This window comes from Corvus hawaiiensis, chromosome 20, assembly GCF_020740725.1.
Source record: "Corvus hawaiiensis isolate bCorHaw1 chromosome 20, bCorHaw1.pri.cur, whole genome shotgun sequence".
Classification (NCBI taxonomy): domain Eukaryota; kingdom Metazoa; phylum Chordata; class Aves; order Passeriformes; family Corvidae; genus Corvus; species Corvus hawaiiensis.
Window position 1 is genome coordinate 1,793,907 of NC_063232.1, and position 131,412 is coordinate 1,925,318.

General features: G+C 49.0%; 8 protein-coding genes and 1 long non-coding RNA gene across 19 annotated transcripts; 2 read left to right on the forward strand and 7 right to left on the reverse strand.

The window, feature by feature from the left end:
* Nucleotides 1–23,255: 23,255 nt before the first annotated feature.
* Nucleotides 23,256–30,273, reverse strand: MRM1 (mitochondrial rRNA methyltransferase 1). The gene is made up of 5 exons (XM_048324830.1): nucleotides 29,395–30,273; nucleotides 28,907–29,000; nucleotides 27,487–27,607; nucleotides 23,933–24,052; nucleotides 23,256–23,788 (listed from the first exon to the last, which is right to left on the reverse strand). Exons 1-5 carry the CDS (start codon nucleotides 30,135–30,137, stop codon nucleotides 23,739–23,741), a joined length of 1,128 nt encoding a protein of 375 aa, XP_048180787.1. The 5' UTR covers nucleotides 30,138–30,273; the 3' UTR covers nucleotides 23,256–23,738.
* A 1,274-nt stretch (nucleotides 30,274–31,547) lies between these two features.
* DHRS11 (dehydrogenase/reductase 11) lies at nucleotides 31,548–52,892 on the reverse strand. Its single transcript, XM_048324809.1, has 7 exons — nucleotides 52,744–52,892; nucleotides 42,660–42,869; nucleotides 37,123–37,217; nucleotides 36,520–36,649; nucleotides 35,858–35,950; nucleotides 35,194–35,259; nucleotides 31,548–34,178 (listed from the first exon to the last, which is right to left on the reverse strand). The coding sequence occupies exons 1-7, from the start codon at nucleotides 52,873–52,875 to the stop codon at nucleotides 34,137–34,139; spliced, it is 768 nt and encodes a 255-aa protein (XP_048180766.1). The 5' UTR covers nucleotides 52,876–52,892; the 3' UTR covers nucleotides 31,548–34,136.
* Nucleotides 52,893–53,713: 821 nt separating this feature from the next.
* GGNBP2 (gametogenetin binding protein 2) lies at nucleotides 53,714–70,913 on the reverse strand. Of its 3 annotated transcripts, none has more exons than XM_048324306.1 (14): nucleotides 70,830–70,913; nucleotides 69,986–70,113; nucleotides 66,126–66,206; nucleotides 64,307–64,560; nucleotides 63,596–63,694; nucleotides 60,922–61,035; nucleotides 59,208–59,417; nucleotides 58,074–58,248; nucleotides 57,000–57,194; nucleotides 56,295–56,445; nucleotides 55,928–56,053; nucleotides 55,695–55,846; nucleotides 55,066–55,314; nucleotides 53,714–54,370 (listed from the first exon to the last, which is right to left on the reverse strand). In XM_048324306.1, exons 2-14 carry the CDS (start codon nucleotides 70,076–70,078, stop codon nucleotides 54,167–54,169), a joined length of 2,103 nt encoding a protein of 700 aa, XP_048180263.1. In that variant the 5' UTR covers nucleotides 70,079–70,113; nucleotides 70,830–70,913; the 3' UTR covers nucleotides 53,714–54,166. The 3 variants fall into 3 exon arrangements, with proteins under 3 accessions (XP_048180263.1, XP_048180260.1, XP_048180261.1); XM_048324303.1 differs by lacking the exon at nucleotides 70,830–70,913 and adding an exon at nucleotides 70,679–70,791; XM_048324304.1 differs by lacking the exon at nucleotides 70,830–70,913 and adding an exon at nucleotides 70,679–70,789 and having other exon boundaries at nucleotides 59,214–59,417.
* On the forward strand, nucleotides 70,117–96,946 carry MYO19 (myosin XIX). 7 transcript variants are annotated; one of them, XM_048324298.1, is made up of 25 exons: nucleotides 70,117–70,135; nucleotides 79,002–79,086; nucleotides 81,383–81,527; nucleotides 81,779–81,927; nucleotides 82,158–82,271; nucleotides 83,012–83,144; nucleotides 83,361–83,430; nucleotides 83,793–83,895; nucleotides 84,108–84,204; nucleotides 84,660–84,736; nucleotides 85,069–85,159; nucleotides 86,475–86,646; nucleotides 86,843–86,916; nucleotides 87,009–87,130; nucleotides 88,757–88,870; nucleotides 89,242–89,418; nucleotides 90,289–90,435; nucleotides 90,660–90,767; nucleotides 91,340–91,410; nucleotides 92,056–92,165; nucleotides 93,944–94,104; nucleotides 94,727–94,856; nucleotides 95,016–95,101; nucleotides 95,416–95,712; nucleotides 96,132–96,946. In XM_048324298.1, exons 2-25 carry the CDS (start codon nucleotides 79,075–79,077, stop codon nucleotides 96,258–96,260), a joined length of 2,889 nt encoding a protein of 962 aa, XP_048180255.1. In that variant the 5' UTR covers nucleotides 70,117–70,135; nucleotides 79,002–79,074; the 3' UTR covers nucleotides 96,261–96,946. The 7 variants fall into 7 exon arrangements, with proteins under 7 accessions (XP_048180255.1, XP_048180253.1, XP_048180254.1 ...); XM_048324296.1 differs by lacking the exon at nucleotides 70,117–70,135 and adding an exon at nucleotides 77,544–77,582; XM_048324297.1 differs by lacking the exon at nucleotides 70,117–70,135 and adding an exon at nucleotides 78,023–78,140.
* PIGW (phosphatidylinositol glycan anchor biosynthesis class W) lies at nucleotides 71,634–77,452 on the reverse strand. Of its 2 annotated transcripts, XR_007207652.1 has the most exons (3): nucleotides 77,274–77,452; nucleotides 72,561–76,752; nucleotides 71,634–72,260 (listed from the first exon to the last, which is right to left on the reverse strand). XR_007207652.1 is itself a non-coding variant. In XM_048324307.1 (2 exons), the coding sequence occupies exon 2, from the start codon at nucleotides 76,736–76,738 to the stop codon at nucleotides 75,218–75,220; it is 1,521 nt and encodes a 506-aa protein (XP_048180264.1). In that variant the 5' UTR covers nucleotides 76,739–76,752; nucleotides 77,274–77,452; the 3' UTR covers nucleotides 71,634–75,217. The 2 variants fall into 2 exon arrangements, 1 of the variants encoding a protein (XP_048180264.1); XM_048324307.1 differs by having other exon boundaries at nucleotides 71,634–76,752.
* On the reverse strand, nucleotides 78,751–85,069 carry LOC125336124. The gene is made up of 2 exons (XR_007207653.1): nucleotides 84,393–85,069; nucleotides 78,751–78,940 (listed from the first exon to the last, which is right to left on the reverse strand). It is a non-coding gene; the product is annotated as an uncharacterized LOC125336124 (long non-coding RNA).
* Nucleotides 96,947–97,005: 59 nt separating the features above from the next.
* On the reverse strand, nucleotides 97,006–98,357 carry ZNHIT3 (zinc finger HIT-type containing 3). The gene is made up of 4 exons (XM_048324308.1): nucleotides 98,271–98,357; nucleotides 97,906–97,937; nucleotides 97,687–97,836; nucleotides 97,006–97,489 (listed from the first exon to the last, which is right to left on the reverse strand). The coding sequence occupies exons 1-4, from the start codon at nucleotides 98,348–98,350 to the stop codon at nucleotides 97,299–97,301; spliced, it is 453 nt and encodes a 150-aa protein (XP_048180265.1). The 5' UTR covers nucleotides 98,351–98,357; the 3' UTR covers nucleotides 97,006–97,298.
* A 481-nt stretch (nucleotides 98,358–98,838) lies between these two features.
* LOC125336397 (lysophosphatidic acid receptor 1-like) lies at nucleotides 98,839–107,956 on the reverse strand. 2 transcript variants are annotated; one of them, XM_048324870.1, is made up of 5 exons: nucleotides 107,805–107,956; nucleotides 105,643–106,109; nucleotides 103,793–104,033; nucleotides 101,797–101,924; nucleotides 98,839–101,222 (listed from the first exon to the last, which is right to left on the reverse strand). In XM_048324870.1, the coding sequence occupies exon 5, from the start codon at nucleotides 100,864–100,866 to the stop codon at nucleotides 99,898–99,900; it is 969 nt and encodes a 322-aa protein (XP_048180827.1). In that variant the 5' UTR covers nucleotides 100,867–101,222; nucleotides 101,797–101,924; nucleotides 103,793–104,033; nucleotides 105,643–106,109; nucleotides 107,805–107,956; the 3' UTR covers nucleotides 98,839–99,897. The 2 variants fall into 2 exon arrangements, with proteins under 2 accessions (XP_048180827.1, XP_048180826.1); XM_048324869.1 differs by having other exon boundaries at nucleotides 101,797–104,033.
* CA4 (carbonic anhydrase 4) lies at nucleotides 106,726–121,608 on the forward strand. The gene is made up of 8 exons (XM_048324871.1): nucleotides 106,726–106,920; nucleotides 115,643–115,696; nucleotides 116,077–116,247; nucleotides 118,109–118,266; nucleotides 118,392–118,484; nucleotides 118,769–118,832; nucleotides 118,942–119,105; nucleotides 120,019–121,608. The coding sequence occupies exons 1-8, from the start codon at nucleotides 106,863–106,865 to the stop codon at nucleotides 120,202–120,204; spliced, it is 948 nt and encodes a 315-aa protein (XP_048180828.1). The 5' UTR covers nucleotides 106,726–106,862; the 3' UTR covers nucleotides 120,205–121,608.
* The last annotated feature ends 9,804 nt before the right edge of the window (nucleotides 121,609–131,412 follow it).

Sequence of the window (131,412 nt, forward strand, 5' to 3'; positions counted from 1 at the left end):
TATGATGGGTGAAAACAATTAAATGAAATAGACTGGTAATACCCATGGGAAAACATTTTTAGATATGATATTACAATCTTGTTTCAAAATTGGATTTTGCCAAGAGGAAATACAGTTTATTATAAAACACATTTTCTTTTAATTTAATTATATAATCTTTGGCTTCAGAGAAGGGATGCTTAAATCAGACCCATTTAATTTTCAAGTGTATTCACCCATCACCTAGGGCAAATTGGTTTAAATTAGTAGGTGACTATATAAGTTCTAGATATGTGTCAGACAAAAATTTATCTGCAAACTCTGTATAAAAGACCATCTACACCAGCAGCACAGCAGCAGAAATTACCTGGGATGAACAGACAAGCACCTGAAGAGCAGTATTTGCTCTGATTTCAATGATACCCACTACAAAACCTGATCCGGGATTATTTTTTATCTTTGTTAATGTTTTGCCAGATCAGTTCATCACCCTGCATGTCTGCACTATGCCAATAAAACCAGATGACCTGCAGTTAGATTCTACCAGGTGCATTAAATTCCCATAACGGGAGCAGATCTTGCTAAGTCTACCATGGCCTCTTCCCTCGCAGAGATTGCATTTCCAGCCTAATGACAGCCGTGGTTTGTTCAGAGCCCGCAGTGGCTGAGCTCTGCCTCGATCCGTCACCGCGGCCCCAGACAGCTCAGCACAGCCAGCACTGCCCGAGTTTGATCACAGATCTCCTCCCATCCCACTCCTTCTCCTGTTTCCTCAAGCCAAGGTTGAGCCTGGTTTGGAAGCAGCCAGAGGAAATCCCTCCAAACCCAGCAGCTCCCCGATGCCAAAGCCGAGGTTTGCTGCTGCTCGTGGGGGTTCGGGAGCGTCGCTGGCAAAGACAAGAGAGGAAACTCCTCAGCCAAGGGAAATGCTGCAGTGCAGTCAGGGCTGGCTCGGCAGGAACACCACAGCAGTGATAAACAATCACCTGTGGGCCGTGGAGGGTGCTGTGCATGGCAGGGAACAAAACCCTCCAGCAGCGCTGCCTGGGGGAGGATGCGCTGCCTCACGCTGCCACCACAACTGCAGCACCCAAACCAGCTCATCCCGAGCATCCCTGTGCTTTGGGGCTGCTCCCACACATGGATCATCCTCCAGAATTCTCCATCAGCTGTTCTCAAGGCCCACCAGAGCCTCCAGCCAGGCTCATCCCCATCAGCCCTCCCGCATCTCTGCTCAGCCCAGCAGACACATCCAGTTTTGTGCCCTCCCTGTGACAGCACCAGCATCAGGCACAGTGACCCTCACCTTAAACAAACCACAAAAATCAGAGTTTCTACCCTTGCACCTGAGCCAGGAACCCAGCCAGCACTGGAAGACAGAAAACAAATGCAACACCAAAACTCAGTTTAGCTATTAAATGCTCACAGGGCTGTTTTAACAAACAACAAAATCTACATCACAATTCTCACGCCAGGCAGCGAGCACAGGTCACTGTAAAAGCCAAAGCCAGTGGACGCTCCTGCTGCCACAGCACATAAATATAAATATATATATGCACCAGAGTAGAGAAATTCTGGAAAGGTGAGTTGAAAGCATTTCCTAAAGGCAAACACTTACTAAACTCCACCAAAACATTATATATAGCTCATTTTAAATAAATAGCTCATTTTAAAGCACAGCTCACAAACCCAGAATTCCCACAGCCACCATCCCCACCCTTCATTCCATGCATTGCAAGTCACTGAGGAGCTGCTGAAGCATTGGAGGCTGCCCAGGGCAGTGGTGGAGTCCCCATCCCCAGGGGGAATTAAAAGTGTAGATGTGGCACCTGGGACATGGTTTAGTGCCGGGGGAATGGTTGGATTTGAAGGTTTTAAACATCTTTTCCAATCTAAATGATTCTGGGATTTTCCATACTAGGGGTAGTGGTGAACATGGGGGTGGTGCTGGGTTGATGGTTGGACTTGATGATCTCAAAGATCCTTTCCAACAATTCTTTCCTAACCCTAACAATTCTGTGATTCTGTGGGTATTCCATGAATAAATATGATTATTTCAACAGGTGTGGGACACCCACTTCCTTCTGGCTCTTCGATGCTCTCCCCTTGGCCACACAATTTGGGAAGGTACCTGATCCAACCCTCAGGACCAAACCCCAAACCCACCCCACCCTGCCAGCCCCAAAATGCACTCCAAGTGTGATGAGAACGTATGATCTCAGCCATGTCTGGCAAATAAACATTACAAGGGGCTGTTTCAAATCTTTGTAGTAGCAAATCTCAGCACTTAACTAGTAATGCAATAAGTCCTATCAAGAGCAGGCTGAAAGGTGGAATAAATTTCCTGGAGAACAATGAGGGTGATGTATGCATATGACCAAGGCACAATAAAACTGTAGAATGGGAGGAAAAAAATGCATACAGTCAATACAATAAAATCAGCACAAATATAGGTTGTGTAAGCAAATAAATCTAACAATCCAAATATTTTACAACACGCTCACACGCAGAGCATTTTTTTCTTCCCCCCTCCCCAGAAATCTTGGGTGGAAAAAAAAAAATTGGGCTGTTTTGCATCTGAGTGTATTGTAAAGGCACCAGCGGCTGTCTGCACAAATTACCATTCATCTAGGCGTTGTTGTGGAAATTTTCAAGGGATTTGCAGTAATTATATGACAAAATGCTTGCAAATCTCACTCATTGCTGAATAGAAACACACGGGTCAAAGATTGAACACTCTCAGCTTGGTAATTTGTAAATGTCAATCAGACGGGGGCCACGGGAGGCACACAGGCGTAAGCACTGAAAGGCACAGCGACGCCGTAGCAACCAGAAAAAGCCTTTTCAATCCACATTATAAAAGGCACAGGATAGTTTTACTTTCCAGCTTTTTTTTTTTCCATCCCTTCTTTTTTTTTTTTTTTTTTTAAACAAACTGATCACCTTGCACCCAGAGGAGGAGGAGGAAGAGGGGGGAGACGGGAGGAGGGAAGTAAAGAAAGGAAGGAAAAACAGTTTAAATAAAACTGGTGAGATTAAATTAACTGATACATACATTCGCAGAGGTAGATCGTTTGCTCTGTAATAAATATGGACTCCTATCTTCCCTCCTTGCAGACAGCAAGGAAAGCAAAATAAAATTAAAAGATATAACAATAAAAATTATAAATGCATTGCGGGCCCGCAGACCAACAGCCTGTAATGAAGCTGCTGCGAGGTGGGAAGCTCCTTATCTCTGGGGATCATAAATAGGGAGAGGCAGGCAAGGTGAGGGGTCCGGAGTGCCCCTCCCGATCCGCCTCCCACGGGGACACGGACCTGCTGCAAGGAGTCAGCTCCATCTTCTCCCGTTTTCCCGAAAGTGGAATTCGGAATGAAATTGCTCCCAACTGTACAAAAGGAATAATCCCGGCGTCTCCCACTCCCCCGGGAATGCACTAAAGCGCCCGGTTTGCCTCTGAGGAGCAGCATCTCCTCCTCAAGGGCCATTCCAGACACAATGACCGCCCCCGCCCGGGAATTCGGGAATTCGGGAATTCGTGGCATTTGCCCTCGAGGGCCCGCAGCTTTTCTGCGCGTTGCCCTCTATTCCAGTACCAACCAAAACGATGTTTTCGTTTAAAACCAGACATGTTTGGGGGCATCTGAGGATGCTTCCCTTTGTTTTTAAAAAAAGGGGGGGGGAACGCCCACAGAACCACGAGGTGCTGCTGGTTTTGTCTCAGATCCTACAATTTCGGGGCTGAAGCTGCCTCGAAAGAGCAGCTGCCTCCATCCTGGGGAGCCACCGAGCCCTTCCCATGGGTGTCCCAAACTTTTCCTTTCCTCCCACTGCTGTGACACCGTGGCCAGCCCAGGCTCCTTATCGGCCCTGCTCCCAGTCACACCCGAGTTTTGCTAAATTCAGCACCATTTGGGGCGAGTTCTGGGCACAAAGGAAGCACCAAAGCCAAGAAGCTGCAGAGAGGTTTTTCCATGCACAGTCCCTGTGACCGCAGCGAGGGGACATCCTGTGCTGGGAGGGGCTGGAGGATGTGACACCAAAAGCCCTGAACGCCCCCAAAACCACTGAAACGTCACCTTTGGTACAGAAGCAGAAGGGTTACAGCAAACAGAGCACAGGACAGCCCGAGGTTAATGCAGAAACGGGAGAAACTCCACAGAGTTTGCCAATACCAAAGGCCAAGCTGCTGGGGTTCAGCTGTCACCACCCACTCCATCCTTTCCCTCCATCCCAGGTTCACCTCACACGGTGTGAGGCCAGCCTGGAGCTGGTTCCTCACTTCCCAGAGGGTTATTGAGAATCACAGACTGGTTCAGGGGTTGAAGGGACCTTGAAACTCATCTCGTCCCAGCCCCTGCCATGGGCAGGGACACCTTCCATAGGCCAGGTCACCCAAAGCTCCACCCAGCCTGGGCTCCACGCTGCTCCATGGCACTGGGAATGCCATCAGCTCCACCCTCAACGGGATTTAATGAATCTGAGAAAAATTATGAAGTACCATAAAGCCACAAGTCTCATAAAAAGTATAATAAAATTGAGAAAAGCTATTAAGTTATAAATACAACCAATACATGCAACATCACTCAGATGGCAGAAACTGGCCATAAAATAAAGTCATTTTAAGCCATCATTCCACAAGTTACCAAGTGTCTTAATTCACAAGTCATACATCCCTTTATGGCACCCAATCCTATTGTCTGTGTGGGAGCTTTATAACTTACACCATCCTGTACAGTTAAAAATGCACCTGCCCTTACAGAAAATGTGGGACAAAGGACTTTGGGGCCTCTTCCAGACTCTCAGGAAGAAGTTGTGCAGATCACTTGGTCCCTGTGTGATCTCTCTTATTTAACCAACTCCCAAAATACCTGGCAAGAGTAAGAAACACCTTTGGAGTTATTGCAGGATACTGCAGAAAGAGGGAAACAGAGAAATAGAGGGACTCCAGGCACTCCTGCAGCCAAAATCCTGTGGGTTTACAGAAATCAGCGATGATATTTGAATTTTGAGTCGTGGTGCTGCAGCATCAGGCTCCAAATACTTCTATTTAAACCAAAGTTATTCTAAACATACAGAATGCCCACTGAAAATAAATTATTCCCAAATAAGTTGCTTAGTAAGAGTTGCATCCATTTTTGAAATATATCTATTTTTATTTGTTGGTTTATCTATAAATACATGCACCAAGGACTTACAGTGCAGGTGTATTTCACTTTCCTCCCTCAATTTAAAGCTGAGCCTTTGCTTATCACCCTCCCAACTGATGTAGAACAATTTCCTCTCTTTATTTCCTCTAAGGGTCCTGTACGTTATGAATATTCATTGAAATAATTAAGCACCCTGTTCACAGCTTGTTGTGTTTACTGTTAGTCCAATAAAACCCAAACAGGTTAATGATGATCTTTAATATGGGAATTTAATATTATTTCACCTACACATCGGTGAAAAGTTTAACTTCCCCTTTAAGCCTCATCAATTTAGGGAAAATAAGTAACCACCATAAAACCCCGCTGCAGACTCTCAGTCAGAGGTACAAGCTCCTGCGTGTTTGTCTTCTGAATTTCTCTTTTTGGTTTTGCTCCAGCATTAGAGGAAAACTGAGGTGGGATTGATTTTTTTTCTTTTTTTTTTTTTTTTGGTCTCCCCTAAGAATTATTCACATCACAGGGAGTTCAGTGGAAAGTGAAAAAAACCTTTAGGATGCAGCAGCCATTGGGAAAATGCATTTAAAGATGCTTTGGTGAGGAAGCCTCTAAGGGAGAAGTGGAATTCGTGGCTCTGCTTTGCTGGGGAGGCCAGGGCAGCCTCCCTGGCCCCCTCCGCAGGTGCCACCCAAGCCAGGGCTGGCACTCACTAATTAACCTGCTCATCAGCCCCCATTAGCCGTGCAGAGCAGGAGTCAGAGCCACGCAGCCAGAGCAGGACGGACCAGCACAAATCAGGAGGGTTTATGAGGATTACTTACATTAATTTTATCCTTTATAGGCAATAAACCTTTGCTGGTTCATTACTGGCCACTGTTTAAAGGAGTTTTTCACCACACACGGGAGGCACTGCTCGGCAGCCTGGAGGAGGGGAGCAGGGTTGGGGACAGCGTGGGCTCGCTGGTGGCACGGGGACATGGCCACAGCAGGGCCAGCACTGAGCCCAGTGGCCCTGGCACTGCTGGTGGTGGCACAGGTTGGGTTCCCCTCGCTGCTCACAGCTTCCCTCATGCCCCAGGTTGGCACCCCTGAAGTTTGCTCTCAGTTTTAGGTCAGGGTGTGCTGGCCTGACTAATCCTTTCCTCTCACCCCAGAGGTGCCACTGATCCCCGTGGATAATTCCCAGTTCCAAGGCCCTGCTCAGCACCAAGCACCCCTGGCTCTTGTCCACCCCACAAACCTCATTTTATTTGCTGCTCAGCTGGGGCAGCTCAAGCACCCAGGAAAAGCAGGCACCCTTAGACCAGGCAGCAATTACAGAGCAAAATACCCAGGTGCAAGCAAAAATGGTACAGAAGGGGCCAGGCTGGGAAATAAAAGTGAGGGGACAGCCCTGTCCAGCCAGCACTGCCTCAGCTGCAGCTCCACGAGCACTGAACAGCACCAGCCTGGCTGGAGCCTCTCCCTGGGCCTTGAGCACTCGAGAAATATTACTCTCAGAATTACCTGAAGTTTTATTTAATGCAGTAAAGGCTCATTTTTGATGGGAATTAGTCCTGAAAGAGATGGCTGTTAGGAAATGCCAGAGGATGCATAGCTCAGCCCTCGAAACCAGTGAGCTCCCAAATACCTGCGGTGCTGCCGGGGGGAGTTGGTGACTCTCTGCCACGAACAATTAACAAAATATCTAATTTAGCCCTGAAATTAACAGGGGTCTCAGTATTTACACCAGCTAAGCAGCATTTTCCAGTGTTCCTTTAGGTTTTCACATAAGCCAAGTTCTTGCCTTTTTCAAACCACTCCAAGGACATGAGAACCTAAACCCAAACCAACAAACATCCCCCACCCCAGAAAAAAGCACAGAGCAAGAGAAATCCAGAGGTGTTACCTCTCTTACAGGGTTCTACAAGGCATCTTCTATTAATAGAATTTTAATAAAGTGAAGGAATTCAGGGCAAGGAGAGCAGCTGGAGCCGGGGTCTCAGAGGTATCCCTGCAGTAAGATGTCTTTTTGCAGGAAAAGAAGAGGAAAAAAGAAAAGGGGAAGGCAGTGAAACCAGAACCAGGGGAGCAGAGCCCACCCCTGCAAACACCAAACTCAGAATTCCCTTCAGAGGGCTCCGAGCTGAGGGCAGGAAATAAAATGCTGGAGTCAATCTGCATTTCAGGTGTTTATAACCCTCAGTGATCCCCACTGGGAACCTGGCTGGGGGCAGGAGGTTCCCAAGGAAAAGCTCCCCCAGGTCGGTGACTGAGAGCAGCCAGGCACTTCCTCAGGTGCTCTCAGGGACGGATTAAGGGACAAGTTCATTTAGAAATCGTTTGTTTCTCTGCAATTTCATTTAACTTCACAGCACACACACCCCCAGCAGCAGCCAGGGCAGCTCCTTGACAAGGCCCCTCGAATAGTTCTCCCTATGTAATGGCGAATAGAATTAACCCCACTTCCAGCAGAAAGCAGGGAAAGGGAGGAAAAGGGAGGAAAAGGGAGGAAAAAGGAGTCAGCCACCTCCACGTGGAGCTGCATTTTTTGGCAGTTTGGCCCGGAATTGGCGTGTTTGGCACTGGGGCTGCTGGAACATCTCTTCCCACCCAGCTCTGAGCAGGGGCCAGGCAGGAATTCAGAGATCCTGAATCGATGATGAGAAGCGGAAGGAGCCCAACATGAAACTGCCATGTCTGGTGTGTTTGTCCTTTTGAGTTGTCTGTGGGAATAAAAAGGCTCCTCCCTGTCTCCATTTCCCCTCTGCTGAGCAGCCTGTGCTCATTGTAGCAGTAAATGGAGTTCTTTAAAAAGGTGTTTGGAGCTCTCGGGCCCCATGGATCACACGGAACACCAGGCAGGGGGGATGCAGAGAGCTCTGGGAACCCACAGCCTGGATGTGGAGGGGAAAACACCCCGAGGGGCTCAGGGAATCACCTGCCTGGAGCAGGACTTGGCTCCTGCATCCCTGACCTTCTTCCCAGTTAGGCACCAGTGCCCAGCCCAGTCCCTGACTCCCTGTCCTGCTGTCCAGTGGGGCTTGGCCTGAACCCCAGGATGGGTGATCCTCGTGCCTGAGTGCCAGGATGGTGCCCAGCACGGCTCTGCCCTCCCTCCAGCTTCCCCCTGCTGCTCCGCCTCATTCCTGCAGAGCAGGACTCAAGGCCACGGAGCAGCTGCTGCTCCAAATAAATGAACAAGGAAAAGCTGGAGTGAGGCTGGAGGGACAGGGACCAGAGGTGCCTCTGCAAGGACAGTGCCATCAGGCCTGTGCCACACACCTGTCCCAACACACAGGGCAGCCCCCCTCCCCACTGCATTCCTGTCCCCCAGGTGCTCCCCACCACCTTCCCTGTCTGCTCACATGGCTCCAAACGGAGAAACTTCCAACATCATTTCCAAACTCTGCACCAGTGCTGGGTGTTTATTCTGTGAGTTCCCATTTGGGGAATAATACGTTCTTTATATGGCAAATAATAACATGTATTTATAAACAGCTGTTGCTGCATGAATAAAAGTAGTTCTAAAAGGAAGAAATCTGGTATAAAATAAAATTACTTTTTTCATTTAGCAGTTGAGCTGCAATCAGGAGGAACAATCCATTTCAGGCAGTAACCTGGAGATGTTTTTCTGGTTTTAAACACCAGCCAACAGCATCTGTCACTCATCCCCCAAAAAATAACTCCATAACTAAGAGAGAAATGACCAGAAAGGGAGCATTTCTCCATTTCCTCAGCACTCAGATGTGTCCCAGGACAGCCCTGCTCCCTGTGTCTCTCAGGGGAGGGATGTGGCTGCAGAGCTGGGCAGAGCTGGACCATGGTGGGATCATCCAGCCCAGCATCCCACAGCTCTGCCACCCCTCTGCCAGGGCCGAGCCCTCTCCCACTCTTTGCACAGCCCCCACAGCCACAAAGCGAGTTTCCCATCCTGCTCCCCATTCCAGTTCTGCTACCCCTGGACCCTGACACCCAGGGTTTCCCCTCCTGCTTCTCCCATCATTTTGTGCTTCCAGGAGAAGCCAGGGCCCCAGGGCTCGCCCCCACACCCCCATGCCCAATATCAGAGCTCCATCTAGCGCTGCACAGCCCCTCCCGCCACCAGGCCAGGGGGAAGGAGGGGGGAAAAGGGGAAAAAAAAATTAAAACATATTAAAGGTGTTAATAAGCGACTTATTTAAACAGAGTATCACATATTGAACATTAATCACCTTGCAGTAAAAGTGTAATTAAGGAGTCACTCTGCCTTCTGGGGAAGGTTCGCTTGGAAGCCGGGAGAAAATGGTCTCTTTATTAACACAAATTATTTTATTTGGCTAAAGGTAATAATTCTAAGTGAGGTCAACGGTCCTCGTGCACACGTGAGCGGTGCCGGGGCTCGGCCAGCGTTTCCATGGCGACTGAGCCAAGTTCATCCTCCGCGGTAATGGCTTTGCTCTCCCACCTCCGCCGGGATTGTTCCTGGGGAAAAAACAGCCCTCGGTCTGCCAGCGGCGGCTCCTCGCTGCATCCGGCCAGGAGCAGCCCCTCGGGCCCTGCCCGGGCATTTGGTGCCACCTTCAGAGGGTGGTGGCACCGTCCCGCCTCATGGCACGGCACCCTCCGAGGGTTCTCCATGTGGGAATGGCACTCAAGGAGCAGGACCAGCACGTGGGATTGGCTTCTCACATTTTCCAGCTCAGCTCCAGCCCAGAACGGTTGTAGGGTGGTTGTAGGGTGGTTGTAGGGTGGTCGTAGGGTGGTTGTAGGGTGGTTGTAGGACCCCATCATCCCACCCCCACATGGCCAAGCTGTGGGAATCTTCCCCCATCGGCTTCCCCCGGCGGAGCCAGGGCTTTGCAGGGCTTCATCTCTCCAGGAGAACTGCAGCAAACTGCAACCCCACCAGGAAAACCACGCCAGGGATGTGCCCCTGGATGCTTTATGGCCAGAAGCCTGTTCTCCTCCCCGTTTTAGCTCAAGTGCCCACATTCAGCATCCTCATGGGAATGAAGCCTCCAGAGTCATTCACCCGCGAGCACCTCCAGGCTGCTCCAGCGCCGAGTGTCCAGGCAGAGCAGGGAGCAGCAAATTTAAAAATATCTCTAATTTTATAAAACCAAACCCCAACAATGCACCAGTGAAAACCAGGGGGGTTTGGGCTGTAAACCCCGTTTTCCTGAGCACATTCCTGCGCTGGGAGCTCCCATGTGTTATTCTGTCTGGCGGAGATGATTGTCTGAGCTCGGCGGTGATTTATCTGCCTCCCATGTCATGTCACCCGTTTACGTGCGGTGTTAGATGTAGAGTACAGCATTAACATTTTACTATTATTCTTACCTTTCAATGCAAAAAGATAAGAGTGTAAATCTGGGAGACAAGGGACGTGTCAACAGCGCTGCTGGCACGCAGGGCCGGCCGTGGGTGCTCCTCCTCCTCCTCCTCTTCTCTCCATGCTCCCAGGCTCGACAGGGACAATTCCACCACCCAAGTGTGCTCTGATCCCCCCCAAAATAAATCCAACCCCCTTGACCAACATTCCTCACAGTCCAGCATCCCCCCTGGCACAGGGGCTGCCACCACCTCGTCCCTGCCACGCCAGACGGAGCCACAAACAGCCTGTCCCCAACTGCTGGCCGGGCCCACGGAACTTATTAACACCTAGTCGAGATTAATCAAGCAGGGAAAGCTAAAGCAGGGCCCTAATTAGTTGCTGATGATAACTATATTTGTCATCCTCTCCCCAATTAGTCTACTGTACGTTTCGGAGTTTAATTGCACCTTGTTCTTCATTTAAATGTCATCATGTGCATCTATTCTCCTTCCTTAGCAAATTTGAGAAAAATTTGACATTAAATATAGATTATCTTTAGATTTTCATAATTAACACAACTGAACTGCCTTGAGCCTAAATACATCTCCTCATGCTATAAATCTGGCCTCTCCTGGGAGCAGGTGCTCCAAAGGGCTGTGGGTGTGGGATGCACCCCCTGGCACTGCTGCCACTGGGGCCGTGTGTAGGTGGCACTGGTGTCCACAGTCAGGACATGGCCTCGAGGGCCCCCTCAGAAGGAAGGGATGGAGCAATCTTTGGGATTTTCTCTCTTTTGGATTCCTTTTCCTGGTTTTCACAGCCGGTAACATTTCTAGGAGTCTGATTTGCAAGCGGTGGGTCAGACTGTACCCAGGCAGTGGTGAGGGTGAGGGGACTGTCCCCTGTCCCCCCATGCCACTGACAGCCCTGCCCCGGGCAGCCCTCTGAGCCCTCCCATCCCTTGTCACCACCAGGACAGGGAGCTGTGGCTGTCCCCGGGTCATCCCCGGCTCCCCCTGATCCAGATTAGCGGATATTCAATACATCGATGGACGAGAGAGAGCTCCAGGAGTGACCTGTGCCTCTGCATCCCAGCACCTTTAACTCTTCAGCTGCTGCCCACAGCTCACTGCCAGGACTCTGTGCCACCCAGCAAAGCTGTCCCCAGAGCTGGGGACACCCAGCCACCTCCCCCCCATCACCCTGTGCTCGCTGTGTGTCCGGCTGAGCCGGTTCCCGGGATGCCATGGAAGCTCGGGGGCAGCAAAACCTGGGGAATGGTTGATCCTGAGCCATCCCTGCTGTCACCAGGGAGCCTGGAGCCTCTCTCCTGACACACCTGATGCTCCCCAGCCCAGCCAGGCCCTGCTGTGTCCCCCTGAGCCCCCGGCATGGCCAGGGCCAGCCTCGTTCCGAGCCACCACTGGAGCTCCACAGCCAAGCCTGTGCTCATGCTGATCAGTGCCAGAGGCTGGGACCAGCACCAGCCCCCCAATGCCCACCCCAGCCCTCCTGACCCACCTGGATGCCACCCATGGGCACCCACTGGTGCCTCCTGAGCACCCAGTGAGCCGCTGGTGGCCAACAGTTCTGCCCACAGCAGTGCTAGCACTGCAAACAACCAGAGGAGGGGAAGGGAGAAAGCAAGGAAGAAGCTGTACAGTCCTACCTGTCCCTTAGGAGGAGGGTCAGCACACGGATCTTCCCTACCACCTATTAAGAGCCAAAAAAGCCCCTCTGGTCTCTGATCTCCTCCCTGCTCTGGCGTGTCCAGCACAGGGAATGCAGTGCTCACTTCCCGGGAGGAGCTGCTGCCGTGTGAGGCGAAGAGAAAGGAAAAGTGGGAAAAAAATTAAATAAAAAAACAACAAAAAAAAATCAAGGAGTAGTCAAAAAGTGTATTAGAAGCAAATTTGGAAAGAAATCAATGGCATGTAATTAGGTTTGATTTTTCTGCCCGTTTTGTGTGGCTGGGGGTGGTGTGTGGAGTCCCCCCGTGAGCGCAGAGATTAACACAGAGAACAGGTGCTGGAGCACGAGCCCATGGCCACCAAAGCATGACAGCTCCATCACTGCTGGCAGGGGCACGGCAGGAGAAACATGGAAATAGATACAGGGAAACCCACACAGGCACTTGCTTATTTAGGATTTTACCTGCTGCCCCCTCCCCACACACAAACCCAGCCTGGCAGCAGGGAAGGGGATTGTCCCCAAAGCTTGTCCTCCTTCCCCCTGCATTAAAGCCCTCCTGGTGCCATGGGGGACCCAGACAAGTCCTGCCTTGTGGAAAGGTCCCTAAAACTCGGGGAAGGGACTCCCGTGTCCCCATTGCAGGGATGCTCCTCCACCCCATAAACATTCCCAAGCCGACACGGGTGGTGGTGACTGGGAAAAGAGAGAACACTTGTCCTGGTTCATCCTGCATCTCCACACAGCATCAACACCTGCCTTTAAAACCCTGGGGTTTAGTTCTCCTCCCTCAAATGGGAGTGATCCATGAGGTGCTTGGAAAGCAAAGCCTGATCCCTGCCCGCCATGGCACGGGATGCACACAGGGACACTCGCTGTTATTCCTTGGGTAAACACAGGCAAACCTGAGGCAGGATTTGATAAACCCACACTGATGGGGAACCTCAGCCCTTCCCACAGCCAGCAGTGAGAGAAAAAGCTGCTTTTACACTGTTATTCCACCTGTTTCCTAAGGAACCTTTCCACAGCTGGAGAGTCCAGCTCCACATGGCAGCATTTTCCAGCCAAAACTTGGGAAACAGGCCCAATCTGTAGGGAAAGAGGATGGGAGGCACTCAGTGGTCTGTAGGGCCCCGTGGGAGCATTCACATGCACACACAGAGGTTTGGGTGTCCCATGCATGTCTGCATGTACACACAGATTTATTTATGTGTTTACCCCTCCCTGCAGTTTTCACTGTTGAGTTTCCAGCCGTCTCTCCTCGCCCTCCGAAGTTGTTTGGGTTTTTTTTTTCCCCTTTAACCTTGAAAATTAACCTAAAACACAGGGTGCTGTACACATGACTTGCTCAAATAAATTGCATCCTTAATTATGAACACCCTCGGCTCCGCTGTGCTCCAGGCCATGCTGCCCCAGTGGACACCCCCCTCCTGATGAGTGGTTATTGAACACGGGAACAACAATCAACACTAATTAAATACTCAGCTGTTGAGAGGAGACAATGTTTATCAAAAAATGCAAGAGGAGGGGAGCGCATCTTCTGTTTTCTATAATTAGTTAGCGATATTCCCCAGGCGGTCTCGCAAATCGAACTCGGGTTTGTTCACATCTGTTTGGCACAGGCAGACAAAGGCCACCGTGGCCCCTGTCCCCGTGTGTCCCCCCCGAGTTACACCCCAGCACAGCACCCCCACGGTGCCACCACGGCGTCCCCACCCTCCCCATCCCCTCAGCCCCGGGGATCGGGACATTCCAGAGGGAAAGAGCCCTGTTGGCAGCAGGGATTCCATGCTGGGCAATCCCACGGATGTGGGCAAGTGGACCACGGGGTCCCTGTCCCCGAAGCCAAACCCACGGGCACAGGAGCTGCTGGGGGCTTGGAGAGGGCACAAAGTGCCAACACCTTCCCTTGCACCCAGTTAAACCCAAACCCGTCATCAGCAGGAGCAAATTTATACCTTTTTAATGCTTTCCTGGAATTTTTCAGTGGTTTTCAGCTGGGGAAGGGGCAGATGGGCCGTTCATTTCCCTCTGTCTCACGTTATTACCGGCTTAGGGATCTACTCAGCAGCAGAGGACAAGAGTTAAAATTTCCCTGAAGGAGGGGAAATAAGGAGATTGGTGGCTGGGGTTTGACTGCTGGAGCCTGGGACAGCTCCAGATCAGCAAATGCCAGTTTCAGTTTGTCCATGGATGAAGAACAGGAAGAAAAGCCCCTCTCTATCATATTCCACATCCCAATATTGATCCAAGCACTGCTGAACGTCCCTGTCCCATCCATCCACACCAATATTCCCCCTTCCTGCGTGCTGCTGAGGGTACAGACAAGCCTTGTGGTGAAACCAGGGTTGCTAAAACCGACCTCAGGCCCTGCTCCGAGCTTACTCCATGCCCTGCTCCGAGCTTACTCCCCTGGCTGCACTCAGAGTGGTGCCAGGAGCCCTTGGCAGATGCTCCTCCAGAAACTGCCAGACCCCACAGCACCCCTGCCCCCAGACAGACACCAGCGCTCTTCCCAAGTCTATTCCACCAGGATAACAGCTCATCTTTCCAAATCTGCCCAGAATTCAGTATTAAACATTCCCCGAGCCGCCCCGTGCCCACCGCCCCCGCCGGGAGATGCTCGGGGGACGCTCCCGCCGCGTTCCCCTCCCGTCCCCCTCCCGTTCCCCTCCCGTCCCTCTCCCGTTCCCCTCCCGTCCCCCTCCCGTTCCTCTCCCGTCCCCCTCCCGTCCCCCTCCCGTTCCTCTCCCGTCCCCCTCCCGTTTCCCTCCCGTTCCCCTCCCGTTCCTCTCCCGTTCCCCTCCCGTTCCCCTCCCGTCCCTCCCCCGTTCCCCTCCCGTTCCCCTCCCGTTCCTCTCCCGTTCCCCTCCCGTCCCTCCCCCGTTCCCCTCCCGTTCCCCTCCCGTTCCTCTCCCGTCCCCCTCCCGTTCCCCTCCCGTCCCCCTCCCTTCGTCTCCCGTCCCCCTCCCGTCCCCCTCCCGTCCCTCTCCCGTTCCTCTCCCGTTCCTCTCCCGTTCCCCTCCCGTTCCTCTCCCGTTCCTCTCCCGTCCCCCTCCCGTTCCTCTCCCGTTCCCCTCCCGTTCCTCTCCCGTTCCTCCCCCGTTCTCCTCCCGTTCCTCCCCCGTTCCCCTCCCGTTTACCTCCCGTTCCCCTCCCGTTCCTCTCCCATTCCTCTCCCGTCCCCCTCCCGTCCCTCTCTCGTTCCTCTCCCGTTCCCCTCCCCGTTCCCCTCCCGTTCCCCTCCCGTTCCCCTCCCGTTCCTCTCCCGTTCCCCTCCCGTTCCTCTCCCGTTCCTCCCCCGTCCCCCTCCCGTTCCTCTCCCGTCCCCCCCCCGTTTACCTCCCGTTCCCCTCCCGTTCCTCTCCCATTCCTCTCCCGTCCCCCTCCCGTCCCTCTCTCGTTCCTCTCCCGTTCCCCTCCCCGTTCCCCTCCCCTTCCTCTCCCGTCCCCCTCCCGTTCCCCTCCCGTTCCCCTCCCGTTCCTCTCCCGTCCCCCTCCCGTTCCCCTCCCGTCCCCCTCCCGTTCGTCTCCCGTCCCCCTCCCGTCCCTCTCCCGTTCCTCTCCCGTTCCTCTCCCGTTCCCCTCCCGTTCCTCTCCCGTTCCTCTCCCGTCCCCCTCCCGTTCTTCTCCCGTCCCTCTCCCGTTCCCCTCCCCGTTCCCCTCCCGTTCCTCTCCCGTTCCCCTCCCGTTCCTCTCCCGTTCCTCCCCCGTTCCCCTCCCGTTCCTCCCCCGTTCCCCTCCCGTTTACCTCCCGTTCCCCTCCCGTTCCTCTCCCGTTCCTCTCCCGTCCCCCTCCCGTCCCTCTCCCGTTCCTCTCCCGTTCCCCTCCCCGTTCCCCTCCCGTTCCTCTCCCGTTCCCCTCCCGTTCCCCTCCCCGTTCCCCTCCCGTTCCTCTCCCGTTCCTCCCCCGTCCCCCTCCCGTTCCTCTCCCGTCCCCCCCCCCGTTTCCCTCCCGTTCCTCTCCCCGTTCCCCTCCCCTTCCTCTCCCGTCCCCCTCCCGTTCCTCTCCCGTTTCCCTCCCGTTCCTCCCCCGTCCCCCTCCCGTTCCTCTCCCGTCCCCCCCCCGTTTCCCTCCCGTTCCCCTCCCGTTCCCCTCCCGTTCCTCTCCCGTTCCCCTCCCGTCCCCCTCCTGTTCCCCTCCCGTTCCCCTCCCCGTTCCCCTCCCGTTCCTCTCCCGTTCCCCTCCCGTCCCTCTCCCGTTCCCCTCCCGTCCCTCTCCCGTTCCCCTCCCGTTCCTCTCCCGTTCCCCTCCCCGTTCCTGCCAGCAGCCGTCGCTTCCCAGCCCAGCCCCGCTCAGTCCGTCAGTCCCGGGGGCCGGGAAGGGCAGGAGCGGCCCCGGCCCCATCGATCGGCAGCCGCGGGTGCTGCACTTGTTGAGCGAGGCTGGAAGGGAAGGGAAGCACACGGAGCACGTTCCTCCTCCTCCTCCTCCTCCTCCCAGAGCCAGCCCCAAAGGCTCCGGGGGCAGCAGCGCTGCGGGGGCTGGGGAGCGGCAGCGAGAGGCAGAGCTGGCCCCGGGGCACAGCCCCTGTCACTGCCACTGCTCGGAGCTCCCTCTGCGGCACCTGGCACCGCTGGTGACACCCGAGCTCTGCCGGTGAAACACACGGGAAAAGCCGGATTAAAGCTCAGAGAGCACCGCTGGGCTCCCAGCCCCGCACCTGGCACTTCACCTCCCTCACCCTCATCACCAGAGCGAAAGCTGGGCCAGCACCAGGCTTCTCTGGGCACGTTTGGAGGTTACAGCAAACACCAAATTCTGCTTTCCAGATACTTTTCATCCCAGGGATCTCAAACAGAGATCAGGAATTAATCCCAACTGCCTCCCCACCCATGAGCTAGAGGAGGAACCCTCTGCTCACCGATGGCTGGGGAGGGGGTGACACCAGGACAGGGCCAGAGCAGAAGCTGCTGCTGTTGTTGATGCACTTCCCAACCCAGCTCGAGGCCTCAGCACTCCAGGTTTATATAACCAGGCTCAGAAATCAGAACATTGCCCTTAACCTCCCATCTACCCTAAATACCTACAGTATTTCTGGTAGTAAACATCCTCCAAGACTCATTTCTTGGAGCAGCAGCAGATGGTCAAGAGCATTTCCTGAAATTGAATATTGTAATGAATTTAGGATCGAGAAAATTTACATAATAATCTGGTTTAGATTCTGATAGTGAAGAAACCTACATAGAAACTGCTTCTTTTCAGCTATTTGAATTAAAGTATAGATCTCCAAGTATTTTAATTATAAACAAACTTTTTGCTCTTCTGGATCCATGGAAGAAATTGAAAAATTAACTACGAGGGAGGCTCAAGGCCACACATCAGGCTCAGTTCAGGTTTACCTCTCGTGACCCAGGGGCTGGAGGGGGATGCTCAGGAGCCAGAGGTGACTCAAATTTGGCTGATCCTGTAGTGCCCTCATCATCAAACTGCACCATCCCAGACTGGGAACCTGTGGAGACACCCAGGGAAGCCAAGAACCCTTGGAGTGGGAGGTGTTACAGCCTTTGAGGGTTTTGCTGGAGAGGTTCCAGGTGTGCACCCTCAGCCAGGGATGGGCACGGGTGCAGAGAGAGGGATGGGATGGGATGGGATGGGGTGGGATGGGATGGGATGCGATGGGATGGGATGGGATGGGATGGGACCATGCCTTCCAGGGAATCAGCCATGCCTGGATCCCAGGGAAGGATCCAGGATCCTCAGCTCAGGCCCACGGTGCACCCACAGGTGCACACATCCCACTGTGCCTCCCCTATTCCCCACCGTGCTCGGGGCACACGCAGTGACACAGGCCCAGGGTGAGGCTGGGGAGGCCCTTTTGGGGTCATCTCCTCCTCATCCTCATCACTGGCACAGCCCTGTGCCAATCCCATCCCCAGGCCACCTGCACTGGCACAACCAGGGCTCCATCCAGCCTCATCCTCCCTCTGGACCACAGGAAAATTCCCCTTCCCACCCTCGTGCCAGGAGATGCAGAGGGCCCTTTCCTCTTAGAAAAGCAAATATTTAGCCTAGATAAAAAAGCCCCAGAGCGTTTTCCCCAGGTAATACTGGTAACTAAAATAATCACATTCACTTTGCTGGTTTAATTTTGTATTTCCATTTCTACCTTATCTTTTTTCTGCAAGCATCATTAAACCACACCATAACAAAAATACATGAACTGTTATTCTTTCCAGAGAAGCCATAAACCACCTCAAAGCTTTTCAAGTTTATTCTTATCTCGTACATCTTCCTCTGGTTCGGGGTTTTTTTTCCCCTTCATGCATTTCAGAAAGGTAGTTTTCCCTAATGTTAAGAATAGTTGCATTGAAAATGAGATGCTGCCTCTGAAAAGCCCCTCTGGAGGATTAAATAAGTAAAATATAGCCAGAAAATAAACTGGAACCTCATTAAAATAATTTTGCAAGGAGAAATCCTACTCTACAATAGGTTTTCAATATCACTTAGAAAATTCTTCGAGTCATATATATATGTTCTTAATTCAGGACCTTGCATTAAAAAAGACATTACAGAGGGAAGTGAAAGGCCATTTAGTACCCTTGTTTATATAAAAATGCATATTAGGCACAGATGCAATCTCCAGCAGAAGGCCTGGGATGCAGTTGGAATGAGCTGTGCTTGGCTGGGAGGTGCTAATGAGGGCTGGCAAAGCCTTGAGGCACCAACACCTCTTTATTCTGCCAGGGAACGCCAGCCACTCCTGCACCCCCCTTTTCTTTAACTATTCCCCACTTCTCGACCTCCCTGGGGAGTCAGGTGCTCACCCCAAGGTGGGTTTGGGGCCCTGACTTGCTCCATCCTCAGCAGACAGGGATGGGGCTGTGCCAGAGCTTGGACCAGGGATGAAAACTGCCCGATTGCCCCCAAAGTGCTGCCCTGGGATGGAGCTGGTGTGCCAGGAATGATCCCCGTGGAAAAGGGGGGACTCTCCCTGCTGTGACTCCCTGCCAGGCATATTTAACATGTGACACCATCCCATATCTTGACATAAGTGTGCCCCCGGCGTGGTGGAGTCGGGGGTGGATCCAGGGATGTGCAGGATGGGATGGTCACATCACTGCTGAGCTGGCAGCTCCTAAACCTGGACAGCTAAAACCATTGGCAGGTTTCACTTTGCATCAATTCCCAACAGTTTTAAAGTATAAAACTCCTGACCATGGGCGAGGCAATCACTGCTGCCCTGCTCAAAGCAGTGCTAAGGAGCCATCACCGACACACCCACACCGTTCCCAGTCCCTCCTCAGAGGGAAAAATCCCTGAGGAGGCTCCTCCGAGTGAGGCCCCAGGGCTGGAGCTCTCCAGACCAGAGTCGTGGTTAAATCATGGAAAATGCCAGGCTGGGAACAGTTTTGGATGTCCTGCTTAACCAGAAGGTAAAATGCAGGTGACCCACAGAGGTATCCCCAGTGCACTGAGAAATATTTAATCTCCAAAGGCTCCAAAAAGCATCATTAGTGTAATTATTGTTCCCTGCCCACTGAAAACATGAGAACCTCAAGCCTCCATCATGTTGAGTTGGGCCTTGAAACATCTGTAATAATTTGAGGATTATTATTATTTCTAATATATTAGATTATTAAAAGCTGTCATTTAGATGGGATATCAGGAAGAAATCCTTCCCTGTGAGGGTGGGGAGGCCCTGGCACAGGGTGCCCAGAGAAGCTGTGGCCGTCCCACCCCTGGAAGTGCTCAAGGCCAGGTTGGAGCAGCCTGGGATAGTGGGAGGTGTCCATGGCAGAGGGTGAAATGGGAGGATCTTTAAGGCCCCTTCCCACCAAACCATTCCAGGATTCTGTGGATAATCCTGAGACCGAAACCCAGGAAGGTTAAAGGATCCTCCTTCCTGCAGGAACTCCTGTGCACTGACCAAAGAGATCCCACACAGCATTTGGGCAGCCAGTTTAGTAGAGAATAAACAGCACACTTCAATTTCATGGTAACTTAGGAAGGTTTACTGGCAAATACCATGGCTTTTACATGGTTCTACCAATTACTGAGCAATTACATGTAACCTAGATCTGGAGGACACACGGCAGCCTTGTAATGTATTCCTCTCTCCTGGAAAAGAAAAAGGCAGTTAATAGAAAACACTTTTTTAAATTTTATTTTAAATTATAAACCCCCTCCACAATATTCCTGTGTGACATTATTAAAACTCCACGTCGATATCAAACCCAAAGCAAAGGCTGCCATCCCATTAACACATCGGTTGTGGGATGATCGATAAAAATTTCCTTTAAACTGCACCATATGTTGCTCCCCACAAAGTTTTATTATTCAGATTCATCAGTTTGTACCTCAACCCCCGTGCAATTAAATCCCATTTAGCAGCACTGACCTTCTGATTTGAACTCGTCATTCCTGCAGCTGGTTTGGAGTTTTAACAGCACTTTTAAATAAGGAAAATGTAAAATGTCTGGGAATTAATGGTGAGGTAGGGGGAGCATTCCATGGGGAGATTCCTCCCGTGCACGGCTCCTGTGCTGGAGCAGGGAGAGGAAAAAAATAAAGGGAAAAAAACCGAAGGAGTGCCAGCACATTTTACCGTGTTGTAGCATATTTGTAAACATCGTTAATCACGGATTAGCAGATGGTGATGTTAATTGCACCTGTGGAAGCAACAAGACCTCAAGGTTGATTACATTTACAAACCGGGATCGGGGCTGCGGATTCCGGAGGCGCCCCGTGGGCAGCAATCCCAGCTCCAGCAGCACCCAGGCTGCTCCCTTCCCCTGCCACCAGCCGGGGCTTTGGAGAGGGAAAGGTGGCCCCTGTCCCAGAGCCATTCCAGCCTCCAAAATACCCCTGGGAGCCAGCAATGAATTGGATGGAATGGGAGTTTTTCAGTCATTGCACGGGGTAGAATGGGATTTTCCAGTCGTGGTGACACTCTGAGCACAAAAGGGAAATGCAGGGCAGGAGCTGAGCTGCTCTCCCAGCCAGAGCTCCCCGAGGTGGATTTTGGGAGATGGGAAGATTTGTGTTTCCCCTGGCTGGAGATAAAGCAGCGCCAGCGCCGAACTCATCTTCTGAATCAAGGAGGACAAATATTTTGCCATTGTGCTTAGAGACACTTTGATTATTGAGAAATCATTCTGGAAGGGCAATTAGTAAATTTTAGAATCAATTTGGTAAATAAGCCTCTGAAAGGAATCCATGACAAGCAGCAGGGAGGGAAGAACTGACTTTCAAATTACACACGCACACTTTATTCATATCTGAATATCAAAGAGACTCTATGTACAAACAGAAGTAATCAGGAAACGTGTTTTGATCTTGCTGATGTACACAAAAAATGACAATTAATGTCCCCCTTTATGATACAAAGCTGGGGTTTTTTACAGTTATATTACAGGGACGATTATAGTCAAGCTTAAGGCTAAAAATAATGAAAGACTATAAAAACTACATTTTAACATTTAAAAATATCCAGGAAATTAACTGGAGAAGCAGGCAATGATCCAATTAATGGATTGCATTTATTAGATCAGGGGCAAAAGGCACAGCACAAAGCTCCAGCTCCAAAGGTGAGAGACCCTCACAGGTGTCAGGATGAAGCTGGGGCAGGAGGACAAAGCATCAGCTTCATCCAAAAGTCACTGGAGGTGGATCCCAGTGGAAGAAAGTGGGGTTAAAACTTACCACAGAGGGAAATAGGATCAGTGGGAACAGCAGAGCCATCCAGAGTGGGATTCACTGCCCTCTCAAGCAGCAAAGTCCGAGCTGCAGCCCAAGTTGTGACTCAAATCCTAAAATTCAAGCTCAGGCAATTCCCAAAAAGCCTTGTCTGATGCTCCAGTGCCAAATCAAGCTCCATGGATACAGGACTGGGGAATTCTCAGGGGAGTGGTGCTGGCTGCTGGAGTGACGGCCAAGCAGGAGCTTCTCCTGTCACTGCGGCGGAGCCGCTGCGGATACGGAGGTTCCAAAGCTTTTTGGGAGCCTTCCAGAAGAAAAGGAGCTGCTGCAGGGTTCCTCAGCTGCCTCCTCGTTAGAGGGGCTGAGCAGATGGCCAAGCACAGCCGGGCAGAGCCCGGCTTTCCCAGCCACGCAAAGCCAGGAAGTGCCTCCCCACTGCTGGAACAAACTTAAAAAAAAAGGAAATAAAAAGGGAGAAACAGCAGTTCCTATGAGATGGGAAATAAATAGACTTACCTGGAGGTCAAGAATGAAGAAATGGCTTTACCCTGATCCCTGCTGCTCCAGAGGAAGGATTCAGTTAGCCAAGTGCTGAATCTTGGAATCTTTCCTCTGGAAAATGAGCAAATCTGAGCCACGGGCACCCTCTGCTGGGGCACCCTCAGCTGCTGAGCAGCTCCCCGGGGCTGGCAGAGGCCTCCGGGCCTGCAGCTGTTTCCTTTCAGCTTTAGAAAGGTAAAAAGGGCAAATTCAGCCCCCAAATGCACCAGCTCTCACCCCACAAGGCACCAGCTCAGGGTTCTCCAGCTCCCTGTGGATTTGGGTAACACAGCCCTGTTGGCACGACGGCGTCATTTCAGAGGGATTTGGGATTTGTCCTTTTCCTCAGGACACAGCTCAGGGGATGAGTCCCCACCCCAGGCACCCTCCTCTCCATCACAGCCACAGAAGGGAGCCCTGGACGCCTTTCACGCCCTGATCCCCATTCCAGGCAGCTGGAGTGTCCCCAGTGTCCACCCCAGCCAGACCCTCCCAGGACACACAAGGAGCACCCCACACCCACAGACCAAGGTTTACAGACTTCATTTAGCTCAAAGGAAAGTCCTAATTAGTCACTCAGAGTGATTTACTTATTCATTTGGAAGGGGGGAGGGGGCAGACTGAGCGGAATTGTTTGAAATTATCCCTAAAGGGCACTGTAAATTAAGTGTTAATGAGGAATCCTATGCAAAGGGCCACGGTAGCTAAATAAAATAATTAAGGTGCTAAGTGATAACATTCTTTTGGCTCTCAGTAATTTAGCCAGCCTGGTTTTTCAACCAGGATAGTTGCAAATGAAGCCACCCCAATGCCATCAGCAGGACAGTGGTGCTGGGGCAGCTCAGCCTCCAGCAGGATCAGCCCAGCTTGGAAAGGAAACTTTCCCAGAAGGAAACGAGCTCTGGATCCCTTTTCCCACCTGAAGGACTAATCCCACTCTGGATTTATATGACACAAAATGGATTGATTTGAGTCTACAGCCAATCTTTACAAAAGCTTTATTTCCACGGGCTGCATTTCCCCCCCACTCCTTGGCAGGGCTGCACACCTGGTTTACAACCAAACACAGAAAAACCAGCTGCAGTGGTTCCCAAGCACAGGGGAAGGGTTCAGGGCTGCTCTCAGTGGCACTTTCACCCACAGCCCAAATTGTCCCCACGGTTCAAGTGATGCACAAAGTCCCCTGTGCACCGCACAGAGCTGGCAGCCATCCCTGGGTGTTCTCCTGCCAAAACTGGCTGCTCCCAGACCTGGCTGCCTTCCCACAGCTGCTCCTCCCAGGAGTTACCTACGACATCAGGTGTCTGCCTTTGGTGCTAAGTCAGGGATCTGGCGGCTCTTGCAGCAGCTAAAATGCAGCTCAGGTCTGGGGCTCTCCCTGGCACTCACAGTGATGGTGGAGACTCTGGGAAGAGCATTTCCATATCCACACCAAGCAGCTTCATCCACCAAATAAAGAGGATTTCAGTCTCCGTGCCTCCGCTTCTGGCTGCAGATGGAGTGCAGGAGGATACCTGTAGGAAAGTAAAAATAAATCAATATTACGTGATTTTTTTTTTTTTTTTAAACCACAAGAAAATCGTTCAGTGGCCTGGATGCCTGATTTATAAATGCAGAAGTTGGAGGTTTGGTGCCTTGGTGCCCAGAACTGCTCTCACCTGCAGCCACAGAGACGTTGAGGGAGTCGATGCTGGGGTGCAGCGCCCTGCCGGGGGGGATGGCCAGCATCTGCTGGCACTGCAGCTGGGTCTCCAGGGAAAGGCCCTCCCCTTCACTGCCTGCAGGACAAAGACACTGCTCAGGTCACTCACAGCACTGCCACGGCCTTTCCCCCTCCTCAGTGCAGTTCTTGCTCATGCTCTGTCTCTCTGACACTCTCCCTAAGCTCAGCCACCTCACCACCTCCCACACAACAACTGAGCCACCAGAGGGGAGCCAGACACCTTCCTCCCTTCCCTTCCCAGCCTCCCTGGATCTGTTCTCCAGCATCTGAAGTGTTTTTGAGGAATATCTGTGCAACACAGCTGCACAAAGCACGGAGAATCTCCTGTGGGAGCAGCCACTGTGCCAGCAGAGAGCTCCCTGCGGCCACAGGACAAGGCAGGCAAGGGGCCAGAGGCCAGCTCTGGTCCAGCAAATCCCACATCCTATTGCCAGTGACAGCTCCAGCCTTCCCAGCACACACCCCCCCCCCCCACCACGGGCTGGGTGCAACTTGTGCATGCAGACAGTTTAACCAGAGGCTTCAATTGATTAGTTGTTAAACCATCCAGCAGCCCTGATATGTTTGGGCTGATACACTGGTGAAACAGAGTTGAAATCTATCCCAGGTCATTAGTAGTTGTTTGACTCACGCTGTCACAAAGGGAAATGGAAAGGGAGAGCCTTTAAACAATCCTGTGCGCAGACAGGTGAAAATGCAGAGGGCCAGGGACCTCCCAGGCCGCCTGCCTCCCCAAAGAACCCTTCCACGTGGGTTACTGAGAGCAGCACAGGAGCTCCAGGGCTGCAAGGATGGCCAGCTCATCCCAAACACCTCTGGAAACAGGCTCAGCACGTGGCAGCCAAAGCTCCCCTCCAACAGCCGTGCCCTGACCTGGCTGAGCCCCACACCGGTCCTGGGATGGCACTGCCAGGGCACACTGACCCCTCGGACCACACAGGGGTGGGAAGACCATTATTCCCAGTTTTAGGCTGGAAGCTGAGGCCCAGCCTCATGTTTTACTGGGCTGATCTCAGAGGCACTTTGGGTAAGGAAGAGGATGCTTTGGGTAATGCATCCTGCACCACCTTCCCAGATGAAACCAGTCATAGCAAAAGGTCTTTGGTTGAGGTCAAAGAGCCTTCAGAAATCCCAAACCCCATCCTAACCAATCTTTTCCCCCTGCTGTAAGCCAGCAGTGCACACAAGGCCTGGGAGAGTTATCCAAGGTCACAAGGTGACACCAGGAATTGAAGCCAGGCCTCCCATGGCCCTGCCTGTCTCCTCATCACTACTCCAGGGATGCTTAAAAATCCCAGAAATAGTATCCTGGAAAAGTTTCACACCTTACAGTCATATTTGCCTCCTGAGCCTCTCAAACCACACTCCCACGGGACTCTCCAAGTGGGACAGCAGCAACAGCTCCTGGAGAAATCCTTATCTCCTGATAAGGGTCTTACAATTCCCAATAAAGGCACGGATTTTGCCTCCAGCTTTTACAAAGCTTTTTATGGCCCTGGCTGCTTAAAATAATTAGGAGCCATAAATTCAGGGCAAAAAGACTTGCACGGTGTGACACGAGGGAGGGAGTATTGACTGAATCAGATTAAATCCTGCTTTATACTGAACAAAACACTTCCCACTTCAGATCTTTAACTTCCACCTCTCAGCTTTGTCCCTCACTGACAGAGCTCAAAGACCAGAGCTCGGTGAAATGATAAAACACATTTCCTGCCCCATTTACAATTAACACCCCTCACAATTGCAGTTTCCAGTGCAGGAAGTTCAAATCCAGCAGCAGGAAAATATGCAAAACGAGCATCTCCATAAAACCACCAGCTCTGTGAAGAGCCTTAAACCCCGAGCTAAAGACTGAAGGTCTAAGAAGAACAAATTACCCAGAAACTCTTCTTACTCAGCCATCTAAGTGCTCCCAATCTGTTCCTGTGCAGCAGGCTCCCAGTCTGAGGCTGTCTGTCGCCTCCAGCAATGACTCCAGTGCAGACAACATTAAGCTGGACTGTCCAAATCACTCTCTGCCAAGCCAGCGAGGATGCCAGGAGGGGGAACTGGAGGCTGCAAATGCTTAACTTACAAGACAATCTGTGTGGTGCCAGGGAGCTCAATCCCAGGCTGAATTATCTCTGCTGCTCCCTGCAGCTGCAGGAATGCTCCATATTCAGATCCAGGACGTTTCTCCCAACAAGCCCAGCATCAGACGACTGTAATGTTCAATTTTCTTTTCAGCCAAGAGTTAGTGCTCAGCAGAGAGTTGAAATCATTACTGCTGCAAGGTCCAGGAGCTCTCCTCATGCATCTACCAATCAGCCTCCAATCTCCCCTGACAAAAGGATATTTGGACTTTTTCCTGGAGAAATCTCTCATAACTCAAGGTAACGACACCGCTGCCAGCTCCAGCTCCTGCCTTTCTGCAGGTGCTGTCGCCGTTTGTGGGATGCATTTCTTTGTGGGCCATCAGCAGTGCTGCAGCCTCCCTGCTCCCCTCGGAATACAGCTCCACACATCTTGTAGAGATGCCAGATTTGCAGCGTTGTCTTGTCAGTGTTTCCAGGAGTTGGGTAAACATTTTAATTAAAGGAATGTCCTCTGAGCCAAGCCAGCCCCAGCACGGGGCAGGATTACAGCCCCTCCCTGGCCCAGGGCCAGCAGGACTCTGCTTCCAAGTGTAAAAGCTCAGGCCAGCTCCTGTGCCAGGTGACACGGAGTGGGGGACACGGCACGGCCACCCGCAGGTGCCTGGAGCTGCATTCCTGGGGGAGTTTCTTTCTCCAGCTGCCACAAAGCTGCTACTCCCCTTCCCTTCACCTTCTGGGAGGCTGCACAAGCCCAAACTGTGCCTACAGAAGGTGAGCAAGTGGGCAGAATTTCCTGCAGGAATTGCCCAGTTCGGGTGCTTAGGGAAGCGGCAGCCACTGCTCCAACAGGGAGGAGATTCCTCTGCTCCTGCTCCACAGCCAGCACCCCCTGCCTTCTCCCAGGTGAGCCCTGACAGCTCTCAGGGGTGGCCACAAAGCCCAGATTTGCATCCAGACCATCCCCAGCACCAGCCCCTCGTGGTTCTTCCCAGACCAGACATTCCTGGTTTTTAAGGGGAGATGTGGCTCAGCTCCTCCCGAGCAGCTCCGTGCAAGAAGAGCAAACACCTCTGGGGCTCACCAGCACAGGAAATCCAAAGCTGGGGCCCCAGCACAGGATCAAAACACAAAACACAATGCAGACACCACACTGTGGCTGCCCTGGCACCAAAATTGCCACCCGGACCCTCCACAGCTGCTGAACTCCCTGTGCATCCACAAACTGTTCCTACTGGGAGCCCCCTCAGCTCCCCATGTTCCTCTCAGTCTCTGCTTCATTCTCAGCCAGATCATTCCATGATTCCCCCTCAGCTTTTCTTTTTCAGACCTGGAACAATCCCTGGAGTGAAGCATCCCCCTGGTGCCCCTCACACCTGCAGCCCCACCCAGCCCACAGCTCTGGAAATGGAAATACCTATTACTACAATAATGGGTTTATCCCACCGGAATTCCGAGCAGCTGATGACAGGAACATCTTCCACATTCCCAGGCCTGCTGACTGTTCCCACCACTTCCCAGCCTTCTGCACTTTTAGCCTAGAAAAGGAAAGGAAATGAAGAATTGCCAGCTTTCCAAGCTTAAAAAGCAAATAAGCCATGTATGCAAACACTTTTTTTTCTTTCACATTTTCAGTTAAGCTGACTGGGGTTTTTTTGGCATCCCTTAAATTTTTACCACCAAAGTCCTCCCACTACCAGCACACAAACATGGATTTAAGAAACAAACAAACGAGTAAAAAATAACTAAAAAAAAAAAAAAGTAATTTTCCTCTTGGCATTTATTCCAGTTCAGTAAGCAAATAAACAGCAACTGAAAAGCTTTTTTTTTTTTTTTTTTTTTGCCCATGCAACAGTTCTAGGAAGGTTGTTTTGCCAGGAAAGCACACAAAACAGGAATGTTGAACAAGTCAGCATAAGGTAATGCACAGGGCAAGGCAGTGGAAGTTCTCAAGTGCAAGCTCAGCGATCAGAACCCCACAGTGACGTTTGCAAACTCAGATGCCAAATTCAGCTCCCACACAATGCAGGGCACCCAACACTCCCAGCCAGAGAACCAGACCTCCCCCCCTGCAAAATAAGCCTTAATTATTTGTCTTGGAAATCCATTTTACCACTAAAAGAGCTGCTGCTTCCTGCCAGTTTCATTTCCCTGTAAACTGGCTCTTTTTACATGAAGTTGTATCAAATTTACACCAGGCAGGTGAGCCCAGGTCCAATTAAATGAACTGCTGCTATGTTTCTAATTAATAACTCAAGCTTTACAGTAACAAAGTAATCCTTCCAGATATTAATTAAATATCAGCATGTTTTGTGTTTCATTTCACCATCACCCAGACCTCCAGCTGCCACAGACCTACTGCCAGTTTAAATCCCATTCTTCCATGTGTATTCCCTTTCTTTTCCCAGCTTGTCCTGCAAAGGGGCCCTCTCTCTCACCTCACTGCACAGACACAGAGTAAAAAGACTGCCAGCCCCCAGCACTGGTTCCTCCTCTATTCCCTGCTCCAGAGGCTGCTCCCAAGGCTGCCCAATGCTGCCATCGTGTGCCTGGGTGCTGGGATGCTGCTCTGCCACACATCCCGAGGAGAAGGGAGACGAGCCCATCGTACCGAGAGCCGCAGGATTATCCTGCTACCAGCAGCTTCCAGAAAAAATAACCAACCTCTCTCCCTACCCGATGGAATGGGGCTGGGGGCGTGTGCCCATCACTGGTGGTCCCAAAGCACACACACTGCAAATAACTCAGGGCTTTTCCTGTGCCTGCTCTCTGTGTAATACCTGCGGTGTTTGAGTTTCCTTGAAAAAAGGAAAGAAAACCAAAGTGGATCGCTGTACCTTCAAAAAGCCCTGGAGATCATCTGTGCCGTACACATCGAACACCTCCATGACTCCGGCGCTGGCTTTGCTCACTATGGGAGTCAAGGGGCAGCTGCAAGGGGAAAAGAATGGAAAAGCGTCATACAGGAGGAGATGCAGGTGAATTTTTGTTTCTGTACGTCCTTCTCTTGCCTCTGCAAACCTCCCCCACTCCAGATCCCGCTCATTTTACAGATGTATTTCCCTGTGGAGAACAGCAGGGCTCAGGAATTAACCCAGGAAATGGATCACAGGTGGGACAACTGAAACACAAACTGGGTTAAAACAAGAACAGTCCAGGGAGAGCCTGGAACCCCACATCCCACAGCCTGCCTGCAGAGCGGCAGCATCCCAAATCCTGCTCTCCAGATCGGCTGCTGAGCGATGCAGCCTGGAAACCTCTCCGGGAGGCAGCAGGGAAGGCAAGAAGCGCTGGAGGAGCCCGCACCCGTTCCTGTGGCCCGTACCTGTTCCTGTGGCTCGCCACCACTCTGTCCACCCCCAGGAAGTACGCGGAGCGCAGCAGGGCGCCCAGGTTCATGGGATCCTGGATGTGCTCCAGCACCAGCCACAGCAGCTGCCGCCTCCCGCTCTGTCCATCCCCCAGCTGCGGCTCCTCAGCATCCCGCAGGCTCTTGAAGGGCAGCGGGGAGGCCTCCAGGCACACGCCCTGGTGGGGCCGGCCCCGGCACAGCACGTCCAGCTCCCGGCCCGAGACGTGCAGCACCGGGACCCCGCGGGCCGCCGCCTGCAGGGCGAACTCGCCCCTCACGGGCCGCGCGGAGCCGCTGCTGTGCTTGAGGAACAGCCTGAACAGGGCCCTCCGCGCCTGGGCCAGCGCCAGCCAGCACGGCGCGGTCCCGAACAGGATCTCGGAGCCTTTAGTCCTCTCCAGGGACAGCGCCTTTCGCTGCGGCCCCTTCCCCTTCCCGGCCCGGGGCAAGTCCTGCTGTGCCCGCAGCAGCTCCTGGCCGGTCCGCGACCCCCGCCCGGCCCCGCTCTGCTCCCGCTGTCCCGGATCTCCACGGGCGCGGCCGGAGGCCAGCACGGCCCCCGGGTGCTGCGGGAGGGATGCGGGGGAATCGCGGCCTCGGGGCGCCCCTTCCTCAGCCCCGCTCGGGGCCGAGGGCCCGCGGGTGGAGCAGAACCGGAGCCCGGCTCGGCACAGCCACAGGGCCCGGCACACGCGGGGCAGCAGCGCCCGCTCCATGGCGGGGAATGCCCGCGCACGGCGGCCGGGGCACGTGGGAGGGGGGCAGAACACCCAGCCCCGCTCCGCAGCCGCGCAACCGGGGCACGGACAGGGGCGGGAGGGGCTCGGAGCGGCGGGCTCGGGGCGGCGGGCACGCGCGGGGACCGGCGGGCACGCGCACGGGCACGCGCGCCCCGCCCCGCCCCGCCCGCTCCGGTTCCGGCGGGACCGGCGCGCCCCGCCCCGCGCGGCAGCGCCCCCTGGCGGCGGGCGGGGATCCCGGGAACGGGAGCGAAGCATCCCAAAGGCACCGGGAACGGGGAACCGCAGTGACCCCGGACAGGGCACCGGGAACGGGGAACGGGGAACCCCAGTGACCCCGGACAGGGCACCGGGAACGGGGAACCGCAGTGACCCCGGACAGACCCCCGGGAACGGGGAACCCCAGTGACCCCGGACAGGGCACCGGGAACGGGGAACACCAGTGACCCCCGACAGATCCCCGGGAACGGGGAACACCAGTGACTCCGGACAGGGCACCGGGAACCGCAGTGACCCCGGACAGACCCCCGGGAACAGGGAACCCCAGTGACCCCGGACAGGACACCGGGAACCGTCGGGAACGGGAGCGGAGCATCCCAGAAACCCCGCAGAGCCCCGAGGGAAGAGCAGGGAAGGTCCGGCTCCAGCAGGGTCACCCAGGGCAGGGCGGGTGGTGCCTGAACCAAGAGGTGTGAGCCCCGTCCTTCCGCACAGCTGGTAATTAACAGGGCCCTAATTAACCAGGAAACGGCTTTAACCGTTCCGTGAGGAGCTCTCCTAACGCTGGGAAAACAAGGAAAGGACTGGCGCTAGCCTAGCCCAGGTATTTTTAATATTAACAAAAAATGAGTGTTTGAACAGCAGTGACCCCCAGGAGAGGGGATTTCTCCGTGACACCGTTCCCAAGGGATCTTCAGTAAAATCCTGCTTTTCCTGCTGGTCACCAACTGTTCTCATGGTTCCTCTTCGCAAAAAAATGAGAGCTGAGTATCTATACGCATACAAAATCTGGCTGGCTTCGAGAGAAGCCCGAGAGCCTGAAAGAGTTCAATACCCAAGCCTGAGAGCCGATTCCTAATCCAGTCTGGGTTTTTCCACATTCCGGATCCCGGGCTCATCCCTGGCAGTTTTCCAAACCCTTTTCCCCACCCTCCCACCTGGGGTGTGGCTTCATTTGAACCGGGCCACGTGAGCCCAACCTGCACCGGTTATTCCCAAAGACAACTGGATGCTGTCCAGCTCTGGAAAGGAATTCTGTTTTTCCTCATAAAGACCCCAAACTGAAGGATTCTGTTTGGAACCTTCCCCAAACAGAGGTCTGGCTGTGAACAGCAAAAAGGCTGTTGAGTTCTAACACAGAAATAACAAAACACACCAGAAACGAACCACAGTGTGCCTCTCTTTTTATTCTTTATTTTACAGTTCACAATTAGAAACCTACTGGTAAGTTACACAGTTCACTGATCCTCGCGTTTGAGGGGTTTCACTGCCTCGGAGTCGTGTCCCATCTCATCCCAGGAAGGTGGCAGGAGGTGCCACCAAGGCCACCCGTGGCCACAGAACCCGCAAGGAGCCCTCCACGGCCACCCTTCGTGGGGGAGGTTAATGGGCAGCAGGGATGATCCCCTAAAACCACACTTCAAATGGAAAAATACACTGCACCTCATCTCAAGGTTACTTTAGAGACTTAAAAATGTTCTTGGGGGAGGGGGGGGAAACCCAACTTCCAGGGCTGCAGGGCAGCCAGGTTGTATTTGCAGGGAGCAACCACCCGGACAAACCCTTTGTCAAGGTTCTGCACTTTAAGCAATTCTCTCCAAATCCTCCTTTTACACAGCAGGGAGATGTAAAGCCCCTCCTCAGCCACACATTTCAACATCTGCTGAACTTTGCACACAGTTGCTGCCACAATTCAGTGTTTCACCACTGCTGCCCACATCCCTGCTCAGTTATTTTCTGCTCAGAAGTTCCTAATTTCTAAAAGAATTTTTTTTTTTTGGCCTCTTCAGTAGTTCAACCACCTTCTTAAGATGGTACACGCTGCCCAGGGCACCTGCTGGGAATCCACACAAAGGCACCACCTTGGCATCCTGGAGCAGGGCAGTGCAAGACTTCCCAAGGGGCAGGAATTTCACTCACAACAAATTAAAAAGCCAAATCCAGGTGCACTTGTCAGTAGAAACTGGTGACAGATGAGGAATGGACAGAACACGCCATGAGCATGTGTTAATAAAGAGGAAAAAAAGGGGCAAATTGTCTTTTGTTTTTGCCATTATTAAGGAACATTTTGCCAGTTTTCTCCTTGTATCCTCCTACAGCTGCTCACCTTTGGCACAAGGAATTCTAGGTATCACAAGGTTTAACTCATAGTAATACTTCAATATCAACACTCAGCACTTACACAGCGCCTGTCGTGGTCAAAGTGCTTTACAAAAGCTTGTGAGTCCTCACAACACCCCTGTGAGGTAGGTGAGTGTTATTATCCCCATTTTCCAGCTGGGGAAACTGAGGCAGAGAGTAAAGTGACTTGCCCAAGGCTGTACAGGGAGCTGAAGTCGTGTCTTGGTGGCCCAACTCTGGTCTCCCTTGCGGAGGGGTAACACAGATGAACTCCCAGGGCTCTCCTGGTGTCAGCCAAACAATCCAACCCTGATTCCCCAGGCTCTCCGTCCTCTGCTCTGACCAACTGACCATCCCCAACCTTCTGAAACGCTGCCTGGAGTCCAGCAGGAGCTGGACAGGGTCTGCAATCTTAAGGCAACATGTCCAAGAGCTCCACAGAGAGCTGGACACACACAGACCTCCCTGCAAAGAGTCTCAAGACAACTCCAGCTCTGCTTTGGGGCCAATTCTCTTCTCCCTCAACCCAGAGCCAAACTGGGGCTGCACCAACACAAGATCTCAACCCAGACCTTTCACCTGCTGCTTTTCTTAGCCAAAATGCCCCTACAAATCTCTCCTCATTCTGGACACCTTCGGCACGGCCCGTTCCTCTCTCTCTCTCTCTCTCTCTCTCTCAGAGTTTGTGTCTCTACACAGAAATAAACTTCCACCACTTCCAGCTCCTCAGCACCAGCATTTCAACAGCACCAGAGCAATCCACGTTTCCAGAAAAGTGTCAATGCATGCAAATATCACATACAGAACATCGAGAGTGCTGGGAGATGATACCAAGGATAGAGGTGATCACAAGACAGCACACGTTTAGTTTTTATTAAAAATACCAAACAACTCACTCTTACTGTAACTATGCCACTTAGATTATCATCCTAACCTGCACAAGGACAGGTGCTTTTCCTCCAACTATTTACCTACCTAGAAAAAAAGAGAAATATCAAGCACACACATTTATACTTCCTCAAACTTGGCAGTCATGATTCATGTGAGGGGGAAAGGAGGAGTGGGGGAGGTTGTACACTGGGGTTAGGGCAGTGGAATATAAAAGAAATAGAAAATATCACATGCATCATCACCATCAGTAATCAACCTGATGAAAATAAACCCCAAATATTAGATGGATTCATGTATGACATCCACTGAAAATCTCAAACCCTAAGCACACTGAAGCTGGCAAACATCTTGTGCCACTTCACCTAGGTCCACACACAGCATCAGCAACTAAGATCAAACAAACCTTGAAAAGAAAGCAAAAGGAAGAATAAACCAGCCTGGAGACAAACAATCTTCTACAAACCACTTCCCTGCATTATTTTCAAATACATTTTTACTCTTAAGCAGTTTCAGAAAGGAGTGGGGGAGAAAGAGACCCACTACGAGTTTGTGGTTTTTCTTTCTTCAAACTGGCTCAGCACCAGCACCAGCTCAGAGAGAGGGAGAGAAAAATAATTCTTCAAACACGATCCTTGGTACTTGATTAAAACGTTGCCAGCCAGCCGAGGGAACCCTGGGCTGCCAGAGGGTTCCAAGTGGAGTGGACACGGTGCTGCTCATGGTCCTCCTCATCCTCCTCCCCTGCTACGAGATCTGCTCCGTGGGCCTCATCTGTATATCCCCGATCTGCAAGAGACCAACATGAATGGAATTGTGCACTGGAACTCTGCCCTGGGCACTTCTCTGCTGCCCCAGCCTGTGAGCAGGAACCAGCCTGATTAACTGAGATGTGAGGAAAGCAGGGGTGAATGGACCTGCTCTGCCTTTAGCAGGGGGCAAAAGCTCAAATATGCACAGAAAAGGTGCAGGATCTTTTCTTTTTAAGCCAAGCAAAGCCAGTTATCCCCAGGGATGCAGTGTCAGGGAGCACGTCTTGCTCCAGGGAGCAGAGTTCACACGAGACGCTGGAACCCCTCACGATCAAAGTCTGCTTTCACAACAGGAACTCTGCTGCTGCACGTGCTGAACACCAGCTCTGCTCCTGCTGCTGCTGCCTCCAGCCCAAAGCTGGCCAAATAATTTCTTGTCTCTCAGGAGGGGAGTCCCTCTGGCAGCACAAGCATCCCACACTGAGGGGAGAAGGTCCAACACGTCAGCTGGCAACTGGCAGGACCCAAGACTCTCAGCAAACCTCAGATGGCACCATCCAAAGGGCAGAGCGTGCCCCCTACCCCTCACATTCCCCCTGCCTTGCACAGTCCTTTTCTAGGATCATGGAATCACAGAATATCCTGACCTGGGAGGGACTCTCAGGGATCATCTAGTCCAAGCCCTGACCCTGCACAGACACCCCAACAATCCCACCCTGGGAGCGTTGTCCAGATGCTCCTGGAGCTCTGGCAGCCTTGGGAATGTGCCCATTCCCTGGGTAGCCTGGGCAGTGCCCAGCACCCTCTGGGGGAAGAATGAGAGTCAGCTCAGCCTTTGCTGGATCCACAGGGATGTGAAGAGCCTGAGAGTGCTATCCCAGAGCCCCTGCAGTGCCATCTCAGAGCAATCCCAGAGCTGCCACCCGGGAAGTGTAAACAAACGTGATCCCTGCTAATCCCCAGCACAGGCTCCCTAAGCTCCCAGCTGATCCAGCGGCGGATCAGCCAGGCCAGGGCAGCCTTCAGCCCCTCCAGCCTCAGCCCCAGCCTACCTGTACGTGAGGAGGGGCACTGAGGACATAGATGACAGCATTGGCCATGTCTTCAGCCTTGAGACACTGCAACGACAGCAAAGGGGCTCTCGGTCAAAGGGCACCACAGAACATTCCCGAGATCCCTCCTCTCCTGCCCATCCATAATGAGGTCAGACAGTGTCACTGGGGCATGTCCAGAAGGCACAAGCAAGCAGGAAATACCAAATCAATTAAAAATTTAACAAAGGATGTGTCTGGTGCTGATAATTCTTCGACTGCTGTGAGTAACCTCACTGCTGGCACAGTAATTCTGCCAGGTCAGGCACTGCCATCCTTATCAGGAATTCCCACAGGAAACCCCGTGCCACCTGCAAGACAACACTTCTCCTTGTGCTGGCACCTCTGTTTGTCACACCTTCTGGGCAATGAAGAAGTCACAGCTGGCAAAATGGCAGAGCTGACTGATACTTATTTACAGAAGCATCAAAATAGAAGGAAAAATATAAGGAGCTGGAAACTGAATCCAAATGAAAATCTACACAGTGTGCAAATAAATACCAGAGCAAAATTGGAGGTTTGAGGGCTGAGATTGGAGAGCACTGGGCTGGAACCATTAGCCAGGACAAAGACTGTTCAATTATAATCAGAGCCACTTCCCTGTTTCCATTCCTCCAAGTCCTACCCGAATGCTTTCATAGGTTGCAGCAGCTCTCTCGGGGTCGTTATCATGAAGTTTAAAAGCAAATCCTGTTTCCACCAGTCCTGGAGATATGCACTGGAAAAAAGCAGAGCACATCCTAATAGGATTCGTAATTCCCCTTTAGTAAAAGAATAAAAAAAAAAAAAGGAGAGAAAACTTTTTAGAAAAAGCAAAAAAAAAAACCAAACAGAAAAACATTCATTTTTCTGTTATTCTCCTTTCCCACTCATTTTTTAAGGGAATAGTTGAAGTGAGCAGGCTTTGCCTTAATGATTGTTGTGGCAGATATCTCTGGTGGGTACTTGCCTGTTCACACCCCAGAGGCACAGAGAAGCAAAGAAAAACACGGAAAAGCTCTGTCTGAGAGCAGAGAGCCCAGCTGAGTGCCTCCCTCTGTTGATGTGACCCCCCCAACAAGCACCTGCCCACTTTGTGCACCCAAAAAATCCCTTCCCAGACACGGCCCTGTGCCCCAACCTGCCTGGCAAAGACAGCCACAGCTTCCCACAGGATTTCTAGGCCATTCCCAGTGTGCTGAGCACTATTTTTGCATCCCCTCGGCTCTTTCCCAAAGGGAAAAGCTCTGACCCATGAAACCTGCCTCCCACCAGGGCAGAGGGAAGCAGGGGGCCCTCAGCACTCACTGTGGCTCGGATGTGGGTCTTGGCCTCCCGCAGCTCCTGCCGCAGCCCCTCGGTCAGCGCTGTCACCGCGTACTTGGTGGCACTGTAAAAATGCACCACGGACTGGGGCACCACGCTGTGGCCATTCATGCTGGGGGGAGAGCACAGGGGACAGGGCTGGAGGGACCAGCAGGACACCCAGAGCATCACAATAAACCCACAGAGAAGCTGACACGGGGCCTGCAGCAGGGAACACACCACAAGCTCCTCTCAACATGACTCAAACTTCCTGACCAGCTCCAGAAATCAATCTCAGCCCTGCCCCATCATGAGTGATTGATATTATCCTTTTCTCCCTGCTTTGGTATTATCCTTTTCTCCCTGCTTTGGTCTTCCTTGCTTTAGACCAGCAAAGATCAAGTTTGAAGTATCAACCACCACAATCCTTGGAAAACCCCATCAGCAGCACAGCAAGCCTGAAACTCCAGTGCTTAAATCCTTCCTGTAAGGCAGGGAGGAGGAGGAGGCCCCCATGGCTGACCCCACAAAGTGCTTAAATCCCCTCTGTGCTGCAGGGAAGAGCAGGAGGCCCCCAAGGCTGATCCCACAGCCCCCTCTGTTCACCTGTTAATGTTAATTATGTGCCCATCGTCGATGTTTCTCTCCTTCATGGACTGGTAGGCCTCCCGGGTGCAGATGCTCACAGCCATCACATTGACCTGAGGGGGGAGAAAAGAAGGAGAAATTAAGCCCAGCAGCCCTGCCTGGCACCCCTTGATTTGCCCCTCGTGTGCCCAAAGCCTGGGATATCAGTTCCAGTCCCTGTCCCCTGGCAATTCCCAGGAACACCCAGAGAAGGAATTGCTCATACACCCCACACCTGAGCTGGGGGCTGCAGTCACAGGGGCAGGGGGGGCACAGACACCCAGAGTGAGCAGAAATGAATGGACTTGATTGTTTTAGGGGCAAGTGTGAGGGTAAATCCCAAATTAAGGGAGAGCAAACCTCCTCCCCGCAGGCAGGAGACAGAGCCTGCGGTTCTACCGAGCACTGAGCACTCCGGGCTTTGGGCAGCTGGCAGGGCACTAACAGCAGGTAATTAGGTCAGCTCGTTAACGAGGAAATCCCCAGATCCTCCCTGTCAGAGCGCCAGCAGCTCAGAGGAGGCACCGTGGCCACCAAAGAGCTCCCAGGATACACGAACCAAAGATCACTTTGTGCCACAGGGAACACCAGAGTGGGCAACTCACCCTGGGGGTGTGCAAGCCACCGATCTGTCACTGCCTGCTGACATTTTCCTCAGCCCTAACTGGCAATTTGCCCCGTCCTTTAGGATCCAGAGCTTTCCGAGCTCTTGCTCTTTGGACCAGCACTTCCCATCGTGTCCTGGCTTGGTTAAACTCAATCCTGTCACCTCCACAACCATTAATGCTGTGGAGCCATTAATGCACAGCTGCCTCCAGGGTTCCCTGATCATAAAACACAGAGTCAAAGCTCCCGGTGTAGATAAAGATAAGGACATTCTCCCAGCTGGAATACAAAGGGCCCAGAGGTACGTGCAGGACTGATGAGCACGAATCTCAGCAGCAGTGCTAATTGCTCAGGTGGCTGAGATTTGGAAAGGGATTTGCTGAAGGCCGCCAGAAAGGCTGTGACCATCCCCTGGCAGGTCCTGTCTAACATTGTGTCACTTTGCCAGCTAAATGAGCAGGACAGGAGGGTCTGAACACGCTGTAGTGAGTGAAATCTCCAGGAAGAACTGATTTTCAGATGAATCAGAAGGAATAGTGCCACTATAAATGGGTGGAGCAGCAGGAACGAGGCCATGTGGGCAGTGAGGGATGGAGACGGGAGAGGGCTGGGTATCATCGCTGGGAAAATCACGAACAAGAACAGGGCAGAATAACCTGGACTTGCTGGCACGGAAGGACAGGCAGGAGAGGGCCACTGGTTTGGAGAAAGGGCTGGAGCTGAGAGATGCAATTCCTGAGCAGCACAAAGAGGAGCGGGGTCAGCTCAAGGATCTTCTGTCACTGCTTTTGTCTCGGTCGTTATTCCCTGTTCACTGCCAGAGGCCATCCGTGAGGGGTTTGTCCCGGCCAGAGATAAACAGGGCGTTTGTCTGATCCTGGGAGTACCCAGGCAACACAAGTGGAGTCACCACCCCCATCCAAGTGCACTTTGGCCAAGCACAGAGTCGCTGCTGGGCACCTCGGCCATCACACCTGGAACTGCAGGGATAAATCTTTAACCTGGGAATTCACCTGGGCTGTGCAAGGAGGAAAATGAGCAGAGAGGGCAGCAGAAGGGCCCCTCAGCACTGGAGTGAAGCCCAGAGCAGGCAGGGCATGTGCAGGCTTTGGGATTCCACAGCAGGGTGGTCAGGGGACGCAGGAGTCACCAGTCCTTTGGGATCTGGATCTGGGCAACTGCTGGTGGAGAAACCCTTCATGACAAACAACATCCCTGCCCCAGGATGCCCCAGCCCAGCAGGCAGCTCAGTTTTGGAGCAGTCACTCCCAACTCCCTCTCCAAAGGCCACTAGAGGGTAACATCATCCCAAAGCCTGTGACTCAGGGAGCAGCCATTCCTCGCGTGGGCAGAGTTACAACATTTTGACAGCTCCTGGCAAAGCAAGATCCCAATCAACAGCCACTGTGGGAAAGTCCAGAGCCCTGTGATAAAACCCCACGGTAGAACAAAACAACTGGCTGGAAGGCAGCTGAGCTGGGATGGCCTTTTCCCACCAGCACAGGCTGGATTTTGGGGTGAAATCCCATTTCAAAACGTGGAACAGGCACTGAGGAACCTAAAAACACGCCTGGAAAACGAGCAAGTCTGTATCACCCCGAGCATGCATATCCATGTAAGACATTTTTCTGCCTGGTTCCTGTTTTAAGGAGAAAAGGTTCAAAGGTCCCTTGGCAAGGATGGCCACCAGACCTGGGGCCTGCTCACTGCCCAGGCAGCAGCTCCGTGACAGAAACCACATTTCCCAGCAATTAACGACTTCCAATTGCCACATTAGAGAACATAAAAGACCCTGTTCCTAGAAGTGCTCAGCATTTCACTTCCCAGAATCAGCCTTTTCCAAGGCATCCAAACGAGTACCTCAGCTCCAAAGCACACATGGAAACACAGCTTACAGCAAACACATCCCTGCACAGATGGTTTAGAAAAGCAAGAAGAACAGAGCCTGGCTTGTCAACAAGTAATGCCAAGAATCAAACCCATTCCGTGTCTAGAGGAGCGAGAGGATGTGTGCTGCAGCCCTCTGTGCCCTGAGCAGGGAAAATGGGAAGTTCAGCTTCAATTCCTGGCTGGAAAGGTCAGTGGGTAAAACGTGAAGGAGCTGCTGCAGCCCCGGTGCCTGGCTCAGTGTGTGCACAGCACCCAGCCCCAGCCCCTCCTGCACATCAGGACTTTGCTCCAGCCTCACAAATCAGCGAGAAGATGGGGGAAGCTGTGAACCAGGGGAGGATGGGCTCAGAACCTGCCTGAGGTGACACCTTCCCTCCTGCACCCACAGCAGATCTGCTGGCTGGAGAGGCAGGGCTCCGTGCTGCTGTGAAGCAACACATCTGCGATTCCAAACATCTCCCTGCAGCCTGGGGAGAAGCAGCTCCCACCTCGGGAATAAATACCAGACAACAAAGAACGGGAACATTAGGAAAGGAGGGGAATAAGTAAATGATAACATGGTTCTGACTGTTAGATATAAAGCAAGAAGGAGGATACTGAGAGGGGAATCTGGAAGGAGACAGAGCCTCAAAGCTCATAAAAAATGCATGCAAGCAAAAATCAATTTACTAAAAAGAAAAAAAATGCCTTTAATTTAAGGCCCTAATGCCTCCTAAATCGATGGATCGATGGCTGTTTGGAAACTTTTCCCATCCTGCAGCCCAGAGGTGCCCTGGAACTCTCCAACAGCATCTCCCACCACGCTGCTCTCCAGGGAAACTTGGGAAGAAGCCTCCCTGCTCCCACACAGCTCTGCAAAGCCCAGTGGCCTGTGAAAGGCGCTGGCAGCCCTCCCTGTCCTGCCCCTGCGAGGGGAACGGGCCTGGCTGGCCCTGCAGAGCCCCCCCAGGCCCTGCCCCGGAGCCTGCACGGCCTGGAGACACAGACACTTCCAGGAGACATTTCCATGCAGCCACAAAGCAGGGGCACAGAACAAAAGGGAAAACTCCACTGAGCTGTTTCTACCCCTCAGCAGCAGCATGAAAAGCAAAGCCCAGGCTTGTCGGGCTGCCCAGGCCAGGGTGGGTGAAGCATTTGGCTCTGGAGCATCCCAGGGCTTTGCCTTTCCATTGGAGGTGGGAGGGTTGTTCAATTAACACAGAAATCAGGAGCCAAGCCAGCAGCTGCTGGGAGGATGGTGAGAGGAAAATATCTGCCAGCACAGGGAGAGAGCTTGGGTGTCTCAGGCTGCTCCCAGTGCTACAACAGCATTTTTGCCAAGCAGTAGGAGCAGAGAGAGCCGTACGGATCATCCCTGGAAATAAAACATTCCCCCAGCCCCGTTTCATAACACTGCCCTTGTGGGGTCACCACCCTGCCTCTCCTCCCACCCCAAAGCAGCACCCACAAGCAGGGGGACCCCCCAGGCTCCCAAACTTTGAGCCACTGTAATCACCAACACCAGCGTGTCTCATACAGGAAAATCCCCATTCCAAAATCCTCCTCCCTAAAAGTGGTGGGAGATGAGATTAAAGGGAGCACTTCCAGCTGAGCAGCCAGGGAAGGGAATACGGAATGGGGAAGGGCTTTCAGCTGGGAAGAACCACAAGTCCCCTCAGCCTGCCCACCTGACAAAGAACAGAGACAAAGGAGCACAAGGGACACGCAGCATCCCCGAGGGATCCACACATCACACGGTCCCAGGGACCAGGACAAGGAGTTTCCAAGGCCCAGGTGACCCCCAGGGCCGGGCTCGCAGCGAGTCAGGGCTGGGCAGTGCCCTGCTGGACACCAGCTCAGCCTCAGCTACACTTCACTTCATTTTCTTTAAAGCCTCCATGGCAACGGGGGCCGGGGAGATGCGGCTGTGCAGTGACCCAGGCTGGGCAGCTCACAAAGCCTGGCTGGGCAGACAAAGCTGAGCTGAGCTTGCTTTGGCTGCAGTCACAGCAGCCAGCAGTCAGGCCAAAATCCTAACAAGAACTTAATTAGCCAGGATATGGCAGCTCTTGCCCTGGCAGCAGGAGTCTGAAGCCTCAATGTGCTTCTCTGTTTTGCTTTACACAGCCCCCGAGACCACTCTGGAGGAACAGCCAGGGGAGCTGACACGTCCCAGCTGACTCCACTGTTGGACACAGTGGCCCTGAGCCTACAGCTTCAAACAGCTTTTCAGACATGTCCTTCCCTTCACTGGGACAAGCTCTCAGAGCTGCTGGAAGTGCCACAAGGATTACTCACAGCCATGAGTCCCACTCCTGCTCCTGTGAGGAAAATACTTCTGTGTACAAGAGAAAGTGGCACAGGAGGGGAGATCACTTCGTGAAAGGCTCTTGGTTCAGCACCTCACTGGCCAGAGCTGCAGGAGGGGACACTGCAAGGACACCCAAACCATGCTGAGGTCCCACAGCTGTGGCTGCCACTGCTAGGTGCAGAAAAGGGGCCTCACATAATGACAAAAAATGGTGAAGTCACAGAGAGATGCCCAGCAGCACCTCAGGACAGGAGGACCCAGGGAGAAGTTGTAAATGGGATGGGCCATGTGCACAACTCCCATTTCAGCACACAAAATGCTCTCGTTCACATCCAGCCCTAACCAGATTATGGGCAGAAAATTAAGCTATGACAAAAGACAAAAAGCATTACAGCTTTTTAAGCCAAAAAGAATCTGCCCATTTTTACAACCCACTGCCACAACTAACAGGATTAGCTGCAGAAGCCAGCGCTTGGCATTCGATTTCCTGCTTTATTGAAGAAAAAAAAAAGTGAGGCTCTCCACCCTTCAGGGAGCTAAAGGAAAAGTGCTGCTGTGTTTCCATCCTCCAAGGTGAGGGCTCAGCAGGGCAAGGTGTTCTTCCACTCCCCAAGCAGCAAACCTGGTCAGAGCAGGCTGGGGAGCAGATCCTCAGCTCTGAAATGAGTAGATGGTGGCCAGAAGAAAGAGAAATGTGGCCCAGCTCCTGCTCCCTCGGGAGGATACTCACATCTATCATGGTCCTCCAGCCCTCCGTCTTCCCCGAGAGCAGGGGCTCGGGCCGGGCCAGCCCCGCGTTGTTGATGCAGACGTCCACCCCCTGGTGAAGGGTCTTGATGGCCGAGAACATGGAGAGGATCTCCTCCTCGTTGGACAGGTCACACTTGTACGGGATCAGCGTCCCCGGGTAGCCGGCACTCTGGCACTCTGCTGCCAGCTTCTAGGGGAGAGAGGGAGGAGGGAAACGGCCATCAGGAAGGGAAAAAACAGCCATCAGGAAGGGAAAAAACAGCCATCAGGATGGATGGAAACAGCCATCAGCCCCCTCTCCTTGTGGAGCAGCTTATCCAGCCATTTCCTGAAAAACACACCTCAGGGCTAACACACCCCGGGCTGAAAAGCAGGCACTGGGGAAGAATCACTGTGATGTTAATTAAGAAAAAGGAGATATCATATCCAGGAGAAGCGGAGAGCTCCAGCCCTTAAGTTATTGAACTTGAGGACACTCTCAGTGCTCATCCATCACCCCGGGCAGTACTGCTCAAGGTGAGCAGTGCTGGCAAAATACAAATAAATCCTGCCCTGGCACCAGGCTCTGAGTCTGCCACACTGGCAAAGGATGTGCCTGACAATTCCTCGTTAGCCAGGACCAAGAATTACTCCAAATATCCCAATCTTTTGTCAGGCTGGGTGACACAAAGCCAAGGAAAGGCCAGGAGCTGCTGCTGGCCGCCTGCGCTGCCGCCACCACACCGCATCCTCCCGAAGATGCCCTTTACCCCTGACACTAATGAGAAGCAGCATCTCCTCCCTGATGTGTCACAGCAGTGACAGTGACAGCTCCCAGCGCCAGGCAGGAGCCACATGATGTCTGGCTCCTGCGGGGAGATGGACTTTGGCTACAAACGTCCACCAAATCACTCGAACGCCGTGGCCCGCGGCGGTGTCACCAACAGTGACATTTCAGCGGGTGCAATAAAGCCCTGCTCCTGCCACGGGCAGCTTTCCCACTCCTCCCAGCTCCTCCCTGCATTCCAAGGACTGCAATTTCCAGCCTTTCATAAAAGGAGGAGCGAGGCCCAGTGCAGGAGTCTCCTGGACGTGATTGCACACGAAGGCGGCTGCGGAGCAGCTCCGAGCTCGGAGTTCCTGCCCTGCAGAGGGACAAATGCCAGCCCCTCCCCAGCCCTCCCTGCACCCCAAGCACGTTCATTTGAAGCACTCTGGGGCAAGTGGCTCTGTTTGGTAAATGATTTTTGTGTTTCCCAGCAGCTGAGCCCACAACAGAGCTGGACCAAGGCCCTGAGCAGGGAGTTGCAGCTTTGCTGCTTTACCTTTCCCAGCAACCCACAGCTTTCATGGACCACAAGCCAGAACCAGCCCAGGGCTGAGCTGTGGTGCAGGAGCTGCTCTCCTGTCTGGCTCCCAGCACAGGGAAGGCACTGCAGTAACACAAGAATGATTAGTATTGCTCTCACAGCACCAGGCGACACGGGGACGGACGTGCCGAGTTCAGCCGGAGATCGATCCACCCCAGCAGCATCAGGATCCCTGGAGAGCCCTGCTCAGGCTGAGCTGACAACATCTCTGCCTGAACAAAGGTGCCTCTGGGACTGAATCCTGCCTCTCTGTGCCCTCCTGGGGCTGCCTGCACTTTGCCATACAGGCAACCTTGTTGATGATGTGCTGATAGGAGGGGAAAAATATATTCCTTTTCACTATCGGAGCACAGGCTTGAAAAAACAGTCGAGGGGGGGAAAATCTGCAAGAGCAGCACTTAGAAAATTCACAGCAGTATGAAGGGCTGCTGGAAGGTTCTAAACTGCTCCAGGGATGGGGTCTCGTTCCTGCAAAGACACTGGAGGGAAAAAGGGGCAAAGGGACCACGAACTGGTGCGAGAGTGCGAACCAGGCAATGCCAAAGATGTTCAAAGATGAGAAACACAGGAACAAGGGGTTGGGAGGAATCTCCCAGAGCAGGACCCATGCCAGGAGAGCTGGCTGGAGGAAGAAGAGCTCATCAACATGGACAGGAAAGGACAGAAAAGCTCATGGACAGCCCAGAGGGACACAGGGCCATGTCTCACAGCTGTTTCTGTCCAGCTGCCACTTCCACCATTTGGAGAAACCTTTCCCTGCTCAGTCCAGCCTCTCAGTGGAAGCAGTCACAGATGAAGGAGCAGAGGAAACAAGGGGTGTGATTTGCTCTGGGATGACCCTGCTGGAGCAGGGAGGTTGTATCAGATGCCCCACTGTGGTCCCTCCAACCTGACCATTCTGGCTGTGGGCTCTGGACAGCAGTGCCTCCAGTGCTGGAGCTGCCCATCCTCTGTTCCCAGGCAGACACAGACAGAAAAGGGCTTTCTCCCTGGGAGAAAAGCTTCTCTGACACAAGTGACCAGGGAAACCAAATCTCTCTCAAAACCTTTCTCTCCCTGTCTGGTGTCTCGCTGCCTCCAACGAGCCTCAGCACAGATCCTTTCATCTCTCAGGCTGCACTTGTGCTAACAAATTCTCTTTGAAAACCAAGTGCTGAACACTGCTGACATCCAGGCAGGGCTGAACGTGCTTCAACCATCTACAGATAAAGAGTCATCACAAACTCTTCAAAGAAACATCAACTGCGGGCAAGTTTGCAAGAGACTTTTGAAAAGCAACTCTCTGAGCTACGGAGCTTGCAGAGTTTTTTTTCAGAGCATCCATTAAGTCACTCAAGTGATGCTCGTTCCACTTTGAGCATGCCACATGCACATGGAGGAAAGAAAAAGAGAAAAAAGCTGGTTTTCCAGATTTCATAAACAGTTTGAGAGTGACCAGGTAATGCAACAGCAATACAGACAAGGCCAGTGCAACTCCAGCAGCAGAGATGGAAATCTGAAATAAGAATGGTTTGGGTTGGAAGGACCTTAAAGATCATCCAGTTCCACACCCTGCCACGGGCAGGGACACCTCCCACTATCCCAGGTTGCTCCAAGCCCTGTCCAGCCTGGCCTGGGACACTTCCAGCACTTCTGTATACACACCGTTATCTCTGGATGCTTGGAAATGGACCGCCAGGTGCTACTCAGTCTGGAAGGATGCCTCACATTTATGGGATGGGTTTGCTGTGTTAAGAAACCACCAGTTCTCCCCAGAAGGGGTTAATGCTCTTTGTGTATATGGGGCACAGCGCCCTGCATTTACATTCAGTCCTGGTAAAATGGTTTTACAGAACTAATTGATAAAAAAATGTTAAGGGACTCTTAAGGGGAGGGGGAAAAAAAAGAAGGAGTCATGTAGGGTTTTATTTGGCAAACCATCCCATTAGCTTCAGACACATTTAGTTCAGAGAGACTAAAGCCAGAAGAAGCCATCAGGTAATTTTTAATCTAACCTGCCATTCGTCACAGGTACTTGTGTCCTACTGACTGAACTAGTGCTTAAACACAGAGCTGCACCAAGAAACCAGCTGGAAAAGCACCCAAGTCACCCCAATTACTTTTGCTATCTAAAGGAAATGAAGGAGAAAAATTCATCAGAGAAAACAGCACCACAGCTCTGAAAGAAAACTGAGGGCTTACAAACCCTTTCATTCCACTGATTGGCAAGTCTGAAGCTGCTTTTAATTAAGATTTAATAGCAGTACAACGGCATAATAGAGATGTACAGTGAATAAAGCACTAGAGTGAGGTTTATTTGTTTATTTCCACAGTGCCCTGTGACCATGAGCGAGATTCAGAGCTGTGGGTATCTTTTGGCCCACATGATCCAAGGGTAAATACTACTGCACATTTCTTCCCAGGCACTGGAGCCAGGCTCCTGCTAAGCTGGGTCTGGCTGAGCCATCACCTGGGAGCTGTCCTCCCAGACTGCTCCAGAGCCACGCTGCTCTTCTCCAAGCCCTCCCTGCTCCCTGCACTTTCCCAGCAGTTGAACATCCCAGGATATGTTTTTCTTAGCTCACTTAATTTTCAATTTCCAGTGTCACACACGAGCCGCAGCGCCCCGGAGGTCCCTGCTACCTCCAGGCACTCACACAGTCCCTCCTCACGTCAAGGCATTTTTAGTTTTTCCCTTCTTGCTCCAGGCTGGCGTGGGGGAGGAGGAGATGCTGCTGTCACCATGACAGCTCATTAGAGCAATATCTCTGCCTTACTCTGAGCTGTGCCTGTCGCTGCCCGTTCCACCAGCAGATTCCCAAGGCAACCCACAGACACCCAGATTGGAGGGCAGAGCTGAGCCCCAGCTTCTGCCTGACACCCCCAGCTCCTGGCACCTGCCTCCTGTGACATCTCCACCTGGAAAATTATTTTAATTAAGTCAAACCCCGCCTAATCTTGCAGCGGTGAAGGTCTGAGATGCTCTGAGAATTTAAGGTGCGATCAGAGGTCCATGGAAACCAGCACGGACCCACCCTGAGTAAAACAGATAACTGAGTACATCCCAGGTGAGCAGGTCTTGGGAGCGCTCCTGGGGACACCCAGGACCTGTTCCCAGAGCTGCCACGAGCCCTTCCCAGCCCCAGCACCCCGAGAGAGCCCCCGCAGCCGACAACGCACCGAGAGCTCCGAGCTGGGGGTCCCAGGCAGACCCGAGCCCCGACTGCATCCAGGGGCTGGGCCACTCCACGAGCACCAGAACAGCGGGTCCCCAGCACCACAGCTCGGGGTGGGCCTCTTCTCCTGCCAGCACCCCTCGGAGTGGCCGTGGCCTTTCTGCAGGGCTGGCAGAGCCCGGTGCTTTCCGCTGTGCCCGGCAGCGAGGGCAGCAGAGGCCCCACGGTCACTCCTCAGCTCCCGGCCTGTAATCCCCGAGGAATCCTCTCCGGGAGAGGCAGATTAATGCACGCCAGGAGGAGCCTGGGCTTTCGCCCACGGGCTCCCAGCGCTCTCCAGCTCTGAAATTCCGGTGGCAGGTGCCGGATTTTATTCCAGCCCAGGTTTACGAGCTGCAGAGAAGCGGACGGGGCTCCCGCGCGTCCCAGCCCGGCCGGCGGGAGCAGCGGGTGCCAGGAGCAGCCCTTGCCCGGGCACACACAGCTGCAGGTGCTGGGATCAAACATCTGCAGCCACGCCAGCCCCGCTCGGGGCCACGCCGGCCTAATCCCAGCCAAGCGGCTGAGCCGCACGGGCCTGGCGGGGACAGAAAGCCGGCACGTCACAGAGCCAGGGCGGCACAAAGCCACCTGGGGTGGCACAAACCCACCCTGTCAGCCAGGAAATCCCCATCAGCACTGCCCACGTGGGCACCGTGCAGGAGACAGGGATAAAACTCAACTTTAGCACAGCCACTGCTTTCTGCGGAGCTTAAGCTATTCATAAACCCCAGGAAAAACACCGTCGTATTTTCTCCACAGCACTGTGGCAGCTCCTTTCACACCTCCCTGCTCTGGGCACTCTCCTTAAACCCAAAATCAGCCAGAAAGTCCCCTCTGTGTCCAACGCTGGCTCTGCACAGCACTCCCACCTTCCCAGGATAGCTGCCAGGTTTTACACAGGGAAACTGAGGCACAGGACAGCCACCTGACCTTTGTTGGAGCACACACACCCCATTCCAGCTCCAAAACCCCAGGAAAGGCTCAGTTATTTATTTGTGGGGCTCTGAGCATGGCATGCCCTGGTATTGCTGCTCTATTGCAAAGCCCAAGGGAACGGAAGTGCAGCAGAGAAGGGGGGGCTGCCACAAAGAGACATTCTTAAAGCACATTTTGGGGCAGAAAGAGGAGGAATCCAACCTGGTTTAAACCTCCTGAGCTTCAAGGCTCAGGAAAATCATGGGAACAGCAAAGCATTTGTTCCCCCCACTCTGGACAGCAATTATGGGGTCTCTGCAGTTTATCAGGAAAGGATCTGCTCAGGGACAAGTGGCAATAAAAGCACTTCAGAGGCCTTAAGCTCCCACCATCCCCGAGGCAAAGCCTTGGCCAAACACAAAACAAGCCCTTCCAGAGGCCAAGGAGACTCTGAAGGTCATTCACTCCACAGGAGCCGTGCCTTGGGATTATCCTGCCTGAAGCTGCTCCTCCTGCCTGAAGAGTGGGGAAAGCCGTGGCTTTGGGAACAGCCCAGGAAACCCATCCCAGCTGCTGAGCAGAGGGTCAGACCCACCAGGGACACCACAGCTACACCCCACGGACAGACACCCCCAGGGGAGGCCAAAATGGAACCAAGTGACCTCTAAACCATCAATGATCTGCCTGCAGGTAATTAAATACCACACTCAGGTGCTATGAAACAATTACCTGTTAATTACCCTTCGTGGAGCACCCACGGGGTCCAGAGCCTCCCTTGCACCTTAGGGCTGGGCAGGGATCATGGGAGTGACCACAAATGGATGCTCAGATCCCACGAGGAAGACTCAGCTCCTTCCTCCTCCTCCCACACACCCACGCTGCTGCCAGGGAGGAGAGCACTGACCTCAGAGACTGGGCTGCTCCAACCTGCAATCAATTGCTCAGCTTATCAAAGGCTGTTTCCTGAGCGAGATCTAACCTTGACAAAGCAGGCCCTGGTTATAAATGTTACCTTTGATCAATACCTGTCACAAATGCATTGGAATTAATTGGTTAAACCTTGTCTCTTAAGCCATGTTTATTGCTTCCTGCACGGCTCTGCTCTCAGCACGCCAACAAAGACAGAAAAAAAATGGATTTCTTTTGGAACACAACATCCATGGTGTCCCTGGTCACACCAGAACAAGGCACCCACGGAATGAATGAGCTGCTGGAAGATTTCCAGTGACCTGGAGCAGGTGGGAGTGTCCCACCTGGAGCATCTCCCATCAGTGACAGCCCCAGCCATGCTGCAGATCCAGGGCTCTGGCACCCTGCATGGAGGGAGAGCCCCTGCCAGCACTTCTGCCATTCTCTGTAAATATAAAACAAATCCAATTTAATTATAAAAAGAGCGTAGTTTGCATCACTGCAAACCCCTTGGAAAGAGCTCCCTGTCTCCTGCCTTCCTGCACTCCAAGAGAAAAGCTGCAGAGTCCCTCAGTGCCTCTGAGCCAAAAAAACCCTCCCAATTCCTCCCCACCCTGGCGAAGAACCCTGCAAAACAAAACTCACATATCTCACTGAATAAAAGACCAGAGAGGGGCTTGCCAGACGGGAGGGGGAATATTTTGCCCCATGCATGTGCAAATTCTCCCCTTTTTTGTGCTGCTGCAAGAAGTCGGACACTAAATACAAATTCCTGGAAAACATGAGGAGCAGGGAAGCTGAAGAACACCAGAGTGGCTGAAAATCTCAGTGAGTCTCTGCACCCTGGAGACCCCAGGACCAGCAAGGGGGGCCCTGGGAGGGTGATCATCTCCTAAGGAGCATTTTCTCCCCAAAGCTTGGTCTTCCAAGCTGCTGAAAACGCTTGGCTGCTTCATTAAAGCTCCTGACTTGGAACGCGTGGCGGTGTCTGGAGAGCAGCAAACACTCACTGAGAACACGCCAGAAAGTCCTTGACAGCTGTTAGTACCTCCAGGCTCTGCATTTAAAACAAGCCTTCTACCTGAATTACCTCCTGGCATGCAAAAGGAAAATAAAGCCAGTTTAATTATATGTTATTCCTCGATGTCTGGCTGTTAAAGTCACTGTTTGATGACCCACACCAAAAGTCTCCGGTCACAGAGGCAGCACAAGTGGGGAGCACGGGGCTGTTTGGGAGCAGAGAGGGAAACGTGGCCAGTGGAGCCACTGGAAGGGAAAAAAAAAGATCCTTCTGCAGTTTTTGTGGGGTTTTTTTTGTGAGCCATTAACATTTTTATTTCAAAAGCCAAATAAAGACCACTGGCGTTGTGACACAGGTTTAATGCCAAACACGCAACTTTGCAAATCCTTCGTTATCTTGCCTCAAGCCCTTATCTGATTTTCCAAGAGATTAAGAAATCTTGACATAGCATTTATTGCCCGAGCTAAATCCCCACCAGACAACCTGCTCTTTCAGCCACCAGTTAGCTGGAGGTTACAAAACCACCTTACAGAGGGGTTCCAGCCATTTTACCTTAAAACTGGTGACTTTAATGAACTTCAACGAAATACAGTGGTTTTGTGCTACACAGTGAGCTCTGTATTCCAGGTTTTACACCCTGCCGTCTGCCCTCTTTCCATTTCAAGCTGCCTTGGAGCACCCTGGGATAGTGGAAGGTGTCCCTGCTCATGGGGGTTGGAATGGGATGGTTTATAAGGTCCCTTCCAACCCAAACCAGGCTGGGATTCCACGATTCTGTGAACTACATCTGTGATGCTCTGGCATCACCAAGCCCTCAACTCCTTCACATTCCTCTTCTCTCCTCCCTCCATCACTGTGTTCCAGCCCTGCTTCCCCAAATCAGAGCACCCCTCACACCAGCAGCAGTCAGATCCTCGGTGGCAGCTCAGGAGTTCCAAGCCTGAATACCTTCCTATTTTATTTATTTTTTTTTTTAAGGAAAAGCCTCAAGATGAACCTCCTGGAGGAAAGCTCCATCAACAGCTCTGCTCTGAAGCGTGGCAGGATCGGGTACAAAGCTCCCACAGCATCCCTGGCAGCCAGGAGGTGATGGAGCTGCTCCCACAGTGACCCTGGATCCCCCCACACTCCACCACCTTCCCTTCCCCCAGCGAGCAGCGCTGCTGGGATGTTCTTCCTCGTTAAGGAAACATGCTTGACAATAAATAAACCCAGAATAGCAGCGGAGCAAAACACAGTCCAGACACCCACCAAAACAAGTGACAGCGCTGCAGACACACTTGGGTCCCAGGGAGGCGGGAGGGAACGGGGACAAACATCAGCTGCTGTGGGAACACGTGTCTGAAACACCACAGGACGTTTGGGAGCTGCGAGCAGCCAGCACCACCCAGCACATCTGCACCCCAAGCAAAGCCGATAAATCATCAATACAGAAGCGATTGCTCCTGGTGCGCACTGAAATGGAAAGGCAAAGCTTCACAGGACTGCTCGTTGTTAATCCACGCTGTATTTCAGCCAGGAAAGGTTCGGAAAGGAGGGAAACTCACGTGAACACCAGAGGAAAAGACAAGTTTCATTGATTTCCTTCCCAAATGAAAAGATTCCAAAACAAAATCCATGATAAGGGCACTGGTGGAAACAGCAATATTGGGAATAACTTTTCGGAGAGGAATGGGAAGCAACAACATCCTTTAGAGCATCCTTTGCCAGGCACCCTGAGGCTCCAGCACATCAAACACCGGCAGCTGCACGTGGGAAAGCCTTTGGAGAGCTCAGCTTTCCCTGCAAACTGCCGCATCAAAACGCTGGGAAGCCCAAAATTAGAAGCAAGCCCCAAAGGACAGTTCACTAAGTCACGTTGGCGTTCTCTCCTCTCTGCAAGCGGCGCCTCTGCGACACGCAATGAAAAAGGGGAAAAGTTTGGGTTTTCCCAAGCACTTCTTTACTTAACCCCACTCAGCAATGCCACCAGTGCCGAGCCTTGGTCTCCGTGAATTTTGGACCATTTATTCTCAGTGCAGGCAGCTGTGCAGAGCCCTTATCACCCTGGCTAAGGGAACCCAACCCTGGATATTGTACAGGTCTCCTTTAGCTCCAAACACCCAGGATGGCAATATTTAAGCTGACTAAAACTTATTTCCTCCCTCAGAGGAAACTTCTTAAATGGCAAATAAGCTTTGGCTCGTGCCACCGCGAGGCACAGCTGACCAACGCACCCAGCTACAAAAGGCATCCCGAGAAAACACTTCTTTTAAGCATCTTTATTCTCAAGCCAGCGCCGTGGGGTTTTTGACGGGGCTGTAGAGATGCTCCTCGCAGGACTGAAGCTCTATTTTAACACCAACTCCTAGAAACGCCCTGCCTCCCGAGCAGCCGCATCCCTGAGGGGCTGAAGGGGCCCCGGAGCGCCCGCAGCCCGATCCCGCTCCCGGCACCGGCCGGGCAGATGCTATTTTTAACCTCGATAAGAAGCGGCTCAAAAAACCCCCAAAACTGAATGCGCTCCTCGCTCGGGCACCTTCCACCCGCCGCGGGGCCAGGAGAGGCCGGGCCGGGCCGGCTGCGGCATCCCCCGCGCGGTGTCACCGCCCGGCCGCGCTCAGCCCGGGAGCGGCCCCGCTCCGCCGCGGCCTCGTGGGGAGGCGGCCCCCGCCCCGGTGCCGCCGCCGGTACCTCGATCTTGTCGACGCTGCGGGCGCATCCCACCACCTTCATGCCGTGCTGCACCAGCGCCCGCGCCACGGCCGCGCCGATGCCCACGGAGGCGCCGGTGACCAGCGCGACGCGGCCGGTCCAGCGCTCCATGGCCCCGGCCCGGCCCCGCCGCCGCCGCACAAAGCACCGCCCGCCGGCAGCCCCGCCCCGGGGACACGCCCCGGACACGCCCCTGGCCCCCCGGACACGCCCAATGCGGGACACGCCCGTCGGGGACACGCCCTCCGTGCGCTGACGGGAGCGGGGTTGGGGTTTTCCCTCGCCAGGGAACGGAGCGCAAAGGGCAGCTCGTGGTGCGCCAGAGCCTGAAAAGCGCTGGGATGGATGCGTGGAGCGGTGAGGCAGCAGCCAGACAAGGATTGGAGAGGGATGGAATGGGGGTGGAGAGAGTAGAGGACAGAGCAGCGTGGTGAAGGGGCTTTTATCCCCCCGCCTCAGGGTCAAGGATGCTCAAATAATTCCCAGAAACGCGTGAGGAAACGGATTAATTGAAACAGAAGAGGCAGAAGCGCAGGTGTTTAAGTGATGGAAGGCTGGGATTTAACAATCCCCCCAAAACAGCCCAAGGTGCACCCTCCAAATCCAACCCCCTCCCCAAAGTGTGCCGTCCTTGGGCACGGCCCTCACGCCAGGATTTCCAGAGCACAGCCCCTGCCAGCTCCGTGGCAATCCCTTTCCCCAGCTCCTGGCAGCAGAACAGGCGCCTGATGCCGAGCCAGTGCCAGGTTGGCACCGTGCCCCCGACACAGCTGGGCCGCCACGGTCCCCACTGGGCTGGCAGCGACTCCACCCTCTCCAAAGCACATCCCTGGAGGTGCACAGAGCCCGGTTTTCAAGGATCTGTCCTTTCCCAGGCCAGCTTTCCTCACCTCACCCCCACCTGAACTGCAGGAACTGAGCACTCCAAGCACAAACACAGACGCCCACCTTTACTATGCATATTAATAAATATTCTTTATTTAAATTTTTGCACATTGCGCTTTAACATATTACATCCAAAACATTTTGCAAATGGATGTCTACTTTGTAAAATCTTATATTCAGCTCCTTGTCATTCTGTACAGAATTATAGGTACAACATTACTTTGCCACTAGTTTGCTTTTTTGTAAGTCTCACAGGAAGAGAAACATTGAATAAAAAGAGATGGCTTAAATTAGAAGAGAGGCTTGCACAGCTACTCAACTAAAGATACAAGCCTGGAGAAAGAACAAAATTAAGGAAATCACCTCCACCAGCCTCCCACCAAAAAAAAAAACCAAGAAAAAAAAAGAATCACATTAATTTAAGATAAAATTTTGCCGTAAGTCACTAAATTAAGTTTGGAAGGAGAAGGCGCAGTAGTCATCTCGAGTTTCAGTGACAGACAGAGTTGGATTGGGTTCAGTTGGCTCCAGCTGTTGCCAGCCAGCTGTTGCAGACGGGCCCCTTGTGATCGTTGAGGCGACAGTACTTGTTGAACTTCTCCTTCAGGTGCTGCCGGTACTGCTCCCGGTTGCTGTAGAAAGACTTGTTGTTTGCCATGAAGGACTGGATTTCATCCTGGGAGATGAACAGTTCCTCGTCAGAAGTGCATTCTGACTCATCCTGCAACGAGAACAGGGATTTCAGAGCTCCAGCACTGTCCTCCTGTGCAGCACATCCATCCCCAGCCTGCCCTGTCACACCAGCCCAAGTGCTGATCCGGACACCCGGCTCACACGCAGGGCTCTGCTGGGCTTGGGGTGAGAAGCAGCCACTTCAGTCATGAAATGGATGCAAATCAGCTTCAGTCTTAGCACATTCCCATGGGAAGAGGATGGTTTTTATTAGAGGGTTTTGGGGAAAAGGTGGGGAAAGAAAAAGGAGAAAAAAAAGGAGGGGGGCGAGAGGGAAAAATGGGGGGAGGAAAGATGAAAAAAGGAAGGAAAGAAAAGGAAAAAGTGGGGAAAGAAAGAGGGAAGGATCTAAATAAGTGGAAGGAGAAGGAAAAGAGAGAGAAGAAAGCTGCCCAAGGAGCCTGCAGTGGGAAGTAACATTTGAGGCCTGAAGGCAGCAATAATGCCCACTCCATGTTAGGGAATAATGCAACCTTGACAATGAGCACTTACAACACAAGTTCTGTCACTGCATTCCAGTGACAGTTTCTCCTCCTCTGCAAAGCATTCAATTATAAACTTCCCAGGGAATGTGCACAAGCAAATGAACACTGGGACTCAATTCCTCACTGGGAGTTGAGTTCTCAGCCCCACAGATTAAAGCAGGATGCTACAACCTAAAATTCAAAAGCAGTGGTTACTTACAAGGAGCTCCACTAAGCTTTTGGCACCTTTTCCAGTATCAGGGACAAGTGACATTTCTGTAGGTTCTGCAAACTGTGACACATTTTTCATATGCTCAAACCAAGGCAACTGCTGGCCGCTTTTGTCTGCGCTACAGCAGCTCTCAGCGTGTGTGTCTTTGGTCTTGTCGCGGTGAAACTCTGTGTGCGTGAGATTTCCTGAGGTCTCTCTGCTACCTGCATCTGCCAGACAGCTTCCAAGTTTCTGAATCTGAAATGGAAAAGAGCCTGGAATGAACTGCCAGCGGTGCTTAACATGGAATATTCAAGTTTTAGCTGGAAGCAGAGGGAAAAGAAGGGAGTTCAAAGGAGAGCAAGGGTAGATACTTGTTTTTAAACGTGTGCATGGGGAGCTGGGGGTGGCACAGTCACTGAGGGTGAGTAAAAGTGCACATGCTTAGGAACACAGAAGACACTCCACCACAACCTACTCCAGGAAGGACTTCAATTCCAAACCTTGGATGACAAGGGGACAGGAGACCCCTGTTACCCCATTTTCAGCATTAGTCTCAATCGAAATTTAAAATCCTTCTGTAACTACTTTCAAATGTAAGCATTTAGAGAAGCAGCTGGCAGAGCCATGTTCCTTACGTGGTCATTCTCACACTTCAAAGCTTTACTTTTCTTTTTCTTCTTTTTGTTTTTGCCTTTTGTGTTACTCTCCTCTGCATTAGCCCAGCACTCCACGCAGCTATCTCCATCCTCCTCCTTGTCGTCGCAGCGATGGACACAGGCATCGTCCCCTGCAAAACACAGCCAAGTTTCTTCTGAGATGCTGCAGCTTTGGGGGTATTAAAGCACTATTATCTTCTTCCCAAACCTACCATTTTCATCATGGTTGCAGATGCCCTCAGTGCAGGCCACGTCCGAGCCCTCCCGGGACCCCGTTTCGCTGCCCTCCATGCTTGAGGAATAGCCACAGTCGCTGCCAGTACAGTGTGGAGATAAACCTGAGACAGAGGCCAAAATTACTGCCATCTGTAGGAACTGCTGCACATTCTTTAGTTATGCCTCTAACAAGAAAGAATTCAGAGAACCCCAGACCAGTTTGGATTGGAAACGTCCTTAAAAATCACCTCATTCCACCCCCCTGCCACGGGCAGGGAGTCCTTTTTAAAAATAGGTGACCACTGTTCACCCCATATATGGCAAATGCTTTTTAAAAATGAAAAGTAACGACATTTAACATACCTTTCTTGATTTTAGGTGAGCCTAATAAGGTACCACTACTAGGACAAGTGCAAGAAGTGCTTTCATTAGTAACAATTACTTCTACGCAGTTGTTGGCTTCTTCGGTGCTACCACAGGCTTTGCAGCTGCTTTCCGTGAAGTTTGAGTTCTCCTTCAAACAGAAACAAAAAACACTTGCAGGCACTGAAAGCAGCTCAGCCAGCACTTTTGTAAAGGATACTCTTTCCATGAGAAAAACCAGCTGACACTGACTGATAACGGCATTGCTTAGAATTCTTCACAAGTACAACACAACTAAACAAAACCCCCATCAATTTACCTTGACCTACAGTCACGGCCCATTAAGGTCAGCCAAGAGATCCTGAATAATAATTGCACTTAAAGATTCCCCTTCTCCAAGAATTCCATGGTAATTGCCTACAAGCAGCATTTGAATCCCCAGGCTCTAAGTGATCTTTAAGAAATGATAGCTGAAAAACAGTCTGGCATAACCTGAACCTCAGACTTAGGATTAAAAAAACCCCACCCCACCAAACCCCCAAAAGCTGAGGAGTTCCAGGTAAACACTTTACAAAGACTCTGCTCATCTGAAAAAGTATTAAATTCCACCAGCGACCAAAATCCAGTAAAACCCCTCAGGAATTCTACCATGGAACAGTGACTTGATGGATGAAGCCCCAAAAAGCCCCAGCTATCCACATTTACCTTTGCCTGATTGATTTCCTTCTCTTCTGCTGCCTGCAGAGGAGCAGGAATCTCACACACACATTTATTTTTCCGTCTGTTCTTCCTCTTTTGGCGTTTCTTCTCTTGTTTAAGCTCTCTCACTCTTTCTTCTTCTGAAAACTCTTCACAGAGCTGTTCCAATCGACTGATGCCCTGCACTTTTTCCACAGCCATCTGTTTACAAGAGGTTAGATCTATTTATAGAAGTTATCACAATTCAAGCTTTTACATTTATAACAAAAGAAGGAGAACAGCCAGTAATGAAGTCCCAGTAAAACAACTACTGAGCACAGGAGAAAAATGCCCACCCAGATGCAGTCACTTGGTTTAGCTTGCTGGAAACTCAAGTGTGGGGGAGCTCTGTGTTGCACCTATGGCCCACAATCACAATTTTCAGTGAAGAGTTGCAGATTTTAATCCGTTGTTGGATCCATGATACTCTGATCCTGCGGGAGTAAAAAAACTCCAAGAGCTAACCAGCTCAAGGTTCCACTGTGATCTTTCCCAAACTGATTTTCCTCCTCCTTCTCTGGTGTTTTAGAGGTTTTTAGAGAGAGCAGTTATTATGAATGGAAGATAAACACAACAAAAAAGATCCATGTCGTATAAACTGTTAATTAATATTAAGTATTGGTATATGTTAAAGGAGCCACATGGAGTTCTGTCTGAAGCTCAGGATCCCACAGGATCAGAGTGCATTTGGAACAAGCTGAATGCAAGTTAGCAACCACTTCTGCAATTCAAAAGCACATCCTCCAATTTTACTCACAAACGCAGTAAAAAGCTTTTGTAGCCTAAGCTACTTGAAACGCAATCAGGTAGAAAGCCAGAAATAACTGAGAGTTAATAACACAGAAAAGTTCAGTGTTCTGTAATGAAAGTAAAGCAAGCCTCAATCTCTTCTATTCCAGGTTATCCCACATGGGAACATGCTCCAGCTGTGCTGTGCACGGATGTCACACAACTGAACGCTCTCGACACTCTTTACAGCGACAGTGGGCCCAGTTACTGCAGCAATTCAAACACAAGTTGGACAAAACTCGATGTTTTTACCTCAAAGCTCTTGCGTAAAGCATCAACGCCCAGGTAAAAGAGCATCTGCCACGTCTGCTCCTCAGCCCGCAGCTTCTGCCAGATCCGGTGCAACCTCTCGTAGAGGTGGATGCCCAGGCAGGTGAGAACCTCCTCCTGGGCTATGTCTATTGTCTTGGCGTGCCTCTCTCTGCGTCTGGGGGAAAGGGGAACCAAAGCAGAGCATTGTTAGAGCAGCTGGAAGCCAACCAAGGGATCAAAGCAGGGCTGAAGTGTTCTCTGTAGGTACAACTGCAGCTGTGTTTGCAGGAGCAGCCTGGCAGGGCTCTGCTGTGCTGCATGCAGATGCAAAATAGAAAGGACCAGGTCAAAGCCACCACTGTGAAGCAGCACTGTGCCTTGCCACCACTGACTTCAGGTGTCACACCCTGCTCTTCCTAGGAAGGATCAAGAGTTTAAATGCCAGAGATGCATTCTTTAGTGTCCTAAAATTTGCTAGAGTTCACAGCAATTATTTCACCATCAGTTAGCTCAAGCTGAATAAACACACAGGGAATTTTATACATTACTTACCGTGCAAAGTAAAAACATAATCTGTTCATTATCAATCTGTTATCTATCAATCTGGTCAATCTATTAAGGGAAAACCATTATGAAAGGATTTACCCTCCTCATTAAACAGTTATGACTGAGCTTTAAAGGTATTGAGGTTGGAACTAGATGATCTTTAACATCCCTTCCAACTCGTTCTGATTCTCCAGTACTGAGCTCAGAATTGTACTTTTCACTGGAAGGTTTAAAGATGCTTAAAAAAGGTTCAGAAATACGCAAATGGCAACAAAACTCATCTGAACACTTGGCATTTGGCAAAACTCAACCAAGGTTCTCTTTCTATTTCGCATATTTGAACACCTCAGTGGACAAGCAGGCAGCTCTAGGGAGAGAACAACGAACTGCAAGACACTTGGCAACTTTTTTCTTCCAAAGCACAGGTGACACCTTCGAAGCGCTCTCTCCGAGCCTACATCACTACAAATATTCACAGTCACGAGTTCATCACACAGCAAAGAGGCAAAAAGCCACTTTGGGCAAAGACATTGAAGAGTCAAATAAAGAAGCAAAGCGCTAGATAGCCCACTCTAGCCAATTACATACTCATACCCTCCTGCGAACTCGGGCTCGGCCCGGCCCAAGAGGTGCGCGATGAAGTCGGTCTCGCAGCACACGTGGATGTGGCGCTCGTGGGGGCAGCAGCGCAGCCCCTCGTACAGGGCAGCACAGTAGCCCTTCTCCTTGCTGCAGTCCAGCTCCCCGATCAGGATGTTGTAAGCACGCAGCACTTTGTTCTTGCAGTCGGTGCAAAACCTGCGGGACGGCACAGAGTCAGGCTCCGAGCGCGCTGGGTAAGGGGGGACGCGTCGGAACTGGGGCACGGGAGGGTTGTGGTGCTTCAAAAAGTGTAATTATTGTAATAATATTTTGGCTATTGTCCACCTAAATCGACTGTGAATTATCCCACCTATTCTACATTACTACCCTGGAGATCAACTTCCATCCTCCGAAGTGAATCGCTGATTCGAAGAAATTCCTACACGGAATTCAAGTCAAAGATCAGAAACCTAACAGTGAACAAACAGTGCAAACCAGGGCAAAATCCCTCTCAAGCAACACATGCCACATCAGCTTATAGCAATTCTTTAAAGTGTACTCAAGTGAGTGATAAGAAATAAGGAAAAGTTTCCTCTGGTGCCTGCAGTACAAGAGCAATCTTTGTTTCCATTACAAACATATTCTGAATTATTAGATTGCTGTGCTGATGGCCAAATGAGGGTTATTTATAACACAACACACTCATTTTAAACATGTGACAGCTCATGTGTGACAAGAGTATACTTATAATTAAAATACAAGCAAATTAAGCTCATTCTATGTCATAAGAGGAGTAACCTTCAAGAGGCTACAAGATCTCTTGCTGGATGACTCTAAAAATGCAAGTCAGACAAGCTGCTCACATTTCAGCTCAGAAAGCTGGCTCTCCATGCCAGCTCTGGATGGTGTTTTTCCCTTTCCTAGTGTCTCCAGCCACTTGACAGCACTAAGTCAAACATATTTTGCTGTTAGAGCTACGCTACCTGGCTGCTTTCTGTGGTGGAAGGAGAGAAAACAGCAGTATTGTTGCAGGTTAGCACCAGGAAGGCAGCCAAGCCAGTGTTTAATGTCACAGGAGATTAAAGTTATTTTGTTTCCAAAGTGTTATTTCCACAGCACCACCGCCCCCGCGCCCATCTGTGCCCCCACAGTTCATATCAGAACCTTGAGACTGCTGGAAATTAAAACTTTTCCATCAGCACGGCAGCTCCTGTGCACATGCAACTAATAATTCAGTGGCTTATTTCCGCCCTGCAAGAGACATTTAACAGCACAAGGCATAAAAGAGTGGTCTAAAACAGTGCTTTAAAGGCAACACCAAGCCTAAAATCTGCTTGCACTAGCGCAGTTCACAGGATTTTGAAATGGCACACGCTCCCTGAAAGCCTAAAAACAGGCACAGCCCAAGAGCAGTGAAAGAGTGAATGAGTATACACAGTTTTGATACATTAAACTGTAAATCGTAATTTAATCCTAGCCAAAGAAATTAAGATGAGCAGCTAAGAGTTCAGAGGTTTCCACATTTTCCCTCTCATTAAATACAAAGAATATTTCACCACCTTTGTCTCATCAACCATCCCAGTGCAGCCTGGCAATGTCCCCCATCACCACCAAGCCGAGATCTTCAGTTTCACAAGAAAAAAAATCCTCTACATTTTGAACACTTGGATAAAACCACGTATTTCTCAAAAGAAAGGTGTGGTTTGTTCTTTTCCCATACCTGTGTTTCCGTAGGTAGGTTTCTAATGTTTCTAGGAGACAGCTAGAGTCGATCAGAACTACTTCATCCCTGCATTCCTGGGACATGAGCTCCCACACATCCATCCAGCAACCCCTGCAAGGAACAGAGAAACAAAACTGTTTGTGATCCTGGTGGGGGTCAGGACAGAAGCCCAGCAGAGCCTCATCCTTTACCTGACTGCTCCCTGGGAGGGTCCATAGCAGAAAATGATGCTACACTTGCTCTCTTTCCTCTTCCTGTCTTCTCTGTTTTTCTTAACTGCTCTTAACTTCTTTGAACTGAGTCTGCTACTGCTCCCTTCACTGTCACATAGTATTACCAAACATTTTTCAGACCTATAACGTATATATTATCAGCTAGTTATTTTTCCTAAACAAATCCTATGGAAAATGCTGCTCTGTTCTTCAATCTATTTTGAACTCTTTCTAGCTTAAGCCTTAACATCTATGAAAGTTTGGGTCAGACCTGAGATGCAAATTCTGCTGTCCATGCTTATAACTAACCCAGGACTCATCACGACTTTTTAGTGTTACAGCTGAAAACCAGTAGTGATTTTTAGAATATTACTTGAAGTACAAACACATACAAGTTTTAACACTTGTCAGCTGAAGACAATTTATTAAAATAACAAAAGAAAAAAGCAAAACAAAAACAAACAACTCTTACCATAAAAAACCATAAAACACCCTACATCAAATTTCAGAAATTTGTTACAAGAATACCAAAATAACTTTACAACACACGTTGGGATGTGAAAAAAGTGCATTAGAGAGCAAAAAATGGACTTTAAATAACAAGCCACAGTTACCTACAGGCTTGTCTGCACTTGACACTTTATCAGAATGGTCATGTCTGTGTCATGGATACAACAGAGCAGGATAATAGGAAGAAGCAGCCCCATTTCCTAATTAGAGGAGTTATCTGTGCCATCAACCAGTTTGCCAGGTCATAGGGCTTGCATTTTGGAGAGTTTCAAATGCTCCTGGAACCCCAAATGGAGCTGAGTAGCCAAAAGCCAGGCACAGACTGAGGACAGCAAGCAACCCTCGAGTGGCATTAGCTGCTTACATAACTCCTCTAATTAAACACACAGCTCCAACTCAAAGCCTTTTTTGTGTGCAGGAAAGGCCCAGCAGATGCAACTCATCTGAAGGAGTTCTTGTAAAGAAGTGCAGCAGGAGCTCTAGGCTGGTAAATGAAGTTTGTTCTGTGACAACTGGGCCTCCACAGCCCAGCCAGAGCCTGTGTCCACTGCAGGCAGATTTATTTGGATTTATTTGGATTTGTATCGATACTGATATACTTCAGTCACTTCTGTACAGAACAGAGGGGTTTCAGCTGAGGAAGGGGGTGCAAGTCCTGTTTCTTGAGCAAACTGCACTGCTCACCCACAGGCCATGTTATCTGATAACCCCAAAGCTTTACCTGCAGAGTGTAAAATACTGCTCTTCCACGTATTCCCTATTCACCTGCCAGCATCCAAAATACTAAGGGGATTTATTCCAGCATGAATTGAGGAAATAAAAGCAGCATTCTCCTCTCTACTCATTCAGCTTCAGAATTGTTCTACCTTGCCAAAGTGCTAACTGCAGGTTCCACAGCATATGTTCTCACACAGAAAAGCTTAAGCTTACTAAATATAAAAAAAAACCCCAAAACCCACTTTCATAATGCTATGAATTTGCTTTATTTAAAAAAATATGTATATACACCCCATACTCTCAGGATCTTGTGTAACATAAGCTATAAACTAATTTTATGAAAAGCCTGTAACCAAAATATAATAGAAGATAATGATTAGTCCCCACTATCCTCAAGCAGCACAAGTGAAAATCAAGTGTCAAATTCCACATGCCTGGTATCCCAGGGGATTTAACTAAACTCAGAGAGACTCCAATCTGCATAGAAAAATACATGTCCTGTAACTGGAAACCATGAGCAAGCTTTCACAGGTTGGAGGCTTAACCAGGAGCAGAACACAGCTGAGTAAAAAAGGTCCAGACAACTCCAATTGAGCCCAAGAGATTAATTTATTGGTCATTATATAAAAAAAATATATAAAAGGAGCCACCCCACAAACAAGAATCCTCCCCAAAATCCACAACAGATTTACAGGGAGTGTTTTTCTGCTTAACCAGCTGGAATACATCATTTCAACTCAAGACAGAGGCATATATGCATATTGTTCAGTGGTGTATTCAAAACATGCTGTCACATTCCTGAGAAAATACATTTTATGGAGTTCCAGTTTTAACCCTGCATCCAACCACAATAAAGCCTTGGTTAACAGTTGTGCAAGGCACTTTTAATAATCCCAAGCAAAATGAGGAATATTTATTTAGCACATACCCTTTGACCTCAGTGTGAGAAAATCTGCTGAGCAACCATTTTGGTCTAGAGCACAAAAACCAGTTTGTCTTTCTAGAGCATTGTTTATATCACAGTGCAGAAGCCATCCATGCCCTGAGCTTGCCCAAAACTCCTGGTGCTTCTCTTCCTCTCTCCCACAACTATTTAGGTCTGCCATAATCCAACTACTACTCTGGCAAACAGATCAGAGCATAAAAATTGATCTCAATGCTTAAAAATACATTACTTCCAATACTTTGCTTCCTTAAAATATCTGAATTGTTTATGTTACACACAGACTTACCCCAAAGGTTTTGGTTTGTGTGTGTCCAGGGAGTGTAGTTGACACCTCTTGTTCTTCTTACTTTTGGGAATTGCATCAATCATGTCGTTCAGTTTGGACCTATGAGGAAAAAAAATGTGAGGAACTTTGTATTCTCAAAACCTCTGGATAAGGTTACACTACCTCACTCTCCCCATCTCAATCTCCTCAACTTTGCACTAACCTTCCCTGCTTTTCCTGCTAACTGGAGCAAGAAGAATGAGCTGAAGCCAACTAGAAGGCCAAGGCACACTGTGCTGAGCACTCACTGTTTGCTCTGCTGACAGCTGAGGAACTAATGGCACTGGGGTATTTATTGTGCTCACCAAGCCCAGAAGGTTTCACTTTCTCAGTTGTTACCTTTCTACCCAAGAGCAGAAAGAATTAATACTTTTATTTTTTACATGCCAAGTAGTGAGGCAAACACTCTTCTTCCAGAGACCATGAAAACCCCCCCAGTGCCTGTGTCAGACGAATGACTGAACATTAAATATTGGCATCTTTCAGCTGCAATCATGGCACTGCAACTGGTGGTATCAAAGATTACGTTTGCTTTTTTCCCAGTTTAGGCAACAAGTAGCTGGAATTCATTGTGAAACATGGATGTTGAAGAGGAGAATGTACTGTGACAACTCAACATCCCCGAGAAGGCACAGAGAGCGGGGATGGTGCGAGCAGCTCGCAGCCACTGACCCGTGCACGTAGAAGAGTGTGTAAAGCTTCTTGGCATCAGTCATGCAGCTGCGAGTGACCGAGAGCACCCCCTTGGGCCCCACGGTGAGGGGCTCCAGGGCGGGGTTCCCCGACTCCACGAGCTGGGAGAAGAGGCGCTCCACGCTGCGCCGGCAGCCCACGCACGGCACCAGCTGCGACAGCGCGCTCAGCACCTCCCGCGACGTCACCATCATGGCAATGTTCAGGTCCTGCTGCTTCAGCATGCTGTGTCTCTGCAAAAAACCCAACAAATTACTTCATTAAACATTTATCCTCTGGTTTTTTTTTCTCCTCTTGTTGCCTCCTTTTACCAGTCATCTCAGCAAATGCTGCTTCGGAATAAACGTCCTGACCGGGAAACCCTTTTTCTCCACCTCGGCACAGATGTTGTAGGAAAAGGTCTCACACACAGACTGCAAGTTTTCATCTTCTACTCACACTCATTCTATCTTTGGCACACGGAAAGGAAATTCATGAACGCTCGTTGGCATTTATGGAAATCTCATTTACAACCAAGTAGTTCTGCTCAGACCATGACAATTTAGCAGTATTTTTCCTGGAAGGCTAAATGCCCTTTCCCATTACAATCCTACTAGCTGGAATTAAAGAAAGCACACATTACTACACAGGGTGAAGCCTTTGACTTCAGTAGTGAACATCCAAAGTCTGCTATTAATAGAACACTAATGAGAACACCTTCTAATATTGCTTACATCGATAAACAGCTGTAGATCTGTCTCCTGGCCCCTGTGTCAAACACATCCAGGCACACGTCCTCACAAAAAGCACATACCCTTCTAGTCCTTCTCACTGCTGAATTACTGCCTTGGCTTTCAGCAGCACTGGAGTGCCACCAGCAGAGCTGGGCAGAGGAGAGAGTCCCTTCCTCACAGCCCAACACACAAACCCACACTTGGGATATCAGCACCACTGAGAGTGAGGGTCACTCTTCCCCGGTCGCACAAAGCACAGCTTGAGCTGTATCTGCACAAGGAATGTCATGCCACCACAGTATTTTCTGTATTATTGTCACACCACACCACCTAAACACTCCTAACGCACAAAAGACTTGTCACAACTTCTGGGGAAAGGAAAAAAAGACCACACAATACAGCAGAACTCAGCAATACATCAACTGAAAAAATAAAGTGTTTTCAGCTCCTTCTATGCAATGTGGAAAGCAGAGGTACCATCAGGTAACATTTAAGGTTTGTGCTCTTAGAGGAAGGCCCATTAAATCATCTGCCAAGCAGTATCACTCTGCAATAACCCTCTTTCCTGTAATTAATTGTAGGAGTCACAGCAAAGCAGGAATGAGCTATTTTCACAACCCAGCTACACTTGGCATGCAGCACGTGTCTGCACTGCTGCTGTCAGCCTGAGTGAGGCTGTGCAACTCTGGCCCTTTGGACATCAAGTGGCATGATTCTGCACCTGCTACAGGTGTTAGGGTGCTACAGTTATTTGCAAGAATTTGGCAGATCAGTTTGTGTTATTGAAAAGGCAGTTCAAAACTACTTAGAAAAATAAAAATCAAGACGTATTCAGAAATTGTAGTTCCCATGGTGAGTTTTGAGCTCTCAGACATGCAGCAATTGCCTACAGACAAGACAACGTGCAATAAATGCTGTGGAATCCAGAGCACAACTGAACCCAGCGAGTGCACTTTGGTACCAATGTGTGATTGCTCCCAGGTGCTGACGTGTCTGAGGCACTCCAGGAGTCACAACCTCCTGGAGAAGCAAAAGCACAAACCTAAGGAAAGCAAAAATCTCACTTCTTAGGAAACATTATTTACCTGAATGAACTGTTTCAGTTGTGTGCTGTTATTCTGATGTCCATCGAGGTTCAGCACATTATCAGGAAATTCCATCACCATCTATACAAGAGAGGAAAAACAATTTAAAGAGGAGCTTTCAGACAAAAAACAAACAAACAAACAAGAAAAGCCAAACAGAGCATCAGTTGTTTTACTTTCTTGGGGGAAATAAGACTGAAATTATGTTAAATGCTCATTCTTTTCATTACTGGGGCTTGGGAAAGGATAAAAGTAACTGTTTCAGATAGTGAATATTTCAGCAAAGTAATAAATGCTTCAGTAATATAATGTTCTAGAGGCAGTTTATAAATGGCAACTCTTAAATAGCTGTTAGAAAGCAAAAGTTACTAAATGGACCATCAGTATTTATATTATAATCTACATGACTTGAGACCCTGCTTCAATTCAAAAAAATATATAGATACTTCAAAACACTGAGATCCAAATGGACCCAACAGCTTCACTCAATTTATTAGGCTCTGAGGAAACAGTCACAACAGTTTAATGACAGAGGCGACTCCTCCAAAGGCTAATTTCAAACCATATTAACCCAACAAGGTACTCCAAGGCATAGTTTGCTTTGTGTGATTGCAGCTGCAACTCTCAAGAGGCTCAAAGCAAAATGTTAAGCCTACAGAACAATGTGATTACTTGTAAGTAATTAATAACATTTCTTATCAAATTATGAGAAGCAAAGAGGGCAATTTCTTGGGAGGGGGCAGGAATCAGTAACTTCCAAAAGTCCAAAAATCCAACTGTGCAACCATGGAGTAAAATGAAAGGAGCTAGAAATATGTGTAAAGCCTGGCTTAGCTCTCTTCTTTGTCCAAACAGAGAAATAGAGAATTTGTCAATATGAATTCTGAAAGGTCACTTTAAAATCTCAAAGACGAAATAACAACTTTGATTAATAACTCCAATGCAAATGAACACCAAATAAAACTGTCTGATTCATCCTTTTTCCTCCTTCCACCTTCCCTCAGCTGTCTAGGGAAGGCAGAATTCCCTGCTGTCTGCCTAATTGCCAACACTACCTCCAGAGAACTCACACACTCACTTTTCCAGGCACTGAACACCACTCCAAAATAAACACCATTTCTCTGAGAACAAGGCACTATTTTGCTGTCCCATGTGCCCCAGTGTGAGCATTAGCACAGCTGCCTTATCTTTGTGCAGAGCAGTGCCACAGCCACTGCCAATCCTAACCCTCAGCTCCTTTTGCAGCTTCCCTTGCTCCTGATCCATCCACACCAAGCAGCTGCACCGGTTTCTGCTGCAGATTTACAGGTTTCCTACATCACTAATGTGGTGTTTCTGTGGGCCAGGAGCTACAAGCAAAAGTGAAAGCTCTATCTGCTAATAACAGAGACAAGAGATAAATCTGCCTAGTTTTCCCCCCTCACCTTCATCTCCCACTATCAGACAACACCCCGAGGTATTTGGTACAACAGAGCAAAAGAATCAAAGACTAAATTAATTCATGTGTCTGATGAGATTTTATTAAGTGGTTAAACATCAACCACCATCACACCCCGAACGGGAAGGGGGAAAAAAAAAAAACCTGTAATACCACATCAAATGGAATGCCTTCTAGAAACCATAAAAGCTGCTTAAGAAATGAAAAGGGCTAAATATTGAAACCTCCTTTAATTTCTAGCTGAGCCAGAAGGAACAGGGAACTGTGGTGGTGAACAATCCACTCGGGGCAGCACCATCTCCCTGCACCTGAGCTGCTTCCTGGGCTACTACAAAGCAACATCCCAGACTAGGAGCACATGGGCCATTCATTCCTAATTTGCAATCACTAATCCACTGATTCTAGATTTAAGGCACAGATTAACTCTTTTGTCTGACTAAGAGGCACATTAGTCCCATTATTTTTAAAATCTGAGTTTTAAAAGAGGTCAACAGGAGCCAGTTACTATCAATAACCACCATCATTTTTTAAAGATAGTGCTGCAGATGTAAAATTCTGTTTCGAAGACAGCTGCATGTCTTGTAATAGCTCTCATTAAGTATTTAAAAAATAAATTATAGATGACAGACAAGGAAGCTCAGAGTTCATTCACTTGCTTCTGCAGGTTTTTTTTAATAAAAGCCTCCAGAAACCACCTAGAAATCCAAGTACCTTGTAACAACAGTAACAGAATGAAAAAAAAAAAAAAAATAGAATGGATCCAAGATAAGATTTCTTCATGGTGAGGATGACTTGCACTTGCATAAATGCCTCTCCTCCAGATGGATATAAAACTGATCTACAGCCAGAGGACCCTTTCAATCATGAGGATGGTGTAAAAAGCAGAAGGGCAGCAACAACACAGTGCAATTATACAAAGTTTGGGCCCGGTGTTAAATTCTGGGACTAAACCACAAATGGAATTTTAGGTCTGCTGAAGTCATCTACCTGACGCCTGGTACAGCTGAATTTTCACTTTCAACCTATTACACACAACAAAAATAAGAAGAGCTTGGCAAGTCCACATGACACAAACTAATGGGTAATTTTTATAGAGAGTCCAGGAAGGAAAAAACAAAACAAGAGAAATCCAAGAGCTTAAAACCACATGCAAAATGAAAGAGCAAAATAACTTTCAAGGTGTGGCCAAGACACCAAAAAACTCAAACTTACACTATTCCTGCACAGTGCTGGGTTTTCCAGGTCATCAACCCCTCTAGGAGGGGCAGATACTGCTTTGGACAACTTTAGGGGAAATTTTGCCTAATATATGAACACAGTTAACCAGAGAGAACCCAAAAATAATGATGATATTTGGTAAATTAATAATATGCCGCCATTCAAATTGATCAAAATTAAAATACAGCAATAAGACACTGTTCAAATGCAGCAAAACCAGATGGGGCCTGTCTGAAGATATTCAACTATTTTGTTCTGGAAGGTGAAAGAATGGTTTGGGTTGCAAGGGACCTTGAAGATCATCCAGTTCCAACCCCTGCCATGAGCAGGGACACCCTCCTTAGCTGATAAAACTCAGGGTGTCTTTCATCTTAAACATAAGGTTAAGAATTTAAATCACCCACATTTTATACCATTTAAAGTAACTAAAATTACTGTCCCACTGACAAGAGAAACCAAGTATGAATCATTAAGATACTAAATTACACTAAGTGCAACATTATTTTCAACATATTTTCATGCATTAAGAATTAAAACAAACAGCAGCTGGCCAGTTAGAAAATTTTTTTTCCCATTTGTTCCGTGTTCTCCTACAATGCAATTTTTAAACCTTCCTCTAAACTCAAGAGAAGAAAGACCAGAGAGCCTCCAAGCTGCATTTAGTTGATTTCTCCACTGAATCTTCTGGAAACGGCAAAACCACCACGTTTTCCAGTTCAGAGCAACACCCTGAAATGGGAACTCTCAGATTTGTTCAATTTCTGCAGACTCGATAACCCTGACTTCACGCCAAAGCTTTCGAAAATGCCTTTAGTCTTTTCTTGCCGGTTTAAGAGCAGAATAACCGCCGGGTTTAAGCCGGGGTTTAACGTTAACATGGCTCCCTTCCTTCCCAGCTGAAAAATGGCTTTGCTCCACCCTTGAGCACCGAGCCACGCTCGTGGCTCCAGCACAACTTGTGCACAGGCCCCGGCACGGCGATAACTCCCTCATTATGCGGTTCGCCTGCTTTTAGAGCCGGGCATCAGATAAAAAAAGTTGCCACATTCAGCTCTGTTAACCCCAAGTGTTGCAAAGTCCCAAAGATTAACGCCGCAGGAGCCCGAGGAGGAGCCAGCGAGGCCCGGCAGGAGGAAAGGCCCGGCCTGGGAATTGCAACACGCGGGAGGCGCCGGGACAGCGCGACGGGCCCGCGGGGACTCACCGTGAGGGTGTCATCGATGTAGAGGGGGATCTGCCTCTTCTCGAAGGGGAACTCCTCCTCGCCGTCCCGGCACACCGCCACCAGCCGCGCCATCGCTGCTGCTGCTGCCGCTTCCTCCCCGCTCCAGCCTGCGGGCGGCCCCGGCCGGAGGTAAACACCCGCCGCGCTTCCCCGCCACACTTTCACCAGCAGCCGGCACCCAGCCTGCGCTCCCCATCGCCTGATTCACCACGCCGAGCCCGGCCCACCCACCCCGCCGGGAGGGACCCGCGCGGGCCGGCAGCGGGCCGGGAATGCGGCAGGACACGGGCGGCGAGCAGGGGACGGGGCGGGGGGAGCGCGGGCACAGCCGCGGGGGGATGGAGACCCCAGGGGGGGTGATGGAGAATCGAGTGGGGAGATGGAGCCCGGGGGGGGGAGGAGAGAGAGGGGGAGATGGAGACCTGGGAGGGGAGATGGAGCCCGCGGGGGAAAATGGAGCCGCCACGGGGAGATGGAGCCGCCGCCCCCCGCCCGCCACCGGCCCAGCGCGGCCGCCGGGACCCGCCCAGCCCGGCGCGGCTCTGCGGCTCCTCCACCGCCCCCGAGCCGGGCGGGGGGAACCGCCGCCTGCCCAGCGCTGCCCCGGGCGCCTCACGGAGCGGCCCCGCCGCCTCTCCGCGGGCTGCAGCCCGGCTGCCCCGGCAGACCCACCCCTTCCTCCCGTTCCTGCCTGGCCTCGCCCGGGTCCCCATGCGGGGCTGCGATGGCGAGGAGCAGCCCGGCGGGGCGGGGGGGACCCCATGCTCCCGCTCCTCCCCTCGCCCCCTCGGGAGCGCTGCCCCGCGGCCCGGCGGGCCCTTACCGGCTGCTGGCGGCGCTGGGCGGCCCGGGCGCTGTGACAGGCGGGCGGCACCGCGGGTCCCGGAGCCGCCTCCTCCCTGCCCGCCCCGGGGCCGCCCCGCCCCGCTCTCGCGAGAGCCGCGGGCACCGCCCGGGCCCGCTCCGGGCACCGGCCCGGCCTGGCCTCGAGGTCGCGCGGCCCAGCGGCCGCTCCGGGCAGGCGGGACCCGGGGCTGTGCCCGGCGGTGTCGGGAACGGCTCCCGGCGGTGTCGGGAACGGCCCCGGCGCGGCGGTTGGGCCGGGGCGGGTGCGGGCCCCGGGGCGCTGGGGGTTACAACGCGCCGCGGCCTGGAGCGGGGCCGGACTGGCGTTACCGCGGGTGCGAACGGCCCCGCCCGGAGCCAGGGCTGATAAAAACGCGCTGAACTCAACGCTCTGAGGCACGGGGGAGGATTTTGGGGTGTCCTGTGCGTTGGAGTCGATGTCCTTGGGGCTCCCTGAGTTATCCGCCGCAGACACTGCCCCAGCATCAAACGCAGCTCAGCCCTCGATGCCCTGGTGCCAAGCCAGGCAGGGCAGGATTTAACAGCTCTGCTTGGCGCCTGCAGCACCCCAGTGCAGCCAGCTCGAAATCCTGCGGCTGCCTAAATTAAGCAGCCAAAAAAAAAAAAAAAAAAAAACAAAAAAAAAAAAACCAAAAAAAAACCAAAACACAACGATCCCAAAGTCTTTCTTGAACTATTGAATAATACAGCTGACCTGCTCATTCTTGTTGTGTATGGATATAGACACTGAAGCCCTCACAAGAAAATGCAGGGGAGGTAATTAAGGAGCAGGATTCTTTATTTTTTCTTGTGTCTGCATAAAAATGATGTTGAGTGGAGGAGTTAATTTACTTGAGCTCCTCGTGCAGCAGCTCTAGCGGGAACAACGTGTGGAGTCACGGTGCTGCACGGTTTGCAGTCGGTGTTTTCATGGTTTCCTGCAGCAGAAAAGCTGGGATTTTGTAACGAGGGATAGTTTCTTACACCAGAGCACTCTGAACCACGATGAACTTAGGTCTTTGCAGGGATGTGCGTTCCCGTGTCACTCCCCACGCTCAGAACATGGTTGGATGACATCAACAAACAGCAGTGCCCCAAATTTTGTATTCTCGGAGTGCACGTTCATATAAGAAGCACCATTACATTTCATACAATTTTTATCCATGGATTTTTAAAGTTGTTTTTAAGTTGCTGGAACACGCAGCTTGTTTGTTATCTCCAACACGGTGGAAAAAGCAGCCAGCCCCTTCCTGCGTTCATTTGCATGCCCCTCTTTGCCTGGAAGAAATACCTGTTCTCTGGGACAATGTGGCTTTGAAATAGGATCCTGCCTGGAATCTTTAGGGTAACATTTGACTTCAAAAGAGACACCACTGCAGTTGGGGGAGGAGGCATGCTAGAGTTGATCCTTAAAAATAATGAGAAGTGTAAAGAATTCTTGTTAGTGATGTTTAATGAAAGGTTAAGGATAAATATAATCAGCTCTACTCTCCCACCATATCCCAGCATTTTTCTACCCTGCATCCCCACAGACAGGTCATTGGATGGAATTACGGCAGCAAAGACAAAATAATTTCTGTTTTCCTCTGCTTTACTATTGCTGAAGTAGGTGACACGATTGAACCATTCGTCTTCCTACTCGAAATACCTTAAACTTTTACTCATTATGTAACAACTAAATAAAAGTTTCTGATTTAAAAAAATATACCTTTAATCTGTACAAAGAGTTCTTTGTCTAAGCACAGCCCAGAGTGAGGTGAAATGCAGAGTTCCTGTTCCTTCCAGCCAACAGCTGTGGAGGTGTGTGGAGAACAGCGGTGTCCTGGTGTTCACTTTTCACGTCTTTTCAAACCCAAACAGAGCTATTTGCTCGTCCTGTGATCAAAGGATGCTCGCTTGCATCTCTGGGTTCTTTCAGAGGCTTGGGCAATTATCTTGTGTTCATAGGCATTCACAACTACACCAGTTGCTTCAGGGCAGAGCTCGCTGCATTTGTTATCGACAACAAGCAATGAGAATTCATTGTCTCGCATTAATTCACTGGTGAAAAACTCACAGAATCCCAGAATCATTTAGGTTGGAAAAGACCTCTGAGATCATCAAGTCAAACCTGTGACTGATCCACACTTTGTGAACCGGCCCAGAGCACTGAGTGCCACATCCAGTCATTCCTTGGACACCTTCCAGTGCCTGACCACACTTTCCATGGAGAAATTCCTCCTGATGTCCAACCTGGACCGCCCCGGTGCAGCTTGAGGCCATGTCCTCTTTCTGTCACTTGCTGCCTAGGAGAAGAGACCAAACCCACCTGGCTACAACCTCTGCCTTACTTCTCAGGGCTTTAGAAGCAGGAGAAGTCCTCAGGATGAGAAGCTGGCGTTGGTGAGAGGGTTGTTCTCACTCTGGTGCACCACGATCCCCTCGGTTTGCTGCTGTTGTGGCAACCACAGCTGCAGCCCTGGAACTGGCACCACCAGCCCGTGTGGAGCTCACCCACCAGACCTCCCACGTCCTCTCTGCTTCACCCGCTGCAGTTGGCACCTGGATGCCCTGTGCTTGTCCAGACACAGCTCTGCTTGTCACACCCAATTCGTTCTGAATCACACCGATAGGCTTGTGCTCACAGGCAGAACTCGCTGCAGGTCTCGGGCTTTAAATATTTCAGAAATAAATATCCATGAGTAATTTTGCATAAATGAGTAGTGCCAGTCGGTTCACGAGGGAGACCTTTCTTCCCTAGGCAAGCCTAGGAAGTCTTTTAAAATAAACACATCCACCAGTTACCAGAAAACTCTGCTATAAACTGACAACTGTTTCTAAGAGGTTGTTGCCAGTTCTTGCATTTGTCCCCAGGATAATACAGGCTGGTTTGCTTTAATTCTCAAGACTACATGGCTTTAAGCTGGAAGCAAACAAGCATGAACTCAGCATGGCCACAGCCTGTAATCCTCAGACTTCACCTTTCTGCTGGCCAGGGGCTTGGAGAACCTCATAAATTTATGACTCTTCCACAGCATGTCTGTCTTAAGGAATCTGATTTAGAGGCTTATTCTCCAAAGGTTTTATGATTCATCACTTGTGATAGACAAGGAGAAATATGAAATATGGCCCATGTGTACTGCTGTAACTCCACTTACATTAGACATCTATCATCAACTACCATTGGTATTCTACTCCTCAAGTATTTATATCCCATTATTGAATTCCTCACAATCTTTAAGTGTATTTCTCTTCCCAATGACTTTATGAGGTCAGGAAGAACTGTCACAGTCAGGAAAGGGAACAAAGACGGTGTTCAGCTCTGGGCTTGCAAGGAAGACTGAGAAACTGAGCAGTTCCCTTCTCAAGCCATTGCCAGAACTCTGACCCAGTACACTGCACTTCTTTCCATTTGCACCCTGTTTGTATGCTAATAAAAATTGACACCAAATGTCCACCCTTGGACACATCTCAGCTGGCAAAATAGAGTATTCAATGAGCTGCTGTTTAAAGTAATTTTACAGACAAGTAGGTGGGACTTGAGTACTTTCAAAGTAGACCTGAAGAGCATACTTTACAGCAGTCCTAAAGATGAGCTGTCACAACGTGCTGGCCTGCAGGCTGGGGCTGAATTAGTTTGGTATCCTTGTATTTTCTTATAAAAGGCTGTGTTGCTCCTATTATCTACACCACAACCTCCAACAACTGCTTTATGAATCCATCTGCAGTTGAGTTTATCGTTCAGAGCATCGCACTTTATCTCGGGTCTTCATTTATATTCATCAGTGGGGATGGAAGTAAAATTTAGCTTTAATTCAAAGGCTAATTTAGGTTTCAGTGTATGATTAACATTCCACAATTACTACCATCAAAGTCAAGCATATGCATAAGTCCCTGCAGGACTGGGGCCAAAACATTTTCAAGTATCCACTTATTCAATACATTTTATATAAAGAATTATTCTTATCTATTATTTACGCAAGGGCCTTAACTAGGTAAATCTTGACAGCTAGGCCTCTCTCTCCATATAATTACTTATCCTCTTACTTTTCATCTGGTTTCTACTCTACCTTGTTATCTAATTCCTTGGGTCTGAGCACAGTTCACTAACTGTAAATACAATTTACTCTCAGGAGCAGCAGGAATATTCAGCAATCTCCAAACCTAAGTTTTCAGGATAATGTGCAACAACTCTCAACAGGTAAGAGCACGGACCATATAATTTGGTAAAATGAACCATTAAAAAGTAATCAACACTAAATAATAAAAAGCTCTACTAAACTATAAATTATTGCAACACATCCAGAAAAATACTAATTTTTCCATTAAATACCATCATTCAACCAAAGCAAACAAAGTCCAGCTAGTCCACTCAGCCAGAGGGAATCACCAAAACTTTAATACTATATTTCTGGCATGCAATACATACATAATTAAACAGTTAAAAAACATGTACAAGTGCAGTATGCATAATGTAAAGGCAGCCTTGCTGTGGATTGTGTCTATCAGGATGTTCACAGCACCAGTCATAACATTTGCTAGCAAGAAAAACAGTAATTGATTTTTGTTAATAGCACTAATCAAGCATAGCCGTGACAGCTTGTCTTCCCTTCCCACTGGCACGGCCCCCATTCCGTGTTTTTTACTGGAATCAGGGGGCTGCACAACCTTCCAGCAGCAGGGCACGCTGGAGCCCTTCACCAGCAGCTTTGTGAACACCAGGGTGAGGTCAGTGAGCACAAACAAGCTCAGCAGCAGCAGGCAGTGGGCAAGCACCCAGGTGCAGAAGGGCAGGTTGGCCACACGGCGGGACACGGGCTCCGTGCACGCCTGGCACAGCTGGAGAAGCACGAACAGCACGAGAACTGCCAGAGCCAGCCCCCTCAGGGCTTCCAGCCAGCCCCTCACCGAGGCCCTGCGCTGCAGCAGCCACAGCCCCACCTGCACACTCGCCAGGTAGATGGCCAGGTATCCAAGGAGGGAGAGCAGCCCTTCCCGGTTGGCATCGAGGAAGCCGAGCCGGGAGTCTCTGCCGTCGCTCCCGTGCAGGATGAACACCTTCAGGGAGGTAGTGCTGAGAAGGAGCTGATAAAGTACAGCCAGAGCTAGAGCCACAAGCCAAGCCTTATGTTTGGGAAATATGGCTAAAAGCACAGATGCTGCAAGTCTCACAAATGCCAAGGTAAAGAAAAAATTCCAGTGCACGCCGTACTCCGAGGTGTGCTCATGGTACTCGATGGATTTAACACTCAGCAGCCGCCCAACACCGAGGGAAATCAGCGGCCACACGGAAAACATCTGCCTGGCCAGATTGGAAAACCTGGGTTGTGTCATGTAAGACTTCTGTCGAACCTCAGGGCAAACGAGAGCATTTCCAAAGATAAAGGCTCCAACGCCCAAATCCATAACCCCGGTGCCGTAGGTCTCGGCCTTGGCGTATCGCCGGGGATACTGCGGGAAATCCACGGCCAAAATGCTGATGGATGTCAGCACGTTGACATAAACACGGAACACAGTTACTGCTGGAATGTACTCAGGATCCAAGTATGTCTTCTGGAATTCTTTTACAATTTGCCCAAAGGGCGCTCTGGCCTCCCGTTTTCTCTGGCTGTATATTTTGGAAAATATTCCAGCGCAGAAGGCAGCAAGGATAACTGGCATGAAAAAGATGATTGGAGACAAGACAGTGCAGGAGAACAGGAGAGGAGACACCAGCACCAGGAAGTCGAGCAGCAGGCTGTACTTCCTTGAGCTTACAGGTTTTCCGTGGTGCAGGTAGTACAGGATCAGGAGGAGCCCTCTGCAGAGCAGGCACAGCGGAGCCAGGGACAAGCCTGCGGAAATTTCCAGCAAACTCGTTCCATTTAGGTTGCTGATAAAGGCTTCTTTCAGCTGTTTTTGGGACATTCTTCTTCCTTCCTCTGAAAACACAAAACATGAACTTGAGGTAGCTTTGTAAAACGGGTCTCAGAATGCCATAAAAATGAATCAGTTCATTAAAACAACATTTATTTCGGAAGCTACTGAGTTACTTTTCAATTTAAAAAACACAGAGCAGCACCGGAGCTGGCCTGGGAAGCCAAGGAGAGGCAGAGGCACTGGAAGGCTTGAGGAAGTTCCAGCGTTTTACATCCTGCTGTGTTCCAACGAGATGCTTCATATATTTTTGCGGGAGATCTCTAAATATCAAATACTCCACTGAATGTTCACATTGTGAATAATCTTACTGCTCTGTAGAACATAACTTTGCCATATTCTCTATGGTGTAAATGGCACCGTTATGTAAAAACGTGGCCCTAAAAAACTTTGTGTTGCCTGGTCGGTACAACCAGCAGCTGCAGCCCCCAAGTGCCTTTCTCTCCGCGAGACCTAAGAAGCGTGGATTAACCAGCCAGAACCTCCGGGTTCTGCTCAGCCCCGGGGCGGAGGAGCGGGAGCTTACCGGGAGCGGGGCATGGATGGCGGCGGGGGATGGATGGCGGTGGGGGACAGAGCCGGCGGCGCCCGGGGCCGCCTCTGCCGCCCTCACGGCCCCGGCCCGGAGCGGCCGCGGGTGGAGCCGGGCCGGGGTGAAGCCGGGCCGGGGTGAAGCCGGGCCCGGTAAAGCCGGGCCGCGTTCCCCGGCCGCACTTTCGCCGCTTCCGCAGCGCCCGAGCCCCGCCCGAGCCCCGGCCCCGGCTCCGCCTCCCCGGCCCGCCCGCCCCGCTCCGCTGCCGGCCCCGGCTCCGCTCCGGCCCCGCTGCCGCCCGCGGTAAGTCCCGACCCGGCCCGGCCCTGCCCTGCCCTCCCCTCCCGTCCTGCCCGGCCCGGGATCGCCGCCGCCGGGCCCTGCCCGCCTCAGCCCCGGCAAAGCACGGCCCTGAGGGGACACCGCGCCCGGCGGCGGCGGCGGCGACCTTGGGGTCCCGCCCGGGAGCTGCCACGGCCCGCGTGTGTCCCGCGTGTGTTCCGTGTGTGTCCCGTGTGTGTCCCGCGTGTGTCCCGCGTGTGTCCCGCGTGTGTTCCGTGTGTGTCCCGCGTGTCTCCCGTGTGTGTCCCGCGTGTGTCCCGCGTGTGTCCCGCGTGTGTTCCGTGTGTGTCCCGCGTGTCTCCCGTGTGTGTCCCGTGTGTCCCGTGTGTGTCCCGCGTGTGTCCCGCGTGTCTCCCGTGTGTTCCGTGTGTGTCCCGTGTGTCCCCCGTGTGTCCCCCGGGATCTGCGAGTACCGGCACAAAGGGCTCTGCCGGGAGAGCGGGATAGATCGGGCGGGAGTTTGGGGATGGGAGCTTGCCCGGAGCTCCAAACTGACTCCAAGTGGTGTTTTCATGCCGGGTAAGAACGAAGTTAGGGATGGAATGGGAATAAGAATGGAATAGGAAGAGGAATGGAAGAAGAAGAGGAATGGAAGAAGAACGGAATAGAGTAGAATTAGAATAGAATAGAATAGAATAGAATAGAATAGAATAGAATAGAATAGAATAGAATAGAATAGAATGAAAACAGAATTAGAATAGAATAGAATAGAATAGAATGAAAACAGAATTAGAATAGAGTATAAGAGAACAAAATTAGAATAGAATTTGAATAGAATATAATAGAATCAGAACAAAATTAGAATAGAATTAGAATAGAAAAGGAATGGAAATAATGGCAGCTCCAGCTGCAGGAAGGACAGAATTCTTCCTGGCTGTGTGACTGGAACCTCAGCGTTTATCAGAGAAATTCAAAGGGCCTGACTCACCTTGGGTTGGCTCTCAGAGATTTTCAGAGGAAACAGGAAGGGTACAGCAGCAGCCAATGTTGTTTCTGCTGCAACTTCTCTGAGTCACTCCCCAAAGCTCTGGCTTCTCTGGCACCATCAGACCCTCAGATCTTTCCTATTTCTCCAGACAGGAGGAGTTTAACAAGTAGTTGCAATTTCTCACCAAGAAAACTTGCTTTATTAAAGAGAAGCAAAGCATTTTATTCCTGATGGAAGGGAAGATATATTATTCCCTCCAAAAAAGCTTTATTTGCAGGGGCAGCAGAACATGACCATCACTCTGGGTAGGATTTCCAGCTCCAGTGTTCCTTGGGCCCCACTGGCATCAGCAATTCTGTCTGAAGTCTTCGGGCTTTGCATTTGGAACCCTCTGGAAAACGACATGCCCAGAGTTATCTTGATCTAAATGTCTTTTTATTTTCTTATTTAAGCATTCTCCAGCGTAATTTGAATGAAGTACCCTAAAGGCCCTCTCCAGCGTTCCCGTCCACAGGGCTGGACAAGATGCCAAAGCAGGTAAAAAGAAAACCAGGAATTGTGTGTGCTAATTAAATTTTACTGCCAGGAAAGAATTCTTGGCTTATTTCCATGCAGTCAAGATTAGGTAGCTACTAATGAATATTCACCCCTGGTTCATGAATTGACTGGACCTATTTACTGTGGGTTTGAGCTGTGTTAGTGACACCAGGCAGTGATTTTTGTTGTGCCCTGGGCTCTAACAGGGCAGGTGTTAACACGGGCAGCAAGCACCTCCTAAGGGTGTTTGTTCAGGAAAATGAATGGACACAAGAGTTGTGATTTACTTTCAAATATTCCTTTACTTTTGGCTAAGCAATCATTGTCTCAGCTGAAGTGATGCTGAGCAGGGCAGCAAAAACCAAGCCCTTCCTCAGGTCTCACAGTCTCACAGTGGATTTAACTTGCCTGGTGCCAGGGTAATACAGGAACACAGAGGGGGCACAGGAAGAAAGGGGAATTGGCAGGAGCTCCTCAGGTCCATTGAGTGTTTCCTAATTGTGGTGTCTGTTCTCTGACAGCAGCAAGCTGCTTTATGCTCATTCAGAGGAGAATAACAGAAATCACTTGGATGGCAATGCTTTATTGTGTTGCTAAGCTTTTTTTTTTCCTCTGTTGGAGTGAAAGCTCCTCTGGACTCAGGCCCAGGGGGAAACCAAGGCACAGGGGTTGAATTAAAACCTTTGGATAAGCTGAGATACATGAAGCCACACCAAAGTGAAATAGAAATACAGATTTTTTAACTTTTAGTAGAAATATATGCTAAGTGCCTTAAAAAGTGCCTTAAACATTAAAAATCTGCAGCAGAGACCTTAGACACAGTTCTTACTGCAGCAGTGTTACCTTTTCACAGAATTCTTTACTTTAGACAAAATACAGATAGAATTATACTGTTCACATTTTTTAGATAGAGTGTTCACATAAACAATAAGAGCTGATAGAAACTGCGTATGCAAATCTGTGTAATACCTGTGTAACACTGGTGTAAGGCTTAAAATTGTTAGAATTAGACCAGGATAGGTTAAGAAAAGGAAAACTGGAATCGTGTGTTACTCGTATGGGTCAATTAACAAATATAATCTACACTTCTGTAAGAAAAAATATAGAGCATATAGAAGAAGAAGCAGCTGTTTTCTGCCTGCCACTGTTGCTTGGCTTTATCATGCAACCCCCTTGAACTCTGCCTTCAAGAAAGCTGTGAGACTATGAAATAAAGAACTCAGCAGAACTGCTGCTCCTCTGCTCTCTCACCCTGGTTCGAGAAGGAAGGATACCCTGTCAAAAGCTCAACATTTCCCCTTACTGTGTAAAATTCTGTATTACTGGAAATGAACTATGCATGCTGTCTGCAAAAGATAAAAATGCTCCTAAATGAGTACACTATTGTAGCTTTATTTTTTTTTTTTTAGGAGTGTGCTAAATGGGGTTTGCAGAACATTTGCCCTTTATTAATGAGCTCAGCTCAGGTAGTGGGAATGCTGCCTACTAAATGTAGCATTTTCTGTATAAACAAGATGATGGAGTTCATTGGTTAACTTGTGGTACAGTTGAGTAGGGATGGTTTGGAGAACTTTCTGTCAAAGAGAAGGCATATATAGAATGCAGAAATCAGGACTGGCATCTTTCCCATTCCTCATTTTTCTTTTCTAGCTTTTCCTTTCCCCAGAAATGGCAGACAGGACCTGGAATTTCTCTTCTGGCTGGTTTTCCATGTGTCCTTCCAAATAATGTTGTCAAGCACACAGGAGCCCAGAGGCTGAGGTTTGAATTTAAGTGATTCAGAGGAGACAAGCCTTCAGCTAAGGCAGGGCATCTCCCCCCTCAGCACCATTCCTCTGCCCTGGCTGTGACGTGTGCACTCTGCAGCTTTCACCCTGAAAGTCTCTGCTAGGAAAACTGCATTTGTTTTGGTCTGCAGTGGCTTCCAGCTGCACCTGCAGCCAGCCCTTCCTGCTGCCCTGAGCCCAGGGCACTGCTTGGATTGAATGTGGGACATGCAGAGGCTTAGAAATGAGAACATGGTGTGAGTGTGTCTGTGCTGAGCAACCTGCAGAACTGCAGGGTGAGCCCAAGGCCACGTTCTCTGAGTGCCTTTGCTCACTGCCAGAGTGATGTTTTCTAACATCAGAGCAGGGGGAGGGCAGCTGGGAGGAAGAGCAGCTCACACATCCTGAGGTCTGGCTCCTGCTGAGACTGAACTTCAGTGACGTGGAAGCAGCAGAAGAGCTAGAACAGGGGATGAGGTGAAAGTCCAGCTTTTCACCTCTAACTGGTGCTGATCTGACATCCCCTCCAGGAAAATGGCCAAAGGGAAGATTCTCTCATCCAGAATGACCTCAGTGAATCATTTGAAGAGGAAGTTAGAGCCTTCCTCAGTGATGAAGAGAAACTGCATCTTTTTGACGACCTCACGAAAGTGAATCCGGTGACAACCAGGACAGGTGAGCAGCCAGGGAGTGTCTGCTGAGGGATCCCTTTCCCTGGTGGCCACAGACACGTGGCAGCTCCTGCTCTCACTGCATTAATAGCATGAACACAGGAGTTGTGTGTATTAGACCCACATCACTCTCTTGATCACCTCATTCTCTATTAAACCTGGCAGGTAACACACCTGAGACTTTTGTTACAAGCAGGCACAGGAAGAGTCAAACAGGCTTTGCAAAAGATGCTGATGGAAGCTGTTGTCTTTCAGTTCTGAAATGTCTTCAAGCAAGATACGGAGTCAACCTGTTCTATACAAATGCTGGCTGCAGCCTGGTGGCTTTAAATCCTTTCCAGCCTGTCTCCTGCCTCTACTCACCTGAGCTCATGAGGGAGTACCACATTGCACTTTGTCCTCAGGTAACCCTTGTGGTTGAGATAACTGTCCTTCTGCAGAGCCCAGGTGTCAAACTGCTCCAAATTTATATGAGCAAAATACTCCCACAGGATAAACCCCATTTCTAGTGAAATAGTTCTGTTAAAAGAGCAGTGCTGTTTTCAGGTAAATGTGAGATGACCCTTGCTATCCATTGCTGTTGAATTGTGTGGTTCCTGTTCTCTTAAATATGAATATTCTCTTTCACTGCCAGGATTTAAAACCTCACATCTTTGCAGTGGCTGAGCAAACCTACAGGAATGTCCAAAAGCAGATGGACCCTGTGAACCAGTCCATCATTGTGAGTGGAGAAAGTGGTGCTGGGAAGGTAAGGAAATGGTTTTTTATGACATTGCTCTCACGTTTTGAGTTCTGCCAGGGATTTGTAGCGCAGAGTAGTGCAGCGAATGAGGAAAGAGGAATTAAAAACCCCTCTGACAGAGCACGTAGCCAGTCTGCCCAGCACGGCTCTCTTGAAATGTGTGTGAAGCATTAAGTGATTGCTGCAGTTAAACACACTCTGCTTAATATAGCAGCTCTTCAGGTGGCATCTGTCATTTCTGGAGGGCTGGGTTTGAATCATTCAGCAGGAATTGCACCTGAGTTAGTGCCTCAGCCTGGTCTGTCAGGGAGCTTGTGTGAATCTCAGCAAACCCTCTGTAAAGACTCAGAGCAGTGAATTCATATCCTGCCCTGGCCCTTCTGTGATGGTCCATCCCTGTTCAGGGCAATGCTGAGGGTATTTTTAAGCCCAGTAACAAGATGCTTTGCTGAATGTTAATGACTCAAAATCCGTTTACATTCATTCCATCCCAAGGCAGGAGCTGTTAATTCTGGCTGATGACACCTCGATGGAAGTGCCATTCAGCAGAGCACTCCCACTGCAGCAGCACTGAAATGTGTGTCTGTGGCACAGAGTTTCCACTGAACCAGAGCTCTAAACGTGACACAGTTCCTCTCTTTAGCCTCCCCTCCAGCTGCACACTGTTTGCAGAAGGCAGCACTGCTCCACTGGCAGGACTGATAATGTTAAAAACAAAGAGCTACTGTCAGGCCTCTCTCTTGCAGACCTGGACCTCTCGCTGCCTTATGAAATTCTATGCCTCTGTTGCTGCCTCAGCTATCTCCCCAAAAGGCAACGAAACTGTGGAAAGGATAGAGAAGAGAGTGCTGGATTCCAACCCTGTCATGGAAGCATTTGGTAAATGTGGCTTTTTTAACAACAAACAGGAGTAATGGCCACTGTGGGAATTTCCGTTGTTACCACACGAGTCTAAGCTGTCTCTTGGTCCTCTCCTTTAAAACAAACTCTTCAAATACTGGAGCTATTTACAGATCACCCTTAATGCCTGTGTGTGCTGCATGGGAGAGTGGGACCACTCTGATTGTTCTGTGTCTGCCACTGGCACTTTCACAGGGAATGCCTGCACCCTGCGGAATAACAACAGCAGCAGGTTTGGGAAATACATCCAGCTGCAGCTAGACAGGTAATAATCACTGTGTAACACCTTAGTTATTGTCCTGTTCCTTTAAATCTTTACAAGCTTATTTCTGAAATCTGCCATAGAATATTTGATCTGTCTTTAGAGTGTATTTTGCATTGCTGGCAGCTTAAACTATTATTATTTGAATTATTATTATTTTCCCTTTTTTTTTTTTTCCTGCAAGCTCTCAGCCTGATCTCTAGAGAGCAGTGGAAAAACAGAGATGCAGTTAAGAACTGTGAATAAAATATGAACAAAACTGAAGGTGAACTGCAAAGCATTCACTGTCAGTTGGTATCAGAACAACACACCACCTCTTGTTCTGTGAAGAGGTTTTGATATCTTTGCTCTTTTTCCCTCTCTAGATTCCATCATCTGACTGGTGCTTCCATCCAGACTTTCCTTCTGGAGAAGACCAGAGTTGCCTATCAGGCCCCCAATGAAAGAAACTTCCATATTTTTTATCAGGTTTGCCTTCAGTTAATTTTGCTGGGTATTTCTGACACACAGTGGGGATGAAATCACCAGATTTAGCACAGTTACAACTTTTAATAATTATCAGTTTCCCTGTCTCCCAGGCTTCCAAATTAAATCATCCTCCCAGTATGTTATTCTTCACTGTCTGTGAGCTGTAAACACCAAAGGCAGAATTCAATTTTTGCCTTGTTTTCTGCCTGCAGATCACAAAAGGTGCCACTGCAGAGGAGAGGCTGGAGTGGAACCTTCCAGAAGGGGCCGAGTACCGCTGGCTGCCAAACTTTGAAAGAAACTTAGATGGTAAAGATTAGTTCTACTAATTAATTAATCAATCCATTACTAATGGCTGGAACTTTAAAGGAAGGCAGGCAAAAATTGTTCAACCCTGGCCAGCCAATAGCAGATGTTTTGCAAAGCCACCTGCATGAATGGGGTTCTTTTTAAGTTTCACTTTGCACTATTAAGTCTTAAAGCTTAAAATCACTCACCTGGCTTAAAACAGCTGGTTCTGGCCTGGCAAATTTGCATCTCTGTGGCTTTGTTTAGAAACTGTCTTGTCTATGCACATGCTTTACCTGACAGAGGCAGAAGAAGTCAGTGGGTTGGTTGTCCAGCTTGTGTATGGGATTTACCCAGACAGCATCCATCTTCCCCGCTCTCCACTGGCAATTCCAGCTGGATTGGATGTGCTGAGATGTTCTGCTTGCCCCTGTTTGTGTGCTTGGCTTTTTCAAGAGCACTGTTTGGCTTTTCAGAGGACTGCTTCGAGGTGACCAGAGAGGCAATGTTCCACCTGGGCATCGGCCGTGCCACGCAGAGCAATATTTTCAAGGTCAGCTCACGGCAGCACGAGGCTGCTGAGGACGTTGGGAATGTGCTGCCAGGGTGGGATTGCTGCTGGAGTAAATCCATGTCACTGTGCAGAGCTGCTGCTCCTCACTGGAGGGCCCTCAGCTCCACATCAGCCCAGTATTAGATCTGAACTCAACGTCTGCAGCTCTGAATTTCAGTTTCCCGTCAGGAATTAACACAGAAGTTTGGGATCTCTTTGCTGCCTTTTGTGCAGAAATGTTTTGAGCTGGCCTGTTCCTGGGGCTAAAGGAAGGTTCAGAGGACACTGCCTTGGGGGGAGCTGTCCCAAAAAAACCCCTGATTGTATTTCAGGTGTTATCAGGCCTTCTGCACCTTGGGAATGTTCAATTCTGTAGTCCAGTGGATGAATCTCAGCCTTGTGAACTGGAAGACAAAACCAAAGGTGAGGCAACAACCATGCCATGCTCCAGAGCCTTGTTAGTTCAGTGCAGATGCCTAAGGAAAGGGTTAGAGAGAGGAAAGAACATAGAGAATTCTTTCCTTTATTTAGTTAATTTAGATTTACTTATTAAATTTATTTAGTTATTAACATTTAATAACATTTATTAAATTTATTAAAATTTATTAAATTTACCTATTTTTTGCTTGAGTAACTTTAACTATTATTACTTTTCATTATTAATTCTTTTTAACTACTACTAAGTCTAATTACTTTATTAATAACTTAATTTTAAAATCTAATAAATTTCTTTAAACTGTATTGAATTAATTGCATTTTAAATTACTAAATCAAATTTATTTAATTTAAATTCATTTAATTTCTGTATTTAATTCAGAAATAATTCCTTATTAAAGGAAAGAATTTGAACAATAATTCTCCTGCTGATAGGAGACCATCAAGGCCATGAGCAACCCAAAATTTAGGAGTGTTTTTGTGAACATGCAAAACCCTAATGCTCCCGTGCCTTGACAGGTCAGGGCAACTGCAGCATTACCCACTGATTTCAGGAGGGTTATTGGCAGAACTGTGGCTCTTGATTGTAATCTTACTCTGCCATCACAAGGCTGGCAGAAATCTGACCCAGAGGGAGAGCAGGGCTCTTCACAGGAAAACTTGGAAGTTTTCATGATAAAGACCAAAAGTCAGTGACAGCAAATCTGTTAAATTGCAGCAGGAACAGAGGTTGTTCTGCATGTCTTCAGGAGGCTTGTGCATGTGGATTTCCTTCAGAGCTAAAACTGTCCTGAACAGTGAAGTTTCCTACTATAGTTTCACATGCTCTGAACTCAAACTACTTAATATTCAAATATTTTTGAGCACAGCTCAGCTGAGCAAGATCTTAAATGCTTTGTTAGCAAATACTCTTTTTCTACACTTCCTTACTACCCCCAAAATCCCCGGTTTTTTCTGGTGATAACTGATTTGTCTGTCTGGATTTAGAGGTCCCTGCTCAAAGAAGGTGAACGAGTAACAAAGACACACCTAGAGAGAAAAACAACTTCAGTGTGGCAAACTTGAGCTTTTTCTGGTATTGCTTCGTTTTAAAGAGAGTACCTGAAATTCTAGGGGCACTCTGCATCCAAATTAAGAGTCTGATCTTGCAAAACTTGCTCCCAAGTTTGTGTAGAAAGTTCCAAAATCCACATTTAAGTTGGAGAGCTGATGGAAGTGGCATTTTTCTCCACAGTCTCCTAGCCCTTCCTTACCTTTAAAGGTATGAGCACACCAGGTAACCTTGTTTGTCCTCCTGAACAAGGGTTTGTGAAGACCACGGGGGATCTGCTCAAGATTCCCGTCGAGGAGCTGCTGGAATCTTTAAGGATTCGAACAATCACTGCTGGAAGGCAGCAGCAAGTGTTCAAGAAGCCCTGCTCCAGAGCTGAGTGTGAGACCAGGAGGGACTGCCTGGCCAAAGTCATCTATGCCAGGTAAGGATGTGCTAATCCAGGTGACTTTTGGGAGGGGATGGGGAGGCCAGAGGGATTTACTTGCTGCTGTTTCATGGCAGCACATCAGAAATTCCTCCTCCTTCCAAGTGACACTGATAGAAACAGCAGTAAAAGAAACAATGCTGATTATTGCAAGCAAGCAGCTCCCAGCTAAGCCCATTGTTGCTGTCTGCAGGTTGTTTGAGTGGCTGGTTTTGGTCATAAATGAAAACATCTACACAGATCCCTCAGCGTGGACCAGCTTCATAGGTATGGATATCCCACCCTGGTTTAACTCAGGGGCCATCAGCCCACCAAGCTGCTCCTAAACTAAAGCTCCCTGTCCTCCCTCATTCCTTCAGGTTTGTTGGATGTTTATGGATTTGAAGCCTTCCCTGAAAACAACTTGGAGCAGCTCTGTATTAATTATGCCAACGAGAAACTGCAGCAGCACTTTGTAGCTCACTACCTGAAGGCACAGCAGGTAATACCCCAAACTGAAGATCAAATCTTCAATATCTGATTTAAACCAGCATCTGTTGTCACTTTAATTGTGTGGCTGTGCCCCTGGTCAGATGGGAAGCTGCAGTCAGAAATGCCACAGAAGGCAGTGGGATGGAGCAGCAGCTTTTTAAAGAGGGGAGTGTGGGGCAGTTGGAATGACACAGCTTTGTCTCTTGGGGACTGGAAATCTGTTCCCAGCTCTACTGGATCTCTGCCTGTCAGACTGTTTGCTTTTCCTCAAAGAACTGAGCACTTGAAGCTAACTTCTTGGGGTAAGTGCAGCCTGAGTTGAGACTCTCTTGGAAGCTGCTGCTTACAACCATGGAGCACAAAGGCCCTAGAGTAGTGGAGCTCCTAGGCTGAGCTTGGTGTGAAGGCAGAGCCCAACAGAAGCCTGTAACCCAAACACCTGAGCACGTGGCACCTGTGGAGGCCTCCTGCCACAGGGGCACAGCTCCCTGAACCCACTGTCATGCTGGTGCCTTTAAAACAAAGCCCCAGTGTGCACCAGCTTTTATTTTTGAGTAAGGACAGACACAAATGGGGGTGTTTCACAGTGGTGAAGGCATTTGCAGCGTGCAGTCCCTCCCTGGTCACACACTGCTAATTCCAGCTCTCATCTGAGTGCCCTGCAAGGTGCAGAGCCCCTGCCAGAGCTGCTGCTCTGCCCCTCCCCACTGCAGATCCATTACCAAAATGCTCTTTGCCATTAACTGGAATCAGGGAAATTATTTTCCCTATGGCACCAGCGTGCTGGCACCTCCTGCCTCACGGCAGGGTTTTGTCAATTTATTCAGGAGAGAAAGATTTCTTTGACTGCTGTTTGTTCTTTGCTTCCCCAGGCTGCTTTGCCTGCCTGCCCTGGTCAGCATGCCAGGGGTTAATGGTCAGGGAAGATGAAAACCGAGTTCAAGCACACAATTGCTTTGCTTGAAACGGCTCCATGACCTCTGTTTATAGCACCCCTCCCACTCACTGCCTGCCCTCTTACCTCTGGATCTGGCTGTCCCCCAAACCACTTAAATGCCATTAGTGGCTGTGCTGAGCAAGCTTTTGGCAGGAGGCTTTTCAAATAACTGCCCAGAGCTCGTGCTTGTTAAACACTGCTGACAGTTTGTCCTGTAATTCAGCATAAATATTGTACCAATTATTTCAACCAGGATCTCTCTGCACTTCGTTTCAGATCAGGCTTTGCTTTAAATGGAGCCCAGCCTGGCACACAGAGGATGGGTTAGGGCTGTGTCCCAGTCCAGGGAAGGAGTTCTGCTTGTTCCTTGTCCTTCAGGGAAAGTCTCAGCACAGCCAGGAAAGGCTTTGTGTGACTGTAGCCTTTGTTTGCTCTCTAAAGCAGCCTTGCAGCTCACTCTGATAAATCCGTGGGGTTCCCAAATCCTCAGACAAATTGTTCCAGCAGGTTCTGATCCACACCCAAAAGCTACCTGGGGTAGAATATCCTCATGTGGGTTTTTTTTTCTCAAGCTTGGTGTTGACCTGGAGCTGAGCTGGGATTAACTCCTCAGACAGGACCTGGATCAGCTGCCCAAGGCACAGCGTTCTGAGCTCTGGTGCCCTCTGCTGCAGAATAACCCCTTCCCTCTTCCTTCAGGAAGAATATGCAGCTGAAGGCCTGCAGTGGTCATTCATAAACTACCAGGATAACCAGAACTGCCTTGATCTGATAGAGGGAAATCCTCTCAGCATTTTTTCCCTGCTGAATGAGGTAAGTGTGATCTAAACCCTTCATTTTTTGGGCCCAGTTCCTGCCTTTGTCCCACGCCACCAAAGAAAACACAAACAGTAAGTTAGCAGAGAACTTGTCAGCCATAAAATTTCTGCAGAGCTTCAGTTTCAGAAAAATCATGGCACTGCTTCCTCCTGTTCTGAGTTTCCCTCTGATCCTGGATGTTCTGATTCAAATATGAAGCCTCAATTACTTCTTTCCCCCCCTTCCTTCCCAATATTTCAGGCCTTGCATACTCAAAGCAGCTCTAAAGGTAAAATGGCTATGATTTCAATTTTAAATGTTGTAGCTTTTAGAGCCAGTCCTTTGGGACAAATACGAGATGCTGCAGTTGTGTGTGTCCTTTGCAGGAGTGTCGTCTGAACAGAGCCTCCAACACTGACCTGTTCCAGACCAGGATTGAGAAAGCCTTGTCCAGTAATCAGTGCTTAAGTCGAGATAAGTTTAGTAAGAAGCCCAACTTTATCATTTCACATTATGCTGGCAAAGTCTGCTATCAGCTGGCAGCGATGGTGGAGAAGAATAAGGTAGGTGTTTGCAGAAAGAGCTGTTTAAAATCATAAATACTCTACAGACCTGAAGTGATTTAAGTCAAAGCACCACTAAAAAATATGTTTAGTGCTGGGGACTGGACATACCTTGCTCCAAGTAAATCCTTCAGGCCACGTAAAACTCAGTCATGTTCTTGGTGTGATTCTCTAAACCATCACTGGCACGAGCAGATGCTTTGTTGCACCTCTGAGCTGAGGATGAGGTCAGCCATCAGCAAATCTGGGCTTCTTCCATTCCTGGGGGATGCAGAATCAGCAGCAGGGCATTTCTGTAGCTAGAAATACATCACTTCATTCCCCCAAAATTCAGGTAAATTTATGAAAAACGAGAGCACGGGCTTAACTACTGAAAGTGCTGAAAGTACTCAAATTTTTGGCCTTGTTGTGCCATCAGGGAATAATTGAAATGTGAAATAATCTGCAGAGAGGAGGGTCCCTTCTCAGCTCTGACATCCCCAGCAATTATGGCAAGGGCTGTTATTTATTTAGCAATAAAACACCATCTCTTAATTAAAAGGGATAGTTCTGATGTCTGCTGCAGTCTGTCCTTCAGGGATTAAACCAGTCCTGAGACTTGGAGCTCACTTAGGCTGTGTAACAAGAACAATGTTGGGAGCAGTTGTACATTTGACTGGATTTGCTGAATGTTCAGCCAAACATTGTTTTCTGTTCCTGAATGTGACTGTGAATGAGTGAGCATCATCAGATTTGAAACTGCAGCTGTGGTTACCTCAAATTTGGCATCAGAAATGCTGTTCCATCTCTGTATGTGGAGTTCTTAGTTATTTTCAGAGGTGCAGGTGCCTGCCAGGTCCAGATACTAACAGGTCATGTCTGTGTTTGCAGGATGCTGTTCCACCAGAGCTGGTCCATGTTTTGCAGAACTCAAAGGACCCTTTGCTTCAAAAATTATTTCCTGTGACAGAAGAGAACCAAAATAACACCAAAATCCAGAACAGAGCAGCTGTTGTTACAGTGGTGTCCAAATTCAAGGTACATCCTATTCAGGTTTCTGCTGTAATTTTGGAAACTTTCTGAATTTGCCATCAACAATTTGATGAAAGCATCCACAGAGCAGATTTTTGCTCGAGCTGTCCTGTAGAAGTGCTCTGACACTGAGTCTGTAAAGCCATCCTTGCCACGAGCAGCTCTGTGGGGTGGATAGAGGATCCCTGAGGAGGAGGAGCCCTGATGAGCCCTGTGTTTGTTTCCTGCAGAGCTCCCTGGAACATCTCATGGAGATTTTGAGCAGAACCACGCCCCATTACATCCGCTGCATCAAGCCTAATGCTGACTGCAAGGCCATGACTTTTAGAAGAGAAGAGGTAACTTTTCCAAAGCCTTTCCCCAGGGCTTTGCACTGGGTTTCTTAGGAACTTGAGTCACTGGCAGAGCTCTTTTCACAGCACATTTTGAAATAGCTTTTTCTCCTTTGAGATAAACATCCTTCAAAGTCACTGAGGTGTTTGTCCAAAACTGCTCCTAAGCACAGCAGCTCTTCCAGCTGCAACTTGCTTGTTGCTGGGGTTATTTGGGGTACTGCCCTCCCAGCCCTTCAAACTGATGAAGGTGATCTGAGCAGCCCTGGGCACACAAATACCTTCAAAACAAAACCTTGCTCCTTCCTGGAGTCCAGGAAGCTGAGAAGCTTTGGGAGCAGAGCAGCAGGTGCTAAAGCTGTAACTAGAGAACCTCATCTGATGGGAAATCAAGCTTTAAGCACTCGTGGAATCTGCTGGGCATGGAAATAGCAGCACTGAGCATGGAAATACCAGCACTGGCTTTTCACACCCTGCTGGGTTTGGGCAGTGCTGGCTGTGGATGCCCAGGACAGGGCACCCAAGGAGCAGCTCCCACAACGTCAGCGTTGCCTAAACCATCTCAATTTGTGCCTCAGGTTCTCAGCCAGCTACAGGCCTGTGGAATAGTGGAAGCCATCACCATCAGTGCAGCAGGTTTCCCAGTCAGGTAAGTCCAGCTTCTTCAGCATAATCCATTTCTATAGCAATTAGTGGCATTTAGTTCTTCAGAAGAATTTATAAGCAGGAAACGCAAATATTTTGCAGTTTTAGACCTCAAAACTACTGATCCTTTCAAAGCTGAGAGCTCACTGTGCCTTTCCAGTCTGAGAAGCTGGGGAAAAGATGTTTTGATGTGGACTACACTAAAACTTTTCTAACTGAACGTGGCTTCACAGTAACATTCTCAGCAATGAAACTATAAATGGCATTTATCTAAATGTAGTAATCTCAGAGCTGAGCATCTCCTCATAGCCTGGCTGGGCTTTCCTGACCACCTTTAGAGGGTGCAGAGCAAGGCCTGAGCTCATCACGTTTCTGAGACTCAGCACTGATGGGGTGGAGCTCACCATCAGCATAGCCAAGCACAGCTCCTGCCCAGGCTTTGCTCCAGGCACTGTTCCTGGGCAGTCTCCTGAATTTCTTCAGAAGTTCTGTACTTTCTTGCCTGTTTGACCATTTAGGGCATCAGTCTGTTTGCATCCCATGCACTGGATCCATGAAACCATTGTGCAATTTTCCCCCTTCAGAGGATCAGTTCTTTCCCATACAGCAATGACTCCTGCCTGGAATTCACTGTACGTTTGTCTGTCAGGATCCCTTTCCAAAGTTTCACTGAGCGCTACAAAATACTGAGAAAATCCTGGGGCTCCAGTAAAAAAAGAGTGTGTGATAAAAGCAACTCTCATTCTGCTGAGGAAAAAGGTGAGTTTCTTCAGGTAATCCCCTTGCCATCAAGTAAAATTGTCACTGCACCCATTTGGTATCCCATAGATCAGATAATGACTGTATTCACCACTGTTCTCCAAATACTTCTTTAACTTATCACCAACCTGAGTTTCTAATTTGCCTAACACTTAAAATCTTCCCCCTCACTGCTGGTTTTCTGTGTTCCTCCTGGGTGGAACAACCACAGTTACAGTGGTGTCTGGGGTTCCCCTCACCCAACCTAATTTGGTTTAGAGTTGATTCTTTGGTAAACTCGAAATCCACTTACCTTTTGCCTTATCTTCCTTCTCCTTCCTTTCTTTTCCCCTCCTCCTTGTTTCCTTGCTGAATCACTGACCTTCCAGCTTACCTGGACTCTGCTGCTTCTTCCACCTTCTGCAAACTTCTCTTTTCTAAGCAGGAGTGACGATGGACTTTAACAAACACAACCCAGTCTACAGGTAATGCCTTTGCTATGAACTCCTGAAAGGAGGAGCTCATCAGGTGGTTACATTTAGTATTAAAGGTTATTGCAACCCCTTTCTCTCCCTCAAATTAATCCCCTCTCCACCCAGTGGGTCTGTTCAATAAGCAGCAGCTGTGGGAGGCACGACCAGCCTCTTCAGATGAGTAAAATTGGTGGAAATCTACTCACCGTGTGGAAATGGGGTGAAGTAAGGAAGTGCAGGCTGGAAAATTACTTACAGACTGGATCTTTCCCCCTCAATTACAAACCCATTAACTGCAAAGCCTCTTTTTGGTAGGTTTTTAGTCCTTTTTATCTTGAGGGGGTAATAAGCTGCAAACAAAGCAAAACAATTGCCCAAACACGGGGATAAGCTTTGGGTTCCCTTATCAGCCCAGCCCCATGAACACCATCAGAGTCACCAGATGTCTTCCTGTAAGCAAGAATTGCTTTTATTTGTTTTCAGGACCTTAAAATGCTCTCATCTCCTTAGAAATATTTATAGCAGATAAGCAAACAGTATCCAGGATGGAATGATGCAAAACCCATCCAGCACTGTGCACGCAGGAGCTCCTGCAGCACTGCCTGGAACAATCTCTTGTTCCAGGTCTGAATTAAGTCTGCCTCTATTTCCAGAGAGATTCATCTGGCTGTAATGTAAAAAATTGTGCACTGTGTCCCAGAAATGGCTTTAATAACCTGTAATTGCTGCCATAAATTCCTGCTCAGCACAGGACCCCATAGCTGCTCCCAATGCCCTGTGACAGCTGCACAATTGCTTAGAATTTGTTTCCCCTTCCTGCACTTCTCAGTATATTAAGGCTACAATTCCCTGCCTTTTGTTCTTTGCTCCCACAGCTCTGAGTTTTGAGTATTTAATGTGATTTTCTTAGGACTGAGCTGCTCAATATATTCTTAATTGCGTTGCTGCTGCTTTCTCCTGTTTCCATGTAGGATGCTTTAACAATGGGACAACACCTGAGGCCTCCCTGTTTCAGTCTAAATCTACCCCAAATGACATTTTTACCTGGGAATAACTGAGGTTATAATAGATGAGAAGGCAGCACCCAACTACAGCCCAGTTAAAACACCCCACACTGGTTTTCTGGTTGCTGGCACCTGATGGAATCTGTGCTGTCACATTTTAGCCTTAAACACAGCAAGATCAAGTGCTCTCAGCCATCTCCTCCTCCACTCTTGCTGCAGGTGTTTCCCCTCTAAATGACCAAGAAATCTCAGTGCAAAGACAATTCCCTGGTCCTGATTTCCAAGTTCTGTGACGCCTCCTCCTCAACGCTTTCATTTTCAGGTGAGACTCTGGTGATGGATGAGGACAAAGCATCACGTGCTGCTGTTCTGGAGATCCTTCAGGATGCTGTGGGACAAACCCCTGCTCGGGGAACAGGGAATGGAGCAGAAATCCCCTCAGTCTACTGTGGCAAAACCAAAGTGTTCCTGGCCAATTCTGTGGTAAGTGCTGTCCCTTGGCTGGTGGCTCTGGAGTGCACCTGCCTCAGGGGCATTCTGGCACAGATGGTGGAGGCAAAACTCCTGCCAAGCCAGTGTGACCAGAATTTGGCATTTTCCATCAAATTATTAAACTCAGTCAAGCACCCATCAGCATCCAGCTCTCCAAAGCACTTTGTTTAATGGCCTCTGTGTTGCCAGTGGACAAGGAGCTGCACTTGGTCTAGAATTGTCAGAATTCCAGTAAAGATGACAGCTTTCCTTAGCTCCAGATGACAACAGGCCTACACACAGCTTCCTTGGGAAAGAAATTAAGGAGATAAATTCACTCCTGCCAAGCTTGCAGGATGCAGCCATAGAAGCAGCCCCTTCCGTGGAGCTGCTTATTAACCTGCTGCTGCTGCTGGGACTTTGGGAGGCTCCACTTCTCCCCCCACGTACTTCCATTTTCATTTACATGTTACCTAAAAAGCACTGAAGGAGTGCTGTCACTTCCCAAACCTAATCCAGCAGTCGCAGGACACTGGAATGAGGCTGTGGTCCCCCAAACACCAGGAGGCTGTAAAAGAGGAAGAGTTGTGAGCACAATTCCATCCCTAACTCCAGGCTCCTGTCCCCACTGCAGCTGGAGCTCCTGGAAGCCAGGAGAGCAAAGGTGTTAAATGAGAAGGCATTTTGCATTCAGTGCTGTTGGAGAAGATTTAAAGAGAAGAAAGCAGCCAAGGAGAAACGCTCTGCAACTCTCATCCAAGCAGGTGACTTGCTACGGGTGGGCCTGAAATGACAGAACAAGGCACATTCCCAGTCACACTGGGGGATTACAGTGGCACCAGTGGTTGAGTGCCATCTCTCACACTGTGTGCAAGAGCTGCTGAGATTCTCTGCACTCAGATTTGTCTCCATTAAATCCTCAGCTGTTCGTTCCTGGTTAGCCAAGAATCGCTTCCAGAGGATGCGCAGGGCTGCCAACGTCATCAAACACAGCTGGAGGAGATGGAAAGTGAGTATGGGGGTACAGCACAGCACTGGAATGGAGCCACTGAGGCTTCTTAGTGTCTCAGGAAGAGTAATAACTACTAGAACTGAAAACCCAGTGCTCCAGAAAACTCTTGTCCAGCTGAAGAGCAGATGCCAGTCCCATACAGCTGCTTCTGGTTTATCCTGCGGAATAAACTCACTCCTTACCTTCACAGGAATGGCCCAGGGGGTGTGCTGTCCTTCAGATCCCCTCTTATTTAGACTCTCAGTTGTGTCCTGCTGTCCTAAGCTGTGTCCAGGACATTTGGGAACGTTGTTGTTCTGTGTCTTTTTTAGGCAAAAGCGGCCGCGTTCGCAGCAGCAGAACTGGACGAGGGGGAAGGAAAGGAGTTCCCAGCTCCTGGAGCTACCTTGGCCAAACCTCCCTGTTCTTTGGACACAACGTGGCCTCTGCAGGCAATTATCCAGTTCTGGCCTCTGGGCCTTGTCCTGGCTGCTGCCCCTGTCAGTGTCACGGGGCCCCGCAGGGCGCTGCCGCTGCTGAGCTGCCTCAGGGGGCTCCAGGAGGGCGGCTCCAGGGGGGACAGCTCCGCCCTGGGCTGTGGCATCGCCTCCATCAGAGCCCTCCCACAGGTAAGGACCCCCTCAAGCCCCTCTGCAGCACAGGGGAGCTGCCACGAGCTTGGAATAGTCTGGGGTAGCACTTCCCACCAAGCCACAGGCACTGGCTTCCCTCAGAAGCTGCATCGTTACAAATCACCTTCGGGTCTGGGGGGTGGGGAACATTTTTGTGTCTGCATTAAATCCTGTGTGCAACAACTGGCCACAGCTACTACAGACTGTGCCAGTTCAGTGCTGAACACTCCAATCTCCAGTGCCTGAGCTGATCTCAGTTCAATTTACAGTACTGGTATTTTCTGTAGTGACCATTTCTCTTAAATCCATTTGCAGTGACTCCTCTGTCCTCGTCCACCTCATACACTCAAGCACTAAGTGTGAGTAACAAAATCAGCTGCACATCTGGCTGAACTCTTCCCCTCTTGTCCTTGCAGGGCTCTGTCAAGTTCCACTGCAGGAGGTCCCCCCTGCATTTTGCCAATGTCAGCCCCCACAGGGAAGCGTTTTCCATCACGGGATTCAACCAGATCCTGCTGGACAGAAAGGAACTCCTGCCCACATAGGCTCTGCCCTCCCTGCTCCCCTGGCCTTGGCCTCCAGGGAGGGCTCTCTGCAAGCTGCTGCTTTCAAATCACTCAATGTCCATTTCTGCTGCTACCTCAGAGCTTTCACAGCGCTGCCTTGCCCGTATGACGTGATGGGATCTAGAACACGCTGCAATAGACATGATAATATCCACTAAATTTAATCTGGGGGGCTGCTCCTCCTCCCCACACGTGCACACATTACAGGAAATACCAACACTATGGCAACAAATCAATTCAAACAGATCAGGTGCTTGAGGCAATAAATACTTGAACTGAACGCTGCTGGCACTGCCTGGACGAGCAAGAGGCTGGGCACGAGAGAGCAAATAATGCAAATATTCCTGATTCCTGCTGGATTCTCAGAGCTGCAGCCGTCCTGACTGCTCACTCACTCACTCAGCAAGGAGTGAGAAGCAGCCACTGCAACACTAAGGGCAGATGTCTCAGGGAAAGGCAAGGCTGGGCTCTTGCTTTTATCTACAGAACCAAAATCTACGAACTCTCGGAGCTGCCAGGTGTCTCCAGAGCTCCCCCAACAGCACCACCCTGCCCAGGGGCTCACCAGAGGTGCTCTGTACCGTCCCTTTGTTGCTCATGGATCTTGAAAATGTTTGGCTGTTCTGTGTGTGTCATCTAAAATAAACTGCTCGATCCCTTGTCAAGGTGTCTGACCCTTCCCAACACCCTTTAGTGAACAAAACCATTTCAGAGTACTCGTGGATTAAAATAAATGCAAATTATTTAATACTGTCACCGTGAAGCAACATTTCCCGTGGCTGCCAGCATTTCTGTGCCAATAGAAAGAATTCCACTGAGTATCAAGTTCAACCCCCAGGATCTAAAACTCTGTCCCAACACAGCCCTGTCACAGTTTGTCAGCTCTAAGCTGAAATCAGAGCACTGACACCCATGGGCAAAGGGACCAAGACACACAATGGGGCAGCTCTGGCTGCTGGCAAATCTCAAAAAAAAATTAACATCAAGGGAAAAAAAAATAAACATTCCCACAGCAGCTCACTCGGGGAGGATGTTCTCCTTCTCGGGAGGCTCCACAATTCTCAGGCAGCAGTCAGCGAACTCCACGAACAGAGGCTCCTGCATGAACCTCCTCATGAGGGAGCTTCTGTCCTGCGCCTGGTCGATGGTGAGCAGCAGCTGCCGGAGGTGGGGGTTCAGCAGCAAACCCCGCAGTTCTTCTGATTCTCCTTTAACACGGAACAAATCGAGACTTACAAACGTGCCTGACACCACCCTTATTTTGCAAACAAACTTTCAAAGGGAGCAGATCTCTAACTTTTAACTCCTTTAGCCCTGGGCTAAGCTGCAGCTCCATGCGGAACTCGGGGGGTTTTATTCCTGCTCGCTCTGCAGAAGCCCCGCCAGCCCCAATTCCCCACATTACCCAGGAGCTTGAGCTTCTGCAGCGGGACGCGGTCCTGCTCGTCCTCCTCGCCCAGGATGTCCTCCACGGACCAGGGGCCGTGTGCGGGGCCGGGGCTGGGGCCGTGCCCGGCCGCCGCCCGCTCCCGCGGGGAATCCGGCGCGCAGCGCTCTGCGGACGGAGCCGCGTTAGCCCCGGGCCGCCCGCGGCCCCTCCCGGCCCCTCCCGGCCCGCACTCACCGCGGTGGGTCCGGCAGCACGGCACGGAGCAGCTGCGGGGAGAGCAGCGTGAGAGGGGCGGCGAACGGCGGGGGACGGCCCGGCTCGGCCCCGCACCGCCCCGCCTGCCGTTCCCCTCACCGGAGCCCTCAGCCCCTTCAGCGTCCCCTTCCTTCCCTCGCTCACGCCGCGGACGGCGGTACCGGGCCGCTCTCCCGCCCTTCCCCGCCCGTCCCTCGCTCACTAAGCGCTGCCGCAGCGCGGACAGCGGTACCGGGCCGTTCTCCCGCCCCTCCCCGCCCGTCCCTCGCTCACTAAGCGCTGCCGCAGCGCGGACAGCGGTACCGGGCCGTTCTCCCGCCCCTCCCCGCCCGTCCCTCGCTCACTAAGCGCTGCCGCAGCGCGGACAGCGGTACCGGGCCGCGCCCCGGGCTCCGCACTCCGCGCACGGCCCCGGGGCCCGCATGGCCGCGCCCGCCGCTTCCGCTTCCGGTCAGGGCTGCTAATCCACCGCCGAGCGCCGCCAGCCAGGCGCGCTTAATGCATCGCCGAGCGCAGCCCTACCCGGCCCCGGGCATTATATGGAGATATTTCGAGATATGTTTATAAATAGATAAATATGGAGAGATATGTGGATATAGATATACAGAGAGATAGCTCTGCATATGGGGAAAGAAGGAGGGAGTGGAGAGAGAGATGTATATACTGAGATGGATATAGAGAGAGGAATAGATACAGGCACATATAAAAGATATAAATAGATGTAGGTATGGAGAGATGGGTGATAGATAAATGATAGATAGATACATGGGTACACAGGCACGTAGGTACAGAGAGAGAAAGAGATGAGGAAACAACAGGAAAGCAAAGAAACTGGAAAGAAAACTCCTGCAAACTCCAAGGGCTGGTGTGGGTGAGCTTGTGTGTGATGAATGTGAGAACATCATCACTCCGTGCATTTTCGTGGAATTTTATTGCTGTACGTTGATGAAATACCACAGAGCAGCAGCTGAGCAGTGCAGAACCAGAAACATGAGCTGATGTCACAACATCTATCCAGTCCAGGCTTCTGTAGAAATTTAAACATTAGATTCTCCTAGGAAATATCCCAGTGTAACTAAGAATAAGCATCCATCTCCATTGGGATCTGACAGAATAATATCTACTAAATAAATACTCACTAACCAACTCTTTTCTTTTTTTTTTTTTTTTTTTTTTGAGAGGGAGAAGTTAAGACCTTTTTCTTTTAGAAAACATCTGGCCTTGACATTTTTATTTCTTTTTGTACAGGCAACTGGACTGCAGTTGTGATCCTGAAGAACCCAGCCAAGGTTTTCACCCAGAACAGTACAAATTTCACACACCACGGACTCGAGTGCACCCCTGTAAGCAGAAATATGAAAGTGTAGCCAAAATATCTCACAAAAACACCTCATCCAGCAATTAAAATTACAGCAGGGAAACAGTGCTGAGTGCCCCTGTTCATAGAGACCCACCCAGCAGTCAGAGTCACAGTTTGCCTGACTAAACGAGAAAGTAAAACACCATTTCCCCCCAAATTACTGGGAATTTTGCAGCTGTTTAACCCTCTTCAGAGCCACAACCCACACGAGAGGGAGGAGAGCGCAGCGAGCGCGGCCCCAGCCTGTTCCCACACAGAGTAAACACCGCTAATGGAGTTATTTTTACCTGCAGGAAAACAGCTCCCCTGAGCAGCCGGGCAGAGCGGGGTACCCGCCGCTGGCAGAGGCACAGGGAGGATCCCCCAGGCTTCATCCCCCATCCCACCACTGCCTGGGCTGCTTTCTGCACCCCAGCAAGGGAACCGTGGAGCTGCCAAGGCTGGGAAAGACCTCTGAGACCATCGAGTCCAACCATTCCCCACGTTCACTGCCAAACCAAGGTGCTCAAGGGCCTCAAGGGCCACGGCCGCGCGTTTTCCGAGTCCGCCCAAAGGCGCTGCAGGGGTTTGGCTCCCGTCTGTGGCCCGTGCTGGCGCGGGGCCGTCCCCAGTTAGATGTTCTCGATGGTGCAGGCTCGGACGCGGTTGGTGGGGAGGCACTGCAGCGCCCTGAGCTTGGCGCCCAGCGTGCGCAGCCGGAGCGTGTAGACGACGGGGTTGCCCAGGCAGGTGATGGTGATCAGCATGGCCGTGCAGTTCCTGAAGATGTAGACCCCGGGGTAGAGGTCGATGTGGCACCGCTGGTTGGTGGCGTCGAAGATGACCCCGATGAAGAGCGGGGTGTAGGACACCAGCGCCAGCAGCCAGATGGAGATGCTGGTTCTGGCCACCTGGGTCTCTGCCGACTTGTAGGTGCCCGTGGCTTGGCCACACGCCTGCATCCTCAGCTTCCTCTTCCTCAGGATGATGATAATCCTCAGGTAGGTGAACAGAGGGACGATGAAGGCCACCACGACGTTGGGGACGGCGATGAAGACGAGGTAGTTGACGCAGAAAGGGCTGTAGAGCACTGAGATGCTCCTCTCTGCGTGCAGACAGTTCCAGCCCATCAGCGGCAGGCAGCCCAGGGAGAAAGCCAGGACCCAGCTGATGAAGACCACGGCGATGGAGTGGTTCCTGGCCACCCTGAACCTCGTCCTCATGCTCTCAGCCACGGCCAGGTAGCGCTCGATGCCGATGCTCACCAGGTTGTAGATGGTGGACAGAATGGACGTTGTGTACAGGGCATAGGGAGCCAGCATGTCCTTGGAGCCAAAGATGGTGATGTCGGGGTTGGTGATGAACAGCATGGAAATCCAAAAGCCAGAGAAGCTGGTGAAGAGGTCAGAGACAGCCAGGTTGCAGAAGAGGATGGAGATGGGCTTGTGCAGGTCCCTGGTGGCCAGGCGGATGAAGATGACAGTGCAGTTAAAGATGACGGAGGCGACGTTGATGGTCAGCTGCGGGATGCCCAGGGCGAGCACCAAGTAGTGACTCCAAATCTTGGTGTAGTTGGCAGAGCAGTTGGGGAATCCATTCATGGTGGAAAATCCTCCTTTCAGCCCCTAACGAGGTCGGCTTTGCTCATCCCATACTCCCTAAGAGCTCCCACCTCGATCCGTGGGCGCAGAATCACTCCTGACACGCAGCTCCTGCTGCCACATCATCATCGTGACAGGGATTAAACTTTAACCAGGTGTGGATTTAAATGCTTTAAATTGGGTGGCCAGCTCGGGGCTCTGCTGCTCACCACTGAGTTGCTAGGATAGCCCAAACTGCAAAACACATCTGCCACTCGGATGAGCTGCTGAAAGCAACCTTTGACAAGAGCAAAGCCTGGCCAGGGCCTGGGGAGAGGAGTGGCCACGTCTGCAGCTTAAAATCCTTCAGTGGTATTCTAAAATGGAGTGAAGTGAATTTGGCTTTAACTCACAAATTAATTAGATCATGAAGGATTAGAGAGTCAGGAAAGGGGGAGCAGAATTTTGTGGGTTTGGAGGGGGGAGTGTGTGACTGAGGGAGATGAAATAAAACATCAGTGCTGTGTTATCAACCCGGACCCCAACAGCCCAGAAAATGCCCTTTTCCCACTTAATTCTTGCAAGAGAACATAGCTAAAACCCAACAGACATCAGCACCCATGCCTTTGCCACAGGATGTTTTGTGTTTATTTAATGTGGCTTGTTCATTAATAAACAGCCATCAATATAATTTTATCTTTTCTTTCTCCACCTTTTTAAATGCAAATGATTTTTGAGAACTAGACTGAAAATAGTCGAGATTTGGCGGGGGGGGGAAAAGCTCTCGGGACACACATTCCATGCTCTCAGCAGAGGGCACTGCTGGAGTAAAATACAGGGTAACAGTGGGAGCAGGGAGATTTTAAACAGCTGAGCAGTCCAGGTGAGCAGGACAATTATCCAGGTACAGCCACGTTATTTATTCTGATTTAATTCTTATTTTGTTGTTACCTTGCCAAGGGATTCATCTTCATTGGTCACAATTTTCTACCACGGCCGTGCCAAGCAGCTCAGCTGAGCTCCCACATTCAGCACTGATCATTGCAGCAGCAACTGGGAATCTGTGAACTCTGATAGCTCTGCCAAATTAAAAATGTAAGAAAATTAGGTTATAATTCTGAGTTTATAAAGGGGAATTCTAGGGCTTTTTTTTCTATTGAAGTGTGGGAGAGCATATTCGGTTTGATGTGCAATTAGTATGCCCAGGTTTTGTGTACTAGGAATACTTTAATTAATACACTTTTTTACCCATGAGGATTATACTTTGTACAAGACTAAGTAAGCAATAAGTGTTTCAAATGGTCACAAGGGAATGATCACATAGAAATAAGGGCTGAGAATCGATCAATCAAGCCTGGGGGTGTTTGAACATCCTACAAAATACTCCTCTCCCAGTGTCCCAGATAAACCACCCTTTGTAATCCCAGCTGGTGCAGCCCTGGCAGCCACACCTCTGGTGTGAGGTTGCTGCTGAACAAGGGCCCCACTATTTCTGTCACCTCTGTGCCAGCCCAGCAAATCCCTTCACTCGCAGCAGAAGTGGCAGCACGGCCCAGGGGGGCACAGGACACCTGGGATGAGCAGAATATCCACAAAGCAAAACGGCTTTGAAAATATCCTGGCGGCTAAAAATAACTTATCTGTGAATTTGTGCTCCAGATATTCTTGAAAACGCTGCTTGAAGTTGCTCTAATTTGAAAATTCGGTGTTTGAGCACAAAACACTAAATGATGTGAGAGCAGAATGTAATTAAAGTAATATCAAGTGGTATAAATAGCTCTCCACAAAAGATTTGTAATCTGATTTCCCTAATAGAATTGCATACAAATTAGCATAATGTTGCTGGATTAAGGGACACAATAGTGTGGAAGCTGCTTTTTTAGTGGGCTTTAATATACAGAAACCCCAGATTCGTGTATTCCAACCCTCTGTGATACAGCTGCAGCTCCCAAAACCAGAGGAAAAGTACTTTAAAATTAAAGCCCAGCCTCTTCATGGAACAACCTCTACTCAAGGGCATTTTCTACTCCCCCATTCCAGGAACTGTGCAGCATTCCCTGTATTTACCCTCACCCTACACTTGGGAGGAAATTGTTATCTGCATCCTATAAATGGGGAAAGAACGATGCCATTGTTTCTTTAAGGTGACACAGAATTCCAGGGAACTCAATCCAATCTCCAGAATCTCAGGCTGACACCTCAAACACTGACTGTACCTTGCTGTGGGCAGCCTTTGATTTATATTTATCTTGATTTCACCTTCTGCAACTTTTTTTTTTTTTTTAGTTCTGTGATTGTTTTTACATTTCTTTATCTGAACGCCCAACTTGTTTTGATGAATGTGTAAGAAATGGCCTCATTTTGTAGAATTGTCTGTTGATTGTGCCTGTGGAGAAGACAATAACCACTGACCATGGTGAAGAGACTGAGAAAGAGGCACGAGAGGCTTCAGGCTGAATTTTTAGTGCCGGTTCAAGTGGCTGCTCTGGAAAATCCAAGTCCACCCACCTGAGCTCGCAGCCTCAGAATTGCCCCTAGCTGCAGCTCTCAGCCTCCAGTGGGATCCACAAGGGCTCAGAACAAGAGGCCCCAGCTGGGACATGCCAAAATAAGTTCCAAAACAGGGAATTCGTCCAGGAGCTGAGCCCCAGCTCTGCACAGTAACCCTTGGACAGCTCCCACCCTCACCTTGGGGTGAGGTGCAGCAGCCCCGTGTCCTTTGTGCTGACAGCTCAGGGGAAACTGGAACTGTGCCTGAAACCAGGAGAAAAGCAGCAGCCTTGTGATGGAAATAGGAACCCCACAGCACAGGGAGGAGAAGGGTTGAGCTAGGGGTGATGTGGTGTCACTCGCAAAGTCGTGGACACACAGGAAAATCCAGGTTCTCAAAGGATGAGGGATTTCTCTTGCCCTGCTTTCTTCCCTGTCACATCCTCCCTGAACTCACACTCAATTCCTGACGCCAGAACTTGGGAAATGTGATGGCTCTGCTTTCTCCCAGTTGTCCCTGCACTCAGCTCTGCACTGTCACCACGCTGCAAACACCAAACCTGGGCCAAAAAATGTCAAGCAACGTGAGCAGCTCAGCAGAATCATTCCACGAATCCAAGTTTCACTGCCATGAGCTTCAGCAAAGCTGTGGGATCAGAGTACCCATCTGCCCAGCCTCTCAATGGGCATCATGAGGCCTGCAAGGAAGAAAGAGTCAGGAAAGGGAGTAACAAATAAGGAGCCTATTTATCCAATTTATGCTTCAATTTATGCAGATTAAAGCCTTCCTTTCTGGAGAGGAAGACACAAATTGGATGTATGATCTCCTTCCAAGATTTTTTGGAGCTGTTTTGAAAACAGAGAGCTCTCTCCTCCCCCCCAGCCTCTCTCCTGGGGGAAATTTTGCCTCCCAGGTTTGGAGTGATCCCTTTGCAGAACCTGGAGAAACCTGGATAAACACCTGACACCAGGTATGTGGCAAACAAAGCCTCTCCGCTGATCATTTGGGTGTGAAGAAAGCAGAATAAATCTTATCCCTGCTCCCAGCTGTTCCATGGAATGTGCTGGTGCTGGAACAACATTCCCAGTACAGCAGACTCAGGGAGAATCAGAGCCAGCCCACGTTTGCACATGGAAGATGAAGCTTTAATGTTTCTGCTTCACCGAGAGCGCTGAAATTCCAGATTTCCTGTTCAGTGGCGTGGGAACTCTAATGAGTGAAATGACAACACACAACTAAATGGAGAGCACCTTGTGTTTTCTCACTCTGCAGGGTGGGATTCCCAATCACCCACTGCTAATCACAAAACCCATCTGTGTTTTAAATCCCTTGGAAGTGCTTCCACTGCAGGGACAATCCCTCCTGGCTCAGCTCATCTCTGACCAGGGTTTGGACTCGAGCCAGTCTCACCCTCTCAGCCTTTGCTGCTGTGGCTCTCAAGGCCACAAAATAGGCGCAGTTTTCACTGGATTTGATATTCCCACTTGTCCTTCCCTACCCTGTAGCTGCCAGGAAAAACCAGCCTGGAATTCAGCGATCTGCTGTCATCCCCTGCTTTGCTTTGTGTCATCTCCTCTGACCAAGATCCTCTCATGTCTTCGGGTTCAGTGTCCAGAAGTCTGTATGTAAAATGCACCCAGTTCTTGATGGCATCATTGCACCTCAGGGCAGTTTGGGTTCTGAAAGGGATCAGAACTACCCTGAAGTGCAACGATGCCATCAAGAACTGAAAACCAAGCACCTGTCAGGGGAGTTTCTTTAGAAAAAAATAAAAATAAGGAGATCAAATGATGCCAGCCCTGCTTATATAGATTACAGGGTTTGTAAGGAAAGGGAATGCCTTTCTCTGAGTATGTCTTCACTTTCAAGCACAAACAAAGTCTTGATTAACGTGATTGCAGTGCAGTTTATTACCACTTTGATAATGACAGGCTGGGAGGTTAAGAAACAAGGAGAAAGAAAAAAAAAAAAGAAACAAATCAAGATTTGGTCTTGATTTTCAAGACCAAAACTTCTAACCTTCATCTTTCCAATCCTGAGCAGAGGACTGCACAGAAATAAAACAGAAAAAAAAAAAAAAGAAAAAAAAAAAAGACAGAGGTGTTGGTTCAGCTCCCCAGTGAGGACCATCCCATCCCAAGGGAGAGGGAATTGTCTCTTGGATGCCCTTGGAGGCTGCCAGCGCCTGGCACCACCCTGCTGCTCTACGTGCTCAGCATTCACCTGGCTCCGCAGAGACCTCCGCGCTCGGAAGTGACAAAATGCCACGAATTCCCTCATTGTTCCCCCCTGCAGTCATTATTTACCTCATCCCCATGCGCGAGGCAGATCGGCGTCTGTGCAGCCCGGAGCGGCCGAGCGCAGGATGGAAAAACACTCGGCGGCAGCTCTTCATTGCTGGGATGTTGTTTACAGCCGCGTTTGTGTGAATAGAGGAGCTGCTGCGAGTCGGCTGGGCGGGTGTCACTGTCACACCCTGAGCCCCTGCGACCCCTCTGTGACTGCAGCAGGGCCAGGGCGAGGCAGGGAGAGTTTTCTGGGCTCCTTTTTATCGAACTCGGCCTGTGCTGGATGACTCGGCACGCTCAGATCAGCTGCGGTAACCTCGCATCACTCTGTCCATCCCTCACGGGCTTCCTGCTCCTCTTCCACCCAGCCCAGCTTTGGGGTTGTACCCCATGGACATTTGGGGAAGAAGTTGTTTCGCTGCCTCATTTGCTTTCCTCAGCTGGATCAAAATCCACCCCCAGAAGTCCCAGAGATGATCCTGTGTCTATGATAAAGCTGTGTCACTTTGTTGAACATAAGGTCTGAGTTGGCCCATAATCATGTTTAATTCCGAATGTGAAATTAAAAAATTTAGATAGGAAAACAAAGGGGACAAAAAAAAAAATTGTATATATATCATACTACAGCAGCAGAAGCAGAAAGTTAAGAAAAAGGATTATTAAAAAAATTTATCATTACTTAATTACGTACGTAAGGTGTTGTATGTCACCTAATAAACATTTCCTGTTGCTGCACATGGAATTCCCATTTTCCAGTCCCACAAATCAACTCCAATCCTGTTTGGAGAACTGCGAGGCAGAAATGAGGGGGACTTGGGGTTTTATTTGTTTCACTGGGGTTTTTTTAAAGGAAACATTAACTTTAACACACGTATTAATTGAATGTCATGGGGCTGCCAGGAGAAAAACTCCAGTAAATAAAAACATCACATTTTACTCCTAGGCTGCCAAACCTGTGCAGGTTGCAAAGCCTCAGTTATTCACCAAAGGCTCCTTGCTCAGTGCCAGAAAGCCTCACTCCTTTTGCCATTCACTTTGGAGAATGAATAAATTCAGGCAAATCAGGAGCAGGGCAAATCTGGAGAAATTACAAAGGGGAGGAGTTCACCTTCCTGCTATGGCTTTCAGGTCTGTCCTGGACTACTTACTCCAGTATAAAACTGAGAGCAGAAATATGATCACATCCTGAGGAGTCTAATCAATTCTGGTTTCAACACTGAGCCTATTTAAAATAGAGAATGGAATTGCTGCTCCTTGCTCTGCTCTCCCTGCACATTCTCAAGACAGAGGCAGTAGGTAAGTCCTTCCCTGCTCTCTCTAACCCCGTGTTAAGGTTACTCTCATTTCTGATTTCTTTCTGGCTATCAGGACATACAGTGAAGGTTCTCTGATTCTTCTCTATGGTAAATGAAGGATGATGTATTTATTTCTCTGCCTTTTATTATTTGTGGTAAATTATCAAGGATAGGCTTTTCTCATGAATGAATGAGTGCTTTGGGGGTTTCTTTTCACCTTTAGAGATTCTATCTGCCTTCCTCCTCCAAGAAAAATCAATGAGCTTTGACTTGATCTCGCTACGTTATTATGTACGTGCATTTAAAATACCAAAACACAATTTCTTTATCTTTTAAACTCCTTTAAACTTGAAAGAAATCGCTTGTTTGAATTTTCTACTCCCTTTGCTTTGCTGTGTGTGATCCAAGATGAAATTCTGCTGAGGGAGAAAGAACAATATGTCTTTGCTGCATCAGCCCAGCAGCCCCATCTATTTTTGCTCCCTGGGCACTATAAGTACACTGTGCACTTAGGATGGCTCAATTAAATAACGATCTATAATTAGGATTGAAAAATGCAGAAGGTATTTTTCCCCTCCTTCTATTCAGTCAGCAACGCTGCAACACTGAATAAATCCCCTCTCCTATGCAAATGCCAGCGCAGAGCCTCGAAATTAAACACTGCAGCTCTTAAAAGTGCCGAGGGGTTCATTGTTTGCACTAAAATAGAGCAGAGTGCAGGGAGGGAAAGAGGGATCCAGCATTATCAGGGGGAAGCGCTGCGCTGAGATCTGTTCAAGGGAGATGGTTTAAAAGCAGATCAAGGTTCAGAGGCGCTCTGGGTTCATTTCTCTGCTCTTAATTAATTCTCCATCCCTCAGCAGCTTGGCTTTTCCAGATTCTTACCTGGCAGTTCCAGTCCCTTCCCTCTCCCCTTCAGTCCCCGGTTCGGGGGTGTTCTCTGTGCAGGGGCTGCCCACACGTGGGGCAGGTAAACAGGAATGCCAAGAGCCTTTGCTTTTCCAAAGTCTGCGACTCGTGTTTGCCCGCTATTGATTCCTGGCTCTTGACACTTTGCTAAATTTGCTGCCCCATTACTGGGGAAACCCGAAAGACTCTCTAGAAAACCTTTGTGCCGTTATTAGATTAGTGTCATTAATGAGGGTGCATCTCTTTATCAGAAGGAAGTAATACAGGGAATGCATATATGGTATTTTGAGGGCATTTTTTGCCCTCCACCCACCCTGATTATTTCCACATATTTGCCTGAGCAAGGACCAAATTATGCAGTCATTAACACACGAGAAACTTGCTCTCTCCACCAAACCTTTCCTCAGGCAGAAGCTCCACAGGATACATTTTATTAACTTAAAGGCTACGCATTTCAAGAAATGTCACTTTTGAGAATCAGCTGAAAGAAATCCTTTCTTGTTGTACTCCTTTTTTTTTTTTTTTTTTTTTAAATAAGCATTTCTTCCCTGTCTTGCCACTTCTCAGAACCAGCCTGGGTGATCTGCACTGATCAGCTCATTTAACCCACCTCCACCTGGACAGTTCATAACTCACCACACTGAAACAGTCAAGTGACTGATTGCTAATCTTTTAAATCGCTGCCAGCCTTGTCTTAACAGGAAAGCACCTGTGGTTTAAAATTAGGATTAACAGTCCTTAGAGGGCTTTCTAAGGAAGGAAGGGTCATTATCCCTGTGGTGGGAGAGGGAAACTGAGGCACCTAGTGCAGCCATCTGCCCAGAGATCAAACCATCACCCTCAACCTCTGTCCAGCCCCTCATCCTCTGGCTCATCCAGATCGCAGCAAGTTCCATTTACAGCTGAACTGATGCACCTCAGGTTTCTTCTCTGGTTCCTTTGAGAGCTCAGGGACCCTCTGGAGTTGTTTTGGGGGAAAAGAGAGACAAAACATCTGCAATTTCCAACAGGAATAGTCCAAACCTTGTGAGCGTGAGGCTTTATTACTGTGCCATTCAGACAGCAGGGATATCCATCCATCCATCCATCCATCCATCCATCCATCCATCCATCCATCCCTCCAGCAGCTCTGGGGTGGGGTTACAGCAAGCTCCAGGTGTTACTGAAAATTAATTTTCTTCAGTGGGAATGGAATGAACCCCAGCACGTTTTAACCTTTTGCTTTATCACAGAGTAGGACTCAGCCATGAGGAGACAAATCTCCCACAGTCCATGCTCTGGTGCTCCAAAAGATTGATGCCTGATAGGACATTCCTCTAATTTAGATGAGATTAGATTCCCCTAATTTTCTATATTTCTGCTCACATGCTTTTACCCTTCACAACCATTAAATTTCCATAACCATGCGGACATTGACGTCAGCACCAATTCTCATCCTGAGGATTCCTCAGGGCCATTCAGGTACAAAAAAACCCTGAGAGCTCCATCAGCAGCTTTAAAAAAAAAAGATGCTGTGACTTCTTCCCTTTCCAGTTCTAATGGTGTGTTCTAATCTGAGCACAGATTTATGGCTGGGCTCCAAATCCATTTTCGGGCTGGCAAAGTTGGGATGCTGCTGCACTTGGACACACTCTGGGATGAAAAGTTGCACTTTCAGCTGATTAAAAAAGAAGGATAATCAATGCAATGTAAGACCTGGAACACAGAGAAAAGGCAGTGAGCCATAGGAATTATGGAATTACCCATGTGAGGAGTTCAGGGCCACCTCTGGTGTTTCCATCAGGTCTGAATCCAAGCTGCCCCTTCCCCAGGCATGAGGATGAATCCTGCTCTGTTTTATCCCTGGTTTCCCCGAGGGAGCAATGCCTGCATAGACACCAAGGTTCCTGAGCACACAGGGCTTTGTTCAGCTGATCCTTCCCAGGCTATCCCAGCTCCAAGAGCCCTCTGCTCCCTCATTCTGGTGGCACACAAGGCGCAGGGACAGAGAGACCCCGATCCCATTCCCAGAGCTCCTCCAGCTCAGCCTGGCTGGCAGGAGGACACCACAGCCATCAATCCTCAATGTGCTGCATCACCTCCTCCTCCTCCAGCATCCCAGGGCTCTCTGCTGCTGCTCCTCAGCTCCAGGGCAGGACACAAGCATGGCAGAAGCTGCACACAGCAGGTGACAAGTGACACTGCTCCGCTCTCCCTTCTCCCACAGCAAAATATCAGCTGAGGGTTGGGATATCCCTTATCTGCTCCAGCTGTGCCCTGTGGTACTGCAGAAAACGGGAGCCACGGATCCTCCTGGCTCTTCTACTGAGATGATGAAGGCTGGAAGCAGAAAAGCCTTTGACACTTTCTCTCAGCCGCCCAAAAAACCAGCACAAGCTTTTAGGTCTCCTAGAAGAGCTGCAGAGTCCAGGGTCTGTCTGTGCAGGCTCTTTTCCCTGCTTGTGGCATTGCAGGAGATGCTTTGTTGTGTTCCAGAATATATCCAATGGCCTGTTATTAGATTTTTTGACATATTTTTAGCCACAGGATCAGCCATCAAAAGCTCGGTGTAAAAGACTGCAAAAGGCCAGCAAAGCCACCAAGTGATTTGTTTGAATTCAATTTTAAAAACACTTTAAAAGAAAGAATTCTGAATTGCATTTTATTAGACAAAGCAAGGCAAAACCCCTCACAGAAGGAAATCACCTTAGCCCTGGATACTCATTTTTTGTGAAAGCTTCTGTCTTTGATACAGGACATTTCTGAGGGCACGTATCCACAGCAGAGTATCACAGGTCACAGCTAAAAACCTTCCCCTCACCCTCTGACACAAAGGAAGTCGTTTGCAGATGTTAATAGGGCACATTCAGAATCCTCGAGCCTCTTTGGATTTTTCCTGTAGTTTGTAAGTGCTCCAAAGACCTCATTGAGCATGTGATTTATGTGTGCATGTGCAAATTATAAACACTGCTCGCATCAGATGCTTGCAAGGCTTCACCCCCACAATAAAGCTGATTTTCAGGGCTCACTCTCCATCATATCCTGCAGCAGATGTGCATGAAGATGTGTATCACAGGGAAAAATAAAATTCCAGGTTGAAAGTGAAGAGCAACAAATGGCCATGAACACTTGTGGAGACACACAAATCTCGACGTGAGCTTTTGGAACTGATTTTGTCTGTCAAAGGGGCTGACTGGGGCTTCCTGAGGATGTGTAATGCTCAGGAATGTATAAATAGTCTCATGTCTATATGCTCAGTTTGTGCTCAGCAATCTCATTAATTTGAAAGACAGGCTTAGATAACAATTGCTTTTAACTTGCTTTGTCTTTTGTACTAAAAATAGAAAAAAAAGCCACAAAGCCAGCTAAAAATAGGGTGAGCCCAAGACAAGCCAAACCTAAAAATAAACCACATGCAAACCCAGCTTTTGCCATTTTCGTGGAAAAGGTTGCAAAGGTGACAGCAGGTTTTGAGGATGGATTTGAGAACCGAGGACAACCGGGCAGTGAGAACTCTGGCACTGAGGGTACCCCGGGCTCTGGGAATCCAGCCCTGGGAGCACCGGGAAAACAGGGAATGGTCAGGCAGGATGTGGCTGAAAGGGTGTCAAGAGGCTAAAGGGACAAACAAAGGGCTCAGCTGAAAGAGAGAAGGGATTTGAATTTAAAAGCAACACAGGATATTCCTGCTGTCGCAGGCTGCTGGTGGCATAAAGGTCACTCACGCTCCCAGCGGCTCAATACATTCAATAAAGACAGCTGGCAACATATAAAATGAATAAACCCGAGCCACTTTATCAGAGGCACAAACAGAGGCTGTTTAGCCCCTGTTTTAGTGATTCTTTAGTGAACACGAACAGGTTAAAAGGGCATTTTCTGCCAGCCTGCCACCCCTGTCCCTCAGCACCCCGAGCACTCCGGGCTCCCAGCAGCTCCAAGCAGGGCACGAGTAGGAGAAAGAAGATTTCGGAACTTTTACGGAATTCAGACAATCTGAGCATGATCCAAAGAGCTGAAGGGTCTTTTCCTAGATCACACAATAGCACCTTGGCAGGGCTGCTCCCAGCCTGGCCCCCAGCCAGCAGCACCGTCCTGTCCCGGGTCAGTGGACAGGAGAGGGAGTTCTCAACTGCAGGGATGTTTTATTTTTGTTGCCTCGAGCTTCCAAACGAGGCTTGATAGCGAAAACAATTGAAATCGTTTACAATAAAATGAAAACAATACGTAATTGTATTGTTTTTTCGGCCACCCCCGTGGCAAGAAGCGGCTTTGCTCAGGAAACCAGTTGTAAATTCGAGGAGGAAGAGGCAGAGATAAGTGGGACTGCTCACGTGCCAAGAGAGACTCCCTAAATTGAACTGTTCTGACCTCTGTGGAGGAAGAGCCAGCCCAGTCCAGCCCTACTCTAAATTAAACCAAATAAAGTCAATGTGGGGATGGTACGGGACCACTTAAATCAAGGATCCATAACAAAATGTAAGGGCAAGATTTAATTGATAATAGACCGATCCAGGTGTGCATATCTCAATCTCTATCTCTATATCACAGCAACGATTTCAGCACCTCAGCTACAAAAACAAACCAAAAAAACCACCCACCCCTAAAACAGCGAAAGCCCCACTTTCTGCTGCATTTTTCCAGCAATAAAATAAACAACAGGAAAAAGAATGTGGGAGCTGAGGTTTGATTGAAAGAGCAGTGAGGATGGGATCTGAGGGGTCCCCAGACCTTGTAAAAAAGAGGATTCAGAAGGAGATTTTGAAGTGGGGGTGGTGGGAAGGTGAAGAGAGAGAAGGTTGTCAAGAGATGGGACAAAAGATGGATGAAGCCAGGACAGGAATTACAGATTAAGAGGGAATTATTTGGATGTTGTAAACACCAGGGAAAGAAAAGAATTGTTTAGGGCGGTTCCGTGATATTTCTAGAAGTGATGGGATGCAGATAAGGAAGTGGAAAATGTAAGCAATTAAATAGGAAACATTTCCTGACAGTGTGGACTAATAGACTGTGGAAAAGTCTTCTAAGGGAAGTGGCAGGAGCCGTTCAGACAATTAAAAGTGGCCTGGACAACATGCCTGAGGGCATAATCATGCCTAAACCCACGGAGATCTTCCCTTCTTGCTTCGGAAAGAAAGCCCCAAAGCTCAGGGGAAGAAAGAGCCATTGTAATCCAAGGTTCCTATAGGGAGGAAAGCGTCACATCCGACTCAGATAAAATCCAAATGCAAATTTTCCTCTTCAGGGACTTGTGTGGTTCCTCCTGAGCAGTACCCACACAAAAGATCCTGATCCCCAATGTTCCATGGCTGCCAATCAAAAAAACCCCCTAATTCACAATAAACATGAATGCACTGTTTGCTCAGGCATTCTGTAATGTTTAATTAACACTTTCTTTAAAACCTTCAAGGACCTTTTCCTTATGAAATGCTGAATTTATGTGCTGTTCTACTTCAGTGATAGCATCCAACCACAAGTGTGATAATGACTCGATGGAAAACACAGTTCTTGCCTTGTTCAGAGACATCAGGAATTTGGTGGAAAGCTGCAAAAATCAGACACTAATTATTAAACACTCCTGAGTGCTGGATGTGAGGCAGCTGTAGCCTCACTGAGGGCTGGATTTTTTAAATACAATTTTATTTTATTAAACTTTTTCTCCCCATCATCAGGATGCCCAGGCTGACAGATTTTGTATGTTCATGTCTCCGTTTACTGAGATGTGATTGAAACCCACAAGTTCATTTGAGAGAACTTGCCAGACACCTGTTCAGGCAGTAAAAAGTCAGTGATTTCTTTGTTTGACAAGGGTGGGACGTGGATTTGCCACTGAAAGGCTCCATAACCCATTCCCATTCCCTCTCTGGCACACAGACACTGATTCAGGTCCACCAACAGCACAATCTGGGGATGATTCCCTTTCCCTCGAGGTCTGCTGTGGCTCTGTTTGATTTTTGTGGTTTAAAAGCTCCACAGCCTTGAACCCCAGGAACCTGCTGCCCTCACTCCCAATTGTGGCTCAGATCACCTGGAAAATTGGATTTGCATTGCAGAAGTGCTTTGATGTCCGGGCCACGCTCCCACTCCATTGCACAACCCCGGTGAAAGCTCCTGGAATAGCCCAGCCTGGAGCTCTCACCTGCCAGCTTCCCCCTCTGCTTTCCATCCCAAAGACTTTGGGAGCAAATCCTTCCAGGTTATTCCTGCTGGGTTATTCCAGTTTTTTCCTCCTGAAGGTTTGTTCGTGTGTAAACTGCCAAGAAACTCCCAATCCCGGGGTGCTGGGGTTGTCGAAGTTCACGCTGACCCCTGAGCAGCTGCCAAAAACACACCTGGAGTCTTTCATCCAAGCAAAAAGCACACGTGGAGCATGCCCAGGCTGTGTGGAGAACAGCTCACCTAGAATTCTCCAGGCATTTATTGATTAGAATATTGATTAAGGCACTTGGTGACATCCTGGGCTTGGAACTTTGCTGTTGCCCGGTGGGGATGAGGAAAAGCTCGGAGCTGCTAGAGCCCAGGCCACTGTCCTGGAGAGAAAAATGCAACAATAAGGGCTGGGAAGTGAAGTTTTGTGTGTCTGCCAAAAGAATAAAACCTTGTCAAAGCCATTTTTTGGATAATTAAGGAAATATTAATGGAACGACAACAGAGAAATCCCTGCAGTTCTTACCACACAAAAAAAGCAAAGTTTGCTTTTCTTCCCAGTCTTGCTAAACTACAAAGTGAGGCAACATTGCTTGTAGTTTTCAGCAGAAGTTTCATTTTTGTGAAAGAAAAAGCAAAACTCATTTTTTAAGGTTGCTTATTGCCACCAGGTCTCCCTCTGTGCCACAGCTGCTCAGGTTTTATTCCAATTCTCTATAACTTCTAAATCCTTAATAGATGGATCTATTGTTATGCCACTGATATCAGGATGAAAGTGTTAAAAGGCATTCTGAGCCTCCCAGCAGGTGTGTTACAAATTACAAATTAAGGTAATTACCAGTCAAGTGACAGGGCTCCTCCATAGTTGTCCTTAAAATTGATTAGCCATTTATTAAAATGTCTATAATTTACTAATCCCAAGCAAACAGAAGGTGTGGTATTAATCATTATTATGAGAGGGTTTGAATTGTTAGGGATTAAATAGCCAAAGAGAACTATTCCTGTCAAAGTCAATTTAAAGTTTAGAATAAATAAAGAGCCACTGAAACAGCTTGGGATAAACAAAACAGCCCCTACTTTCCTAACTAGATCAACACATAAAGTTAAATCAGCCCTTGTCCTCTGAATTTTGTATTTCTTTTGACTATGAAAAAGCGAAATGCAGATGTTCTGCTGCAGAATTTTGCATCCATCCATGTGGGAGGGGTCCTGGCTGAGTTAGACCAAAGATCCTCCAGGGCGTGCAGGAAGTGAGATTCTTCATTTCTCAGAATTCCTCACCAAGTAACCATTAAAGGAGTTCCTGGAACGGGGTGAGATAAGTCCTCTTGCATAAGTGAATTTACAAGTCTGTGAAAGGCTGGCAAGTGCAGAGCTGATAAAAGGAAATTTACTTTAACACTGTGTATATTCAAATGTGGAACTTACTGCCTCAAGAAGTTGAGGAAGCCAAGGTTTGAAAATCAAACTCTTTAGGACTGCAACCCATCCAGAATTCTGATGATCCAGAGTCCTAAAGATTCCTGCTAGCACTGGTTTTGGGGGGATATTAACAGATATAAAATGATTTATGAGAGACCAGGAGGAGATCTAGAGAGGGCAGAGCTGCCAATCCATTTCCCTGCTGCACTTTGGGGGCACAATCTGTTCAGATTTTCATTCACCTGATGTTTTTATTTAATTTTTTTTAGTGGGAGGCCACTGGTGCTATCGGTCCCAGAAGTGTGAGCTGCCACAGTGTGAAGGTACTGCCAAGAAATTTACTTTTCCAATCACATTGGTGATTCTTCTGCTTTGCAAAGGGGCTCTTGAGAGAAATAATGCAAAAAAATCACACAACTCAGCCTTTAATTCACCATAGTCACATTATTTGTGACCATGTCAGTGTTAAAGAGGGTATTTTGAAGATATCAGTGTCTGTGGTAATTCCTCATTTTGTGTCAGTAAGGATAATGTAGAAATGTACAAATAAATGTAAAAATGTAAATATACAAATGTAAAAGTAACCCCAGAAGTTAGGGTGATGTCTCCAATTTCCCAGTTTGGTTGGGTGGTTTGGCTTTCTCAAGGATTTGCTGTCTACAGGGAAAAAAAAACCAAATAAATTTTCTTCATCCCTAAACAGATCCTCTTCAATGGCATCAGATAAACAGGGCCTGCAAAGGCAGCAAACAGTCCCCTGTGAACATTGTCACCCGAAATGTGGTTTATGACAAGAGCCTCAAGCCCCTGACTTTTGAAGGGTATGATGTGAAGGGGTCTGCCAAGTGGGACGTGGAAAATAATGGCCACACAGGCAAGTACTGCCCAAGCTGCTCTTGTGGGATTGGGTTGGGCCTTCCCTCGCTCCTTCCACGTCCCTGGAGGACAGCAGGGAAGCACAGATGAGGTCCCACCCCTCTGTTTCGGAAGTGGAACTCCCAGAACACCTCTGGAGCCAAAGGTGTCTGGGAAGTTTGTGGGAATTATCAAGTTTTGGGGTTGTGGACAAGGCCCTTGAGCATCTCAGCAGGAACTGGTTCTGTGCAGAAACAGAGCTGGACACCCCAACCCAAACAAAGTCCAAGACTGGGGGCAGGTGGGCAGAGGGGTCCAGAACAACAATTTGGGCGGAGTTTTATCATTTTCTGCTGAAACTCCTTCGTTTCTGGGCTTCTCCTTTCCACCTCTTGCCTCTGCACAAAGAACTCTGCTGGAGAAAAGTGTCGTGTGGGAAAATCATTCACAGTGCTGTGCCTTATTAGCTCTTTAAATAATGAACTATATTCTTCTCAGATTTAGCTCTGTTTTCTCTGCACACGGAAATTATCTAACATTGATCAGCTACTTAGTGAATCAGTAAACAGTGAATCAATGAACAGTAATTCAGAACTGCTCCACTTCCTCCACCTTCCTTCACAATGCTGAGGATGCTGCTCCAACAAAATTATGTTCAATTACTTCAACTTTAAAAATAAATCTGTGCTCTAATTTTTTTTTTTTTTAAAGTTACCTGTTGGTGTTCTTAAAATCCTGGATGGATTATTTTAACTGCCAGGTCCTTAAAGCAGAAAGTAGCAAGTGGCAAATATTTCCTGATTTCAAAGGGAAAGGTAGGAAGGCACCTGGGGAGATTTTAATAGCCAGAGATTCTAATTTAAAACATTGCTATTGTGGCAGACCACAAGAAAAAGGAATGTTTTGACTTTTCACTCATATATGGATTAATGACTTTCCCATTACAGGGTGATACTCCAGGATGTCCAATTACAGTCCCTCTTACACCAAAATTAATATTTATAAGGATAGCTCATAATTCTCATCTTCCCCAGCCATGCATAAGGATTAGGGGTTTAATCTGGGCTTTTAAAATCTCTTCTTTCTGAGGGTAACCAATTCCTGTGCTAAACGAGAAGGTTATTGCTTAAATTACAGCTGCAATTAGAGGCTGCAGGTGAGATTAGACCCTCATTATCTTCCATGATGGGCACATAGCAAAGGTCGCTGTCTCAAAGGTCTTAAGCTAAATAAACAAAGCCCACAAAGACATCTGACTCATCCATTTACAGATTAAAAAGCAAAGGAACTAAACGACTCATGCACTCTCCAAGTTAATTCGGAATTCAGAACAGAAATGAAATCTCTGGGGCTGCAATCCAGAATTTTCCTATGCAAAGAAAAGTGCTGTGCTTAACGTGGAGGTCTTACAAAGTAAAATTTTAAAATATATCTCAGATATGTATGATTTAGGCTTAAATCACAGCACTGCTCAAAATTAAAACAGAAAATCTTTAAACCCTGCCCAAAGGAAATGTTACAGTGCAGATAACAGGAGATTAAAAGGATGGTTAAAACCCAAATAAACTGGGATCAAATTTACTTTGATAAAGGGGGTTTTCTTAGAAAGAAATGAAGGAATATTGGGTCTTCTGAGAGGTGTAAGAAGCTCAGACTCCACAGGTCATAATGGTTATAATTCATCTCAAATTAATCTCAGCTATGATTTTGTAAGAGTTTGGTTTCTGCAGAGCAGAATTTCTGGAACACTCAGTCTGAAAAGCCAAGCGAGAACTTGAAGATAAATTTGAATCTCAAGAACATCTCTGCTCTCACATACTGTTAATGTAGGATCTGATCTTCTCCTTTAAAACAATTCATGGATTCTTTTTCCCCCCCAGTTAAAGTGACACTAAACGCATCCCCTAAAGTCGGAGGAGGAGGTCTGGGGAGAAAATACAAGGCAGTAGAATTCCATTTGCACTGGGGAGTCCCAGGTGAGCCACAAAGCATCCCTGGCTCAGAGCACAGCATAGATGGAGAGAAATACCCCATGGAGGTAGGTGAGACTGCGTGTGGGTCATGGATTTCACTCCAGAACTCTGGAATTTTGAGATCCTATTGGCTAGTTCCCCTAGGGAAGTCTGAGGGTGGAAATAATTGCCCGTGGCTGTTGTGTTCCAGCTTCACATCGTCCACATAAGAGAAGATGTTTCAGATGTGACAGAAGCCAAGAAAACTCCAGATGGTTTGGCTGTGTTGGCCTTCTTTGTAAAGGTAGGCAGTGAAATTTTCAATTGCCCCTCTCAAGTCCCAGCCAGCAGTTTGGCTGAGGGATTGTTTATGTCAATATTTTATGTTTATGTCAGGTACAGTAGCCCAAGAATTAAGCCTCCCTATCTTCTGCAGGCATTCTGCCAGCACTGAGTTCCTCTACCCTTTCCTACATCCTGCTTGCTGTTATTTTTTCTTGTGGCCCTTTTCTGTTTTATTCACCACTAATTAAAAGCAACCACTTGTAGAGAAATACACGATGTGGAATCAACATATTTCCCTTTCAGGCTGACGAAGAAAATAAAAACTATGCAACTCTGTTAAGTGAATTAGAGAATATTAAATACAAAGGTAAGACCCTCGTGTCAGGGATTTCACAAGCTGTGCGGGGTGAAGACAAATGTGAGCCAAACCTGCAGCCACAAGCGTTACAAGGGATCTTCCCCCGTGGTTTTTCCAGGGCAATCAGCACAGATAGATCCTTTGCCACTGAGTTCTCTTCTCCCACCTGAGGAAGACCTTGGGAGGTACTATCGGTATGAGGGGTCCCTCACCACCCCTGACTGCTACGAGGGCGTCATCTGGACGATATTTGAGAAGCCAGTTGAGCTCAGCCTGCCCCAGGTGAGTGGCAGAGGGACAGCCTGGAGGTTCTGCTGACGCCGCTGCGTCCCTCAGCTGCCTGCCCTCAGTGTGACATCTCAGCTGCCTTGTTCCCCACACACACTCTCTTGGCATCAGCCTAAACGTGCTCCCCGGTGCCAGCTGATCTACCCCATTAAATCATCCCTCAGAAAATGGCAGGAAAGGGGCAGGAAGGGGAAATGACGGCGTGAGGAGAAAGCCAAGAACACCCCCCAGGTCAGCGCCCAAGCTCAGCGCTTCGTCAGCAGCACTTCCACTGCTGCCACCTGCTCACTCCCAAGTTCCACGGCTTTTCTCCTGTTGTCAGGACAGCAGAACAGAATAATTCCAAATCCAAAACTTGAGCCCACTAACATCAGCGTTAAGCAGCTCATTTTTGACCTGCAGGCAGGAAGAGGAGACGGAATTATGAGTGCTTGGAAAACACAGATTGTGCAGAGATTGCACAGCCTGGCCCAGAGCCAGCGCTTGTATTTCAGTTCCTTACTCAGAGTGTGCTCTCAGTGTGCTCGCAGTGCCCCCAGCACAGCCCAGTGTCACTCAGTGCAGCCGGGAATCTGAACAAGGACAGAATTCCTGGTGCTCCTGCCTCGTGTCACCGTGACGTGGGGATGGGCCCGGGGCCGCGTGCGTCAGGGGCTCTGGGGAACCAGCCCTGGAGCTGCACAAAGCATTTGGCTCCCACAGAAAGGAAGAGCCCGTGATTTCCAAGGCTGAAGGAGCCATCAGTTGGTGACCTCTCCAGCAGCCTCTGCCACGGCGCTTCCTGCAAGGTTTAATGCACCCATTAAACCCTCGGGTTCAAAAACAGAGCCAGGCACCGCAGGTTTGCAGCACAACAACTGCCAGAGTCCTCTGGCATAAAGATTTAACAACCTGTTCTGTTTTGCAGCTGTCCCAGTTCTCAGCACTGCACTTTGATGGGAAGAACTCCACTCCCATGATGGAGAATTTCCGGCCGGCGCAGCCCCTGCAGGACCGCAAGGTGCTCTGGTCCAGTGCCAGCATCCCCCTGCCCACGGCAAAGCTGCTGCTGCTGCTGCCTCTGCTCTGCACCCTGAGCTCTCTGGCGCACTGAGCCTTTCTCACCTCATTCAGCATCCTGGTCCTTCATCTGATGTTATTTTTGCTGTTCTCAGTTCTTTGTCTCAGCCTCTCATGAATTGTGTCCCAACACAGAATAACCTTGTCCTCCTCCAGACATTAACCAAGGACTTCTGTGCTGCTCTGGTGAAACCCAAACCATCAGAACTCAAAGGAACTGTGAGATAAAGCAATGAAAAATTCAGTTTTAAAAGCCAAAACACTTAGAGAAAGCCTTAGGCTGGATTATCCTGTAGTTTTAACCCAGCACTGGAAGGAGCTGCACAGAGAACCTTCGGGAGGAATCTGCTCTTAAGTGCCTGTGAAGGGTTGGTTTGGAGCATGTTTACATTCAACACTGCAGATCTGACAGGGAAATGTGGAGCAATTCCTATAATCCCACATTGTCCTACCTGAAGGTACAACACAGAGCAAAGATGAAATGCTCACACACAGCTGAGCAGCATCTGCCTCATCCCTTCTAGGGAAGGGCACTCACCCAACACTTCAATCCCTCCTCCTTCCTTCAGAATATCTCAGCTCATTTCAGATAGGGACACTGGGTTCCTTTCACCTGATCTGACTGGGGCTATCAGGTTCCTCTGTTATTTATTCATCCTTCTCTGGGATGCCATGGCCAATGTGATGTGCTGGGAAGCAACAGGGAGGCTCATCCCCACCTACCAGAGGCACATCTGTGGAAATTCCCTCTCTTTGGAGGGCTGCTTTTGAAGCAGGAGACTCTGAGGATCCTTTATAGTTCTTATTTGCCTAATAAAATAGGACAGTTCAAGAAATGGCTCTTTCTTATATATACATATATATATATTTCTTTTATATATAGAATTTTTTATAGTAGCATACCTGCAATATTCACATAAGGTCAAGATTCATAGTTTTTTCCAAGAAGGTTGTGATTTGCACCAATTCCTTCAGATCTTACCCAGTGACTTATAGAAAATACCTTGGGAAATGGGGTTTCCTTATATTATTCCAGTTTTCTCTCTGAAGGGGGATATAACATTTCTCTTTGGCTAGGGCCATATAACATGTTACAGCTTCTTTTAGGATTTTAGATTTTGGCCAAATTGAAATAGGATTTCATATTAGCAGACTTGTATTTTTTTTTTTTTCTTTAAGGGCAATGTTTGCAGAGATGACTTTATATATTTTCAGGAAAATCCTGGCAGTGAGAGCAACCACAGCTCACCAAAGTGGGGGGAAATTATTTTCATATTAATCAATCATAAAAGCTTTAAAAACCCCCCAACATGGGAAAGCAAATGAATGTATTCAAGTTTAAATGAAAGATTAATACTTTAACTGTATTTTTATGTAATTGAAAATCTTTGGAGGAGCAAACAGAAATGAAATATTAAAGGTGAACAACAGACCTATATTTCAATTGTTCTGAGTTTTTATTTCTTTTGTCCTTGCTGAAGGGGAATCCACAAACTCTGTCAGAAGAGAAATGTGACTTTTTCCCCCCCTGTTTTCTTCACAATATTTAGGGTTGGGTTTAGGGCTGGGCTTGCATTTCTGGGACAGGGGGCATGGATTTGCAGCACCTTGGGATGTTTCTACTGTCAGCAGAGTTCTGGGGCTCTATTTCACACCCTCAGGGTGTTCTCTGCACAGCAGATTCCTGGAGTCTGGCACCTTGCCCAGGTGTGCAGGGCTGGTGCCCAACCCCACCCAGCTCCCCAGACAGGGAACTCCTCAGGATACCTGAGAAATGCCCTTTGCAAGAGCCACCATCCATCTCCCTTCAGATTACTTCCTCAATTCTCATTTCACAGGCAGCTCTCTAAAGGCTGGAATAAAATCTGGAGGATCTAGCTCAGCTGTCATTTACTGCCAATGATAAATGATAAATCACAGGGCACAGCCCTTAATTACAACGTGGGAGCATCTTATTTACTGTGAAATAGAGTAAAACAGAACTAAAAGGAAGAACAAAACCTGCTGGAAAGAGGGTGAGTCCTCTCTAAGAGCTCTTCAGCACCAACCCCAGTGTGAATAAAATCTCACTGGGCAAGGATCAGTGTTTTTACTGAGTGGCTTGGTGTTGTGGCAATAAGGAGAAGGGAAATGCTCCATCTGCACCTCTGACAGGGATTGAGTTCTCTCTGTCCTCTCCCACAGGCAGAGGTCATCTTTGCACCCACGTTCTGCTCTGAGGCAGGACAAGCCAAGGACAAGACCAGGATTAACACAGGGAATAAAAAAACCAAACCCCAGCAAAAGCTATTCCCTGGAAAAAGCAGGAAAACCAAGAAGGCTTCAAGTGGCACATCTGATTTGCTTTGTGAGGATGGCTATGGAAAAGCAATTTGCTGTTCCACAGGTAACTTAAGGTGCTGACTTTCAGGAATTTTGTCTCGGCTACGTTTGGCATGAAATTCTTTTGTTGTGAAGACACCAGGAAATGACAGTCACTCCTGAAGGACAAATAGCCAAGGCATGATACAGGAAAGGGTGGGGGGAGGAACAGGAGCATTTGGAAGGATCCAGCAAGAACATTATTTTCCCATGTCCAGAAGAGTTAGCACAGAACTGCACTGATCCGTTTCACATATGTCGGAGCCAGAGTTGATGACTGTGGGGCTGAAAGCTGCAGTCCCAGGGAAAATCAAACAGCACTGGCAACTACAATTGGGGTTAAAACAAGTAAAACAAACAGGGGTTTGTACAACCCATCCAAAACCACTCCTTTCCCAGATTTGGGCTACACCTTGGTTTGAGAGCAGCCTCTGGAGGTGTGAGAGGTGAAGGCACTGCTCCTTCCCAGTCATCAGGGGAGCAAGGGGTGACAGCAGGGGCAGGCACAAAAAAATTCCTAATACAATATGTTTTCAGCAAGACATTTTTCTCAGGAAGCACCAAGAGACAAGGAAACCAAACCATTACTCACAAGAAATGTATTTACATTACCCACGAAGAATTCTGACAAATTTGGCAGCTCCACTTACAGTCAGCTCCTCCTGTGACAAAACACCAGCTCAAAATGAACTTATCTGGACAAAATTAGTTTTCTGTGACTGCTGGGAGAGAAGGATAAAGCTTTTTCCTTTGTCCTTTCCTTCCTTGCCCATCAGATGTGGATTCCATGGGGAAAACAGCACTTGCCAGCACCCTCCCTGTTAAAAAGATGTCACACAGCAAATCCATGTTAAAAAATCCATTCATCCACCTGTAGTCAAAAAAAGAAAGATACAGAGAAGCCTATCAAACTTCCCAGGCTGCTTTTAGAGTTTAGTAAAGGTGGAGTTTAATAAATACCAGGTGTAACATCAACCCCCTCTGATGCAGGGACAGGGATCTCATTGCCCAGGAGCAGCACCCCAAAAATCACAGCTGGACTCGATGTGATTAAGGGTCTCTTCCAACCTAAATGGTTCTATTATTCTATAAATTATTCTATAAAGATTATTCTATATTCTATAAAGATTATTCTAGATATAGATAGAATATATATATATATATAAGTCTATAAATGATTCTATAAAAAATTATTACTCTTGGAGATTGGAGGCTCTTTTTGGTGGAGTTAGAAGTGGACTTGGTGGTTTTCTTCCACGAAGCACTAAAATGAGATGGGATTAAAAAACTCTGCAATGACAGAGAAACAAATTAGCTGGGAACTGAGGTGGCTGTGGAAACGTATGGAAATAGGATTTTTAAAGAAAGGAAATATAGGATTTACTGGTAAATTACAAGTACCTGTGGAAAAGGCAATGAAACTCCAGCTGGAGGCACAGCAGGGCCACAGTGACCTCAGCCAGGACACTTTTCCTTCCTGATCTCCTCCAAACTCCTCCTGAACAGACACAGCTCCTTCGAGACAGCTGCTGAGAATGGGAACATGCAGTTTTCATTATGAGGTTTAAATGCATTTCCCAAAAATAACCTGCTGTTTGGGGCTTTTAGTATCAGAAATAAATCCATATACACCGCTAAAACCTGATTATAATTAGTCACACAAGTAAAATTATGAGTGTAATTAACTACAGCAATTAATTGAAATGCCTTTGGGACATTATTTCCCTTCTTGCAGAGGAATGCAATTTGCATTTAAAGTTACATCACAAAGGGTATAAGATGGTAATCAATTTGGGTTATTTTATTATCTTTTACCTATTAATATCTTCTGAAGTGATTTAGACATCCACTACTCAAATACAGTTTGATGTAAAGGAAACCCAGACAGCTGACACTGTTTTAATGGGTTTTATTTCCCCACAATCCACTCCAAGCTATGTAAACTTTTCCCTGCCCTTCATTTTTTTATTGCCTCACAAAAATATATTGGTTTCCACTGAGTGGAATTACCTTTAGAATGCCACCACTCTTCCTCTCCCCACCTCACCAGGGCTGCTCCTTGCTCCCAGCACACTGAGAGATCTTGATGGATGAGTTTGCAGACTGGGGGTGGTTATGAAGAATTTATGAGAGAGAAAGAAAGGCTGAGAAGTTTTACATTTTGCTGATTGTGCTGATGTCGATATTAAACTCTAAATAAATCATAGACAATCCCTATCAAGAGTGCAGTATCTTTGTCAACCTGCAATCATTGGAGTTTGTGGTGCACAAAGCTCTCAGCTTTACGCAAAATGCTTTTCTTACAGGCAGTAAAACATAATTTTTTGCGTCCTGGAGCCCAGCAGCTACCAGGAAACCTGGGAATAATCCTGGGAGAGCAGCAGTGACCTCCCTGAGGAAAACAAAAGGAGTTTCAATCTTAAAAGAGCAGGATAAAGACAAAAAAAATCAACTGTGGAGGTGCTGAGGCTTCTCCAGCCCTGTCAGCTGAGATCTCTGTGAATGATGCCCCAATTTCTATGCAGCCCTTCCTGCCAAACACTTCTGAGAAAAGGAGGATTCACCACTCATTTCCGTCTCCTCAGGGCTCCAAATCACTGGTACAGCTCAAACATTTTGGGAACCGGGAGCTGGGCCAGTCCCAGGAGTGTGGAGAGAGCTCAGTCCACAGGGCGGTTTGGGAGCAATTGCCAAGGCTCCATTTACTCCAGTGGTTTTATAACCATTTCTTTTATAACTTTTTTTTTTCTGATTGGCAGGAACACGGTGTCTTATCAAGCCCTGCAAAACCAGCTCTGGTATCACCCACACGAACCCCCCCGGAGCGGGTTCCTATTGTCCCCTTGTTACTGTGGCAGTGCCAGGCCGTAAACGGGAAGCTGGGGGTTATGATCCCGCAGGCAGGAGCGCACATGTGATGGAACCAGATTGATTAACTCTAAAAACCCAGCCATTAAAGCTCATAAAACACAAACACTCCAAACTCGGGTGCAATTCCCGCTGCAGCCATGGGGGTGGTGTGGGATTAAGGCGGCAAAGGCCTGGCAGGCCCACGGGCAATCCGCAGCCTGCGAGGTACAAACGCCTCACGGAAAGCTCATGAAAAAGCAAAATCCTGCCTGTCTGATCTTAGCAAGTGCTGAAGGACCTCAGGGAAGATTCAGCCTCGGGAAAGAGGCATCAGCTTGGTGAAAGCAGCAGCCACACACGAGGGGTTCCCCGAAGGGCTGTGGGACACGGAACCACCTCGGAGAGTTAAACTCCGTGACAGAAGAAAACCAGCGCGCACAGCAAGATCTAGAAAATGAAATTAACTCTTCTAGTGACAGCTTGGATGAGTCCTCTACCTTCAGGAACATCAACATTGGGGGGTAATTTCCTCTCCTCCCATCCCTTGCTCCTTTTTTCCCTTTTGTTTAAAAAAAAAAAAATCCCCACCAGTGACAGCAAAATTCAGCTTTACCAAGGATGCAACAAAGACTGGAATGCACAGCCAGGGAATAACCAGGCACATGAGGGGCTCTCCAGCAGGAAACTGCAAAGATTAGATGAAAACAGCAATGTTCTGAAATAAAAATTCAATTAGGGCCCTACCAAAAGAAAAAAAATCCCAGCTAGGGCACAGCACAACTGTGGACATGCAGAAATTTAAGATAATACAAGTGACCAGCCCACAACACATTCAGCTTTTGGTATTTGAAACATTTGGGGAATCCTAAGCAGTAAAATTGCTGGAAAGTCTTTGGTACAGCTTGCAAAGGATTGTCAGCATCAGTCAGCTGAGCTCCAGGAGGGATTCTGCATGAAAATTATTGTGGCAAAGGCAATTGAGAGTGATTGAAGGACTGGATTTGTGCAGGTTGCTGTCCAGCTGAGAGGCCAGCACAGCCAGCCAAAATAAATCTGGCCCCCTCTCTGCAAGCAGTCTTCCTCAAACGCCTTCCTTTGGAGTAATCTTTTATTTTAAGCAAAATACACAAACAGAAGAAAACATTGTCAGTTTTACTATTGTACACGTGAATCAAAAATATCCACTATAATCATCACCAAAATAAATTATTGTCCCAGTTTGGAATGGTGGGAAACTGCAGTTTTCCTTTCGTTCAAGTGGAGGACATTTTAGGGAATGATATTCCTCAGGGATAACATACATTTTCATGGATTTGAGTAAGAGTTATCATACATTTATTTATATTATGGCTGTGCATATTAAATTTAGTACTGTGGGAAACAGAACAAGAGCCTTAAGTGGCCATTGTTATGCGAGAGAAATGAAGGATGACACTTCCAAAAGGGCAAAAGCCCCTTAAAACAGCAGCTTTCCATGAAATGAAATAGTAGATAGGATATATTTTGATATTTGGATGACTGTACCCTTGTTCTTCAGGCAGGTAACTCCGTGCAGCATTTCCCCAGTAAAGCACTTTACAGCTGCATTTTAAGGCAGAGAACCCAGCTAAGAAAACCCTTCCCTGTCCCCCTTTTCCCTCTTTTTTTTTTTTTTTTTAAGCACAAAGCAAAAGAAGTTTTGTTTAACGGGCTAGAGCAATCAGAGGGATCAGAGCTCAGGTTGCGGACGTGTCAGCTTTTCCACCACTGATCCTGTTCCCCTCAGCCATCCTGCATTTATTTTTAAAAGGTCATTAAGCAAGACACAAAAGGTGAAGTGCAATGTTACAGATTTATAACCTGGCTGGGCCCTGCCTGGAACACAAAGCTCAGGTACAGGAGGAGTCTCTTTGTGCTTTGGGACATCAAAGCTCAGCAGCCAAAGGCAGTAAAAGATATTCAGAGGGGAAATTCACATCTGTGTTCTATCCCTCACCTCGCTTTAATCATCCCTTAGTGTATTTTATTTATTTGAACTCTACCCTTCCTCACACTCAGCTTGGCTTTTGCTGTGTCACAGCACCTGCCACTCACGTGGAAGAAAATTTTAAATTATAACCAGAGGTTTGGGCCCAGTTAAATCAGTTAAACAGGAGATTTTGTGCTAAAAGCTGATCATTCTTCAGGTCACTCTTAATTCTTACTACTTAAACTGCTGTTAGTTTGCCACTGAGCAGCCAGATCTCTGGATCATGTTAAAATCAAAATTTAGAGTCCTCTTTAACTGAGCCACTATTTGAAAATGTACACACTGAAAATAATCACCTTCTCTCTAATAATTCATTCATAATCATTTAAAGAAAAAAATAAAGAACTGGAAGGAAAGGTAAGAAGTTTAAACACCCAGTGTGACATCCTTGCTCACATCTCATGGCCAAGCTGCTCCTCTGATATGCTGCCAACTCTTTATCAAAAAGCTTCCACTCCAACTCTCTTTGTTACCAGTTAAATGCTGGGGCTGCCTGTGCTCAAAGAGTCTGTGGGCCCAGAGATTTATTCCCTGGCGTGTGTCTTTTAAACAGGAACATTTATATAATCAAACCTGGAGATAAAAAGGCACGGCCACATGGCAAGCAAACATTTCCAACGCACTTGCTCCTGAGCAAGGTCACAAACACGAGCGTGTGCTCATGGCCAGTGTGCAGCACCGGGGCCTTCCTGTGTGGAATCCTTTCCTGCCTCTTCAAGGAGTGTTTGGGTACATCAGGAATGGCTTTGATTTAAAGGGGTTTTTTATTCTGTATCAAAAGGAAATTCCAACATTCATCCACCTTTCTGTTCTGCTTGCTGGGGGCTCTCAACACTGAGCCATGGTTTAAATCATCCCCGCGTGAACTGCTGGGCCACAGAGCTCCAGCATTCAGCCAGGTCAGCCCTGGGCTCTGCAATTCCCCTGGCCTGGTTTGAACTGGAGGTGCTGGGGGATGTGCCCCAGCTGTGTCCTGACAGCACTGAGCTGAGGGGGGATCATCACAGCCCAAATTTACTGGCTCTGCTCCTGCTGAGTATCGCTAAATGTTTGAGTCTGCATCACATTGGGGTATGTTCATCCAGCCCTGCTGCACAGCTCTTCCTCCCTACTCATCCTCCCTCTCTTGGAATCCCAAGATGGTTTGGGTTCCACTGTCCCAGGTTGCTCCGAGCCCTGTCCAACCTCGCCTTGGGCACTTCAGGAACGGGAGAGCCACGGCTGCTCTGGCCAAGCCCCTCATGTCCCCTGCCCTCGCCAGGCAGCGGGGGACAGCTGTCACCCTGTCACCAGAGCCCCTGGAGGAGGGACCTGCCTCACAATGTCCGGGCTGAGCTCTGTAAGCACCCTGTTCCTTGCATTGTCTCCTTACTCCAAACAGCACAGAACAAACACCATTTGTAAGGGTTTTGATTTGCCACTGGTGGTGTTGGATCCTGTTTCTGGCTCTGCAGCAGCAGCAGCAGCAGCAGCTTCCCTCTGTTGTTATCCAGCTCCCAACCAACATCCACACTCCAGCTTTCCTGCAGCTTCTCCTTGGGAGGCCACGGTTTATTTATAAGACACATAAATATTTTCCCCAACAAAATGCTGCATTAAATGAAGGCACAGTTTCATTGCATGCTAAACATACAGAAGATTTAACCTAAAACTCTGCTTTCTATATCACATTTCAGCAAACTTTAAACCAGCAGGGATTACCTGGTTACCCAGGGATGCAGCAACTCCTGGACAAACTTCTCTGTGATGTTAAGACTGAGCCAAAGCTGTTGTCCCAAACCTTTTCATTGACTCCAAACGTAGCACATAAACCACCACCTTTCCAATTTATTTGTTGGTTTAGTTCCTTTCTTCAACCTCAGTTTGACCAAAACCTCTCAAATTCATGGTGTAAAAGACAAAATAATTTGCAAGACACTTTGAGGGAATAAGAAGCTGGAGAAGAGTCAGGAAGAATTTGTGATTTAATAATTCTATGCAAAATAATACCTTGGTAAGGGCACCAGGAGCTCCCTGTGTTTCCCATGATCAGGATCAGGGAAAAACAGGATTTTAACCTCACACAGAGATGAGAAACAACACTGAGAATGTTCACAGCAGTCAGGAGAATGTATTTCCAAAATCCAAAAAAAAGTCATCACACACCACAGCTCTCTCAGCCACTTCATTTGGACTTTGCACCCAATAAAAATCTAATGCTGAAAAAAAATTTCAGCAGCACTGAGAGAAAAAATATCAGAGTACAGAGAGTCCTGCATTGCCAGCTCACACAAACACTCTGACAAAGGCTCTGAAGCATCTGCCGCTGTTTATTTGTTTTTGCAGGGGAGGGAAGTGCATGAACTCTGACCACCCAAAGCAGCTTGAGACCCACCTTGGGGACACCCCTGTGCTCTGACCACGAGTTTTAAATGCACTGCTAAAAGTTGGGTGAGGTTCAGTCATCAGGTCTGTCTGAAATGACCCTAAATATAAATAAAAGCTGTATTTTGCCATGAGTTTTCCTTATTGGTTTTCTATGCTCGCAACTCCCAGGGAAATTTAATTTCTATCAAATCTAGAAGCAACCTTAATCTGTTTTCTCTTTTGTGACCCATTTTGCTGAAGGGACCTTATCAAACATTGCTTTTCATTTCCACAAACAGGAAATCTTTTACACATGATCGAGGAAGCCAGAGGCTTGTCCCAAACAAAAGGCATAATCTCCCCAGCTCCTGACAGGTTTTTCTTTTCCTGAAACAATAAATCAGCAAGCATGGATGATTGCATTTTACTCACTTCTTGCTTCAATTTACTGGACCTGAGGGAAAAAGGGTAACAAGAGGTATAATTAATATAATTAATATCTACGTGGATGCTCCGGGCCCTGGGCCAGCAGCCGTGCCTGGAGCCCGGCACATTCTCAGGACATGATCACAGCTAACAGATAAATCTGGCATATTTTGATACTTAGATACAGGGAGAGGCAGGGATACAGCCTCCTGTGTCAGCCCAGGGGAAGGCAGGGAGCAGGGGGAACAGCAGCTCCAGAAGGGATCCAACACTTGGATCAGGATGGAAAGTGCCTCTGGAGCTGAGATTTCAGCCTGAAGGGAAGGGACAGTGGTCACTCCTGTGGGCAGCAGGGCCCTGCAGGGTTGGTGCATCTGTCCCTCCCCTCTCTCTGAAGGGAATAAGAGGGCTTGGCACAAGAGGTGCTGTCCCTGCTGCATCATTCCCCTCTCTCCCAGAAGCACCAAAAGCCATCCCAGGTTTGCAGAAGTCTGACAGGACAGGTGCTTCCACACTTCACACACACAAAGGTACCAGGGAAAATCCCAGCACAGCTCATTTCCCACTGCTCCCATCTCACAAAACGGGCTCTGCTCATTTCTGAGCCCTCCTTCGAGACCTGCACAGTTGTCATCTGGAAAGCAAAAGGGAGTCAGCAGCAGCAAATGGCTGCAGGTTTGGGCAGGGATGTGATGCCTTCATCTCTTTCATGTCCCCTGCTGCACTCCTAAATCAATAAAAGCTTTACCACTTACAGCAGCACGTATGAACATCCTTGGTAATTAGAGTTTCTCATCCTTTTAAATTCCACTTTCAATACCTCAAAGTCTTAACAGAGGAAAATTCATGATAGGAACGACTGTCACCCATATTCTTTATATTGAAATTAAAATTTCAACATTGAAAATGCCCAAGTGACTCCAGTGACACCATGGGGTGACCACACTTGGTAAGAATGACCAATGCTCTGAGAATTGATCACCAGGCAGGGGAGGTGACTGATGAGAAAGCGTCACCACCCAGTGCTGCACCAACACTCCCATCCCAGCCAGAGATGGCTTCACTTCCAGAGACACTCTGGCATCACCCTGGGGATGCTGGTGCGTGCTAATCCTTGGATAAATACCCATTTAGCATCTTCAAGGCCATAAAATAAGAACAACGGCTCGTTTCCAGCTAAACGTCACCCCTGCTTTTGGAAGCGCTCAATAGCCAGGGTGATGAGTGCCCCTGACATCAGCTCTGTGCAGA

What these genes read in the sequence shown, in the direction of transcription:
- GGNBP2 (XM_048324303.1), bottom strand. Translation starts at nt 70,769, where the DNA reads ATGGGGTCCCCCCCGCCCCGCCGGGCTGCTCCTCGCCATCGCAGCCCC. An exon ending in ACCTACCTACGGAAACACAG is followed by an intron (nt 59,418 to 60,921) that starts GTATGGGAAAAG and finishes GCCGTCCCGCAG; the next exon opens with GTTTTGCACCGACTGCAAGA. An exon ending in CTGCAACCATGATGAAAATG is followed by an intron (nt 55,847 to 55,927) that starts GTAGGTTTGGGA and finishes TGTGTTTTGCAG; the next exon opens with GGGACGATGCCTGTGTCCAT.
- MRM1 (XM_048324830.1), bottom strand. Translation starts at nt 30,137, where the DNA reads ATGGAGCGGGCGCTGCTGCCCCGCGTGTGCCGGGCCCTGTGGCTGTGC. An exon ending in GTGGCGAGCCACAGGAACAG is followed by an intron (nt 29,001 to 29,394) that starts GTACGGGCCACA and finishes TTCCCCTTGCAG; the next exon opens with CTGCCCCTTGACTCCCATAG. An exon ending in ATCTCCAGGGCTTTTTGAAG is followed by an intron (nt 27,608 to 28,906) that starts GTACAGCGATCC and finishes TTCCTTTTCTAG; the next exon opens with GCTAAAAGTGCAGAAGGCTG.
- CA4 (XM_048324871.1), top strand. Translation starts at nt 106,863, where the DNA reads ATGGAATTGCTGCTCCTTGCTCTGCTCTCCCTGCACATTCTCAAGACA. An exon ending in GGAAAATAATGGCCACACAG is followed by an intron (nt 116,248 to 118,108) that starts GCAAGTACTGCC and finishes TTTCCCCCCCAG; the next exon opens with TTAAAGTGACACTAAACGCA. An exon ending in GAGAGAAATACCCCATGGAG is followed by an intron (nt 118,267 to 118,391) that starts GTAGGTGAGACT and finishes GTTGTGTTCCAG; the next exon opens with CTTCACATCGTCCACATAAG.
- LOC125336397 (XM_048324870.1), bottom strand. Translation starts at nt 100,866, where the DNA reads ATGAATGGATTCCCCAACTGCTCTGCCAACTACACCAAGATTTGGAGT.
- ZNHIT3 (XM_048324308.1), bottom strand. Translation starts at nt 98,350, where the DNA reads ATGCGGGCCCCGGGGCCGTGCGCGGAGTGCGGAGCCCGGGGCGCGGCC. An exon ending in CCGCGCTGCGGCAGCGCTTA is followed by an intron (nt 97,938 to 98,270) that starts GTGAGCGAGGGA and finishes CTCTCCCCGCAG; the next exon opens with CTGCTCCGTGCCGTGCTGCC. An exon ending in GCAGAAGCTCAAGCTCCTGG is followed by an intron (nt 97,490 to 97,686) that starts GTAATGTGGGGA and finishes TCCGTGTTAAAG; the next exon opens with GAGAATCAGAAGAACTGCGG.
- DHRS11 (XM_048324809.1), bottom strand. Translation starts at nt 52,875, where the DNA reads ATGGAGCGCTGGACCGGCCGCGTCGCGCTGGTCACCGGCGCCTCCGTG. An exon ending in GCAGCGTCGACAAGATCGAG is followed by an intron (nt 42,870 to 52,743) that starts GTACCGGCGGCG and finishes TCTCTCCCCTAG; the next exon opens with AAGCTGGCAGCAGAGTGCCA. An exon ending in AGACCCACATCCGAGCCACA is followed by an intron (nt 35,951 to 36,519) that starts GTGAGTGCTGAG and finishes GCTTTTTTCCAG; the next exon opens with TGCATATCTCCAGGACTGGT.
- MYO19 (XM_048324298.1), top strand. An exon ending in GCCAAAGTCATCTATGCCAG is followed by an intron (nt 86,647 to 86,842) that starts GTAAGGATGTGC and finishes TGCTGTCTGCAG; the next exon opens with GTTGTTTGAGTGGCTGGTTT. An exon ending in TTTTTTCCCTGCTGAATGAG is followed by an intron (nt 88,871 to 89,241) that starts GTAAGTGTGATC and finishes TGTCCTTTGCAG; the next exon opens with GAGTGTCGTCTGAACAGAGC.
- PIGW (XM_048324307.1), bottom strand. Translation starts at nt 76,738, where the DNA reads ATGTCCCAAAAACAGCTGAAAGAAGCCTTTATCAGCAACCTAAATGGA.